At 46.8% G+C, this 142747-nt stretch overlaps 2 protein-coding genes and 2 long non-coding RNA genes across 8 annotated transcripts; 2 read left to right on the top strand and 2 right to left on the bottom strand.

Annotated features, from left to right (window-relative positions):
- Positions 1 to 22356: 22356 nt before the first annotated feature.
- On the top strand, positions 22357 to 53141 carry LDLR (low density lipoprotein receptor). Its single transcript, XM_081893988.1, has 18 exons — positions 22357 to 22610; positions 32052 to 32174; positions 35076 to 35198; positions 36367 to 36735; positions 37435 to 37557; positions 38667 to 38789; positions 40655 to 40774; positions 41591 to 41716; positions 42792 to 42963; positions 43175 to 43402; positions 44453 to 44571; positions 45535 to 45674; positions 45961 to 46102; positions 47445 to 47597; positions 48474 to 48686; positions 48891 to 48968; positions 49877 to 50034; positions 51339 to 53141. The coding sequence occupies exons 1-18, from the start codon at positions 22538 to 22540 to the stop codon at positions 51375 to 51377; spliced, it is 2622 nt and encodes an 873-aa protein (XP_081750114.1). The 5' UTR covers positions 22357 to 22537; the 3' UTR covers positions 51378 to 53141.
- Positions 24889 to 32021, bottom strand: LOC309360437. The gene is made up of 2 exons (XR_014164148.1): positions 31646 to 32021; positions 24889 to 25355 (listed from the first exon to the last, which is right to left on the bottom strand). It is a non-coding gene; the product is annotated as an uncharacterized lncRNA (long non-coding RNA).
- Positions 53142 to 56543: 3402 nt separating the features above from the next.
- On the top strand, positions 56544 to 61390 carry LOC309360466. Its single transcript, XR_014164176.1, has 2 exons — positions 56544 to 57631; positions 59036 to 61390. It is a non-coding gene; the product is annotated as an uncharacterized lncRNA (long non-coding RNA).
- KANK2 (KN motif and ankyrin repeat domains 2) lies at positions 60385 to 133874 on the bottom strand. 5 transcript variants are annotated; one of them, XM_081893928.1, is made up of 15 exons: positions 133812 to 133869; positions 133553 to 133629; positions 99663 to 99782; positions 77623 to 77744; positions 74713 to 75380; positions 73147 to 74011; positions 70497 to 70610; positions 69272 to 69374; positions 68572 to 68808; positions 68009 to 68096; positions 66824 to 67043; positions 64773 to 64915; positions 64047 to 64247; positions 62890 to 62988; positions 60385 to 62486 (listed from the first exon to the last, which is right to left on the bottom strand). In XM_081893928.1, exons 4-15 carry the CDS (start codon positions 77660 to 77662, stop codon positions 62427 to 62429), a joined length of 2838 nt encoding a protein of 945 aa, XP_081750054.1. In that variant the 5' UTR covers positions 77663 to 77744; positions 99663 to 99782; positions 133553 to 133629; positions 133812 to 133869; the 3' UTR covers positions 60385 to 62426. The 5 variants fall into 5 exon arrangements, with proteins under 5 accessions (XP_081750054.1, XP_081750056.1, XP_081750053.1 ...); XM_081893930.1 differs by lacking the exon at positions 133553 to 133629 and having other exon boundaries at positions 133812 to 133874; XM_081893927.1 differs by having other exon boundaries at positions 133553 to 133845.
- Positions 133875 to 142747: the final 8873 nt, after the last annotated feature.

Genomic DNA, 142747 nt, shown 5'->3' with positions numbered 1-142747 from the left:
CAGGCCAGAGTTTGTAATGCTGAAAAAGAATCAGTGATAACCTCCTCCAAAACAGCTGAAAAGACCAAAATGTTTAAGGCATGGAGGGCATCCTTGTGGTTTCTCAATGCTGTTAGACTCCTCTTGACCACAACCAGCTATTATTTCATCTGTCCAGAAGTTCTTATCTCACTCAACGCACTTTCCTTGAATTCCCGGGCCTTGGACTCCGCTTTCTCTGCAAACATCGCAAATGTTTCAAGGGCAGATAAACAATTAAGCTCACCAAGGCTTTCTGTGATGCTGTGGCAGGTCAGGGATCGCGAGGCCCTTCAGATGGGTGTTGCGTACGTCCCTCCAGAAGGATTGCTAGCCTGGTGATCAAAGGCAAGCTATAATTCCCCTCTGCCCTTGGCCCTTCTTGTGTGGGGGGGGGGGAATGCCGCTGCAATTCTTGAGGCTTTACGTAGAAAGAAGCAACAATCCCCTCGATTTTAGTGGTGCTCTCTCAGAATCTGCAGCCTGCTTTGCTGCTCCACTTACATCTCCGCCGTGTCCCCATGACAAGTAACTTCAGCATCCTGTCTGTGCTGGATTGCGTTGCCAAGTCCTTTGGTCACCAGATTTCCCCCCTTATAAAATCCTTTCTCCTCTGGCAAGGATGGATAAGCTGCTGAGGCCCTGCCCTATATCCCACCTGGTTGTCAGGGAACATCTGTTGTCAGGGCTCTGTGACAGCGTTAGCTGCTCACCTGGTGGGTGCCCTAAGCCATGGGTAGGCAAACTAAGGCCCGGGGGCAGGATGCAGCCCAATCGCCTTCTAAATCCGGCCCACGGATGGTCCAGGAATCAGCGTGTTTTTACATGAGTAGAATGTGTCCTTTTATTTAGAATGCATCTCTGGGTTACTTGTGGGGCATAGGAATTCATTCATAGAATCCTAGAATCCTAGAGTTGGAAGAGACCACAAGGGCCATCGAGTCCAACCCCCTGCCAAGCAGGAAACACCATCAGAGCACTCCTGACATATGGTTGTCAAGCCTCTGCTTAAAGACCTCCAAAGAAGGAGACTCCACCACACTCCTTGGCAGGATATTCCACTGTCAAACAGCTCTTACTGTCAGGAAGTTCTTCCTAATGTTTAGGTGGAATCTTCTTTCTTGTAGTTTGGATCCATTGCTCCGTGTCCACTTCTCTGGAGCAGCAGAAAACAACCTTTCTCCCTCCTCTATGTGCCATCCTTTTATATATTTGAACATGGCTATCATATCACCCCTTAACCTCCTCTTCTCCAGGCTAAACATGCCCAGCTCCCTTAGCCGTTCCTCATAAGGCATCGTTTCCAGGCCTTTGACTATTTTGGTTGCCCTCCTCTGGACACGTCCCAGTTTGTCAGTGTCCTTCTTGAACTGTGGTGCCCTGAACTGGACACAGTACTCCAGGTGAGGTCTGACCAGAGCAGAATACTGTGGCACTATTACTTCCCTTGATCTAGATGCTATACTGTACTCCTATTGATGCAGCCCAGAATTGCATTGGCTTTTTTAGCTGCCGCGTCACACTGTTGGCTCATGTCAAGTTTGTGGTCAACCAAGACTCCTAGATCCTTTTCACGTGTACTGCTCTCAAGCCAGGTGTCACCCATCTTGTATTTGTGCCTCTCAATACTTTACATTTCTCCCTGTTAAAATTCATCTTGTTTGTTTTAGCTCAGTTCTCTAATCTGTCAAGGTCGTTTTGAAGTGTGATCCTGTCCTCTGGGGTGTTAGCCACCCCTCCCAGTTTGGTGTCATCTGCAAATTTGATCAGGATGCCCTTGAGTCCATCATCCAAGTCATTGATAAAGATGTTGAATAAGATCGGGCCCAAGACAGAACCCTGTGGCACCCCACTAGCCACTCTTCTCCAGGATGAAGAGGAACCATTCATTTGTTCCCCTTCAAAATATAGTCCGCCTCCTCCCCCCACAAGGTCTGAGGGACAGTGGAGTGGCCCCCTGCTGAAAAAGTTTGCTGACCCCTGCGCAATAGGAGAGCAATATCTCCTCGTAATGCTGGGAGGACAGCTTGAACGAGGTTTGTGTGAGGAGGGGGCGACACTGGATAGGAAACCTTAGAAACCTTAGTACTGTGTCCAGTTCTGGGCACCACAGTTCAAGAAGGACACTGACAAACTGGAACGTGTCCAGAGTAGGGCAACCAAAATGGTCAAAGGCCTGGAAACAATGCCCTATGAGGAACGGTTAAGGGAGCTGGGCATGTTTAGCCTGGAGAAGAGGAGGTTAAGGGGTGATATGATAGCCATGTTCAAATATATAAAAGGATGTCACATAGAGGAGGGAGAAAGGTTGTTTTCTGCTGCTCCAGAGAAGCGGACACGGAGCAATGGATCCAAACTACAAGAAAGAAGATTCCACCTAAACATTAGGAAGAACTTCCTGACAGTAAGAGCTGTTCAACAGTGGAATTTGCTGCCAAGGAGTGTGATGGAGTCTCCTTCTTTGGAGGTCTTTAAGCAGAGGCTTGACAACCATATGTCAGGAGTGCTCTGATGGTGTTTCCTGCTTGGCAGGGGGTTGGACTCGATGGCCCTTGTGGTCTCTTCCAACTATGATTCTATTATTCTATGATTCTATGAATGTCATAAGCAAACAGAAGACATCAAAGCGATACCAGCTCTCTCTCTCTCATTAAATTTTCTGTTTTACAATTTAAAATACTCACTTTACAACCTTAAGATATCAATGACTTCCCTTCTTCTCTTTCCATGGTTCATTTTACATATCATAAATCCCTGCTTATTCTACAGAAACTATACCATTCAGTATTCCATTATTACATCCAACATAACTTATTTACACTGCTGAATTTATCTTGACACTGTCAGCGTTTTCAGCTGTACACAGTTCTTTCCCATATATTCAATAAACATCTTCCAGTCTTATTTAAACGTATTTTCTTCTTGTTCTCTCATTCTATATGTTAAGTCTGCAAGTTGCGCATATTCTGTCAGCTTAAGTTGCCATTCTTCTTTGGTTGGGACCTTGCTCATTTTCCATTTTGGGGCTAATAAAACACGGGCCACAATAGTGGCATGCATAAATAACCTTTTGTGACACCTGGGAATTTCAGTCTTAATTATCCCCAGCAGAAAGGACTCTGGATTTTGGGGGGAAAGTACTTCTAAACATTTTTTCAAGTCATTATGGATCATTTCCCAATATGCTTTTACCCTTTTACAAGTCCTCCACACATGAAAGAACATTCCCTCCACCTCTTTGCATCTCCAGCACTCATCTGATTCAGTCTTATACATCTTAGCAAGCCTACTCAGAGTTAAATACCATTTGTGAATCATTTTCAAGTACGGTAGTTCTCCTTCAAAGAATAACATTCTGTGAACTTCAAATCACATTCCCAGAGGTTTCCCCAGAGGCAGTGGCGTAGCGTGGGTTGTCAGCACCCGGGGCAAGGCAAGTAATTTCCCTAACCCGTGGATTTGCGCCCCCTAACCCTAACCGCCAGATGTTGCGCCCGGTGCGCCCGGCCCCCCCTGCACCCCCCACGCTACGCCACTGCCCAGAGGTTAAAATCTATATTGTGAAAGGCGGAGCCGACTCTCACCTCCTTCACCCCTTTCATGGCACCAATGAAATCAGCACCTATTTTGGTCCAGGGTGGGGACCTAAACCTTCCTGACAGATGTCAGAACTCTTCAATCTAATGTTGTTTCATTTATTGAACAATTGGAGGAGACAGTTAATATTACTTTCATCGTGGACCTGTGCTACCTCCCACCTGCATTCTGCCTCTTGCTGAGGCACCACCCAAATATATAAACTCCCAGAGGGTTTCCCTCCCAAACATGACATACCTCTTAAAGGAATATCACCACGTCTCCCTCTTTTGATATTAATAGTACCAACTGGAAGCAAACAAGAACACAATAAGGTAATATCCAGTGTTTTTTTCGGGGGGGGGATGCAAGGGTACGCGTACCCCCAAACATTTTGTGAATCCAAGTTTGGCCTCATTGAGGGGCAGTAGTTCAATAGACGTAGGAAAATGAGAGTACCCCTAAACATTTTTTTTTAAAGAAAGAAAGCACTGAGTAATATCAAAACAAATGCTGACGAGTCTGTCTGTCTTTCTTATGGCTGTTGGACCTCTGTAAAAGGGTTCCAGTTTCTAGTGCCTGTTTGCTCATACCATTTTCTTTTGCTGGCCTCCTCCTCTTTCATGGATTTCTTTTCTTTTCTTTTTTCTTTTCTTATTTCTTTTATTCATTTTAATACACAAAAAGGACAATTATCTGTATACATCAACACAAAACAGAAAGAAAAATAATATACCAAAGAATAATCACAAAACAATAAAATAAAGATGGTCTTTTTATTGTAGATCAGACTTCCCGTCCGCTCCTTAGTTCATTTACTTGTCATTAACTTGCTGCCAATACATATCAAGTTATTATCAGAATTTAAATAAGTTTTAATCTGTCTTAGGTCTCACATTGTATTTGAAACTATTACTGAAATTATTCGAATGCTGCAACAGATTTTAAGCTACAATAATTATTTTTCAAATATAGTTTGAAGACTTCCCATTTTGAGATAAATACCTGTTTTGGTTTATTCTTTATTTTTTCAGACAAGCTATCTAATAATTTTTTTTTTTTTTATAAAAAGGTGGAACCTTGTGGCATGATCATTTAATATGATAGCGGATCCCCTCGGCGGGACATTATGGCTTTCTGTTTCCATGTTGTGCCATCTGAAAGCAACACATTGTCATTTTCCTGAAGTGGTGGCAAGTTTTTAGCACCCTTATCGTAATGCCATTTTCTCTTGACCTTGCACAGATTTTTGCACGTGTAAATTTCACGTTGTCAACTGATCTCAGTGTGTCATACTTGTGGCAGTCTTGTGATGAATTTTCTGTTGAGCAGTAGTTTTCTTGGGAAGAGGCCATGCTGCGTGGTAACTAGTTCTGTAAGTAAGACATGCCAAATAAGGATCAGCCTTTGAGTTCATTGCTTTATTTAGGAATCTCTTTGCTAGGCCATTCTCAACAAGTTCATTGGATTTTGTAGATATCTTGAGCTGGATGTTTTGTGGATAAACCCATCTAGCTTTGCAAATCCTTGGAACTTGTGGCCATCAAATTGATGTGTGTTATCTGTTTGTGCTACAGTAGGCATGCCGTGTTGAGCAAATACTGATGCAATGAGGGTGATTACTTAAATGGCTGTCATGTTGCCCAGATGAACTATCTCAGGGTAGTTGGAAAAACAGTCCATTATTAGCAGGACAGTTCTTTCCTGCTAGCTCAAGTCAGTGCCCACCTTTGACCGTGGATGCAGAAGCTCTCCCCAAAACATCATTGGTTCTTCTATCAGAGCTGATATAAATTCCTGACATGCCAGGCTATCCCTCTTCTTTCTCTCTCTACATTTATGTTTGGCCAGTAGCCTCTAGAAAAGTCTATCTATAATTACATTTTTCTATATCCAAGCGGCCTTCACGTACTCTTTGCGTCATAACTTCCTTTGAAGCCTTGCATGCAGTCTTGTACATTGGAACAAGATGTCACCTAGTACTGACAGTTCTTCCTTGAACTATATGACGATTCCAATTCTTCTGCAGGATATCATCTCGATCTATGAACTGGGCAAATGCGAACCTAGGGTTGCCATAGTTCAAAAAGTTGTTGAGCTTCTTTGTATTTTTGGAGGAGGGAGGCAAAGCTGATGAGCTGGAGGCAAAGTTGATGAAAGCTGTCCAGGTCATGTGGTCAGCATGACAAAACACTGGCTCCCTCAGCCTGGCTCCCTTAGCCTGAAAGCGAGATGAGTGCCGCAACCCTCTAGTCTCCTTTGACTTAACCATCCAGGGGTCCTTTACGTTTTTTACTTTTTAATGGTAATACCATGCTTTTTGATCTCTTTCAGGCAGCTAAAGTACCGTATTTTCCGCTCTATAAGACGCACCAGACCACAAGACGCACCTAGTTTTTGGAGGAGGAAAACAAGAAATAAAATATTCTGAATCTCAGAAGCCAGAACAACAAGAGGGATCGCTGCGCAGTGAAAGCAGCAATCCCTCTTGCTGTTCTGGCTTCTGGGATAGCTGCGCAGCCTGCATTCGCTCCATAAGACGCACACACATTTCCCCTTACTTTTTAGGAGGGGAAAAGTGAGTCTTATAGAGCAAAAAAAATGGTATTTATTGCCTTTTAATTTCTAATTCTAAAGCTTTCTACTCTTTCTATGGTAAGAGCAGTTAACCAGTTGGAAGGACTACCTTGGGATAGGAGGTGGTGGACTCTCCTTCGCTGGAGAATTTTGAACAGAAATTGCATGGCCATCTATCAGAGATTCTTTAGGTATGATTCTTGCATTGGAGGGGGTTGCACTAGTTGAGTCTTGGCGTCCTTTGCAACTCTGCAATTCTATGATTCTTCAGTTTTGTGGCTTTAAGAAGGTGATGGTCTTCATATTCTCTTTCTATTTGTATTCCTAAGTAGCGTGTTATGTTTCCTATATCCTTCTGTTGTAAGAAAATCTGCTCCTCTTTCCTTATGGGGTATCCAGGAGCCCATATAGAGTCCTTCTAAGGTTCCCTATCGATAGGAGAAAGTAACAGAGGCCAACCAGAGTATATTGAGAAGCAAAGCGGCTAGTAAGCCTGATCTTTATTCAAGGAACGGTTGCAACAGGGTCTTCACTCATCACACACAGGAGGGAGAACCCCGAACAATGGGGTTGACTATTGAAATTGCCCACCCTGTAGCCCAAGATTCTCCCCAAAACATCATACATACATCACAGAAGGAGGCGGCCTAAGGCAGAAATCCTGTCTGCCAGGATACCTAATAATGGTCACTGATTGCATTACTTTGGCAGCCCAGCCATTCTTTTGTGATGGTTAACACTTTAGTTCCTGAGTCCAGGTCACAGGCTCACCCTATTCATACACAAATACACCCTTAAGACAGGATTTACAAGCAAAAAGACAATAGGAAGGCTTTCCCCATTTGTCTCCCTTACTGCAGAGGAATATTTGAGGTCATTGGGAGAGTCAAAATGGCTTCAGGATTGCCATCCCATACTATTTCAGACGCATGGTTCATATATTTAGATATGTGTGCATTTATGAATATTTATTCTATATTTGAGACCATAAAATTCTTATAACACTTCTTTCCGAGTTTTGGTTTAATACTTTTATTAGTTCATGATCATCCCCATCTTGTTCAAAGCAGATCATCGGATTATCTACGTGCAATGGTACACGAATCCATCTCCGATCTGTTCTCTTTGAATACAGGCAGAGATCTGCTTTACTTTGGGTGAATTTCCCCTTTGTCAGTACTTCATTTATTTTTGCATTCCATGCTCCGGCAGCTTGCTTAACCTTTGGGGGTCCTTAACCTGGAGGGGGAGGGCAGCCTACGGATTCTACCAATGTTCCAGGGTGGTGGTCTTACCTTGGCTGGGAGTTCATTTGTTTTTCTTTCTTTCAGCTGCTGCTTTAAGTGGCAACTTGACTGTGTTCCCGGCACGGAAATCCCTTGGGAACACTTTGTCATGGTTCAGCGTCATTCCCAAGGGCAGGTTCGGCAAAGAAGCCTTTTTGTTGTCCTTGGGAAGAAAGAAGGAACCCCTCAGCTCCATGATAAAGATAAGACCACAACCTTTGAAGATTCATAAAATCCACCCATTTTCTAAAATTGTTCTAGAGGGCGCCGGGCAAGAGTCTGGGGAACACCGAACGAGCGCGCTGAATGAGTGAGGGTGTGTGCGCTGTTCCCATTGAGCGTCAGCTCAGTTTTTTCCCTTTTAGCCTGCAGGCGCCGAATTCTGTGGGCTGCCAGAAGGCTAAAAGGGAAAAAACTGAGCCGGCGCTCAGAGGGAACAGCACACACCCCCTCACTCGCTCAGCGCAGGCCCGCTCACTCGGTGTGCTCACTCACCCAGTGTATGCCCAGTGGCTCCCATTTTACAAACCCCTTTAAGAGGGGACCCTGGAATCGCCGCTGTGGGGGTTGGGGTGAGTTACCACTTCATGCCCACCACCCCAGTTTAGGGAAGATAGACTAAAGGATTCTGCCCAAGGCCAAAACTGCCACCTGAGACAGCGATTGCATGTTTGCTGCTGACTCCGCCTCCTATTTATGTGTCTGGCCCCGCCTCCCAAGAGTGCTGATAGGTTAACTGGGGTTTGGCAGGAACCCCCAATGACTAGCGCAGGGAGGTGGGCCAGCCCAACCAGCTGGTGAGTCCCACGTGGCCAGAGGTGCTGTGCGCAGTCCTGCAAGGGGAGGGCACAAAGGGAGGTGTGAGCGCTCATTGTTGAACATGTTCAAGTTCCAGAGATCTTATAATAAGTTTGCTACTGAGGAAATGGGCATACAGCTTCCCAATTATTGAGAGCAGGCTAATAGGCCTATAATTGGAAGGTACATTTGGGTGGCTTCTCTTAAAGATTGGAACTACTATAGCATGTTTCCAACTACCGTATTTTTCGCTCTATAAGACGCACCAGACCACAAGATGCACCTAGTTTTTGGAGGAGGAAAACAAGAAAAAAAAATTCTGAGTCTCAGAAGCCAGAACAGCAAGAGGGATCGCTGCACAGTGAAAGCAGCAATCCCTCTTGCTGTTCTGGCTTCTGGGATAGCTGCGCAGCCTGCATTTGCTCCATAAGACGCACACACATTTCCCCTTACTTTTTAGGAGGGAAAAAGTGAGTCTTATAGCGCAAAAAATACGGTATATGGTACCTTACCCAAGTTATTTGCTACCGTAAAGAGTGCTGCCAGAAGCGGAGCCCACCAGTGCTGGTTTGATGTAATCAACCCTGCTGGGATAAAGTCTTTCCCCGGAGCCTTTCCATTCTTCAGATTCCCAATTAATGTATGGACTTCCTCCACAGTAACCGGCCTCCAATTAGGGAGCAGTGACAATTCTGCCCTGTTATCATCCTGTAAGCTGGAAGGGAGGTTTGGATTTTCCATAAATATATTTCTGAAGTGGTTCTCCCAAACCTGAGCTGGAATGACACAGCTGGGGGCTGAGGAACTATTTTTCATTGAGTCGGAGACCAGTTGCCAAAAGAGTTTAGTTTCATTGTTTAGTGAGGCATTCAATAGCGGGGACCAGGAATTTTGTTCGGAGTGCCTTTTTTTTGAGGGCAAAAGGGCTTTGTACTCTTTTTTGATTTTGAAATAAGATGGAGGTAAGTAGTTTAATCCAGCGTTTCTATAGGCCAAATAAGCATTTCTTAAGGCTTCCTTCTTTGTGTGGCACTCTTGGTCAAACCAATGGCGTCCTTTTGCATTGCGTGGCTTGCCGGCTAAGTTTATGTTAACCGAAACCATATCCTGCAAGGACTCAATTAGATTTTCGTAAGCCGTCAGGGAGGAGTCTATTGATAAATTGTTTATTATAATTGATCTCAACTTAATTGCAGTTTGTGAATTCAATCTATTCTCAACTGCAATTGCTATCTCAGGTGTCCATTTTTTCCTACGCAATGCTGGATAATTTGCTTTATCTATGACCTCATGTTCTATGTGAGAGCGCTGAATTGAATTTTGGCCAGTAGTGGAGATGATTAGAGGTAGGTGGTCGCTTTCAGTCCAGATTCAGTCCAGCGGTCCAGATTCAGCTCAACAGGAGCACTAGAGGGAGCCGTCACAAATCCTGCTAGTGCCGTGGTTCTTTCCCTCCTCTTTCCCCCTCATGTCACCCCCAAATTGCCACAGGAGTGTGGGAGAACACCCAGAACAGTGCCTGGGGTAGTGGAGATAAATACTTGCACTGGTGGAATGATCAGCTAAGCTGAACACTGAATTCTTCCCCCTGCTAAAAGTTGTTTTTGTTTTTTAAAGGAAACTGCTATGGGCAGTTTAGCTGTTTATCTGATTCAGCAGCTAGTGTAATAAATATCTGTTGCAGAATATATTAAGACACCATGCAGTGGTTGGAGAAGAGTCTGTAGCAATATGCAATAAGGGATTTGTGTGTGTGTGTGAGAGAGAGAGAGGGAGGAGAGACAGTTGAAGTGTGTTTCTAGTTTCAACCACGAAATGATGAAACATGTGCCCTCTTTGCACCCCAAAGTGGCAGTGTCTTCATCTGGTGTGTGGAAGAAGAAGAAGAAGAAGAAGAAGAAGAAGAAGAAGAAGAAGAAGAAGAAGAGGAGGAGTAGTAGTTTGGATTTGATATCCCGCCTTTCACTCCCTTTAAGGAGTCTCAAAGCAGCTAACATTCTCCATTCCCTTTGTCCCCCACAACAAACACTCTGTGAGGTGAGTGGGGCTGAGAGACTTCAAAGAAGTGTGACTGGCCCAAGGTCACCCAGCAGCTGCATGTGGAGGAGCGGAGATGCGAACCCGGTTCCCCAGATTACGAGACTACCGCTCTTAACCACTACACCACACTGGCTCTTAAAATAATCCCCCGCTGCCTAGAAAAAGGAAGATGGATGGCAAAACTAGTGAAAGTTGAATTGCTCAGAGGGAAGGATGCAACATTGAGAGGGACCTGCTGTGTTACACACAACTGACGTCATTGTTGTGTCCTAGATGTGACCTGCAAAGGATTTGCAATACCGTATTATGTATGTATGTAGACAAAGGAAATCCTCTTTGCTATTCTACCATTACGTGTTCAGGGGTGCAGGATCCAGTAAGTGTTAGAAATTAATCAAGGCTTGCAGCATTAAAATGGATGCCAGACCATTTTCATCCCCAGCAAGTGTTAAAAGCTCAATGAGCAAGGCTAGCTTCCTGCAGTCAGGTGATTGCCTCTGCGATGAGCCATTAAGAGAGCAAAGGAAAGGGAGCTCTGTGTCGGGTGGCAAAGGGGTGGGACCCCTCCTTCAAACAGAACTTGAAAACAGTTTTATTCAGAGAATATTTTAAGGGGGCCATCTGCACTTCCAATCGTCCTGCCCCAGGAAAACCTGCTCCTTTCCGTTGAATCGGAGCAAATATCAATAAGGTTTTCCACTGAATTATATTTGCTCCTATAGAGTGGGGCAAACGGGAAACAACTCAGCCCCGTGCCTAAAAATCACAGAACAAGCAGAAAACTTCTCGGACCTATGCTTTCTAGGCACAGGGCAAGGTGAAATGTGGAAATGGGTATAGCCAGGATTTAAGTTGGGAGGGAGTTGGACACTCACCTGTCGCCATCCTCTGTCTGGCTCTGTCTAGCAGGTACAGAATGAAACATCTCAACAACAGTTGTTTAAAATTACTTTCTTTTGACTCCAAGTGCTCAGAAAAAGAAATCTGTCAAAATCTTCAGGCGTTTGAAAACTAGGAAGTTAAATAAAAAATTAACAACAGGGAGTACTTTTTGTGCAGTTTAGGAGTATATTTTGCAAAATTGCAAAGAGCATGCCTCTATTCATCTTTTTTAAAACTGAAACAAGTTTCCTTGGATTTGCTGAAAACCTTTTCAGCACTTCCTTCTCAAATTCCTCCTTTTTACCTATGCACGTTTTCTGTGCACACTCAGCAAGCCTAGCCCACTGACATGTTCCCCTGTCATCGTTGAGCTTAGCCAGGTCTTTACTCTCCAAAGGTATTGAATGACTGCTCTATGCTGCATGGCTGAGCAAGAGAGATGAGCGGAGCCTTTTTTTGTGGTAGAGCCTTTTAATTTCAAATATCCTGATTATTTCTACTTGCAGTTAAGTATTTTTTATTTATTTACTTGATGTGGGGGGGGGCTGGCTCCCCACGCCGCCCCGGCTACACCCATGACTGTGGATGAGCCCTTACTTTAGGTTCTGCTGTTTAGAATGGCTGCTGTTTTTAATCATTCCCGTATTAGGGTGGTTCAAAATAATACATTAAATACACCCCACCCACCCACTCTGAGAGCCACAGATAGAAGCCAAAATCTGGGTGCCCCAAAATGGAAAGAAGCAGAAGTCCCAGCAAAGAAAGAATCAATACAAAAACTTATGATATATGCAGAAATGGCGAAACTTACCGGAAGAATAAGAAATCAAGATAACAATTTTTTTAAAAAATAAAAGAATGGAAATGGTTTATTGAATATTTACAGATAGATTGTAAACAGATAAGAACATTGGCAGGGTTGTTGTAACAACCTGCAGTTTCATAAAAGCATATATTTAAAGTAGATGAATAAAAGAGCAAATTAAGTTAATTTGGATATGCAGAAGATATTAAAAATAAATTTAAGGAACCACTGAAAGAGGGGGAAGGAAGTCAAGGTTTGAAACCGGAAAAGTATAAATAATTAAAAAAAAAGAAACAGATAAAGTCCTAGTTAAAGAGGTAAACTTTCGCCTGCTGCCTAAAGGTATATTATGATGGTTGTGCAATTAAAGATGATCTAGAGCTCTTGCACAACAAACCCCTAGCCCCAAAAGACCAGAGTTTCTGCTAAGAACAAAGGGACAGGGAAGTGCCCTGGAGAAGGTGTGGTCACGCTTGCTTTGATGCAATCTCATCTAACCTCCCTACAAATAAATCAAAATGAATGCTCATTGAATAGCCACCGTTGTCTAATAATACTACAAACAGATAAGGATGGCTGCTCAGTAAGCAAGCCCTCTGGAAGATCCCTTAGTTTGCGAGTCTTTAATATTGTATATGACATCTCCACCTTTTTTGCAAGCTGTTCTGAGTATTAATTTGAATGGAAGTATAGGGCAGCAGTAAAGGTAAAGGTAAAGGTACCCCTGCCCGTACGGGCCAGTCGTGTCCGACTCTGGGGTTGCGTGCTCATCTCGCTTAAGAGGCTGGGAGCCAGCGCTGCCCGGAGACACTTCCGGGTCACGTGGCCAGTGTGACGAAGCTGCTCTGGCGAGCCAGCACCAGCGCAGCACACGGAAACGCCGTTTACCTTCCCGCTATTAAGCGGTACCTATTTATCTACTTAAGAGTGCTTTCGAACTGCTAGGTGGGCAGGAGCTGGGACCGAATGACGGGAGCTCACCCCGCTGTGGGGATTCGAACCGCCGACCATACGATTGGCAAGTCCTAGGCACTGAAGTTTTACCCACAGCACCACCCGCATCCCACGGCAGCAGTACTGAATGCTAATAAGAAATCAATCTATCTGCATTTCCCTAATCCAGCTCAAGAGACTTCCCTCCCTTGCTTGGGGTGTATATTTATGCTTGCCTACATCTGAAACCCTGTGGGAAAAGCCACTGAAAGGGATTGATTTGCAGTGGGGAATCAGTGGGCAGAGAAAGGTGTTTGGAGCCGTGCCATTCCCAGGGCTAGGCTGCCCATGAGGCAGAATGAAGCGTCGAGGTCACATGGCAGCGGCTTCCAGCTAGATCTCATGGCATTCTCGTGCAATCTCACCACGCAACCCCGGAAAGCAAGGCTTCAGCAGCAGGGGAGCAGCTGTGAAAGAGGACAGGCCACCACTGCCACTTGCCCAACTCTCTTCACAGTCAGATGTGAACAAGGCAGGGCTGGGCTGGAAATTGCAGTTTGCATTGACACGCGAGGGGTTTAGCGCTTTCAAAAAAATATTAAGTGGTTTATAAATGCTTTAAAATAAATAAACATTCAAAAGCACTCCACTATGCAAGGTCTTGGGGACACGGGCGACGCTGTGGTCTAAAGCACTGAGCCTCTTGGGCATGGGTAGGCAAACTAAGGCCCGGGGGCCGGATTCGGCCCAATCGCCTTCTAAATCTGGCCCGTGGATGGTCCAGGAATCAGTGTGCTTTTGCATGACTAGAATGTGTCCTTTTATTTAAAATGCATCTCTGGGTTATTTGTGGGGCACAGGAATTTGTCCATTCCCCCCCCCCCTATATATATATATATATATATATAGTCCGGCCCTCCACAAGGTCTGAGGGACAGTGGACTGGCCCCCTGTTGAAAAAGTTTGCTGACCCCTTCTCTTGGGCTTGCCGATCAGAAGATTGGTGGTTTGAATCCCTGCGACGGGGTGAGCTCCCGTTGTTCGGTCCCAGCTCCTGCCAACCTAGCAATCTGAAAGCACACCAGTGCAAGTAGATAATAGGATATCACGGCGGTGGGAAGGTAAATGGCGTTTCCGTGTGCTTTGGTTTCTGTCACAGTGTTCTGTTGCGCCAGAAGCGGTTTAGTCCTGCTGGCCACATGACTTGGAAAGCTGTCTGCGAACAAATGCCAGCTCCCTCGACCTGAAAGCGACATGAGCTCCACAACCCCATAGTCGCCTTTGACTGGACTTAACAGGGTTAACTGGACTGGACAGGGTTTATCTGGCACCCTTTCAAATTGTTGGTTGGCAGTAGCTGGGACAGAGCAAAGGGAGCTCACCCCTTCACAGGGATTCGAACCACCAACCTTCTGATCGGCAAGCCCAAGAGGCTCAGGGGTTTAGACCACAGCGCCACCCACGTCCCATGCTCTGCCTAAACGTTGTTGCTAGCCATGCACTTCAGGCAGCAGTTCCACAAGTGGTTTGCTCTGAGTATATTGTGGCCTTAATGGCTCGCCACCCACACCTACTCAGAAGTAAGCCCTACTGAGTGCAAAGGAAATTTCTTCTTGGTAATTGTGTTCTTCCCTGCCTGTTCTCTTCTTGCAAAAAGGTGCTTGGGCTGGTGGGGAACATGTAGGGAGTAAGTCCCTTTGCAGTGAATAGAGCTCACTTCTGAGCAGAAGACAGGTGTCATGCCTACGCATGGTCCCAACACTCACCCCAGAAATTGAGTGTGCATTTAGCGACAGCCGAGAGGATGCATGGGGGCCACTGGAGGGCCATCTTTTATACATAGCTATCTTACTAGTGGGACGCGGGTGGCGCTGTGGGTTAAACCACAAAGCCTAGGACTTGCCGATCAGAAGGTCGGCGGTTCGAATCCCCACGATGGGGTGAGCTCCCGTTGCTCTGTCCCAGCTCCTGCCAACCTAGCAGTTCGAAAACATGTCAAAGTGCAAGTAGATAAATAGGTACCACTCCAGCGGGAAGGCAAACGGTGTTTCCGTGCGCTGCTCTGGTTCACCACATGACCTGGAAACTGTATGCCGGCTCCCTTGGCCAATAAAGCGAGATGAGCGCCGCAACCCCAGAGTCGGCCACGACTGGACCTAATGGTCAGGGGTCCCTTTACCTTTATTTTACTAGTGGGGAGTGCCCAGCAGTGCCTTGGAATTCTTAGAAACCAGAAATATATTGGATTTTTAAATGGAGAGTGTAATTTGTCAGTTTGGAGCCGTCACTCCAAAAATCGAATGAAGTCGTGCCAATGCCAAACTTTGATGTGCTCTCAGGATTCAAAATGGGGTTTGGCAGCCAATTGATGCCCTTGGAATCCTCCTGCTGAGTTTGGCAACAGTATCTCGAGAAGACGCTGAACCTATGTCCCACTACAGTCACCTTTCAGCCCACAAACTAGATTCAAAATGGCACCCAGCACCCAACATGGACGTAGACCCCTTGGCCCCCACCTCGGGAACCTTCATGCGTAATTTGGTGGCAATATCTCAAGAGGCATCCAAACACAGAGAATAAACAAACAGACGGACAAATCGTTTCCCAAAATATATTGTAGATCCGTTCATTTACAAACACTCAGATGGAAGCAGTTACTCTGGTGAAAACAGGCACCAGGAGGTTCAGCCTGTTAAGTCAGGAGCACCCAAATACGGTAAATGTTCTTTTACCTGGAGGCTTTTGAGGGAACTCCTTTGTTCTAATAAAGACACTATGTGGATCTTGAATGATTGCAGGACATGGTTAGCATCATTAATTAAATCTGGCATTGACCGAAACTGTTTTCTCAGATGCAGGAATTCACGAAGGCTTCACTATGGCCTGCCAGAGTGAAAGTTCCTGCTGTAGCTTTTACAGTGGTACCTCGGGCTAAGAACTTATCAGTAATTTGTTCTGGAGGTCTGTTCTTAACCTGACACTGTTCTTAACCTGAGGTACCACTTTAGCTAATGGGGCCTCCTGCTGCCGCCACACGATTTCTGTTCTCATCCTGAAGCAAAGTTCTTAACCCAAGGTACTATTTTTGGGTTAGTGGAGTCTGTAACCTGAAGCGTCTGTAACCCGAGGTACCACTGTATTCGATTAAAGAAGCTGGAGTTGAGATTACTGTTTTTTGGGGGGCACTCCTCTGCATCTTTATTCAGAATCAAGTCCTTCTGTGTTCAGTGACACTTACTTCCCTGTAAGCCTACAAACTTAGATTGCAACCTCATGCATGCTTACCTGGGAGGAAGCCCTGACTACAGTGTGAATTAAGGTAAAGGCAAAGGGACCCCTGACCATTAGTTCAGTCATGACCGACTCTGGGGTTGTGGCGACCATCTCGCTTTATTGGCCGATGGAGGCGGCGTACAGCTTCCGGGTCATGTGGCCAGCATGACTAAGCCGCTTCTGGCAAACCAGAGCAGCACACGGAAACGCTGTTTACCTTCCCGCCGGAGCAGTACCTATTTATGTACTTGTACTTTGACGTGCTTTCGAACTGCTAGGTGGTCAGGAGCTGGGACTGAGCAACGGGAGCTCATCCCGTCGCGGGGGATTCGAACCGCCAACCTTCTGATTGGCAAGTCCTAGGCTCTGTGGTTCACAGTAAACTGCCTAAGATTGCGCTAAGTTGGATAACTAAATTTGCACATAGTTTCTTGTGGGAAGGCTGCTTTCCTCCTTTTCTAGATGGCAATGCAATGTAGGAGGCAATATTTTTGGGGCAAGGCTCACTTGCCTCCTATCCTACTCAAAAGCAAGGCATATTGAGTGCAAATAATTCCATGGCAGAAGAGGAGACTGAGAGAGCACTGGAAACTAACAGCAGATGGAAAACTGAGGAAAACACGGCGTGGGGAGGTGGAGAGCAGAAGCAGGGAAAATCCAGGACAAAGGCAAGAATTGTGATACAATGAACATATATTAATGGGGAACCGTCATGTTAAGGTATTAAAAATCATTTTTGCACGACTCGCTGTTAAGAGAAAAGTGTTTTTTTGTTCCAGGACATCTGAAATGTGAGCAGAACAGTGGGAATGACATGTGGTCCCTTGTCCTCCCCCCAAAAACCAGGCTAAAAACTGTTTTTTGAGGATGTGTGGCTGAGCCTTGAGTGGACCATGTGGACCTTAGTTACATCCAGAGATCAACCAGCTGTGCCGGCCTTTGCTTGTGTGTCTGTCTAGTTGTGTATGACAATGGAACAAATCTCTTTCCTCTTTAATTTGGAGGCTGGCTACATGATGTTCAAAAATAGACACTAAAAGGCTTTTTTTTCCCTGGTCCTTCTTCAAGGACCTTAGTGTACACTGTGATTTACGCTTTCAAAAAGAGTCATGCCATTTCCTAAACTCTGATGATGCTCTGTGAGTAATCTATCGATAGGCACTACATGGGGAGGAACATATAGTTTATGTGCAGCTTCTATTAACCACAGTGGCAAAAGTATTATGCGTTTTTGCTAAAGCCTTGCAGTATAATCCTGCACATGTCTACTTAGAAGTTCACTTCATGGGAGTAAGCCTCACTGATATCAGCTGAGTTGCCATCTGAGTAAATCTCCTTGGCCCCGAGCTATTTAGCAAGCTTCTCCTCTGTGGCTTACGTTTACCGAAATCTCGAAATGAATGTTCCACAGTACAAAACAAACAGGAACCTCATCATGTCCCAATCATCTTTTCAAATGATGTTTCCTCTTTTGTGATGATAAGTAGAGTCCGTGTTTCTTAAACAGTGTGTTTCTTAAACAGACACTGCGTGCCTCCTCTTTGCTTGACTCACGAGCCATACCATAGGATTTGGGTGGTGAGTAAAGGGAAGTTTTAGGTAGGGAAGGTCTACTTACTCTCTGAGGGGAAAAGGCAGAGGAACTGTTGAAGGAAATTTGAAAATGAGATAAAATATTTATTTATTTATTTATTTATTTATTTATTTATTTATTTATTTATTTTTGAATTAAAAAACCACCCTATACCCAGAGGTCTCAGGGCGGTTCACAGAACATAATCGAAATATAAAACCACAATATATATAATCAAAATAAAAACAACAACTCAATAACATCCCCCCCAAAAAAATAACATTTTAAGAGGGCATAGGATGTCAATCAAGTCAATCAAACGCCTGGCTAAAGGTGTCTAATGAAGGCGCCAGGCGAACTTCCCTGGGGAGAGCATTCCACAGACGGGGAGCCACTGCAAAGAAAGCCCTGTTCTCGTGTTGCCATCCTACGGACCTCTCAAAGAGGAGGCACATGAAAGAGGGCCTCAGAAGATGGTATCAAATAATAATTGTTATTATTATGAATTATTAAGTTCATAAAATAGGAATAGAAAGAAAGGGAAGGAATAAGAGAGGAAGGTTGTTACAGGAGGCAGAAATGAATGTAAAGGGACCGGGAAGGAGGGATGGAAGAAACTGGTGCGGCAGAGTGATGGAAAGAAGATACAAATTGAGTGTGAAAGGAGAATGGGAGAAGAAATTACAGGAGATGGGTAAAAATACTTTGAGAAGCATGTGAGCGTTCTCCACTTAGAGCCTCTGGACCAGCAAATGCTGCCTAAATAGAGAAGCTAAATACATGGGTAGCGAACATAGTGCCCTCAACTCCAGATATTGTTGGACTACAAGTCCCATAATCTCTGAAAATTGGTCATACTGGCTCAGACTGATGGGAGTTGTAGAACCCCATGTTGGCTACCCATGCAATACCCCCAGAACCAATGTCTGTACTTGGCTTGAGGAAAAACTGAGCTTTGGGACTCCTTGCCACAAGGACAACACTATGGCAAAGAATTTTAGCCATTTCCGTAGATGTATTAGAACTGGATATGGAACAACTGATTGGTTCAAAATTGGGAAAGGAGTACGACAAGGCTGTATTTTGTCTCCCTGCTTATTTAACTTATATGCAAAATTCATCATGTGAAAGGCTGGGCTGGATGAATCCCTAGCCGGAATTAAGATTGCTGAAAGAAATATCAACAACCTCAGATATGCAGATGACACAACCTTGATGGCAGAAAGTGAGGATGAATTAAAGAACCTTTTAATGAGGGTGAAAGAGGAGAGCACAAAATATGGTCTGAAGCTCAACATCAAAAAAAACCAAGATCATGGCCACTGGGCCCATCACCTCCTGGCAAATAGAAGGGGAAGAAATGGAGGCAGTGAGAGATTTTACTTTCTTGGGCTCCATGATCACTGCAGATGGTGACAGCAGCCATGAAATTAAAAGAAGCCTGCTTCTTGGGAAAAAAGCAATGACAAACCTAGACAGCATCTTAAAAAGCAGAGACATCACCTTGCCAACAAAGGTCCGTATAGTAAAAGCTATGGTTTTCCCAGTAGTGATGTATGGAAGTGAGAGCTGGACCATAAAGAAGGCTGATCGCAGAAGAATTGATGCTTTTGAATTATGGTGCTAGAGGAGACTCTTGAGAGTCCCATGGACTGCAAGAAGATCAAACCTCTCCATTCTTAAGGAAATCAGCCCTGAGTGCTCACTGGAAGGACAGATTGTGAAGTTGAGGCTCTAATACTTTGGCCACCTCATGAGAAGAGAAAACTCCCTGGAAAAGACCCTGATGTTGGGAAAGATGGAGGGCACAAGGAGAAGGGGACGACAGAGGACGAGATGGTGGGACAGTGTTCTCGAAGCTACCAGCATGAGTTTGACCAAACTGCGGGAGGCAGTGGAAGACAGGAGTGCCTGGTGTGCTCTGGTCCATGGGGTCACGAAGAGTCAGACACGACTAAATGACTAAACAACAACAAATTAGATATCAAGAGAAAGTGGTGTCAGTAATTGCCTGCTGATAATGGCAGACTCTGCCTCCCTCTGCCACTATTTTGTGATGGGTTCTGCCCCTACAGCACCATTTTGTGGCTGGTGGGGCTCAGTGATTTCCAGGCATCTGAAGTTGACCCTGGGGAATAGAAGGTTTGAGAACCCATGAATTAGGTAACACTTGGGCTACTGTTGGGTTCACTACAATTAGGAATCAAAAAATTCCTGCGCTGCTGCTATATTGAACAATATTGATTTTGGAATACAGCAATTCCCTCCTCTCCTTTTCCCTTGTTTCTGTCCCTACATCTTGGTGCCCTTCAAATATTGTTGGAGTACAGCTCCCATAATCCCTGACCACCGGCCATGCTAAATGCAGCTATTAGGAGTCGTAGTACAATAAATATCTAAGGGTCACCACGTTGACTATCTGCACTATATGAAGCTCTTATAGTCAACTGGCGATAAGTCACGCTGTGGGTTAAACCACAGAGCCTAGGACTTGCCAATCAGAAGGTTGGCAGTTCGAATCCCTGCAACGGGGTGAGCTCCTGTTCCTCGGTCCCTGCTCCTGCCAACCTAGCAGATCAAAAGCACGTCAAAGTGCAAGTAGATAAATAGGTACCGCTCCGGCAGGAAGGTAAACGGCGTTTCCGTGCGCTGCTCTGGTTCGCCAGAAGCGGCTTAGTCCTGCTGGCCACATGACCCGGAAGCTGTACACCGGCTCCCTCGGCCAATAAAGCAAGATGAGCTCCATAACCCCAGAGTCGGCCATGACTGGACCTAATGGTCAGGGGTCCCTTTACCTTTATACGACATCATGAAGCCAGTCAGATTTTGGCAGGAGTGATGGCACTGAAGGCAAACTCATGGCTTGTCTGCATTTGGACATTGTCCGTATGAGCTCAGTCTGTAAAGCATTGAGACTCTTCATCTCAGGGTTCTGGGTTCGAGTCCACATTGGGCAAAAGATACCTGCATTGCAGGGGGTTGGACTAAATGAGACTCTTAATCTCAGGGTTCTGGGTTCGAGTCCACATTGGACTAAATGACCTGGGTGGGTCCCTTCCAACTGTGATTCTGATTCAACCGTAGCAGTCCACACCCAAACGTATTCGGATTGGTAGTTGAGCAGCAGCTTCAGTCTTGTTTCCCGTTCACGCCAGGAGGCGTTGCCTTTTTGTGTTTGCCTTCTAATTTATTGATTCTTTTATGCCACTTAAGTACTGACAGGGCATGCGTACTTGTTCTTCTTTTTAATTGCCCTGCCCAAGAAGTGTGCAAAAAGCACAAAGTCATGCAATCGTGATTGAGAAAAAAAGCACAAAGTCATGCAATCGGTGAGTGTGGAAAAAAGCACAAAAGTCATGCAATCGTGAGTGACGGCCAGTGTCAAAAGTTTCGTTGTATTACCGCAATGTGAGACTGAAGCAGGATCTCTCCATTCATACCGGAGCAAATTACGAGACCCCCTGAGCCGCTCCTTCCTCTGTGTTTAAAAAGAAGCAGCTCCTCTCTCGCAGCAGAGCCAGAGCCCCACCTTTCTCCGTCCCAAAACGCGGTGGGAAAGAATCCCAGAACTGTCGAGTTGGAAGGGCGGCCCAACCGCCCGCCTGCAAAGCACGGAGGTGTCAAATGCGTTTTGGCGTGTTATAGGAATTCTTAGGTTTCAAATATCGAATAAATGTTGATGATTGCACAAGGTAAGCACACATACATAAGTATATAAATTACACGTCTAAAATAGTACGGGAGAGCAATCCAAAAGCCATCTTGGCTCCTGTAAAGTCTCTCAATATTTCCTCTGTCTCCTTAATTCTCTTTGCCTGAGAACAAGCAGGCAGATCGCAATCAGGGGAAGTTTCTGAATTGATTCCTCTTCTTATGAACCTCCCTTGTATTAATTGTCATCGTTTGCCCAGATAATTATAACAATCGTTTATTATTTGTACCTCGCCCAATGCTCTGCATTGAGGGATGTCCGACGGGCGTCCCGGTTGTCTTATCAAATGCCAATGTTTTGTGCAAACTGTGTTTGAAGCTCTGTGAAGCTTGCTAAATCCTCAGGAACAATATCCCTTGGCTTTATGCCTGATGTAATTTCTATTTGTAAAGAGGGGGTGTCTTCCATCTCCCATGCCAAAACGCAAACCCTTAAAAGAGATGTTTCTTTTTGGTTCTGGGTCTCTCTTGCCTCCTTTTGCCAGGAGGGGAAGGGAGCTCTGTTGCAACAGAAAAAAAATAAAGATCTGCCTTGCTTTCGCTGCATCCTGCCCCCATCCCTTCATCTCTGACCCATGGGGGACTCAAGAGTTCCATAGGGAAGCAAAAAGCAATCTCCCCTACTTTTCTAGATCAGGCGCATAGGGCGAAACCAGGAAGAGAAACGCTCGCGCGCGCTCACACCCACCCTGGGCGCAAAGCAAGGCGGATATCCCCACCCCACCCAAAGGGGGCGGGGAGAAGGACCGGGGAAAGAAGGGTTAACTCGCTGACGTCACATGGTGCGTTCGCAACTCCTCCCCCACGCGCTTGAATTGGGGAGGTTTGAAAATCACCCCATTGGAAGCTCCTCCCCCGCGCCGCTTGAATGGGGGAGCCGCGCGGAGAGGATGCTACAAATCTGGTTCAGCAGGGCGAGTGCGCGCACGTGCGGAGAAGCGGCGCTTAGGGACCCATCGCCGGGCAGCCTCCCCGTTTGCGCGCCGCGGGTCTCCCTGCTTTACTCTCCCGGTGGGATCGAGGACAAGGGACGAGCAAATTAAGTAGCAGCCCGAGGGAGCCACGATGAGTCCCGGTGGATTGCAAACGCTTTTGCTAGCCTTGGCGGTGGTGCTCTGCGCCCAAGTTTCTGGAAACGGTAAGCGCCCTAATCCCGATCTCAATATATGTACATATATATGGGACCTTCCCTTTGCAGAACGAGAGGGCTGGACGTTGCTCTTTATAAGAAGATCAGGTAGCAAAAGGCTTCCCTTCCCAGTTAAGGGTGGGTGGGTTGCCTGGCGGGGCCAGGGGAAATATATATATGTATTTATCTACTTTATTGCATTCGCATCCCCGCTTTTCCTCCCAAGAAGCTTACGGTGGCGCGCATCCTGCCGCTCCCCATTTTACCCTCGCAACAACCTGGCGAGGTAGGCCGGCCCTCCGGTGGCTCAGCTTGCTTCTTCCAAGGTCTCGGTGGGGGCGTGTGCCTTTTTGTGACTCCGGTTCCCGCAGCCCTTCCTTGGGTCCGCTTCTTTTGAATGGGGGTGTTCTAAACAAGGGCATCTCCAAGTAACAACCCTCCCCAGGTATCGGGCTCCTAAATAGGGCCGACCGGAAGCTGAATTCTTGGGCTACAAATAGTTTTCTTTGCCCCCCCCCCTTGTTCTGCACACCCCACAACATCCTCTGCTTTTGATTCCGCAGGTATGAACTTTGGTGAGCTTAGGAGGGGCTGCTGGTGCCCGACCCCTTCATTCCCCCCCCACCTGAGCCGTGATCTCTCTTCCATACCTGTTTCAGGGCTGGGCCCACTGGAAGGACTGGGTCTGCTGCTGGTTGCCCCGCCCTGAGCTTATAAGGGCGGCTCCTTCCCTGACATCCATCCTTCAGGAGCAAGACCTCCCAAGCCTAAGCATCCCTTTAATGGCTTCAGGGTGGGGGCCTTAGCCTGGGATGTGTGTGCCACTATATTTTGCATTTTGCTACTGTAAATTTAATAACAATGATAGTATTGGGTGAAAGAGATTCCCTCCCCAGGGATGATTTATTACCTGGCAGCCTTTACTGTTCTGTTAATGAGCAACCTTCCCTGGGGTAGGATGAGGTTCTTAAATGATTTCTCGATAGGATCCCACAGGATTATTTTGCTCCTCCTTTCTTATTTCCTTTTCTTTTGCTCATTTAAAGACACTGATCTTCCCTGTGAGGAAGCGCATTTTTTTTTCTGCCTCCCCCCAAAGGAGGGGTCAGGCATGCACATGGAAAGAAGTAGTTAAAACTTGATTTTGAGAAGAAGCGAAGGCACATGCATGGAACTCTCTGCATTAGGGTTGCTAGCCTAGGCTCCAAATGGGATTCTTTTACCAGGAGGGGATTGTGTGTAAAATAATATTGCGGGGAGAGGAGTGGGGAAAGCAAGAATGTTTGGAAATGCTGCGGAGTGTCTTGTGTGTCTTTTTTAAAATGGTCAGGAGGTCTGGGAAACCGATGGTGGTTTGATGGCAGAGAGGAATGGCACCTCCTGGCATGTTTGCATCTTTTAATAAGACCTCGGCAAAGGAATGACCGCAAGCCCTTTTGTTTTTAAAGGGGTATGGATCTCAGGACATGCAATGGTGTCATTGCCTCTTTGGAAGTAGCACCTACTTGGGTGTAAGAAGGGAGGGGAGCGAGTGTCAGTGTTGGGTGGGGTTTATCGGAAGGTGCATGTTAGAAAGGGAGGCACCTCTGTCTTCAGCGGCACAAAGTCCAGCCAACCCGCTACCCGGCCCTCGCCCATTCGTTCCCCTTCCCCACACGCTCTGCTTCCCCATTGGTTTGTGGGTCAAACGGGCCATTTGTCGGCTTCTTTGCAATCCGCCAATGGGTGTCGGAGAAAGAAACACCCTCTGGCTCGGCTTGGAAAGGCACCTCTGGAAAACGTGGGCTAAACTTCCTTCAATGTGAAGGATTCTCTGACTTTTGTTTGTTTGGACCCTTCAGCCTATCTGCCTCCGCTAATTTCACCTCTGTCAGCCTGAACTAACCCTGTATGCTGGTGTCTCGATGTGACAGTGAAGGAAATGTTTGTTTTCTTTTGTGTCAAAGGGAGTGCAAGATGTGTAGCCTCCTGGGCTCATAAGGCGTGTTCACACATTACATTTAACAAGTGTACAATCCGTCTTCCTATGTACTGTACACAGTTAGCTGAGTGGTACGCTTGTAGCTGTACAAACCAACAAATGCAGACATTTGCATGTGTAGAGACAGCTTCTCCATCTGTTTGGTGTAAGAAGCCTATGATGTCTTGCCAGTTCTTGATTGCAACTTAAATTTAAGTTTAACTGGTTATACAAGACGCCGAACCGATGTAGAAATGAATGGCATCACTCCCATTAGGAGTGACCTAGATCCTTGCTGTTATTCCAAAAGCTTAACACCATGCGAAGTTTTGATAGTTGCATATCCGTCTTTTAATGTGAAAGGCAGCATATCTCCTGCCATGCAGCTGTTAATTATTGAGGGACGGCGTTTCTGCCCCCTTGGGAGCAAAGTTCTGAAGGACGGTAGCACCAGGTTTGGCTGCGTCCTGGGTATTTGCTTTAAAAACTTTGCTGTGAACTTCAGTCATGTTTACAAAAGGAGGTTGTTGGACATTGTAGAGAAACTCCACTTTGAAACCCTTTTTCGCCATTCTGGTAATATTAAGGTGCGACTCCCAGAGCATGGCTTCCTCTTTACGAACAATAGGAGTTCTGATGAAATCGTTCTCTTTAAGTCCTCTCCAGTCTGCTGCCTCCCAGGTGTTTTTGCACTAACAGGTTCCCTTTTCCCACCTTCATCATGAGCAGCAATCAATGTTTGCCAGTTGCTCCTGGTCAACCTTCTCTCAACCCTCCGAGGAATGTTGCTAGCCCTAGAATCAAAGGAGGAAATGGGTAATTGTGAAGAAGAAGCAGGAATGCTGATCCATCTGCCCTGCCCAAACCACGTTGTGATGCAGAGACCATCGTAAACGGTGTGGCCTTCCTGTTTGCAACACCCTACCCCACTGCTTGCATGTTATGTGTGCTAGGTAGAGAGGTTGGCTTGACCTCTTATGATGCATACTCCAGCCATTTGTTGTCAAGAGCAATACTTCATAGTTAGCAGCTTGTACAGTCGTACCTTGGTTGTCAAACACCTTGGTACTCATACGTTTTGGCTCCCGAACGCTGCAAACCCGGAAGTGAGTGTTCCGGTTTGCAAACGTTCCTTGGAACCCAAACGTCCGATGCTGCTTCTGTGGCTTCCAATTGGGTGCAGGAAGCTCCTGCAGCCAATCGGAGGCCACGCCTTGGTTTACGAACGTTTTCAGAAGTCAAACAGACTTCTGGAACGGATTAAGTTCGACAACCAAGGTACCACTGTGTCACTTTGGGTAGGGCAACATATTGGTGCTTTTGCTACTTCTCGGAGGCTAGAATCCTGTTACTTCCCTGGATTCAAATCTCTTCCAATGCCCGTGGTTAGAATCGGGGGCCGTTTGTGCCTATGCTGTACATTCTTGACTCATTCTTACAACAGCTTTGAGGCTAGATCAGGTGATATTTGAGCTCATCCATGCCCAGTAACACCACTAACCACTGAAAACTTCCAGACTTGGATTGGGGACTTGCTGTGGTCGGACAACAGCCTGGGGTCACCTTCCAGTAGAAAGAAACCTCTTTTTGCTTTCATTTACTGTCACCTTGTGATCAATGCAACTCGAAGCTCATGACTTTGGTACGCTTTTAAAAAAAGAAAAGGGGCGGGGAATGAACATAAAAAGCCAACTACGTATGGGCCACATGAATTTCATGAGTTTAAGTCTGTGGGTTTTTAAGAGTAACTGAGGACCCTCACATCCATTTGTGTAAGGAAAAGTTCCTGGTCTGTATGCAAGGAGAAGACTTTGAAAATGTAAGGGGACCAAGAAGTGACAGAATTGGAAATAAAATTCTGCCAAATAAAAAAAGGGCCAGGTGGATTTGGGTTTTCCACAGTAATGTTTCAAGAGTAGGCCTAGATGTTTTAGGTTTGATGTTAACAAGACTGTGCTTCACCCTGTTCATGAATATGTGCAAATTCATGAAACTCCCTCGGGTTTACCAATCCATTTCCCTGATTGACCTGAGAGCCAATCTAACAGGATTTCTCTCCTTCCCCTGAGATTAAGGAGCAATGGCTGGATTTAGCAGTGCATTTTGGTGCTATAGCTTCCAACTCCGCTTGTTCAAAATTATTGAATAATTATCCTTGGTACTTCAGTCTTTGCCAGAGATCAGGGGTCTCAAAACCTATTACCCTCAAGCCCCACGTGAGAAGACAGAAAATTCCTGAGGCCCACCAATCTCAAAATGGTGGCGCAGAGGCAGAGCTATTCATGAAATGGTGGCAAGTGGTGACTGGCACAAGGAGCTTGATGTTACTGATGTCATTCTTCTGTTCATATCTAATCCCTCTTTAGAATTTGCTAAATTCTTTCCCACAACAATTTCCTCTTGGCGATGAACTCAACTTTCACATATGTGCACAGACCTTGGTTTTTTGGTGTATTTTAACTCTGTCTCTCCATTTTAGTTTTCCTTCACCCTTCCTCCCTGCTCCCTACACCATTTTTCTCTTAGAACAGCTTCTTTCTCCTGCACCCTCCATTTACTATTTCTAGTTGCATTGTTATTTTAAAAATATGGGCCTTATTTTTTAAAAAAACAAAAAAACCTGGCCCTTTATCTTCTCTCTCGGATTTCCTCCAGCACCTTCTCTGTCGCATCTCCCCTCCCTCCACCTTTCCTGTCTCCTGCCATCTTTGCTCAACCTGTGAGGCAATGCTGGTGTTGACTGTGGTCCAGCCAAAAGGTTATAGAAAAGATGTGTTAATGGGGCAAGTGAGCAAGGAGGCACTGGGTGGCGCATGGCTCCCAAGTGGTATTGGGGGCATGGGAGAGGCATGTGATTTCAGTTTCTAGCTATTCTTGACACCTTTCTTTGGATGAGGCTGCATGTTTTTATAGGAATTCAGAGGTCTCAAATAAAAAAATAAATGTTGATAATTGCGCAAGGTAAACACAGATACCTTGGGTTACAAACACTTCGGGTTACAGACTCCACTAACCTGAAGTAGTACCTCAGGTTAAGAACTTTACCTCAGGATGAGAAGAGAAATTGCGCGGCAGCGGAAGGCCCCATTAGATAAAGTGGTACCTCAGGTTAAGAACGGACCTCCGGAACGAATTAAGTTCGTAACCAGAGGTACCACTGTACATAAGTATATAAACCACATGTCTAAAATACTACAGGAGAGCAATCCAAAAGCCATCTTGGCTCTCCTAATGACTCTCAATATTTCCTTTCCTCTCCTTAATCTCCCTTGCTTGAGAACACAGAGGCAGATAGCAATCAGGGGAAGTTCCTGAAGGGATTCCTCTCCTATATCTATGAACCTCCTTTGTATTAATTGTCATTTTTTGCCCAGATGCTCTGCATTGAGCGATGCCCGACCTGGGCATCCCGATTGTCTTATCAAATGCTAATGTTTTGTGCAAACTGTCTGGAACTCTGTGAAACTTGCTAAATCGCCCCTTGGCCTGTGTGAGCCACAGTGACCTCACCTTAGGTGTGATGTAATTTCTCTTTGTAGAGGGGATGTCCTTTTTCTCCCGGAAACCCTTAAAAGAGAAGTTTCTTCTTGGTTCTGGGTCTCTCTTGCCCTCCTCGCCAGGAGAGGGAACTCTGTTGCAACAGAAAAATGAAGATCTGCCTTGCTTTCGTGGCCTCCTGCCTCCATCTATTCATCTGTGACCCATCGTGGACTTATGGGAATCAGAGCCCCATGGGGATTTGGGCAGCAAAAGCCAACCACCCCTAAAAAAAATTCTAGATCAGTGTGGGTGTTTAATTACGCTTGCCCTGACCTATTTGCCTTATTAATGAAGTTTCTGACAAACAGTTGCAGCAAATTCCTTCAGGCTTTCTCTTGTTGACCTTTTTTCTTTTCCTACATCTCCTCAATAAAGGACAAACATTTGCAGATAACGATTTAGATAACATTCAGCACATGCCCTTCAAATGTAAGGCAAGCCAGATGTTGTTGTTTTTTATGTTGCGCAGAATTGGTCTGTATCTGAGCACCAGGGATAAGTAAGAGCAGTGGCGTAGCGTGGGAGGTGCAGGGGGGGCTGGCCGCACCGGGCGCAACATCTGGGGGGTAGGGTTAGGGGGCGCAAATCCACGGGTTAGGGGGCGCAAATCCACAGGTTAGGGGGCGCAAATTACTTGCCTTGTCCCGGGTGCTGACAACCCATGCTACGCCACTGAGTAAGAGCAGGAAGGATCAAGCATGCAGATGCTTTGAATAACCCACCCCCAAACCACTCTTGTATTTCAGCTGAGGTTTAAATGCAGATGTGTGAAATGGTTCTCTCTCTTTCAGAATCCTTTGTCTCCGGCAAAAGTGCAAAATGGGAGAGGCCCGATTCTGGGTGTGTCCCTATATGGTTGCGTGTGCTGCTTGTAGAGAGGATATCCTTATTTGTTCTTTTTAACTCTGCTAGTGGAGAGAGCTGTTTGCTAAGCAAGAGTCCTGTGCAAATATCTGGGGAAAGCTGTAAAAGTGCTGGGACCTCCCATCGGCCTGTCAATTCTCTGTCTTATGCTAATAGCGGAGGGTGGAGAGAGGAGGGCGGCCAATATCTGGACTGAATCTCCTACTCCCTACTTGCGTTGCTGACACTGGCAGAAAACCTTGCGCAAAGCGAATGGATTTAAATCGCCTAAAAAGAGAGCGACCAGTTTAATTAGTTTTCCTCGTTTTGAAATAAGCATGTTTCCTGAGCCGTGCATCCTGTTTTAAGGATTATAGCTTGCTGGTTTTCAACGAAACAGTGTTTTTGTAAGCTAAAGGCACAGTTCTGCACCTTTCTCCATGAAGCCCACCGAGAACTACATCTACTCATAGGCAAAGTATACATACATGCAAGGATGTGCGAAGGAAGATCACTTATGCAACAGCTTCGGTTATGTGCATCTTCAGTTGGAAATATGCCCCAGTGGATGAGCGGAATTTATTTCTGAGTAAACCTAGGAATTGCCTTGCCTTGAGTCAGATCATTGGTCCATCTAGCTGGCAATGGCTCTTCAGGGGTTCATAATTCCCATCCCCACCTTTAGTTAATATCTAAATACAAGGTCAGGACACAGGTGGTGCTGTGGTCTAAACCCCTGAGCCTTGGGCTTGCCACTCAAAAGGTCGGTGTTTCGAATCCCCGCGATGGGGTGAGCTCCTGTTGCTCGGTCCCTGCTCCTGCCAACCCAGCAGTTCGAAAGCATGCCAGTGCAAGTAGATAAATAGGTACCGCTCCGGTGGGAAGGTAAACAGTGTTTCCGTGCACTGCTCTGGTTTCGCCAGAAGCGGCTTAGTCATGCTGGCCACATGACCCGGAAAAACTGTCTGCGGACAAATGCTGGCTCCCTCGGCCAGTAAAGTGAGATGAGCGCCGCAAGCCCAGAGTCATTCGTGACTGGACTTAACTGTCAGGGGTCCCTTTACCTTTTACCCCTAAATACAAGGTCATTTTTGTGGGCTCTAGGGATGTCCATGGGTGAGATACAGCAATATCATCACTTTGATTCTAGCCCCTTTGATGATTCCCTACAAAAACCCTGTGAAATAGGATGATCAGAGGAGCCCAGGGCCAGGTTAATTTTTTATGGGTCAGGATGGCCCCAAATTGGAGTGTCTGGTTAAATTTTACAATTTCCACACGAAAAAGCCTGCAGCTCCGGGTAGTTATGTTTGAAACCTTTATACGTGGCAGGGCAAATGTACACAGCTTCTCCATGCCAGCTGTTTATTTTGCTGCTGTGCCTACCTGCAGCTGTAAGTAGGTATTTAAAAAACAGCCTCTGAAACACTGAAGCATGTTTTGCCAGACACGCTGCTCTGAAGCTCCCATCACAATCAACAAAATCTTCTTTAGGATGTTAGCTACACGAGAGAGCTTATGTTCCCTGGCCCTTTCTGGAAACTGTCAAGTTTCTAAAGAGGCTCATCTTGCAGAATGAGTTTACATTCTTTATTTGAGTGTTTTAAGGCATTTCCCCTTTATCTGAAGTGACCGGAGCTGGATTTTCTTTTCTTTAAACACTCATGTCTAAAGTTGGAAGTGGCGGTTGCTGTCTGTAGCTACACATTAGTAGTGTACCTCTTGTTGCCAAGAAGTCCCAAGTCTGAGTTCCTGTAGTATAGAGTTGGGTTATCCCACAATACAATGAAGACATTGCTTGTTGTGTTGTTGTCGTTATTTTTGCTGCTGTTACTATTTATTAAATTTGTATGCAGTCATACCTTGGAAGTTGAACAGAATCTGTTCCGAAAGTCGGTTCAACTTCCAAAACATTTGGAAACCAAAGTGCAGCTTCTGATTGGCTGCAGGAAGTTCCTGTAGCCAATCGGAAGCCGCACTAGATGTTTGGCTTCCGAAAATCGTTCAAAAACCGCTCACTTCCGGTTTTTGAAATGTTCAAGTTCCAAGGCGTTCAGCAACCAAGGTACATCTGTACTGCCCTTCAGCCAAAAATCACTAACACATTTAAAAGGGTATAAGATGTTAATCAGCCAAAAGCCTGCTTGAAGAGGAATGTTTTCACCTGGCACCTAAAGGTGTATGATGAAGGCTGCAGGTGAGCCTCTCTGGGGAGAGCATTGCACAAATGGGGAGCCACTGCAGGAAAGGCCCCCTTTGGACTTCTTGTGGTGGAGGCACATGAAGAAGGGCCTCAGTTGATGATTGCAGGGTTCATATGGGGAGAGGTGGTCCTTGAGGTGTTGCTGTTCTGAGCCATATTAGGTCAAAACCAGCACTTTGAATTGGGCCTAGAAACAAATTGGCAGCCAGTGCAGTTGAGCCAGGATCGGTGCAATATGCCCAAACTGTCTTGCCCCCCAGTGAGCAACGTGGCTGCCGAATTCTGCACCAGCTGAAGCTTCTGAACTGTCTCCAGAGGCAGCCCTACGTATAATGTTTTGCAGTAATCTAGCCCAGAGGTTACCAGAGCATAGATGGCAGAAGTTAGGCTATCCCTGTCCAAATAGGGGTGCAGCTGGTGGAAGGCATTCTGCCCCACTGAGGCCACCTGGCACTCAAGCAACACAAAAGGATCCAGAACTAGCCCCAAGCTACATACCTACTCCTTTAGACAGAGAGTAACTCCACCAGGAGAAGACAACCTCCTAGCCACGTGGCAAAGGCAGATCTCAGGGAGCATGACCAGTTTGGTTGCACCAGGTGCCGAAACTCGACCGGCGCCGCTGTTGTGACGCACAACGGCAGGTGAGAGGCAGGGTGTGTGTCAGAGTTTGGCGTCGCAGAGGGCGCCACTGAAATTTGAGACGTTGCTGCGTCTGTTCCAGGGAGCCAGCCACAAACTGTGCCTCAAGCTTATCAAGGGTTGTGCTTCAGTTCGTTGGCTCTTATCAAGCTATTATGTTGGCGCAATTCACACTCTGATTGCAGCAGTGGGAGATCCTATGAGATCATTGTTTCACTGGCCTTTCTGGCGGCTAACGATGTTGCTTGCTTCTCTCTTGCAGGTGTGGAGAAGTGTAGGAGGAGGGAGTTCCAGTGCGGGAATGGCGAATGCATCCCTTACAAATGGATATGTGATGGGAAGGCTGAATGCCAGGACGGCTCTGATGAATCCTTGGATGCCTGCAGTAAGTTGACTATTATTGACTCCCCACCCCCTCTCCCAAATCATCCTGCGTAGGAGGGAGCTGAAGGAAAACCTCTGTCTGTGTGTAGGAACAAAAAAAATTCTTTCCAGTAGCACCTTAAAGACCAACTAAGTTAGTTCTTGGTATGAGCTTTCGTGTGCATGCACACTTCTTCAGATACCTGAAGGTATCAGATACTTCTTCAGGTATTTTCTTCAGATACTTCTTCAGGTATCTGAAGAAGTGTGCATGCACACGAAAGCTCATACCAAGAACTAACTTAGTTGGTCTTTAAGGTGCTACTGGAAAGATTTTTTTTTGTTTTGACTATGGCAGACCAACACGGCTATCTATCTGTAACTGTGTGTAGGAAAACACTCTGGGTTTTCCTTGACCCTGCCAATACTGGAACACTTAAGGGCTTCTAGTCTTGTAGATCATGCTCCAACCTCTGTAAACCCTTTGAGCAGACTCTTCTGCACCCCCATGGGATGTAGATGAAGAAAGCAAGACTTGGATTGAGGGTGGGTGACTAACTTAACTGCCAGGTGAAGTAGGAATTTTTGAAAGCCAAGTGTGGGGAGATACATCTTAGCTTTACCTTACTGGGAATGCGGGTGGCGCTGTGGTCTAAACCTCTGAGCCTCCTTGGGCTTGCCAATCGGAAGGTTGGCGGTTCGAATCCCCGCAACACGGTGAGCTCCCATTGCTATGTCCCAGCTCCTGCCAACCTAGCAGTTCAAAAGCACGCCAGTGCAAGTAGATAAATAGGTACCACTGCGGCAGGAAGGTAATCTGCTCTGGCTTCTGTCACGGTGTCCCGTTGCGCCAGAAGCGGTTTAGTCATGCTGGCCACATGATCCGGAAAGCTGTCTGTGGACAAATGTCGGCTCCCTTGGCCTGAAAGCGAGATGAGCGCTGCACCCCATAGTTCCCTTTGACTGGATTTAACCATCCAAGGGTCTTTTACCTTTTTAAAAATTTCCTTCTACCTTAAATCACACTGGGGCACGTATGCCTTGCCTTGGAACGGACTTACTTCAACATATGAGGCTGCAGCCTTGTGGCTAGGGAGTCCACTTTGACCTGCATCATCACACTGTGAAAATTCAAACCCATGGGACATTATGGCTTAAATGCTAGGCAGATGGATTTCCATTGGGCATTCGAGGGATTCTTGAGAGACGTGAGCTATGTGCTATTGACTCAAAGCAACAGTGGATTTATTAGATCAGCTTCCATGCCCGTCCGTTGCAGCAAAACAGCAAAGTGTCTTGGGGCACCTTGAAAGTCATGAGAGATTGGTTCAGGTGATTCAAGCCTTCTTTTTGTGTCAAATGGATCGGTGTCGAAAGGTCTTTCCAATGACCTCTGCATCTCTTGGTCAGCAACCTGCTTCTGTTCAGACATAAGGAAGGAATAACAAGAAAGGCAGCCATTTCTTTTCTCTCCCTCCCCTTGCAGTCCAGAGCGAGCCAAGCAATCATTGATGCTTTCCTTATAAATGCAACAGTGCTGCTGCTATGTGTCATAGCAGTTCTGATATTTTCCTGCTATTCCCCCTCAAAGTCAAGAGTTAACCTTTCCAGTGGTTTCAGGTTTGCCTGTCCTGGCTGCCCCCAAGGAACTTGAGAATTGACAACTTTGGGTCAGAGCCAGGAGTTGTTTGCAGTAGGGGTTCCTTAAAGGGTAAAGGGACCCCTGACCATTAGGTCCAGTCGTGGCCGACTCTGGGGTTGAGGCACTCATCTTGCTTTATTGGCCGAGGGAACCGCCGTACAGCTTCCAGATCATGTGGCCAGCATGACTAAGCCGCTTCTGGCAAACCAGAGCAGCACACAGAAACGCCGTTTACCTTCCCGCCTGAGCAGTACCTATTTATCTACTTGCACTTTGACACGCTTTCGAACCACTAGGTTGGCAGGAGCTGGGACAGAGCAATGGGAGCTCACCCCGTCACGGGGATTCGAACCACCAACCTTCAGATCGGCAAGTCCTAGGTTCTGTGGTTTAACCCACAGCGCCACACGCGTCCCTATGGGTTCCTTAGGAAACAGCTATTCACAAGGTCCAGGGGTTGCCAAGGGAGCAGAAATGAATACATTGCTTTGTCTGTTGTGTGCACACGCCCTAAGGCAAAGCAGAATCAATCTGAACAACAGCAAAGTTTGTTTTTATCCCAGATGGTTTAGTATTAGAGGGTTGAGTGGAGATGCATGGGCGTCCTGTGGGGGGTTTTAAAGTCCCCAAAGGAAGGGTGCAAAAATCATGCCAGAAATAGGGGGAATATATCCACTTGCTGTGTTTGCATGCAACAGGAAGAAAATTGCACCTCTCTTCTGCCCCTGGCCCAGTCACAATACAGTGGTACCTCGGGTTACAAACACCTTGGGTTACAAACGCTTCGGGTTACAGACTCCACTAACCTGGAAGTAGTACCTCGGGTTAAGAACTTTGCCCCAGGATGAGAAGAGAAATCGCGCGGCAGCGGGAAGCCCCATTAGCTAAAGTGGTACCCCAGGTTAAGAGTGGTTTCAGGTCATGAACGGACCTCCGGAATGAATTAAGTTTGTAACCAGAGGTACCACTGTATGTACAATACATGGCGGTGGAAGTGGAATTTGGCAATTGTGTGCTGATGTGGCAGGAGGACTCTGTTTCATGTTATGTGAGCTTTGGACTTTTGGCACAGGTGAGTTTGACAGCCTTCCTGTAGCTTGCACTTGCCCGTTGACACAATTGGTTTTCTGTCTTCCTAGCAGAGGCTGACCTGTAGCGGACATTGTAGTGCCCCATAACCGCTTGGTGGCTCTGTGCCATCCATGCAAGAGCAGGCACAGAGGCCAGTCCCACGCTGGCGATACTGAGGTGGCATTTTAACGTCTGACTTGTCTTTTCCAGAGTCCGTGACCTGTGAGCCAGGGCAGTTCAGCTGTGGCGGCCGCATCAATCGGTGCATTGATATGTCCTGGCGGTGTGACTCGCAGATTGATTGTGAGAATGGCTCCGATGAAGAAAACTGCCGTAAGTCGGACTCTGTGGGCTTTGCAGCTCTGTGTTAGTAATGGAGCTTTACCAAAGTGTTGGGCAGGGTCAAGGGAACGGAAAATGGTGGGCAAAACTCGTAGATTCTGCTCCTCTCTCTGGATTCAGGCTGGGTTTGGAGACTAGCATTGTAAAAACCCTTGCTTCAATAACACTGAAATTTGAAGCAATTGACCAGTTCTTCTACATCAAGGCCTATTTCCTGTAACTGAATTGGCAGCTAGAGCCTACATGACCAGTAATCTTTATTGGCAAATAGTTTTGGGGGGGTTTTTTTTGAAACTAAGAAAAAACTACCAAAGGCAAGCAATTGAGATTAATCTGTTGTCTTCTAGTGCAGGCTTCCTCAACCTCGGCCCTCCAGATGTTTTGAGACTACAATTCCCATTATCCCTGAACCACAGGTCCTGCTAGCTAGGGATCATGGGAGTTGTAGGCCAAAAATAGCTGTAGGGCCAAGGTTGAGGAAGCCTGTTCTAGTGCCTATAGCTGCAGTAGCTTGTATACACCCCTCACTGTCCTTCCCTTTAAACCACCTTGAAAATTTTAACTGAAAGGCAGTTGGGAAAGATCTAAAGGAATAGCTTAGGCTGTAATGCCCCTAAGTTAGGACTGCAATACCTCAAGAACCGTCTCTTTCCATATGAACCTACCTGGTCCCTGAGATCATCTTCTGAGGCCCTCCTTCGTGTGCCTCCTCCTTGAGAGGTCTGGAGGGTGGCGACACGAGAACAGGGCCTTCTCTGCAGTGGCTCCCCATCTGTGGAATGCTCTCCCCAGGGAAGTTTGCCTGGCGCCTTAATCATACACCTTTAGGCACCAGGCAAAAATGTTCCTTTTTAACCAGGCCTTTGGTTGATCTGATTTACATCCTTTGCCCTTTTAAAATGTGTTTTTTTTTGGGGGGGGGAGACTATTGGGTTGTTGCTTTTATTTTTATTATGTATTTTGTGGTTTTATATCTTGGTTTTATTCTGTGAACCACCCTGAGACCCCAGGGTATAGGGCGGTATATAAATTCAATAAATAATAGTCATTTGTTACTTGGTAAAAGCCATTTGTGTATTGATCATGCTGTTTTTAAAATGGCAACATGCTCCTGCAGGCACAGAACATGACTTGACCTTCTTGTCTTTTGCTCTTGCAGCCCCTAAACATTGTGCTGACAGCGAGTTCCAGTGCAAAGATGGGAACTGCATTGCTTTGAGTTTTGTCTGCGACGAAGACCGCGACTGCGAGGACGGCAGCGACGAAGAAGGCTGCTCTGGCCCGACCTGCAGCCCCGAAATGTTTCACTGCAACAGCTCAGAGTGCATTCCCAAGCTCTGGGCCTGCGATAAAGATGCGGACTGCAAGGATGGGTCAGATGAGTCGCCCGAGCACTGTGGGAAGCTGGAGAAGGACAATCCTTGCTCTCCGCTGGAGTTCCACTGCGGAAGTGGCGAATGCATCCATCAGAAATGGCAGTGCGACGGGGGTTTTGATTGCGCAGACAACTCAGACGAGGCAGACTGTGGTAAGTTCTGGGTACCGTAGTGTGCCTATATTTGCTTTCCGGAGGGATTATTATTATTATTATTATTATTATTACCCCGCACATCTGGCTGGGTTTCCCCAGCCACTCTGGGCAGCTCCCAACAAAATATTAAAAACATGATAAAACATCAAACATTACAAACTTCCCTAAACAGGGCTGCCTTCTGATGTTTTCTAAAAGTCAGATAGTTGTTTATTTCCTTGAGATCTGGTGGGAGGGTGTTCCACAGGGCGGGTGCCACTACCGAGAAGGCCCTCTGCCTGGTTCCCTGTAACCTCACTTCTCACAGTGAGGGAACTACCAGAAGGCCCTCGGAGCTGAACCTCAGTGTCCGGGCTAAATGATAGGGGTGGGGACGCTCCTTCAGGTATACTGGGTTTAGGGCTTTAAAGGTCAGCACCAACACTTTGAATTGTTGTAGGGGATAAATGAGAGGTTAAGGTGGATGTGCATCATTTTGCACTTGGTACAGTGGTGGCGTTTACTGCTTTCTGCTCACTGATGCTCACAGTTAGGGCCAGCAGTACGTATGCTGTTGGGGTGTCTTTCACAACATGGGCAGCTATTGTGACGTGGAATCGTATTAAACTCTACACTGTGAAGAGTTAGGCTGTTAGGTGATTAAAATCTCAGCATAGTGGTGCTCTCTCTAAGTCTCTGCTTCTCCCCCCCCCCCAGCTAAAGTCACATGCCGCCCAGATGAATTTCAGTGCAATGATGGTACTTGCATCCATGGGAGCCTGCAGTGTAACAAGGAGATTGACTGCAAAGACAGGAGTGACGAGGTTGGCTGTGTCAACGGTATGTAACCCAAGCAGGTTTTGTGGGCCTAGGGCAGATCTGAAGCCTGGCTTGTGACAACTACTACATAGACCCGATTATAGGCCACACCCTTAAAATGAGATCTAAACTCCCCCCCCCCCATTTAAATTAAGATGTTTTACACAGTTTATTAATCCCGGCTCTTAGTTTAAAAATTCTTCCTGTTGAATTAAAGATCCTTTAATCTGCTCATATTCTCTTGTTTGCCCAGTGACTGTCGAGAAATCTCCATAAGATTTCTGTCTGCTTAAATGGGATGGTGCCATTTACGTTATGGTGGCATTAGTGGGACAAAAATAACCCCCAGAAAGTCATTTAATAGCAAGCAGCAGCAGGTTTCAACATTAACAGTTCGAGAGCTGCACTGCTGTGTAAAATGTTTTAACTGTTGGACTTAGGAACCAGTTAGGGCTTCATTGGACTGTTGTCTTCTCACCTGTAGGTCTCAGCAGTGATCCTAAGGCAACAGGCCCTGTGCTTATATCGAAAGTCAGCTGTATTCTAGGCATTTAAGCTTGCTTCCCAATATACAAGCTTAGGATCGAGTTGCAGAACATGGAAATAAACAGGACAGACTATTTGCAGCCCCAGCCTTTTCATGCTTACGTGGAAGCAAGCCATAGTGTGTTTAACGGAGCTTACTTGCAGAATTGCTGCAATCCTAAACCTGTTTGCTTGGGAGTAAGGCCGCTTGAGTTATACTGGACTTATTTCTGAGTAGAAAACGCTAGGATTGCACTCTGAAACAACTAGATATAAAAGTAGGATTTCAGAACTGCCGCCCTTCTTGCAAAGCTTTCCCCTGTTAGGTTCTTATTTCTTCCCTGTGAAGAAGGGAAGACTTTGCTGCGGTCTGAAAGCCAACACTAGCTCAGCAACCCAGAGGGAAGGTGGGGTGCGTTTTGAAGGATTGACTGCCCAAGACCCTGTATATCCTTCTTGGCTCACTCAGTTCCATGGGGCTTATTCCCAAGCCAGTGTTGTAAGCTTTCCTAGACCCTACCTCAAGCTACAGTAGCTACTGAAAAGGAAATTGGTCTGAATTGCAATGACGGAATTAAAAAGGTGCTTTTTAAATTTTGTAACAGTGACAACCTGTGAAGGACCAAACATATTCAAGTGCCATTCTGGAGAATGTATCACGATGGACAAGGTCTGCAATGCGAAGAAAGACTGCAGGGATTGGTCGGATGAGCCCCTCAAGGAGTGCCGTAAGAATTTTTAATACTTGTCTCTGTTGGTGTGCTGTAAGAAGGCTGCCTTGCATCTCCTCTGGCTTGGACTTTCAGGTCCCTTCCAACACTGCAATTCTATGAAAGTGATGTATTGCCATACATCTGGGACTTGGCTATACAACTGCAAATTATGTGGGACGTGGTTGGCACTGTGGTCTAAACCACTGAGCCTCTTGGGCTTGCCGATCAGAAGGTAGGCAGTTCAAATCCCCACGACAGAGTGAGCTCTCGTTGCTCTGTCCCAGCTCCTGCCAACCTAGCAGTTCAAAAGCATACCAACGCAAGTAGATAAATAGGTACCACTGTGGCAGGAAGGTAAAGGTGTTTCTGTACGTTCTGGTTTCCATCACGGTGTTCAGTTGCACCAGAAGCAGTTTAGTCCTGCTGGCCACATGACCCGGAAAGCTGTCTGCAGACAAACGCCAGCTCCCTTAGCCTGAAAGCAAGATGAGCGCCGCAACCCCATAGTCGCCTTTAACTGGACTTAACCGTCCAGGGGTCCTTTACTTTTTTAAGTGCATTATACAAATGTGACACTAGATAGCGATGGTGAGCTAAGGGCAAATTCTCTCTATTTTTTAAAAAAGACATCTTTGCAGCATTTTTAAAAGAAATGTCTAGATCCACAGGCATTCTTCGGTGTTGCCAGTTCGGATTTGCCTATCCTTGGAGATAGTTCTGGTGATGAATTGCTAAGTTGCCTCTGATAGGGTAATCTTCACCCTTCCCAGCAGTTTTTAAATCTGCAGGAGGATCCCAAGGGGAAGCCCCAAGTTGGAAGACCAGTGTAGCACATCTTAAGTAACTTGAAGTTCTAGAGCTCCTATTTCTGCAAGAGACAGCATGGAATTGCCAGGCTGAGCACGGAGGTGCAGCTCCCTGAAAATGGGGACACGATTGCAAAATGTACGTGCTTCGCGCCAGAAATCCTCACCGCAAGCCTGTTACAAGCCCCATATTTTAGATGTGATGGCTTTCCCCATCCACCGCCAGCAAGCTCATGGCAGAAGCAAAATTTGCAATGCAATCTTCTTTATTGGTCTTTGACACTTATCATCGTGTGTTTATTTGCACGCCACTTTTCCTCAAAATTGTGCCCAAAGTGATTCACAACATCTCATGTGATCAACTGAGTACAACTGTTAAATAAAATGCAAATTAGAAACAATAATATCAATCAATTTTTTAAAAATAATCCATATACATTTTATTTGAATTTGTAATAACTTGAAGTTCTTGCAGTATACAAGGTCCACCCTACCTAACCCAGCGTAAATGCTCACTGATGGGAGGCCTTTGCGTAAATGGCATTCTTTGATTAATCTTTTTTTTGGGGGGAGTGTCAATATTCTTTTTTTTATACAAGTCTTGTTAGGACTGTAAGCAATTTCTCTAAGAATATTAGAGGGACGATTCCAACAGATTCTACACAAAATACTTATGTCCCTGTGGAGATGGCAGTCCTGAATTGGTGGCGCATACCCTTCTGGCTTGCACTCTTTATAAAGACTTGAGGAATAAGATTATCACCCCTCTTTTATTGTCCATTCTGGGTCACCCAGCCACTGCCACAGTGTCCTTTCTCTTGGCGGATCAAGATGAGCAGATGACAGCAAAGGTTGCAAGGTTTTTAGCTGGGGCAATCAGAATAAGATCCAGTATTTGACTATTGATTCAAAACCCCAAAATGTATTTTATATCATTGACTTTTTATTTCTATTTTTTGTATATTGTATTGTTGTTTTCTTGCTAGGGCAGATGGCTGACGCAAATAAAGATTCATTCATTCATTCATTCTCTAAGAATAGTATCGTTATAAGCTCTTTGTTATCCCCTTCCAGGAACAAATGAATGTTTGGATAATAAGGGCGGTTGCTCCCACATATGCAACGATCTCAAAATTGGGTACGAGTGTTTATGCCCTGAAGGATTCCAGCTGATTAACCAAAGAAAATGTGAAGGTAAATGGGAAAGTTTTCTTCCTCTTTCCACAACACAAAACTTTCTTAATGCACCTCTAAATTACTGTATTTTTCCGTGTTTAAGACTAGGGTTTTTTTTTAACCAAAAAATAAGGTTTAAAATTGGGGCTCGTCTTATACACGGGTAGTGCTGAGGAGTGTTTTCTTAATTTGGAGTCCCCACCAAATAGGGCGTGTCTTATACTTGGGGGCGTCTTATACACGGAAAAATACGGCAATTCATATCTGGTTGAAAGTTAATGGGAGTCAGGGAGGTTACTATGTTTCTCGTGATATGTTTTCTTTGGGAAAAGCAAGGCTTGGTGATCTGGCCAAGTCCATCCAGCTGAAGCCACAGTCCCAGGTTGAAAAACTTGGCCTTTCCGAAAGGATGTCTGCGATTGTGGCTTCTGAAGTTGTAGATGAGCATGCCGTTGGCAAAGCCTTGCGTTGTCCCATCTCTGTAAGAAAAAGGCAGGCAAGATACAATCAAATGTGCCTTTCTCCCCTTACACATAGGCAACAAACTCGGTCACTTGATAAAATGTTTATTTGCGCCCTGTCAAGTTGAATCCCATAGACCTGGTCATGGAACTGTAGGCTGATGCTTCTTGTGGTGGCCGCTGTGGGAAAAATCTGAGTAGTTCAAAGTCCAAGACCATTATGGGATACTTCCTGCTCCTCTTTGTTTGGGAGGTTCCAGGCAAGTAGCAGGTTGGCCGCAGTAGAGAAAACTTACTTGAGCCTCGGAGACCAAATGTATTGTCGTACGTTACTGACTTCAGGCGATGAGTATCATCCTCTTGATTTTCCTAGATATCGATGAGTGTCTCAACCCTGATACCTGTAGCCAAATCTGTGTGAACTTGAAAGGAAGCTATAAGTGTGAATGTAATGAAGGCTATCAGATTGACCCTACCACAAAGGCCTGCAAAGCCATTGGTAAGTCTTGGGCGTGTTCTACACTAGAGTATTACTGTAACCATGGCAAAAAAGTTAGGGTACCTGCAGGAGCCGTCCTTCCCCTGGGAATACGTCCAGCCCCAGAATCTTATTTTTGCAGTTCCTTCCTTTTTAATGTAATATTGGGGACCTGAATTTACTTCTTTTCCTCCCCCCTTCCTTTTTATTAGGTCCATTATAGTGTAAGGTGCTTTTTTAACTTGTGACAGGGTGGGTTTGATTTAAATCAAATTGATGTAAATCACTAGTCAGTAAGACTTGATTTAAATCTTTTTTTACAGAAAGACATTCTTGCTGGTATAATCTTAATATTCACAACCAGATGGAATGTTTCATTTTTGGAATAATAAATTTTCAGAGTGGTTTTTGCAGTTATAGCAAACATTACTGACTTGGTTATACTGTTAGAAATACATATACAGATAATTATGAAATTATTGTGAGGTTTAGTAAGTTAACTGTTTATATTTGGACAACCTTTATGCTGTACTTTATTGGCAGGAGAAAAACAATCATTTCCTTAATAACAATTTATACAATTTATTTAACTAAAACAATAACATTATAGCATATGTATCAATGTTTGTTAAGTGATGTAGTTAAACAGTTTTTTTTTTAAAAAAACACACCTTAGACTAGTTTTAGCACACATGAAAACCTTAAAACAAATCCTTATTTCCTGATGAATAGCCTTTGAACTATAATGTAACTTAAATAGAAAACTATCTTTAGAAAGATTTTTCCTCCAAAAGCATTTTATCTTAAAAATCCGATTTAAATTTTAAAAAATCTGATTTAAATTTAATAAAATCCAATAAAAAAACAATCTTTATCCACCCTGACTTGTGAAATGACTTGAGTGCATGGGCAGTTGGAATGTGTAGTAAACAACTATTTATTTAGTGAACTTTGGACGCTGGGAAAATCCACTTATTGAATTGTAATAATTCTTCCTGGAGACCTTTTGATCTGCTTAGTTGCTTTCTCGAAGCTGAGAGAGCAGGTTTAAAAGCCACAGAGTTCCCAATATCCCTTTTCTTGCTCCTTTCCCCAGGCACCATTGCATATCTCTTCTTCACCAATCGCCATGAGGTCAGGAAGATGACTCTCGACCGCAGCGAGTACAGCAGCCTTATCCCCCGTCTCAAAAACGCGGTGGCTTTAGATATGGAAATAGCCAACAACAAACTCTACTGGTCTGACAGCTCCCAGAAAAAAATATACAGGTAAAAATAGATGAAATGTGTGCACTGCGGGCTGGAACTGGCAGGGCTCAGTAGTATTTGCGTTTTAAATCGCATCTGGGCACAGATGTGATCCAAAACACAACTACTTGGAGAAAACCAGTCCTGTATGGAATCCTGCAGCCCATGATGTATGACCCCGTCTCTCTCCTTCCTTCATTTCAATGGGGATTCTTCTTTGTGATGCCTCCAGCACTCCAATAGACAAAGCAGACAACCACTCTCACCATGCCACCGTGATTGACAGCGGGATCAAATACCCAGATGGCCTCGCTGTGGACTGGGTGCACAGCAACATCTACTGGGCTGACTCTGCCCTGGGCACGATCTCCGTGGCCAGCAGTGAAGGCTTGAGGAGGAGGACTCTGATCAAGGAAGTTGACGCCAAGCCGTGTGCCATCGTGGTGGATCCAGTCCACGGGTATGTGCCACCCTAAATAGTTTGGAGACGCTGCGAGGATTTGCCAGTCTGTTGAGGAACCGGGCTCTTGTTTCTAGGGACATGCCCTAGCGAGAGGCAAAAGATATGTGTGAATGAGGCTGACCTTTGAGATGGGACCTCAGCAGTGGATTAGTAAGGGGGAATGGTCAATGTACGTTCTTTGCGTGCAAAAAATCCCAGATCCAATCCTTGGCATCTCCAGATTAGGCGGAGAAAAGACTCGTGTTTTCACTGCCCAGGGTTTTAGAGAAAGGATGGAAAACCTTTGGCTCTGCAGATGTTACAAGTCTACAATTCCCATACTATTTGGTTCTTAGCCATGCTGTCTAGGGCTGATGAGATTTGGGGAATCCAATAACATCTGGAGGACTCCTCAGGTCCCCATGCCTAACACAGACAACGCCGAACTGGATGGGCCAGTGGTCTGACTATACAAAGATAGCTCAGTGGATCTGACAACGTTTTAGGGCAATGTTGACTTTAAAAGAATAGTGCCCAGAGATGGAAAGAAGATAAAGTCCCTATCAGAGAAGAATGGCAGATGAAGTTGATAGACTATGCTGAAGTGGCTTAAATGACTGGAAGAGTTAGAAATCAGGAACACCAAAATTTTAATAAGGAATGGGGAAAATTTATAACTTATCTTAAAGACCATTGTAAACAGTTAAAATCGTTTGTAGGATTGGAAGAACACTTGTAGTTTATAAGGGTGAATTATGGACATAATGGAAGAGGTAAAGGATTTGGAGTATTATATAAGATGCGGGAGGAAATGATTAATAACAGAACCCACAAAGGGGAGGATGGAAGTCCAGAAGAGTCCTAGGAATCTTGTTTTTATTATGTTTGATATATCTCTGTATAATGTTAATTTGAAAAACCAAATAAAGTTGTATAAAAGGGGGGGGGACTTTGCCAGGCGTGCTGTCCATTGAGGAGAAAGGGCTTAGGGTCAACTCCCCCAAGGACAATGTTGCTCGGCGAGACTTGGCTTAAATTGTGTTTGTTTCTCCCTTCTCCTCATGTTAGGTTTATGTACTGGGCTGACTGGGGCACGTCTGCGAAAATTGCCAAAAGTGGTCTGAATGGGGTGGACAGCTTTCCCCTGGTGAAAGAAGGCATTCTTTGGCCTAACGGAATAACTCTAGGTAAGCTCTGCATAGCTCAGGGAAGACAATAACAAGAGCAGGCTGGAGGAAGACGAGGCTCTGTTGGCTTTCGATCCAAAGGGACTTGCTTTTTCGTTCAAATGTGGGGCTTGTTTGAGACTGATCTCTCTCTCTCCCTGCTTCTGTGCTGCTACAAAATTCGCTCTCTTAGGCAACACATTTGCGGTTGGATTAACATCCCAGTGCTAGGCGGTGCTGTCATCCTCCCTGACTCAGTTGTAGTGATGCAGTCAGGGAGTTCATTCATAAACACAGGGGCCAGGTACCAGTGGTACCTTGGTTTACAGAAGCTTCAGGTTGCAGACTCCGCTAACCCAGAAATAGTACCACGGTTAAGAACCTTGCTTCAGGATGAGAACAGAAATTGTGCGGCGGCAGCAGGAGGCCCCATTAGCTAAAGTGGTACCTCAGGTTAAGAACAGATCCAGGTTAAGAACGGACCTCCAGAACGAATTAAGTTCTTAACCCGAGGTGCCACTGTATATAGTTGTTAAAAGTAAAGGTCATAAAGGTGATCAGTTAGGTTTTTGAGTGCAGATAATCACCCGTTTTCCCCTTGTAGGCCTGGCTTTTGAGGGGCAGAGTTCTGAACAATGGCAAGTAACCAAAAGCGCCCTTGAGAAATTGTTAGGGTAAAATGTTTCTGAAATCCAGCAGACCAAAAGCCAAGAACATCATCTTGGGAATGGGCTGGCCCTTGGGTCTAAATAAAGCAGAGCAGTCTGATTTGGAGGGAACCCTTCTCATCTGAAAGCTGTATGCTGTAGTTTGTTGCAAGAAGCAAAGGCGTTTGGGGATACAGTGCTAACTTACAACGCCTCTTGGCCAGTGTGTCTTGTTCTCTGTTCTGAACTACCTTTATGCTTGGCTTGCTCCCTTTCATATGAATGGAAGGGTGTGTTCCTCTGGTCATGTGACACTTCTGACACCTTCTGCCTTTAGATCTGGCCAACCAGCGCCTCTACTGGGTAGACTCGAAGCTCCACTCCATCTCCAGCATAGATGTGAATGGGAGAAACAGAAAGACCATCCTTGTGAATGAGGACAAGCTGGCTCATCCTTTTGCCATCACAGTCTTTGAGGTGAGGCAGGTTCAGAAATGGCCTCATTTTAGACATGTGGTCTTTGTTTATTGATCACATCAATAAGGCAGCACAGTTACTGCAACTCCCTATAGCACATGCATCTCTATGGAGAGGACTAATTAATCTGTAAACCTATTGTGCATGTATCTTAGTGTTACTTTTTGAGTTGGCAATCCAATAATATGTTACCCATGTGTTGCTTTGCGGGGGTTATGTTCACAGTGTTACTGTTGAAAACCAAAAAAAAACCCATTTAAAAACAAATCACTGAATCTTCACCCAGGATAAAGTGTTCTGGACAGATGTCATGAACGAAGCCATTTTCAGCGCCAACCGCCTGACCGGCTCCGATATCGTCAAGGTGGCAGGGGACCTGTATTCACCCCAGGATCTGACGTTGTTTCATTCTGTACGGCAGCCCAAAGGTATTTGATCATGACCGCCTTCCTGCTGTTGCACCCCTAAATGTGTTTTTTCTCTCTCTTCCCCAACCTTTTTTCTTTTGCCTTGTGCTTTTTGGGCTGTCAGGTGAGGGCGGCGCTTATGCCGACGATAAGCAGTTTAGCACGCTGCACTCTGCCGCCAGGGAAACCCCTTATTTTCCTGCAGGAGAGGAGAACAGCCATTTACGGGCTTTTTCTTCCACTTCCTGCAGAAGACAGGGCTATTTAAGTGGTCTTTCTCAATTCCTTTCTGGGCGGCAGCATCTACCTCCAGCCCTTGGCCAGCTTCACTCCATCTCTGCTCATCTGCCAAAAAAGGAGAGCCCTTTAGACCGGCCTTTCTCAACCCGTGGGTCCCCAGATGTTGTTGGACTACAACTCCCATCACCCCTAGCTAGCAAGGCCAGAGTTCAGGGATGATGGGAGTTGTAGTCCAACAACATCTGGGGACCCACAGGTTGAGAACCGCTGCTTTAGACAGCTTCCGCCCCATCGCTATTAGCAGGTGTGGTTTTTGCTCTGTCTTGGAGGACTCCCACTGGGTGGGAAGGTGCAGTGTTTGTGTCACGGACTGGGCAGAAGAGGACCAGTGGAGGCCGCCTCCCCAGCTTGACCCTTCCAGAGAAGGGGACAGTTTAAAATTACAGCAGGGGTTTAAGGGAGGTCTCAGCTCGGAGGCAGGTGAGGGGGAAGCTGGGAAATAATGGGAGAGGAGGAGGAAGAAGAAGAAGCACTAGGGGAGCGACAGCTGATGGACTCACTGTCTTTAGAAAGCATTCCAGACCCCTCCTCTCCTAGAGCATGGTGTGCCTTGAAAGTAGGAGAGCAAAGAGCTCAAAGGCAGAGGGCACGTAGTAGCACCCGTAGCAACGACTCATGAGGAAGTGGGAGAGACGGAGGGGGTAGAGATTTATTCGGAGCAATGCCATTATTCCAAGAAGCTGCGTTCACAAGCCCCTCTCTGTGTTTTCATGCTTTTTAAAAAATGATTATGGAGGCTGAATATCTGCCCCATCCGTGTTTCACTAGTTGTTGAGGGCACCCTGACATTATATGTTCTAAGGCATTTTTAAATCAAGGTTTTGATCAAGGTTATAATGAATTAAAGCATATGGTAAGGACTTTTCCTTGTCTTGTCCATTCCTGGCCACCTGCTGTGGGTGGTTGGTTCATCTGCCGCCTGACAGTTTGAGATGCCATTTAGTGAGGATAACCTCTGGCTCCCCTTGAATTCCTCCTGTATTCGTGAAGGTGAAGACTTGCACAGGCATTTGTGCCATCCCGAGTCTCCTTTGTACAACCTCTTTTTCCTCCCTTTTAACAGGTGTCAACTGGTGTGAGAAGAACGGAACTCCCAATGGAGGCTGCCAATACCTCTGTCTCCCTGCCCCGCAAATCACTGCTCACTCCGCCAAGTACACCTGTGCCTGTCCTGATGGCATGCACCTGGCCGCAGACATGAGAAGTTGCAGCACAGGTAAGCAGGCAAAATGGGTGAAGCAAGCCTTTGTGCAGTGAGCAGCTGGCAGCTGGGGTACAAACTCAATCTGTGTGTGTGTGTGTGAGAGAGAGAGAGACAGACAGACAGACAGACTACAGTGGTGCCTCTGGATGTGAACAGCATCCGTTCTGGAGCCCCGTTCACATCCCGAAGTGAACGCAACCTGCGTCGTCGCAATTCTCTGCTTTTGCGCATGCACGTGACGCCATTTTGAGCGTCTGCGCGAGCAGCGAAACCTGGAAGTAACGCATTCCGTTACTTCCGGGTCGCCGCGGAGCGTAACCTGAAAACATATTTAAGGTACGACTGTACCCCCTTTTCCACAAAACGAGTATAGTCGTACCTTGGAAGTCAAACGGAATCCTTTCTGGAAGTCCATTAAACTTCCAAACCGCGGCTTCTGCAGGAGAGAAAAGAGGGTGAGCCAGGGCTGCCCTGACCTTAAGTGCACCTGGCAAGCCCGCCCACAGCGCCATCCAATTGGCTGGCACTGTGGGTGATGAATATTCATGAGCTGGGGGAATCCCTGAGTCCCGCGGGGCTGACGCAAGCCCCGCGAGATTGTAGTAGGGGCCGTGAGCCCGCAACCCCACCCCCTCCTTAGGGACGGGAGTGGCTTTCTGGAAGTCCATTAAACTTCCAAAATGTTCGAAAACTAAATCGCAGCTTCTGATTGGCTGCCGGGAGCTCTGGGTTCCAAAAGAACATTCACAAACTGGAACAATCTCTTCCGGGTTTGCGGCATTCAAGTCCCAAAACGTCCTGAGTTCCAGGGCGTTTGGGATCCAAGGTACGACTGCAAAAGTGTTTATTTGGAGAGATAATTGATATGTTGTTGTCTCCGCCACCCAGACACTGTTCCCGAGGCTCCTGCTTCCGTTGCAGCCACAACAACTCGGCAGCCTCCCTCGAGAACCACACCTTTGGGCCGGCTGCTCGCCACAACCGGTGCCCCCAGGCATGAAACTGAACGCCTGCCTGCCGCTGCCCCCACCGTTCTGAGCAAACTCATCCCAGGCATCTCTGAGCGTACCACGCCTCCGATGGTCACCCTGTCGCAGCAAGGTAAGCGCCTACACCGAGTGTGTGACACTCTTGTTAAGGCTCCTTTGCATCTAAGTGCAAAGTGCTGTGCACATAGGAAAACTTAAGTTGGGTGCAAGTTCTCCTCCTCCTCCTCCTCTCCTGTTGCCCCCTCCTTCCCCTCTGCATCTTTAGCAATATTCCAGACTGGAGAGGGCTTAATTTTAAGTTTCCTCTATTCCCCAGCACGAAACGGAATTGCTGCTGAAACGGACGGTGCAAGGCAAGGGGGTCCCCCAGCGCTCTCAATTGTCCTACCACTGGGTAAGTTCCTCGCCAGGCAGAAGCGTTCCTTTTTAACCAGGCCTTGGGTTGATCTGATTTACATCCTATACCCTTTTAAAATGTCAAAATATATTAAAAAATTAAAACAATTATCCAGTAGCACCTTAGAGACCAGCTAAGTTTGTTCTTGGTATAAGCTTTCATGTGCATGCACATTTCTTCAGATTTAAAATGTTTGTGTGGGGGGGAAGGTATTGGGTTGCTGTTTTTATTTTTATTATTAATTTTGTGGTTTTATATCTTGTTTTTATTCTGTGAACCCTGCCATAGGGTGGTATATAAATTCAATCAATCAGTGTAATAGTAATCATAATAGTAACAAGAATAATAATAATAAGTAATAATAGTTGCGGGCAAGGCAGAAGCCCAGATCAGTAGTCCTTCTCAGGATGCTCTTGAACTAAATATAATACAGTGGACACTCAGGTTGCGAACCTGATCCATGCGGGATGCACGTTCGCAACCCATGTCTGTGCATGCACGGGTTGCAATTTGGTGCTTCTGCCCATGTGCAAAGCGCGATTTAGGGCTTCTGCGCATGCGTGACCGCCGAAACCCGGAAATAACCTGTTCCGGTACTTCCGGGTTTCGGCAGTCTGCAACCCAAAAAAATGCTACTTGAAGCAGCCGTAACCTGAGGTGTGACTGTATTGGTGTAGCAAATAAGTCATGGTGCATATTTTATTCATTAATTTCTCAGGTGTGTGTATACGGTATAGCATACTTAGATTGTAAGCCTTTTGGGATACAGGCCTGTCATACGTTCTTTGTAAAGCCCCGCGAACATAGATAGTGCTATATTCACCATTGTCCCCAGTGGTCTCCCGAGCAGTTAGGAGAAGTTGGTTTAAAATAACCTCCTGCCTTCTGGGATTTCTTTTTTTCAGTGCTGATTTGTTTAATCTCCTTTGGGGGTTTCCTTGTTTGGAAGAACTGGCGCCTGAGGAACATCAACAGCATCAATTTTGACAACCCTGTCTATCAGAAAACGACGGAGGACGAGGTTCACATTTGTCGGAGCCAGGAAGGGTACACATACCCATCGGTAAGCTGACATTCAGAATGGTGGGAACTTTGCAGTTTTCTGTACTGCTGGTGGGTGCTTTGTGTTCTTTGATATTAGTGGGGGTCCCAAGTCATTCTCATCCTGCCCCTCTCCTGAAGCCCTCCTGGCCCCATTCCTTCCTGCCATGGTTGACCGTGGTAATAGTGAAGAACAGTACCCTTCAGGAAAGGTCTCGTGCAAAAGTAGCACGAGTGCTCATTGTTTGTATAAATCCATAATATGAATTTTCTGGGTCTGGCAAGATGACTCCTTTCCCCCCCTGCTCTTTTAAAAAAACTTTTTAATTTATACTTTTCAAGTTTATACATTTCATTAGTTTTACAATCAACTTAAGATTTCAGAGTTTAACTTCCTTCCCCTTCTTTCTGCGGTTCCTTAAATTTATTTTTAAAAATATCTTCTGCATATCCAAATTCATTTAACTTGCTTGTTTAATTATCTACACTCTTAAGAAACTGCAGGTTATTACAATAATCCTTCTAATGCTTTTATCTGCTTACAATTTATCTGTAAATATTCAATAAGCTATTTCCATTCTTTTATAAAAAGATTTTTGTTATCTTGATTTCTTAGTCTTCTGGTAAGTTTCGTCGCCATTTCTGCATATTCCATAAGTTTTTGTATCCATTCTTCCTTTACTGGGACTTCTGCTTTTTTCCACTTTCAAGCAAGTAGCATTCTTGCTGCTGTAGTAGCATACATAAAGACATTTCTATACAATTTAGGTAGCTCTGTCCCTATAACTCCCAACAGTTGTTTCTGGTTGTTGTTTTTTTATGAAAGTTATTTTGAACATTCTTTTCAATTCATTGTACAGTCATACCTTAGAAATCAAACGGCTTAGTTGCTGAATGTTTTGGCTCCCGATCGGAAACTGGAAGGGATTGTTCCGGTTTTCGAATTTTATTTGGAACTCGAAAGTCCGGCACGACTTCCGCTGGTTCCGATTGGCTGCAGGAGCTTCCTGCAGCCAATCAGAAGCCGCGCCTTGCTTCCCAAACATTCTGGAAGTCAAACAGATGTCCGGAACAAATTCCGATTGACTTCCAAGGTACGTCTGTATATCATTTCCCAGTAAGCTTTAACCTTACTACAAGATGACTCTTTTGAGAGACCGCAAAACACTGAACGCTGTCTTCTTGAGTAGGTTGGTTCCTGTTTCTCTCCTCAATCGGCTGGAAGGCTCACTTTTTATCCCTAATTAGGACATTTTGGCTTCTACGGTTGTTCCACCTAGCTAAACCCTTTGAGTAACTTCCTTTCCAATCTCTCTTCCCCAACAGAGACAAATGGTCAGCCTGGAAGACGACACCACAGCGTGAGCCCACCTCAACGCCTCCAAGTGCCTCTCTCCAGACTTTTGCTGCTGCTTTTCTGGGAGATCACGCATGCCCTGGCTTCCGTTGTCTCTCAGCCGTCAGACGCCACTTCCCCAGTGACTCGATGGACCTTTCCCTTCCTCAGCCCCTCACCTTTCCCTTTTTTAAAAGGAAGAAACTGTACGTCGGTCAGCAACTGTCTTTACAGGACAGAGCAGACGAACCAGGGCCACTTTGTTGAGTTTTTATGTTTCGATATATTTATTGTTGTATCCAGTGCTGCCACGGCACTGATAACGTCTGCTGTCCTCTGAGTCTCATTTTTAATCTGGGCAGGGTCACTTATTACTATTTTTTCATGCACGTGAAGGACGGTAACTTGACAAAGGCAGTGGCTGTTCTCTGGATGCACACCTGGGTGTCTCGGGGTCCTCTTCGCAAGCTGACCGTTGTGCCTGGCCCTTTTCTCTCCAAAGGCCTGACAGGCTGGCATGAAGCAAGCTTGGAAGGGAATCGGGAACATGAGCCTTTGCTGAGAACTCGCCTTGCCTTCGTGAGCCGCTGGGTCCCTTTCTCCCAAGCTAGACTGGGGAAAATTTTAAAGAGTGGATTTTGCCATCCGTGCCGCAAAGAAGAAACAGTGACTTTTGCCCTCTTAACGTCCAAAGAAAGGAAGGACAACGTGGAGGTGTCCTGGATCCCTCTGTGGGCCCTGAGCTGCTAGATCTCTCTCAGCCTTCCCTCGCCACTTTCGTTTGATTTCTTCTCGTTTCTCTTTGCGACCCGTGTAGCTTTGTAACCTTGCATTTTCCGTATTTGCACTTGATTCCTTTCTTTTGGCTCTCTTGTCACGTGTTGCCAGGAGGGTGAGAGAGGGGGGAAGAACTGAACCAATGAGACAAGCAGGCTGACTTTGGGGAGGGAAAAAGGGGGTTGTTGCGTTTTGCTCGGTGCTGGTCCGTTTTGTGCCTTTCGGCAGGTGGACAAAGGGCAATAGATTGTGCTGGCCAAGAAAGCAGGAATTGAAGCCATTCTCCTGTGTCTTCTACCTTCGTCACAGGTTTACAGTTGCCTTATCACTGCATCTCTCTATGCCAGGTATATTTTTTACAAATTTCTTGCCCTTAGCTTTGCCTTATTTTGTATACTGTTATCCCTTCTCTTACTAACGAAGGGCTTCTTAACTAAGGCAAATGCCAAATGGGACTCCCAGCCCCCTTCTAGAGTTGCACTAAACTCTGATTCTGCACCTTAGTTGAAATATATATATATATTGCATGTGATGCTTTTTAAGCTTTTGTGAATGGAAGCGCCAGGTTGCCACATGTTCTAAGGTGGGCTGAATTTGAGCTCATGGTGTGCTCTTTAGCTACCGTTAACCTAATGAAGGATCTTTACATTTTCAAGGAAGTAGAATCAGTGTAAATTCCAAATGTCTGCCGCAGCTCCAGTCCGTCCTAAATTCAGTAATGAACAAGCAGCAAATACCCGCTTACCCTGCTATCCTAGGATAACAAATGGCAACTTTATTTTCTTGGCCTGACACATCTAGTTCCCTTCCTTTGACGGAGGGGACAGCACACTACATACCAAGGAAAAGCACTCAAAACCCCTTTGACCTGAAGCTGTGAAAGATTCCAACCACTTCCTCTGATTGTGGAGCATGTAAATGATGTATAATGTTTGAGATATATATTTCCTTTGCACAAAACGTTGCATTCTGTATGTACATAATGTTCATAAAATACATGACTTATTTATTTATAAGTTTATTTTTCTTACGGTTGTTGATGATTAGGCTTTATTCCCTCATCCCACATCTCTCTGTTGGGGTATTCCCCGATTCTCTGCCGTTATGGGTGCATATGATGGTGGAGAGCTAACCGTGATCAGCTAAAGTTCGGTCCCAATCTGAAGTAAGCGGGACTGAACGCGGGGGCTGCGTTTTGCATGTCTTAGTGAACCAAACCTTTGCGGTTTGCCGTGAACATGGGTGTCTGAACCAGGGACTGCGGTTTTGTTTCACTCCGGGCAAACCACTGTTCCATGAAGCTTTTCGTATCTCCACAACTGCATAGATGCTTTGAGCGAATTGTACTTGATCGCTGCTCTTACTGGTGCTTTCAGCAGCAGTGCCCAAATGTTTTTTTTCTGGGGGGGGGGGACTGCAGCCAAAAACTTTTGCAATATTTATTCACTTATTTAATGCGGTGGGGGGCATAGTTCCCATCACTGTCCGCAAATCTTGCCAGTTAGGTACAGTCGGATTTTTATCATTCCCCCCCCTGCCCCCACCCCTTTCAGGCATGCAGCATGTTTTTTGCTGATTCGGCATGGGTCGATTGCAGTTGGAGATGATTTTGTCGTTTGCCGCATCCCCTTCTCCATTGATGTCGCATTGTGAATGATGCTCATGTCTATAACATGTCAGCCACCTTGCATGGAGCAGTCGAATTTTTAAAAGCACAAGCCGGTTGATAGAATTGTGTGTGTTCATTTGTAAAGAAAAGTGTCAATGGCATAAATGTCTATGAAATGCTCAGCTGCCTGCCCCAATGGTTTATTGTGTTAATGTCATTGGCTGTAGTAATCTGGGGGCCTTAAAATGAGCACTGAATAGATTTTTGTAGAAGGAAGATGTAGTATAGGGGAACACCCCCCCCAAAAAAAACCCCTTAAGGGTATGTTTTACTTTGAGAAGGGAAAATAACAAAGCACTGTCAGTCTCTGTATTTGCCCTGCTGTCACATAAGAGTGCCTTTCATTTGTCTTGCTGATGAAGAGTCCTCAACTTCCTTTGGGTTGTTAATGGCTGCTTTAATGTCTTTCTCATACTTTTGTCTTTTTAAATCAAAGAGCAACAGATCACAGAAATGGGAAGAGCTCTGAAACCTCTTGCTTAGTGCCTGAATCTTGTCAAAGCAGTGGCCCAGACCTGAGCATCATTCAGTAGGTCCTTTTTCTGCTTCTGGTTGCCTTGAAAATTCCAAAGTAGGAAGCAACTTTCCTAGATAATGGGCAGTAATGGTGCTACTTTGAACAAAAGCAGTTGGGGATTTTGAGAAAGAAATGACAAGCTGTGCCTCTGGTCCTTTGGTCCAGTGCTCCCTTGCTATAGCATACAAAGCTGTTAGGCTCTGCAGGTTCCTTGGTGGGGCCGTTTGCATAGGAGAAACCACCGTAGGAGAACCCACAGCTGTATATAACAATTGAGCTGCATTTGATGAAGTCAAAAATGTTCCCTGAGCTTCAGGATGTTTGTGTTAGCTCAGTACGCCTTCCATTGTGTAATTGGAATGCGGGTGGCGCTGTGGTCTGAACCACAGAGCCTCTTGGGCTTGCCAATCGGAAGGTTGGCGCTTCAAATCCCTCTGTGAGCTCCTGTTGCTCTGCCCCAGCTCCTACCAGCCTAGCAGTTCGAAAGCATACCAGTGCAAGTAGATAAATAGGTACTGCTGCGGCGGGAAGGTAAATAGCATTTCCGGGAGCCCTGGCTTCCGTTAGTGTCCCAGAAGCGGTTTAGTCATGCTGGCTACATAACCCGGAAAGCTGTCTGTGGACAAACGTTGGCTGCTCGGCCTGAAAGCGAGATGAGCGCTGCACCCCATAGTCGCCTTTGACTGGACCTATCCATCCAGGGGTCCTTTACCTTTTTAATTCTGTAAGGACAGAAGTGGGGGGAGAGAATAGTGCAACCTGGAGCTCGGGGAACAGCAGGATCCTCTCCCCCTTGGTGTAGAACCCCTGTTTCATGCTTGCATAAGTCGCTGCTTAGTCCTTGCTGGGCTAGGCAAACAATCCAGGCAAAGTCCCTTTAATAGCTCACCTGAGATTCTGCTTCTGCATAGTGAAGAACAGCAATCCATGTTTCCGTTTTCTAGATGTCAACATGAGATGCTGCGAGTCCCTGGACAGCGGGGGGAAGCTGTCTTAAGGCTGCATTCACATAGCAGTTTATTCCATTTCCCTGGCTGTTATGTATTATAGCTGAGCTTTCACACAATGTAAAAGACACTTCTGAAAGTCTAGCAGTGTGTAGGGGGAGTTTAGTGCTTTTTTATGTGTTAATCACTTCTTGAGGGGGCATCCATCTGCAACCCCAACAACTTAGGAAATCAGAGGTGTTAAAGTGAGGAGATTTGGGGTAGTTAAGCCAGCATACAATTCTTTCCAGCCATTTTCATGGGTGAATTGAGGAAAAGAAGCATTCATGTGTAGGAGTGACATTGTCCATTGACATTCAGTGTTTCATACCCAGTGGTGTGAATGAAATTTGGCATATTGGTCAAAAGGCCGCAGTTCTTCAACGCAACAGGTACAGAAAGGGACAGAAGTGTTAGCATTACAATCAGGAAAACGTAATGCAATAAACCAAAATGCATATATAGCCCCTAGTTCACGAATGCCACCGGAAACCATCTGGGAGAACCTGGTTTTCTTACACAAGTTTTGGGAAGCTCTTCAGGTGAACACCTGACCATTGAGAGGTTGTGTCCTTGCAGCTGCACTAAGTTATATTTTATCAAACGTTTTCTTCACTGTTCCTTGATGAAAATCCTTTGTGGGGGGGTGTTCTTTCCCCAGATCGTGAATGAGTTTAATAAATATTTAAATACACTGAAAGTATTTCGTTTGTTCTTTCTTGGCCAGTGTGAAAGCTGCCGTTGTAGTGTTACTGATGGTGGGGTTGCTCGTTTGTTGCCACCCCAATTTGTGATCCAGTGCACTTTCAGAATGCTTTTCAATAAAGGATCTCCCCAAAGGTTCGGGCCCTGGGAGGAAGGGGCGGATGTTTATGATCATTTAAAAATGGGAGGTGTGTCCCCACCCACTTTTGCCTCTAACTGCCCATCATCTGGATTTGAAGACTGAAAAAATAATGGTTTATAGATGATAGAATGCTTGGGTCTTAAGGAATGAATATCACATATAGCTGCAGGCTAAAGAACTCCTTTTATTATTATTATTTTCTTCTGTATCTTTTAGATTTTTTCTTTTCCATTTTTTTCTCTTTCGTTAGGTTTCTCCTTGACTGTTTTCTTATAATATACTGAGACAGCTACTTAAGTCTATAAAACGATACTTGGTGATAGGTATGTCATTTCCTTGAATATCAAACCATAAATTTAAAGAATGGGGGGTGATGCCCACAGTACCCTCTGATTTCTATTCTTTTTTTAAAAAAGGGCTTTCTTGGCTATACACTTACCCCACCCAGAGACTTGTACTGCTGCCACAAACAAAATATTTGCAGGTCTCCTTGCCGTCAGGCGGGCTGGCACACTGCTTGTCTCCTGACTTCTGCACAGAACAGCTTCCTGGAAGGGCTTTTGAGAGCTATGCTAAGGAGCAGCAGTGAAGGACGCAGTTGCCAGCAAAGCCACATGCCCCTTGTTGATCCTCTGCAGAGATGAATGGCCTCGCCTGTCCAGGCTGGCTTTCCTTCTCTCAGGGAGCAGACCAGTTCCCCAGTCTTCAGAGCCAAGTTGCCTGCGGGCAGGCAAAATGCAAAGCTCGCAGCGGGCCGATTCACTTTTATTCAGCCGCTGCCAAAGCCTGGAGCCAGCTCCTTAAGACTTGAGAGCAGCCGATTAGCTGCCGCTGCAGCAGACATAAGCCCTAGACCACAGGAGCATAATCTCTGCTTAAGCCGATTGCCCAAAGTGGCCATTAGAAGCTTGTTAGCTTTTTAAATGAGGGAAGTTGTTTCCCTTCCCAGATTCTTCCACAACAGTTAGGGTGGGGACGGGGGGAGAGAGTGTTTCTTCCCGCTCTTGCTTAAATTTAAAGGTGCTGACCTTTAAAGCCCTAAACAGCCTCGACCCAGTATACCTGAAGGAGCGTCTCCACCCCCATCGTTCAGCCTGGACACTGAGGTCCAGCTTCAAGGGCCTTCTGGCGGTTCCCTCACTGCGAGAAGTGAGGTTACAGGGAACCAGGCAGAGGGCCTTCTCGGTAGTGGCACCCACTCCCATCAGGTGTCAAGGAAATAAACAACTATCTGACTTTTAGAGGACATCTGGGCAGCTCTGTTTAGGGAAGTTTTTAATGTCTGATGTTTTATCATGCTTTTAATATTCTGTTGGGAACTGCCCAGAGTGGCTGAGGAAACCCAGCCAGATGGGCAGGGTATAAATAATAAATTATTATTATTATAAATCATCATCACATTTAGGGAAGCACAACTGTGTTGCCCACACTGGGTGTCAAGCCAAGAGGCTGCTGCTGGGGGAGCCACAACAATGACAGAATGAAAGGTGAGAGGTGATACTTTGTGGTATGACAAGGTTAAAATACATAAGGCTTTCAAGAACCATGTTGTCAGAAAAGCAGTGTTCAATGTCTGGACAAAATATAAAGACTTATTGGAAAATAAGACCCCAAAGTGGTTATCACCAATGGAAGCTAAGGCCCCAAAAAGACTCAATATGGAGGCCAAATGGCCGAAATATTGGGAAATAATAGAAAAAGATGGAGATAACTGGAGGTTGCAGAGTTTGGAGAAACTAAAGGGGAAAGTGCGAGATTGGTTACATTATGCTCAGATCAAAGAAGTTTTTAAGTTGGACAAAAAGTTAGGATTCCAGGTGGAAAAATCGAAGTTAGAAACAGAACTGTTAGAACCCAGTTCTAAGATACTTTCTAGAATGTATAACTTGCTGCTAAAATGGAACACACAAGATGAAACGGTCAAATCAGCTATGATAAAATGGGCACAGGACATAGGGTATGATATCATGTTTGCTGACTGGGAAAAGTTATGGACCACCGGTCTGAGATTCACGGCATGTAATGCCTTGAAAGAAAATATTATGAAAATGATATACAGGTGGTACATGACCCCAGTCAAACTTGCAAAGATATACCATTTGTCAGATAATAAATGTTGGAAATGTAAAGAAACTGAAGGAACGTTCTTTCACCTCTGGTGGACCTGCCCTAGAGTTAAGGCTTTCTGGGAAATGATATATAATGAGCTGAAGAAGATATTTAAGTATACCTTCCCTAAGAAACCAGAGGCCTTTCTTCTGGGCATTGTCGGCCAGAGGGTGCAAAAGAAAGATCGAACTTTTTTTATGTATGCTACAACAGCAGCAAGGATACTTATTGCTAAATACTGGAAAACCCAAGATTTGCCCACACTGGAAGAATGGCAGATGCAACTGATGGACTATATGGAACTGGCGGAAATGACTGGCAGAATCCGAGACCTGGGAGAAGAACTGGTGGAGGAGGACTGGAAGAAATTTAAGGACTATCTACAAAAACATTGCAAATTGTATGAATGTTAAGAAAGATGTAAGATTAGCAACAACATGGTACCAACAAACTAGTCAAAAGGAATAAGAATCTAAATGTTATTAAAAGAAAAGACAAATTTTGGATAAATATTATGTTAAAACTAAGTCTTTAGAATTGTGGTCTAAATTTTCTAAAATTTGAGATTTAATATTGGAAAATTGTACTATAAGAATTGAAACAAGTTAATAAATTGCTGGTAAAATTTAAGAGTTTGGAATGCAGGAACGAGAGTCGCGAGGAAGTCCAATGAGGAGAACGAAATGTGGATATTGGAAAATTATATGTTACTCTATGTTTTTTACTGTTTTAAAATTATTTTTTTTAATAAATATTATCATAAAAAAAAAGAAAGGTGAGAGGTGGAGGAAGAGGATTTTGGCATTTCACTTTCCATCGGTGCTGCCACCGTCACCTACTCTGCCCGACACCCGGGAGGTGGCATTGCCTTCGGTGAAACCAAGTGACACTTCACCAGGCAACTGGAGCCACATTGACAGCTCTTTTACAATAGCAAAATGAGAGTAAAATGTGCCTGTTGCCCTGGTCATCAGTGGCGTAGCATGGGGGGAAAGACACAGTCAGTTGTCCTGGGTACAAAATTGTCGGTTTCCCTCCCTCCCTTGCCCCCTCTGCACAGGCCTGGGCAATCCTTGCTATGCCACTGGTGGTCAGTGCTGGATTTACGTACGGGCTGAGCAGGCTGCACCCAGGACCTCATAATCTAGGGTAGCCTCAGCCTCTTGCCAGAAACAATTTTAAAAACAGGTAGATTTTACTCTAGCCTAGTTGCTTAGTAACATTAAACAGGTGACATGAGTCTACGGCCATGTAACAATTACACAAGCATGTACTTATCGTTTAGTAAAGTTTGTAAAACAAGCTGACTCTGACAAAGAAAATTTCAGCCACCAAGATACGTATCAAATAATATTCCAGGAGAAAATTCAGACAGCTTTTCCAAACGTGGAAACAATTTTTTAGATAGCTCCTGCATTTAAAGCTTACAAACTGTACTGGCAAACGATGCTCTTCTAGACTAAAGAATATGGTTAACAATGTCCCAAGATTGGTTGTCTGATCTAAACATTCTCTGCATAGAAAATGATAAACTGGAACTTACTGATTTTAATGATATAACTGATAAGTTTGCATCCAAAAGAGCTCGAGAAAAACTGCTCTGACTTTGCATATAGTGTGATGTTATAAAATAACCATGGTTCCCCTATGAATGTTCTGTGTGAATGTCTTCATTCATTCCATACTTCAATAAACTTATTGAAAGTTTCAAATTCATATGGAATCTTTTCATCAATGCTAAATTTTCAGCAATGTTCTGCTTTCACTGAGTAGATAAAGACGAGGACAAAAGGATCTGAGATCAGCAATTTTTGTAGCAACCTACCAAAGGTTACTCAGGTTTTTCCTTGAGTTAATCTTGCTCCTCTTTTAAAAATCATACTTTTTGTGCAGGAAAAAAAATTAATGGCAATATTACTGATTTCTCTCTCTCAAGTTGCTATAAGGCAGGCATGGCCAAACTTGGCCCTCCAGCTGTTTTGGGACTACAATTCCCATCATCCCTGACCACTGGTCCTGTTAGCTAAGGATGATGGGAGTTGTAGTCCCAAAACAGCTGGAGGGCCAAGTTTGGCCATGCCTACATAAGGCAACACCCCTTTAACAGTAACACTGCTAGAAACAGAAAGAGTCACATCTGATCATTTTACGTTTATTATGGCTATAAATGACCTTAACTTCCTTTAAAAGTGTAGAAATATCATCATATGACAATCCTAAAAGAGATTACATTTATCCGAGGCGATAGCCGAAGTACAAGTTCCAAACACACTCCTAAAGACATGCAGTTTTCCAAAGCCTCCTGTTGCCCGTTCAAAATGTCTGCTTTGGGGGCAGCGACATAAAACCATTGCCAGGAAGAAAGACTTGTACTGCCTGTGCGTTCGGAGCAACACAAGAGCCAACTGGCTCCAAATAAACATCTGTTTCCAAGCCCAACTAGTGTCTAATGGCTTTTACACAAGGCAGAATAGAGACTGTGCAAATATATCAGCTGGCAGATTTGCAGCTTCAGACAGTAGTCCTTCGCCCAACCAGTCACAACCCACCTCAACATTTTGGACGTCGTCTCCTCTAGAATTCCTTAAAAAATTCTGTGCACTAAAATAATTTATATAGTCGTTTTCTTGGTGTATATTAATATATATATATTTATATATTTATATAAAAATAGGTTGTACCCTTTTACTATTTCAAATTATTGGCATTAAAAAAACCCCAAAAACCACTATGGTTTATCTTAATTATTATACTTTCCCCCCCTCCCCTACTGATCATTGGTTGTTAGGAGAGACAGACATAAATTTTGGTATTAAAACTCCAAATAATTAATAAGCGAAGAGGACTTTTTCAACTTGCATAGCATCCATGAATGAATTCGGTGCCTCGGGTAATCCCAAAGAGGGAAACAGTTTGGGTCTGCCTAATTAGAACTGCGTTATTTTGACATTTTTAGGCAAATAATACCAGATATTTTCCTCAGATCCCAGTCATCCAACACCAGTAAATCAGATTGCAGAGAATAACTGAGAAGGAGAGCTGATTAGCACTCTGGGCAAAGGGTTCAATTCACTGGGAGAATATCTCCTGTGCAAATCTGTTTAATTGGAGCTGTGCAAAGGCCCATCAGCATTCAGCCACAACGTTTCCTTGTGCAGAAGAAATAGCCTACAGCCTAGCCAAATAATGGTTCTCATTTTGGAAAGAAATCTAATCCCATCTACCCCACCCATCGAAAATATACTATTGCTCCCTTACCAAGTTGCCGAACTCAGTGAGAATTCACATTTTGCCAAATCTGCAAAATTCACTCATTCGAACCTTTGTGTCAAATACTCATTTTAGTTCCATTGCAATGTTGTTTGTATTACAAGAACACACACACGTATAAACTCCTACCCAAATGAAGAAACACTGATTCAAAACAGGGCCTGTTTCAGGCAGTGTGGCCTTCAAAAATTATTTCAAGTAATGTCGTGTTTAAGTATGGATTTTTTGTCTTGAAAAAGAGAAAAGGAAAATGGATTCTGTGTGGAGTTGCTTTAGGCAGGCCTCTTAAAAATACATTAAGTCCCATTTTACAATGAGAGGAGGAGCTGAGACAAAGAGATGCCCAAGATTATTCAAGAAGTGCGCTGCAGAAGCCTATGTGTGGCATCCACTCTGTCTCTCTATAGATTCTCCATAACCCTGGACTACCCCAACTCATCAGCTCAGGCTCAAGAGACATCGTTCGCCTTGCAGAGACTTTTAATACTGCAATGGACTTGGGTGAAAGTTGGGCGGAGAGGGAAACATGTCTCTAGAAAGCAGGAAAGCCTTTAAGCCATGCCAAGTTGGCCGAGAAGCTGTATCCAGAAGTCCTTTGCCGATTCTTCCTCTTTGGCTCAATAGCTAGCAGAATTGCAGCTGATCAGGCTAAAGTAGCTGTTCAGAAACTGTAGGGGGAGCTCCTTCTCCTGGAAGGCCAACCAGTCCACTGAGTGTAGCCGATGAGAGAGATCCCAGCTGATGGGAGGGGTTGCGGGAGGCTGAGAACAGATAGCATTTCTTAGGAGATTTACATGCTTACATTATGCACCATCGGATGCTTAGGTTCTGCAGTCCTTTACAAGTTCTCAGGTACTTCTTCAAAGGGAAGTGTAGACAGACAGGAAACCACCTCGTTTTGTGTTACTGAGCATCACCAGAAATAGATGCTGTGTTCTCATCTTTCGGCTGTTTGGGGGTCCCCTAAAAAGTGCATTTCATGATTAGTCTTACATTAAACAGCCCTACTTATCTCATTTTGCCTCCTGTGTTGCTCCTCAGCCCTTCCCTTCGCCAGAAACAGCCCCCTGAACTCAAAACTGACCCTCGTGCAAAGTTCCCTGCTCACGTAGGCGCAGCATTTGGGCGGCAGAAGCAGCAGGTGGACAAGTCTGTGCAGAGCCAGCCCATCAAATTTGTTTTCTAAAAACATCGTTCACCACAAAAGATACTGAGTTGAAGGATCGCATTTTAACATGGGCGACCCCCAGTGCATTAAACCCTCATTCTGCGTCTGATCAGCTGGATATCATGCCTCAAACAGGGAGCTTGACCAACTGCCCTACAAGGCCGGTGCAATGTTCCTTGACTGTACATGGCAACTCACCGGAGACGAGGCTTTGGCAAAGTTCAGATGAGCATACAGCATGATGGCAATGTCATTCTGGCCTGCTTCCACTGCGATGGAGAGAGCTGTGCTGCCATCCTGCAGGAGGAGAGAAAATCCAAAGTGTTGGCGCTGACCTTTAAAGCCCTAAACAGCCTTGGCCCAGTAGACTTGAAGGAGCGTCGCCACCCCCATCGTTCAGCCCGGACACTGAGGTCCAGCTCTGAGGGCCTTCTGGCAGTTCCCTCACTGAGAGAAGCCAAGTTACGGGGAACCAGGCAGAGGGCCTTCTCAGTAGCGGCGCCCACCTTGTGGAATGCCCTCCCAGCAAATGTCAAGGCAATACAGTCATACCTCGTTACATTCGGTTCAGGTTACGTCTTTTCAGGTTGCGTCCCGTGGTGACGTGGAAGGACCGGAAAGGGTTACTTCCAGGTTTTGCAGCTCGTGTATGCGCAGAAGCGGCGAATCACGACATGTGCGTGCGCAGACATGGGTTGCATTCCTTTCAGGTTGCAAACGGGGCTCCAGAACGGATCCCATTCGCAACCAGAGGTACCACTGTAAACAACTATTTTACTTTTAAAAGACAACTGAAGGTGGCCCTGGTTAGGGAAGTTTTTAATGTCTGATACTGTATTGTTTTTATAAATTCGGTTGGAAGCTGCCCAGAGTTCCTTGGGAAACCCAGCCAGATGGGTGGGGTATAAATAATAATAATAATCATCACCACCACCATCACCACCACCATCAAATTATCACTTTCTGCTCAGCCTGCAGTGAAATGGGAGATAGAGAGTTTGTGCACTGTATGTCGTGATTCTATCCTGTGAACTGCCCTGAGACCTGCAGGTACAGTGGTACCTTGGTTCTCGAACTTAATCCATTCTGAAAGTTCATTCGACTCCCGAAACCGTTCAAAAACCAAGGCGCGGCTTCCAATTGACTGCGGGAGCTTCCTGCACTCAATCGGAAGCTGCAGAAGCCATGTCAGACGTTCGCCTTCCGAAAAACATTCGCAAACCAGAACACTCACTTCCGGGTTTGCAGCATTCGGGAGCCAAGCCGTTCGGGAGCCAAGCCGTTCGAGTATCAAGGTACCACTGTATAGGATATAGGGCGGTATACAAATTTAATAAATAACAAAAAGGGCTCACGTTGTCGGAGAGGGCAACGTCGCAGCCAGGTGTGGCCAAGAGCAGGCGGACGATCTCAGCATGGCCATGTTCACAGGCGCACATCAGCGCTGTGGAACCATCGTCATCTTGCAAGTTGACATCTGCTGCGCTAGCTAGCAAGGCACGAACCATGTCCAGGCGCCCGTGGCTGACGGCCAACATCAGTGCAGTTTGCCCAGCCTGCAGGCGCAGCGAGGAGAAAAGCAACAGTGTAAGTTGCAGTTATATACTAGGGCTAGGGTTGGGTGGGGTGAGAATTGAGGGTGAAGGCTGCTGCAATCTGAAATGCTGGGGGAGGGGAAAGCTCTTGATTTAAGAGTGATTTGACACCGTAAGCATTATGATCCAGCTTGCAAAGAAAGAAAAGCCAACTGAGAGTACAAAAATCTGAAAAGCGTTTCACAATTACCTTAACTTGCAATCAAGCTGGGGCCGGCAAAGCTTTCAAGAAACTGAGCTGTTTTGCAAAGTGTGTTGCTTTGCTTTGACAGGAGCGTTTCCTCAATTGCCAATGATACTGTTTACGAAACCTCAGTAAGGCAAACATGTGCAAATGAGGAATGGGGGAAGAGAATCAGGCTTTAAAATCTCACTTGTGCCCTCAGAGCAGAAGAATTGGTGGTTTTGAGCACCCCACCCTGGCCAAAGCAGAAACCTTTGGAAGGCTCTCTCATCACCTGACTTCCACATCCACCATTTGGATACCTGGCTGGCCTTGGCATTTACGTTGCCCATTTTCAGCAGCTGCACAATTGTGTCCATGTCACTCTCTGAGCGGGAAGCGGCCAGTGCCGTCAGCATGATGGCCGTATAGCCGGCTTTGTTCTGTTGGTCCACGTGGCACAAACCTAAAAAGGCAAAGGAATCAACAAGAAGCCTCATCCATTTGGAACTAAAGATTTAGAGTGAATGGGTTGTGTAGCCCCTAAGGCTGGCCTAAGACATTGCCATCAGGTACCTGCCTGAGCCTGTTTTCAAAACTATCCATGGAAAAAGACCCCCCCTAACCTAGCCAGATAGTTGCTGTGATTATTGTGAGCTACTTCCTGATGTTTTTGCCTAGTTCTTCGTTCGATCACTTCCTGCACAGACCGACATCAGTCATTGCACCCACTTCCCCTTGATTTAATCCACCCCCCTTCTTACTCTTATTCATTTCATGTTTATACCACTTTATATTTTTATGGAAAAACCTCAAAGCGGTTAGCAACCCATCAAAACATCAAAGTATACATTCAAGGCAACACAATTAACAGGAAACTAAAATATTAAAGATTTCAAAATAAAACATTGCAAAGGAGGTCAACTACAGAAGGCACGTTTAACACAGCAAAGTTAACCAAAAAAATAAATAAAATAAAACCTTACTAAAGGAAGTCAAGTATAAAATTCACATTTAAAACAGCATAGTTAGCAAGAGAATAAAATATTACCATAAGCATAGAACATATCAACTGCACAGTGGCTGTGGAAGCTCAGGCTCAATGACCGGGATCTGCACTCAGAGACAGCCAAGATTGTATGAAGATAAAACTCCCAGCAGACTCCTCTTTCTCCCTCTCTCTCCAGTGGAGTGGAGTAGCATTGGGCTCTGGCGTCAGAAAGCCAGCTTCAAATCCCCACTCAGCATATAGCTCACTGGATGGCCTTTTTTATGTCACAAGGTTGTAGAGAAAGCCAAAGAGCCATTCTAGCTCTTTGGAGGATTGATGACAATGAATGTCATGAATCAGGAAGGGCAATATGTCGCCCTCCAGATGCTGACCCAATGCATGGCCAATGATTAGGGATCATAGAATTGTAGAGAAATACCAACTAAAGAACAATGGCAAGAGTAGTTGATGAACCATGCAGAAGTGGCAAAAATGACAGACTAAGAGAAAAAGACAACAGAGACTTTGAATAAGATTGGGAACCATTCATATTATATTTGCAGAAACAAAGAAAGTCAATAGACTTGATGGCAGGATTTAAATAAACATTCACACTATCAGCATTAGAAAATGTTTAGAAGCTAGTGAAATATGATGGTGTATTTACTTTTACTTTTATGTTTTTAGGCTTGATGTTATGTTATTAATAACTTTTTCTGTTGAGAGATAGCAAAGTAGCAAACCAGAAGCGGAAGTTGGGGGAAGCCTTGGAGGGGAGGGAGGGAAGAATATATAGTAAATGTTAAGAATTTGAGATGTGTGTAATGAATGAAAAAGAAAAATGAATAAAATTAAAAAGAAAAGAATTGTAGAGTTGGAAGGCACCCTGAGGGCCAACTAGTCCAACCCCCCCCCCCTCAATGCATGGTCCCCCGTCCAGTTCGAAACCAGAGCGGACCCTGCTTAGCTTTGCAAGTGTGCTAGCAGTTTTATTGCTGCACCACTAGGAGGAAGATGGGAGCAATGCATGGTCCCCCGTCCAGTTCGAAACCAGAGCGGACCCTGCTTAGCTTTGCAAGTGTGCTAGCAGTTTTATTGCTGCACCACTAGGAGGAAGATGGGAGGTATAGTCCAGCAACATCTGGAGGGCATCAGGCTCCCCATCCCTGCCATAAATAGCTAGCCTGATTGGACACCCAAATGGTGGCAGGCACGAGCTTCAGGCCACATGGAGTTCCAAAGGTGCTGAGAAGTTGAAGTACAAGAAGCTGCAGAAAAAAGGGATGCCCCAGTGTATCACCAAGCTGTGTCCAGGTGGGCCAGCCCTCCTCAAAGGGCTCCCTTGGACTCCAGATTTCCCCATTTTTCTCTATGCCCACCTACCTGTTTCAAGAAGCTTTGTGACCACTGGGAAGTTGGAATGTGAGACAGTGTAGTGGAGGGCCGTGTTGCCGTTGGCGTCGGCCATATTGATGATGAATTCCAGCAAGTGTGAGGAGATGCACCGGAAGGCAGCCAAGTGCTGTGAGACCAATTCTGGATCCGCTTCTTTGTGGCAGGAAAGCCTCAGCCAATAGTGGAGCACGGCAGTATAGGCCAATTTCTATGGAAACACAGGAAGGAAAGGGCAGCACTGTCAGGCGTGTGAAACTGTTACGCCCCACCTTTTTTGTCTTCTTTGCTAAATGCTTTTGGGTCTCCTCGGGCGTCTCCCCCTCCCCAAACACCTTCCTCTGGCATACGTGCATGGCGAACAGGAGGAGCAGTCCCAATTAGGGGTTGGGAAAGGGATTGTGTGGCAGGCTCACTGTCTCATCGGAAGCCCTGCCAGTTCCTGATAGCCAAGGTGGAAGACAGTGGTTGTGGGATGCTTTGGTTTTGCTTTCGCAGCTGAGGAATCTGAGGACTGGGAGCACTGGAGGTATTGACAAGGCCTGAGATCCAAGGCCTCTGGGCCCTTGATCTGTTGAATACTGTGGGGAGATCTTCTTCCTGCCCCTTTTTCTTCAGCAAAGCTCCCCCTCCCCGTTCCACCCCAGCAGCACTCCTCCTCATCTCCCCACAAGCAATCAACCTTGGGGCACTAGGATAACAGCCTTAATACTTTTAATTTGGTTTAACCAGCATGGTTTCCCAAAATAAGCCAACACCAGGAAACTGTGGCTCCGTTAAGTGGCAGGGAAGCCCCTGTGCAAATGGCAAATCTGGTAGTTCTTCTCTAACAGATAACCTCCTCTCCATGTGGATAGGGATCAAACGGTTTCTTTAGGTCTCTCAGAGCCAGCAAAATGCCTTTCCGTGAAATCAGGAGCCTCTACAGCAGCGGTTCTCAACCTGTGGGTCCCCAGATGTTGTTGGACTACAACTCCCATCATCCCTGAGCTCTGGCCTTGCTAGCTAGGGATGATGGGAGTTGTAGTCCAACAACATCTGGGGACCCACAGGTTGAGAACCACTGCTCTACAGTATCACAGACGCCGACAACAACAAATGAGAGCTATGCTCCCACTTTAAGCTCCCTTCCACCCTCCAGAGCTTCCACCTTCAAGAATGAGAGTGCAGGTATACCATTTCTTCGTCCATGTGTTCATTGGGACTCTCCAGGTATTTCTGAAGGACTTCACAAGCTGAAAGCAGCTCCTTGCTGAGTCCTGTCCTGGAATGGGTAGAAGAACATGGGGGAACTTAGTTTTTGGACAGTGAATTCCTTTGAGAGAGGAAGACAGGAGTAACATTATAAACTCTGCTTATTTTACAGCTATGCACTATGAAAATCTGACTATGAATTTCCTGTCCAGAGCAAAAGAGAGATATCTGAACAGCGACTGAAGACGATATGTGTAAAGGTTAAGTGATCTCAACCGTTCCCTTTCTCTCTGCCGCCGCCTTACTTTTCCTCCCTGTATTCTGGTTTTTTAAAAAATTGCCCTTCCTTCCATTCACGATACTCCCGTTCTGGCCAAAATATTAGCAAACGGTATTTGTGAGAATGAGCAAGAGGCAGCACAAGTTCTATGTGTGTTGAATCATTCATTCTGGGAGTGAAGTTTTCTTTCTCCAGAGAAGAGAATGTGGAATATTTGGGGCACAGAGTCGTGATAGCTGGGAAGATGCCCAAGGCTGATGGTTACCCTGTTTTGCCTGGTGGCTCCTTGCTGGTGCTTTCTGCAGCTGGCATCTCCCCGCTCTCGGCAGAGACTCCAGGGCGAGATACGGCTGTGGCTGTCCCAGGCGGCTTTGGGGGCTCCGCTGCCATTGCCTGTGCTGCAGGAAGCCCCTCGCTCGCCTCGTGGTATTCGCTCTCGGTGCTTTCATTGTCCGAGACGTTCTCAGCTGTGCTGGAGTCTTCAGAGGAGGTGGACTCATACCTGGGGTGGGGTGGGGGCAACAAGGGGGTGAGAAGGAACAACAGAGAAAACAGCCCCCCAGAGCAGAGAGGACAAATAGGGAAACCTCCTGAAAAGCTCTGTGCCTAGTTCCGCCTAGCTCTGTGCCATTAGAGTACTGCAGGGCAGAGGATTTCCCAGGTGCCAGGTGTGCTGATCTTGGATCACAAACCACATGGGGACTGGAAAATACCTCCTAGCTCCTGCAAGTGGGAATCCTGCAAATAGCACGACTCCGGCGTAAAATCCCACACCTGTGTGTTTTGTGGTGGTGGTGACATTTGACTTCCTACAGTCCAGGTTTAGGGTGAAATCAGGCAACCAGGAGTGTGGGAAACTGCTGCTGCTGCTGCTGCTGCTGCCTGGCTGCAGCCTCACTGGACTCAAGAGCAGACTGGAAGGCTCTCATTCTATTTTTATTTTGGGAGCAGAGGCTTCGCCATACCCGCCATTGACACCAACAAACTGTAGGCTCTTCTTGTTGGCCAGAAGCTCTGTAGGTTCCTCCTTCTTCTTCATGATCGACCGAATCCCTGCTCCGAATGAAGCTGTGGGGAAATGAAGGAAGGTGGCAGCAGTCCATTAGAGTGTATTATTATTATTAATATTATTAATTGAGTTTATATACTGCCCTATACCTGGAGGTCTCAGGGCGGTTCACAGAAAAGATCACAACATATATAATCAGAATATAAACAACAGAATATAAATAACACCCCCCCCCCCAAGAAAAGAGGCACATTTTAAAAGGGTAAAGGATATCCATCAGATCAACCAAAGGCCTGGTTAAAAAGGAATGTGTTTTGCCTGGCACCTAAAGATGTATAATGAAGGCACCAGGCGAGCTTCTCTAGGGAGAGCATTCCACAGACGGGGAGCCACTGCAGAGAAGGCCCGTTCTCATGTTGCCACCCTCCAGACCTCTCGAGGTAGAGGCACACGAAGGAGGGCCTCAGAGGATGATCTCAGGGTCCGGGTAGGTTCATATGGAAAGAGGTGGTCCTTGAGGTATTGCGGTCCTGAGCAGTTTAAGGCTTTATAGGTCAAAACCAGCACATGGAATTGGGCCCGGAAACTACCGTATTTTTCGCTCCATAAGACGCACCTGACCATAAGATACACCTAGTTTTTAGAGGGGGAATGCAAGAAAAAAAAATTCTTTAAAGGGAGCGCTGAGCAGAGCTTGTATGCATCCCAGGCTCTGCTCAGCACTCCCTTTCACAAGCCGCGTGGAGCGTGTGTGTGGATCTTGGGGGCTTTTCCCTGAGGAGGGAGAAGTGCAGCCCTTCACTGACGGGCTGCCCTTCTCCCTCCTTGGGGAAAAGCCCCCAAGACCCGCACACACGCTCCATGCTGCACGCAGCTCTTTAAAGGGAGAGATGAGCAGAGCCTCCTGCCTGCATTCGCTCCATAAGACGCACACACATTCCCCCTTACTTTTTAGGAGGGAAAAAGTGCATCTTATGGAGCGAAAAATACGGTGATTGTTAGCCAGCGCAGTCGGATCAGGATCAGTGTAATATGCTCAAACTGTCTTGCTCTGGTGAGCAACCTGGTCGCTGTATTCTGCACTAGGTGAAGTTTCCGAACCGTCTTCAGAGGCAGGCCTACGTATATGGAAGGCTCTCTATGGAGGAGCCCACGGCACCTCTCTCCATCCCAGTCCTTACCTTGGTCCTCTCCCTCATCTCGTGCCTCTCGTTGAGGCTCCTGGGATATGCAGGGAGCTGCTTGCTCTGTCTGGAGGGAGTTGGGAACTGATTTCTCTAATGACCCATGAAGTTCTGGAAGAAGAAGAGAGAGGCAACTGCATCAGCACCAGCTTCTCTGAGGCGTTTCTCACCGGGTAGGATGTCATGGCTCCTGTACTGAGCTGGGCATCCTGACTTGGGCTCTGGCTCTACCTTGCAGACTCTCCTCTTGCAATCCTTCCACCCCACAGGTTGCCCACAGCTGCAGCAATCCAAGGAAAGAGGGTGATCTCTTACTGAACTGGTTCTGTTGGTGTGAGGAGACCGTGCAAGATTTTGAGCTACACCAAATCCTCCAGGAAGATGGAAGATCAGGTTGGTAAACAGTAATTTCGGAGATTTTGTTCACTGATATCCAAAGGGGCAAATTTCCCTGTACAAACATTCGGCAATAGGTATTGCGAGGTGGGGAGTAGAGATTGGAAGTTTCATGCCCCAGGGAAGGAGATGCTTTCAAAGGATTCTGGGGAAATGTCCTCCAACCATTGTGTTTTGTTTTTCTGCCTACAGCGTTTCTGTGAGTTTCTGGTTGGTTCTAACAAAGGTATTGCCCAACTGTGAACATGTACAATGGCAATGTGTGTAATCAGCTCATAGCATCCAAGGCCTTCAGTTATTTCCCCCCAAACCTCTGGAATCCATGCAGCTGGATTCTCCACCAAGCAGCTGAAAACAAACTTGGAAAATCTTAACCATTTAATACAGCGCCCACAATAATCTCCCCCAGCTCATGCCCATATCTGAGCACCAAGCTCTCAGCAGCAAATCCCCAGGTGGCTAGGAGTTCAAATCCAGATTATTCTGGAGCTTCTGCTGTGGCGTTTATATGCTGAGCAAAGGATGCACCCAGAATTAGGAGGGACACCAGTCTCTTCTTGGGCTCTCCAGGGACCTGGAGCTCAGGCTGGTTCCTGACTCGTGAGAGCTCTTTTTCCACCAATTCTTTGTGGCAAAGCTGGCTCATAAATGGAGCTTCCAATCATCTTTTCATTCCAGAACCTTTGATCTCACCCTGGGAACATCACAGACTATTTTAAGAGTTTCTCTTTCCCTTGCTCCTGCTATAAACAGCTGGTAAAAATCAGCGTATTAGTTACACAAAAGCCTTTTACAGGGCAGGGAGAAAACAGCCGAGCGTTGCCACTGATTTTAGTCCAGAGAGAGGGAGAAAGACGAGGGCGTGCATTTTCTGGTAAGCCCAGACAAGGAAGAGAAAAAAGGGCTGCCAGGACTCTCTTTCCCTGCAGACTCACCAAAGCTGGGACTTTTGACAGGCTGTTTTAATCGATTGTTTTGTTCTTTGGCAGCTTGAGTTAAGCTGGTATGGGGGGGGGGGTCATTTTAATTTGATATACTTAGTGGGTTAAAAAAAAAATCAATCAGTTCAGAGAATGCACCCAACACATTTCAGCTTTTACAGTGTATTCCTGGCACTCCCAATTCAAAGGCAGCAGGTAAGCACAACATCCAGTCCACAAGTAAACAAAGAGAAGCATAGATTTGGGAGGCGGGGAGGAAGGAGAGTCAAGCTGCTTGTTCTCTTTTCTTGGCCAAGATTTTTGGGTCTCACACGACAACAGCACATCTGATGTGCTGCAAACTGAATGGAAAGATCCTTACCACCATTTCTCCATATATATTTTTTGCTGTTTTATTATGTACCCTAAGGACTTGGATGAAGAAATGACAGAAAAGTTTTATTTAGAGTGGGGAGCCCTAGTCGGAGGACTGGTGGGATTTGTGGGAAGAGTAACAGAATTGTAGAGTTGCAACAGTGTGACGCGGCAGCTAAAAAAGCCAATGCAATTCTGGGCTGCATCAATAGGAGTATAGCATCTAGATCAAGGGAAGTAATAGTGCCACTGTATTCTGCTCTGGTCAGACCTCACCTGGAGTACTGTGTCCAGTTCTGGGCACCACAGTTCAAGAAGAACACTGACAAACTGGAACATGTCCAGAGGAGGGCAACCAAAATGGTCAAAGGCCTGGAAACGATGCCTTATGAGGAACGGCTAAGGGAGCTGGGCATGTTTAGCCTGGAGAAGAGGAGGTTAAGGGGTGATATGATAGCCATGTTCAAATATATAAAAGGATGTCACATAGAGGAGGGAGAAAGGTTGTTTTCTGCTGCTCCAGAGAAGCGGACACGGAGCAATGGATCCAAACTACAAGAAAGAAGATTCCACCTAAACATTAGGAAGAACTTCCTGACAGTAAGAGCTGTTTGACAGTGGAATATCCTGCCAAGGAGTGTGGTGGAGTCTCCTTCTTTGGAGGTCTTTAAGCAGAGGCTTGACAACCATATGTCAGGAGTGCTCTGATGGTGTTTCCTGCTTGGCAAGGGGTTGGACTCGATGGCCCTTGTGGTCTCTTCCAACTCTATGATTCTATGATTCTAAGGAACCCGAGGGCCACCTCATCTAACCCCCTGCAATGCAGGAAGATGCGACAGATTTTCCACAGTTGGGGTGAGTGTATTCTCCTTCAGAAACACACAAACACACAGAGAGAGAGAGAGAGAGAGAGAGAGAGAGAGAGAGAGAGAGAGAGAGAGAAAGAAAGAGCTTACCTGCTGTATCCTGCTGTCCATTCCCCTCTGTGCCAATGATGCTGATCTTTTTCACAGTGTGGAAGGTGGTAGCTGTGCTCTCTGCGCCAGCATGGACCGGGAACGTGGTCTCCATCACCTCGTTGCTGCGGTATGTGGCATAGAGCGGCACCATCGCTTCTTCCAACCCTGCGTCTTTGCCCGCCAAAGCTTTGAGGCTGGCATAGGACTCCTTGTTCTCCAAGCTCTGTGCCCTCTGCGGCCTGTGGTCCAGCCCTGTGGCTGTGCTGGCGGCGACCTCTGGCTCCCTTTCCACTTGGACAACCTTGACTGTATCCACCCGAATGGGGACTTCCTGGGGCCTCTGAAACTCTCTGCCGCCCCCTTGTCCCGGACCCTCTCCCCCTACTTCCCATTCTCTCAGGCCACCACCGGACGTTCCTTTGCCCTCCTTCTCCTTGCCCTGCAGCTCCAGTTTCTGCTGGGCGGCTTGAAGTTCTTGGAGCGCCCTCTTCAGCTGCACCTCTAGCACGGCAATCTTGGCGGACAGGGCCTGAACCGCCTGGCGCTGGCTCTCCTCCTCCGGGGAAGGCAACCCCAACTCCTCCTCCTTGACCGCCACCCCAACATCGCACCTCCCCACCTCTGCCTCTTCGTCTGACATGCCCACGCCCACTGACCTCACTTCCTTCTTGTCCAGCCTGCCTCCTGCATCAGGCCCCACGCTGCCCTCCTCATTTCCACCAGCCCCCTCCTCGGGGATATCTATGTAGAGCTCCCCCCTGGATTTTCCTTTGCCGAACCCCCCCGGGTGCCCCAAGAACTTCTGGCTCTTGAGCTGGACACTCAGCTGACGCTTCTCCTCCTGCAGCACCGAGATCTTCACCTGCAGCACATGAAAATGATGTATCGTTGGTACTTAATTCCGAGTAAAACAGCAAAAATGTATAGGACAAGTTCAAATATTTGCTGGAAATGTAAAGAAAAAGAAGGCACTTTTTACCATATGTGGTGGAAGTGCAAGGTGGTAAAAGAATTCTGAGAAATGCTATATAATGAATTGGAAAAAACAATGTTTAAAATAACTTTTGTTAAAAAACCAGAAGCATTTTTAGGTGCAGAAATACCGAAGGAGCACAAAAGACTGTTTCTGTACGCAACGAAAGCATCAATGCTCTTAGCCTCAGAGATGGAAGGAAGACAAAGTTCCCACCAGACAGGAATGGCAGACCAAATGGATGGACTATGCAAAGATGGTGAAAATGACTAGGGAAATCAGAAACCAGGAAGACCAGAATTTCAGCAAAGAATGGGGAAAATTTATAATAAACACTTGAACTCTTTAACAGGATTTGAATAACACTTGCAGTGTAACAAGAACTAGGGTACTTAAAATTTGGAGTGGCTTAAAATATGCAGCGGAAAAGGACTAGCGATGGAACCCATGGAAGGGTGGGGGGAAGAAGCCCAGAGATTCGGGTGAATCTTTGTTTATTTACCTTTTTATTACTTACGACTTTGAATATAAATTTTAATTTATAAAACCAAATAATAATAATAATTATTATATAAAAGAGAGATCTTCACCTGTAGCACTGGGATCATCTTGACCTGCTCCTCCAACTGGCGCAGCTTCTTCAAGGCTACAGCCATCTGCTCCCGGACATGCTGGAGGTGCCCTGGCGTTGGGGAGACTGGGGTGGAGAGTCCTGAGCCGATGGGCGTGAACTGCCCAGAAGCACCTTGCTGTGAGCCATTGTAGGAAGTCTGGCGGGAAAGGCACTGGCTTCCCACCAAGGAGCTTGTTGATCCAGATACGCTGCTGTGGAGGCTCCCGAGACCACCTGCCCTGGTCCTTTCTCCATCTCCAGAATCCGCCTGGTCTTCTAGCTTCTTCCTGGCATCCAGCAAGGTCTTCTCCACGCGGGCATTGAAGCTGCCAGGCGTGGCGTACTGTGGGTAGAAGCTGCGCCCACAGTAGGAATAGGAGGAGTGGCGGCTATCCATGCTGGCATTGGAGCAGAGGGACTCGGTGGAGGTCCACCATGAGCCGGTGTAACCATAGCCTCTTGGCAGGGAGCTGTAGCGTGGTCGGCGGTGGACCGGAATGCGCTTGATGGTGTGGCCCTTCTCAATGTCATCCACATATTTGAGGAAGTCCAGGTCCAGGCGGTAGCCATAGGGAGTCTCCACGGAATAGGGCAAGTCCTGTTCCTTCCCATGGAACGCCGTAGCAGAGGTGGGATTGGCCTTCCCTGCAAGAGCACAGAGGGGAAGAGATCAGCTTAAAACATTCCTGCCACAGCAGCAAGAATTCTACTGGCCCAGAAATGGAAACAAGAGGAGATACCGACAATAGAAGATTGGAGACTGAAGCTGACTGACTATGCAGAATTGGACAGATTAACCGGAAAAATTAGATATCTTCAAGACCAAAAGTTCATCGAGGACTGGGGGAAATTTGTTGAATATCTGAAAAGAATATGTGATGTGCAAACAACACTGGTGGGATTTCAAGAAGCACTGTGAAAACAGAGATATTTTGTTAAAAAACAAATAGGAGTGGGAGGGAAGTTTAATGGCAATATAAACAGAGGAATGCGTAAACTGAGAAGAAATTATGGATGATTGTCAGAGAAGCCGAAGGAAGTCTAAAAAGAATCAAATTTGTGAAAATTTGGCATAATTGTATTTTTGTGTTGGAAAATAATAAAAATTATTTTTAAAAAAACATTCCTTTGTTTTTGTAATTAGTTGAGCGCCCTTGAGAATGCACTGATCATCTCAAATACATGGTGAAGTTGGGACCATCATGTCCTGGCTCAACAAACATACCTGAAGGAGCATCTCCACCCCCATCGTTCAGCCCGGACACTGAGGTCCAGCTCCAAGGGCCTCCTGGCAGTTCCCTCACTGCGAGGCTACAGGGAACCAGGCAGAGGGCCTTCTCGGTAGTGGCACCCGCCCTGTGGAATGCCCTTCCACCAGATGTCAAGGAAATAAACAACTATCATGTACTACATTTGGAGCAATTAAGGCGTTTATGATTTTTCAGTGGCACCACAGGAGTTCTTCCACTGCCAAGTGGCGCCAATTTCAAACAAGGGAAGGATGGGTGAAAATGACAATTTTGATTTCTCTCAGTTCTCATTTTCCCAGTCTGAAGTTCACTTCACGTTTCCACCTCAGTCTGCAATTTTTTATTTTAAAAGTCATCAGCATTTCTCCAAAAATACTCATTTTCTAATGCACGTTCTCCTAACATATAGTATTTTTGTATGCTGCTTTCACTAATAGGTGCATTTCTATGTACTCTTCACCTGAGTATTTTTCATTTTTAATTTCCGTACACACTCTGGCCCGTGACCGAAATAAATCTATTCATTCATTTCTGTACAAATTACTTGAATGGCAATATCTGGAGGAGTGTGAATTTTGAAAGATGGTGGTGTTTTGAAAGTGTGAATTACCATATTTTTCCGTGTATAAGAGGCACCCATGTATAAGACGATCCCTAATTTTGGGGACTCAAAATTAAGAAAATGCACTATGCACTATGTGTGTATAAGACAACCCCTTATTTTAAACGTCAAAAATTTAGGAAAAAATATAGTCTTATACACGGAAAATATACGGTAAGTAGATTTGCCTTTGAGTACAAATGTACTCTTATTTCTCCCCATATGTAAGGGTTTGAAGTCTGTAGCCTGTATTTCCCTCAGTTGTGTGTGTGTTGTATTTCCTATTTCTTGGGAAATCAGCAAGTCTTTCTTCTTCTTTTTACACAACTACTGTATAGAAAAAGCCAATTGATGTTTGCTCTGATTTGGTGATAAGAGTGAGTTTTCCCAGCAGAAAGCCGTGGGAGAAGCAGAAGTGTGGACGAACCCTACACATTAAGAGCTTTATTTTGAAGCCTCAGCTTATTTCTCTACAACAGTCCTAGGTACTATAACAGCTGATGACAGCGGAATGCCTACAATAGCTCAGGTGACCCCCATATCCCAGTAGATTCTCTTGTTTTTAGTATGGTACTGCTTTTGTGTGAAGGCTCAAGATGCATCACACATTTTCGAGAAGCAGCATAAAATATTTTAAAAATCAAATTACAGAAGTTACGAAACTCACAGGGAAAACTGTAAAATGGTGTACACAGACTCTGGTGCGCAGGACTATTCAGGGCCACAATACATTTTGAAAGGTTAATAATTTGCCTTCAATTTTGTAGTAACATTTCTTTACACAGCTGCATTTCTTAATTTTGGGAACATGGGGTGGGGTGTGCGATTAGGGAGACTGCCCTGATGAGCCCCTGCACTTCAGAATATACTGCTACTGCTTCCTATCAACCTCTGCATCAAATACTCTCTCCCTATCAAATCTAGGAAATGGATCTTCAGAATTTTATCTGAATTTTATCACATCCAGCAGACCTGATGCCCCATCTTGCAGCTTTATCTGTCCAAACGAAAAGTGTTCACGCACATGCACACATACCTGGGAAAGCAGTGGTCTCCATGTGCAGAACCTGTGCCATTCTTGAATTCTGGCCCCAGTTCAAAGGGTGTGTCCAAAGCAACAAGGAAGCTCTTTCAGAGTACAGCGAGGAGCCACACAGCCTGCGAAGAAAAGCAGGTTGAATCCACACGTGCCACATATGAGACTATATTATGAGGCAGCCTGTTTTTGTTGGTTGAAGGAATGGATGACATTAGAGAATTCACATATTTTGGACTTAGAAGGTCATGACAATATTTTTGGTTGGAATGCTTATTTCTGATATGAAAAGGTGGCAGATCATAAAGGATTTACAAATCATATAATCAGGAAAATTATTCCGTTGTTGAACGATGGAACTCATTGCTACGGGAGGCAGTGAGGGTCACCAACCTAGCTGGCTTTAAAAGAGGGTTAGGCAAATTCATTGAGGAGAGGGCTATCGCTGGGAACTAGCCATGATGGCTATGCTCTGCCTCCACAGTCGGAAGAAGTATTGCTGCAGGAAACTGCAGGAGGGGACAATGCCCTTGTACTCAGATCCTGCTTCCGGGTTTCCCACAGCCATATGGCTAGCCTTCCTTTTCAAATGAAGGCAAATGTCCTACAAATATATAGAAAATAGTAAAAGAAGCCGATCGAAGCCGAGGGCCTGGCAGATAGCGAGAGAGCACGAGCCTTCCCAGCCAGAATTCCTGTGTCAGAGCGAAGGAGGACCACAAAAATGAGCATCGAGAGCTGAGGCCTGGAGCGGGAGGTGCCACGACTTCAACTGCAGGCGGCTGGCCAGGAATGACTCTCTGACAAGGGAGGCTGCTGGGACTCTTCTGGTCTGGAAGCCCTAATCCCTGACAGGAGTAGGGGTTTGGAGAGGGAAACGAGCTCTGTGCATGCTCAGAGTCCCTTGCAAGTCCAGGCATCGTGCTCCCCGCTCCCTAGCCCGCAGGCAAATAAAGGACCACAAAGACTGGCTTGGATAGAAACAGGCCACAACTTTTCATGGGGCAATCAAAAATAATTGCCCACCGGAAGTGACATGTAGGTCAATCCAGGTGGGGGGGGAGTTTCCTAAGACTTACATGAAATAGGGTGACCCCCCCCCGCAGGACCACTCCCCCCTGGATCTCTTTAATGGGATAGCCCAGTGTTTGGAGGGGCAGATGGAGACAAGAACCTCTCCTCCATCCAAGACAATGGACTGCTCCAATGCCCAACTCAGTTGTGATGACTGCTATGAGGTAGGCAATTGGCCCGGTGGACAAATCCCTACCCATTCCCATAAAACAGCAACCACCATAGCCACAGCAAAGTCCTTAACCATCAGCTTGAACCAAGGGAGGAGAGGTGTCGAACCCGACAAGGAGAAAGCAGGTAGGGCCCCTGGTGAGGGCTGTTTAAATGGCCAGGGAGTGGACCTGAGGGAAGCCTTCCTGCTCTGTTGGCTCTGACCCCCCACCCCACCCCGTGTCCTAGCCTGCTTCCCTATTTGCCAATCTGGTATGCAGGCTAGGATCTGGCTTCTGATAGGTGGCATGGGCTTAAGCCCCCGCCCCCTATTTGGAAGGGACACCAATGCCGCGATTCCCTTGTCTTGGAGGAGCCTCTGCCGCCCCACAACACCGCTGCCCCAAAAGGCTGAACAGATTTACTCTTCATAGTCATTTCACGTGCTTTAGGGCTAAACCCTGGAGAGGTCCATAATTACCGTACTATTTGGTGTAATAAGGTATGGCAACTACCTTGGACGGCACAAATTCCTGGAGTAGAGACGGTCTGTCGTCTGCAGTTAAAAATGAGAGCTAAAAAGAACCACCCACAAGGGCATGGCAGAATAAGTGAGGGTGGGGAGAGCAGCTCCCCTCTCATGTGACTGGCATCACATGGAAGCGGAATACATGAATTGGTCTTTTGCAGCACACACCATCTGAAAGGAGGTTCTGGCTGAGAGCTAGAACTGCATTTAACCAGCAATGTCATATTCAGGGGCGGCGGGTGGAGAGAATGCAAGGATATGGCTTCACTGAGCTGTGATTCCTGCATTGCAGGGGGTTGAACTAAACAGGTCCCTTCCAGCTCTACAATTCCATGATTCTATGATTCAAGCTTACAAAGGAACATCTAGGAAACTTAAGAGGGCCAAATGCAAGCTGTACGTACCATGTCTGCTGAGATCAGATCCAGTTGGCATCATAGGCTGTCAAGTGACTGACAAATGGGCAGCTCCACCCCCTGTCAAATGTGGCCTGTTGAGTTGGCCACAATCTGATCTGGCCTGCTGGCCAAAAGTGGCTCCTCATTCCTAGACTGGAGTCCTGGGGCTACTCACCACCCTGTCCGAAATGCATTGGTGGGGGCAAATGTCTTAGGAGATCTCACTCCTATACAATAATCCCAGTTGGAGAGGAAATGTGAGTTTCCCTTCCCCTAAGGCCCTCCACTTCATTTGGGTGAATGAATGAGCAAAGCTTTGCTGCTCTCAAGAGGGAATGGGGAGTCACTTTATTACCGCACAAATATTCAAGGAGGAAGGGGCTAGCAATGCCTATTAGATGCCCTGGCTGGGCATGGTGAGAGAGAGGTGGTCGCGTCAACAGGTCTGATGCTTGGATTCAACAGCTTTTCTCTGCAAGCAACAGCTGGCTCATCTCATCCGCACTGCTATCCAAACAGCCTGCAGCACAAAGCCATTACTCAGACACAGAAAGCAGCCAGATCCCACACATCTTCAGGCTGGGGAGGCGGGGGGGGGGGCACGATGTACTAAGTCATGGTGATGGCTTAAGAAGGAGTGAGGGGGCTTCATATCCCGGAGTCTTGCTGGAAGAACTCCAGTTGACCCTACTGCTGCCGGAGCAAATGACGCCATCCTTTCCAAACCAAAACCACCTGCAATCCCTTCCCTATTTTTGGTTTCTGGGGCTGGTGGAAATGCAACAAGCCATTCCAAAAGAGGGGCTCGTGTGCTGCGATTTGGGATGCGGCCAGCCATTACATCACAGCCACGCCTTTTGGGCTGCGCAGGCAAGGTGCTTGGCCAGATGTGAAGAGGACGCATCTGGGAAATCTCTTGACAACTCTGCCTACCTCAACTCCAGTCTCGGAGGGTTTGCAACCCCACACCCTCCCGCACGGGCAGCCATGGTTCCTGTTTGTTTACTGGATGCCAGAAAAAGCTTGGCCTGTGGAATGTGAGCTGGCAAAGGCTGTGTAAATGGGAAAAGGTGTGTGTGTGTGTGTGTGTGTGTGAGAGAGAGAGAGAGAGAGAGAGAGAGAGAGAGAGAGAGAGAGAGAGAGAGGAGGAGGAGGAGGAGGAGTAGTAGTTTGGATTTGATATCCCACTTTATCACTACCCTAAGGAGTCTTAAAGCAGAAAAAATTGTCCTTTCCCTTCCTCCCCCACTCTGTGAGGTGAGTGGTGCTGAGAGACTTCAAAGAAGTGTAACCAGCCCAAGGTCACCCAGCAGCTGCATGTGGAGGAGCAGAGTCGCGAACCCGGTTCCCCAGATTACGAGCCTACCACTCTTAACCACTACACCACACTGAGAGACAGAGATAGAAAGAAACAGCCTAGGTAGCAAAGCCAGTGATGGAACCACAGTAGTCCTTGGTTTCCATAAGGCCTGGTCTACAGGTTGGTGGGGAAGGTAAGCAAAAAGATGCCAGCGGCCGAGGGGGGGGGGTGGTGAGCAAAGCAAACATACCAAGAGTTTGAATTTTGTCAAAGTTCTCATTTATTTAGAAAGGATGCTGAGAAAAAATATATAATGACAGCTCTTACGTCATCACAGGTATGAGTTCCAGGCAGGCTAAGCCTCTCTTTTTGGACAGCTGCATATTCCTACATTGCAGGGGGTGGACTAGACTCTAGAATTCTGTGAATCTAGAATCAACTACCGGTAATAACTGAAAGGAGGAGGTGCAATATTGGAGTGTCATGGTGTGTTCCCCAAGCCAGGAATAGGATCCAGGAATACTAGATGTTTATGTGTTTTAATCCATCCTTCTGTGATTGCTGAACTACAGCTGCCTTTCCAGACACAGAAGAAGATTCAGTCACAATTCTCAGCTTTGCTAGTATTGCAGAGCCTGGGGCAGCCAGCCAGCCAACCAGCCAGCCATCCACTTGGCTCTAAACCCCCAGCTCTTCTTCCTAACCTTCACAGAGGCGAATATTGCCAGCAGGGTCTCTGGCCCAGCTGACTGTGAACAAATCTCACTCCCTTAAATGCAGGAGCATAGCGTGGAAAGAATTTCGGCCTGGTGGCACATTTAGTCCCGTATTATATCAGCAAAGCATCTGTAGCCCAGGGAAAAGAGGGCTGCTTCCCATGCAAACCAAGACAGCCAGGAGGTTTCTTTCCAGAGCTGTAGCCAGGCAGACCTGCAACTCCTAGCAAAATTCCATGCGGTTTGGTCACACACAAACACCCACCAGAGCCACTGCCAGGGATCTGGAAAGTCTGAGGCAGGCAGGGGAGGGACACTGAGTCATGGTTACGGATTTCATGCTTCTAAAACCATGCAACAAGCATTTGACCTCATGCAATAGGTTTCGGTTTGAGATGTCGGTTCTACTTGGCTTGAAAGGAACCAGCCTGTGGAGGTGGCTATAGGAAGGGACTCACATGTCAAACCTGGGGACTCTGCCCTGAACGTGGGAAGGAGGCTGAGCCAAGGTTGCGCCCAAAGCAGACCTTGGAGAACATTCGCACATAAGCTCTACTGTCTGCCCATGAAGCCACTATGCCCCGTATGGAACTAAGTGCTCATATCCACAACTTGTACTGCCATCAAAGCCTGAGAGGCCTCATAGTACCAGCTCATCCTTGAAGTACATGAAAGAGTGCATCTGAGCACACAAAGAGCACATATCCTATTTACCAGAGGTGTACCTAGGCTCCCTTGTGTCCTTGGAAAGTACCTCCACGGCTGGGACAGACCATGGACCAAAAACTCAAAAAGGATGCTTTTTGCGTGGCAAGTTTCCTCCCCCATGTGAAATGAAGACTCGGGCACATTGTTTAAGGTTAATGGGCATAAAAGGCCACAACTTTATTGATTACGGAATTGAAGGTACTGGCCTTAGGCATTGGCTTCTATCGACTACCCGGCATGGTGACCGAGAGGGGTTAAACACAAACCGCAGGAGTCCTGTTGAAGTACGCCAACTAGGATCCCACGGGTGTCACCGCTCGGGGGCGTGCCGGAGGCCCTACCTCTCCAGGCTTCGGACAAGGCCACGCCCCCCCTGGGAGTCCTCTACCGGACTACCCCTTCTCCTTGGGGGAAGGTGATGGCGCTTCCTTCCCCCTCCATTTGCATAACAATTGCCCCATGCCAATGCCTAACCGCCAATACCGCGAAAGTTGTGACGATTGTTACGAGGTAGGCGAAAAAACCAAAAGGCAGGAAGTGCGCCAACTTGGAAAAATCCCTACCAGGCCCCTTGCGGCGACCAACCAGAGTCCATAGCAAGGTCAATTCTAGCTAAACCTAACGGTGGGTGGGATGGGAAAACCGCTCAGCTGCTGGGCGAGGGGGAAAAGAGAGCGGTCCCTAGGCATGCCTGGCCTTAAGTAGCCTAGGCCGCGCCTCCCCCGCCCGCCAATTGGCGGACTGGGTTGCAGGCACGCCCAGGGATTCCCCAACTCTCGTGGGGGCAAGGGAAGCCCCCGCGAATGTGGGAGGGTCCTGCCCACAACACCCTCTCCTCCGCAGACTCGGAAAGGGCTTTGCTGCATTTGACTCCCTCCATGGCCATTGGGGTTGGGTCTGCTCTGCCTGGTCTCACCTCCTCTTCCTCTGTCAGAGTGTCTGTCTGAGCATGCAGGCAGGTGGGCTCCTAGCCACTCCCAGCCAGAGTGGATATAGATTGCATTTGCTCCCCGATGGGCCTGGACCCTTGCCGGGGGCCAACCTGTCCAGCCCATGGCAATGGCCCTGATAATGAATGAATGTTTGGAGTACATTTCCAGGTTAGGGAAATGTGCTTTTGAGGTTTCCTTGAGCCTTGGCACTACTCTATTTACAAATTAACCACTGCATTGTGACTCTACCCTGACATGGCAGGAAGGACTAGGCTATCCAATGCACTGAGAGAGAGAAGATCATCACAGAATCATAGAATCGTAGAGCTGGAAGGGACCCCATGGGTAATCTAGTCCAAGCCCCTGCAATGCAGGAATCACAGCTAAAGCATCCCATGACAGATGGCCATCCAACCTCTGCTTAAAGGTAAAGGTAAAAGGACCCCTGACCATTAGGTACAGTCGCGGACGACTCTGGGGTTGCGGCTCTCATCTCGCTTTATTGGCCAAGGGAACCAGCGTACAGTTTCTGGGTCATGTGGCCAGCATAACTAAGCCGCTTCTGGCGAACCAGAGCAGCACATGGAAACGCTGTTTACCTTCCCGCTGGAGTGGTACCTATTCATCTACTTGCACTTCGTGCTTTCGAACTGCTAGGTGGGCAGGAGCAGGGACCGAGCAATGGGAACTCACCCCATCATGGGGAAGCCACAGGCTCTGTGGTTAAACCCACAGCGCCACCCGTGTCCCTAACCTCTGCTTAAAAACCTCCAGTTAAGGAGAGTTCACCACCTCCCAAAGGAGTCTGTTCCACTGTCGAACAGCTCTTACTGTCAGAAAGTTCTTCCTGATGTTTATTCAGAATCTCCTTTCTTGTAATTTGAATCCATTGGTTCGAGCCCTACCCTCCAGAGCAGCAGAAAACAAACTTGCTGCATTTTCCATGTGACAACCCTTTAGCTATTTGAAGATGGCTAACATTTCTCCTCTCAGTTTCCTCTTTTCCAGGCTAAAGATATCCAACTCCCTCAACCATTCCTCACAAGGCTTGGTTTCCAGACCCTTCATCGTCTTGGTCGCCCTCCTCTGCACAAGTTCCAGTTTTCAATATCCTTCTTAAATTGTGGTCCCAGAACTGGACACAGGACTCAAGGTGGGGTCTGGCCAAGGCAGAACAGAGAAAGCCAACCTGTTTAGCTTATACAATCAGTTAAGTCAAGTTAAGTTGTCCCATGACAACACTTCATTCTCCAATTTGCTTCCATGATCAAGAAGAACCGTTCTTCCCAGGGAGTTCAAAGCGTGATGAGCAATCAGATAAGCAACTTCAGGGTTATCTTGCAAAATGCAAAGCCAGGTGAAGTTCAGAATGCAGCGCGAGTTAACAGTGACCTTGGGCTGCCAGCTGCACAAACAGAGCATGCCAAATGAATTCGGGTGGGCCAGGAAAACATTTGGTAGGCAGAGTTTGCAAATGAGCAAACACAGCAAGAGTACAGTGTTTTGCACATGACAAAACCTCACATATAAAGAATTCTACTTTTGAAGAGAGGGGGGAAATTGTGCCACAGAAGTGAAAAGGAAGTGTGTTTGCAACTTAAAAAATAAATAAATATGAAAGCTGACTAGTGTGGTCATAGGCTCATTGGGGAGAAGGACTGAAACATGCTATTCTGTACATGTGTGTTCACACACATGGTCTACATGGCATCTGGAACTACTGGCAAACTCAGCATTAAAAAAAATGTCTCCGTAGACTATGTTTTTGTTGTAGCCAGCAGATAACTGCAAGCCTGCCTTGTAGTAGTAAGGGCTTCTTCATTCTACTGTACCCTATACATGTGCCCTTTTCTGATCGTTATTGAAGATGACATCATAGCCAAAAGTGCCTATGACATTGGACAGGCGCAGTTCAGGAAATTTCGGCAAGCAAGGCTGCTTGACCTGTTGAAAGAGATCACAGGTCCAAATCTTGAAGGACTGTTTCCAGCTACTTGGAGAAGAGAAGGAGAGAGAAAAAAAAGATGAAAGAAGATGCTGTTTCAAAAGAGGAGGAACAGAGCACTGATATGAAGAGGGACCTGAATCTGTTCTCAGGACTATTCATCACTTTCCATTCACAAAACAGGAGATCAAAGAGACTTCAAACACAAACACAATCTCTGGCTTTCAGCACCCAGAGAACTCTGGTGCAAAGTCTTACGACGAAGCATCTCTTTTTTTGCAGCAAACAGCGATGCTTGTCCCAAGAGTGATGCAGCAGTTGCTGTTTATTCTCTGTTGGTAAATTTGTGCAACTTTGACACTGCTAGAAATTTTCATGAATGTGCCAAGGTAGGTCTCCTTGCCAGGAGACCAGCAGTCAAGCAAACTGGTATCATGCAGGACGTGCATAAGAAAGACAGCTTGCAGAGAAGTGTTCAAGAGAATAGGGGTGCAAGCATAGAGTGATTCTCTCAGCATGGCTCTTTGCCAACTGACTTCTTAAAAACTGATCCTTAAACCAAGACTGAACTGCTCAAGTAGCTTACAGAGAAAATCTCAATGCGTACCTGCAGAAGCTCATGACCAGCAGAAATTGAAAGCGAGTCATTTTCAAATATCAGCCATTTCAACATGGACGATGTTGTTCCATGCAACTATAAATAAGTCCATTCGAGAATAATGCTCCTAGCTAGTATGGGATGCTGCTGTTTCTGCTGCAGCGGCCCCTCATGGCTGCTCAAGATTCCTGATATAGTCTTTGCCCTTTGAGTCTTTCTGTAGATTCCCACCAAGCTACTGGTGCTGGGCTTTGGTATTGGGAAGAACTATAGACACTAAGCTGCTCTATCGGCTGCCATGAAAGGGGAAGACTGTGGCATAGCCGTCCTTCGTATTCATCCAGTGTCACAATGACTAAATGGAGATGACCAGCTCACAGCATGGGAAATGCAAAATAAAGTGGTGCCTCGCAAGACGAAATTAATTCGTTCCGCACGTCTTTTCGTCTTGCGAGTTTTTCGTCTTGCGAAGCACGGTTTCCCATAGGAATGCATTGAAAATCAATCAATGCGTTCCTATGGAAACCGCCTTCAGACCAGGTCCGGGGACAGTCTGTCCCCCGACCTCTTCTGAAGGCCCCCCCCCCCGCCTGCCTTCCCGGGACAGCAGAGACTTCTCCGCTGTCCCGGGGTGATCTTAAAATGCTGGCAGGCGGCAGCGCTGCTGCCCGCCAGCATTTTAAAATCGCCCCGGGACAGCGGAGGAATTCTCCGCTGTCCCGGCGCGATTTTAAAGCCCCCGGGAAGGCAGGCAGGGGGGACAAAGACTTTTGCCCCCCGCCAGCCTTCAGAAGAGGGCCTGGACCTCTTCTGAAGGCCGGCGGGGGGCAAAAATCTTTTGCTGAGCGGAGAAAAGCCGTCCGGGACAGCGGAGAAACGCGCTGCGTCTAGCGGGTTTTTCGTCTTGCGAGGCGTTCGTCTTGCGGGGCACCGCTGTATGCTTCAAAACAGCTCTTTCAGTATGTGTTAGAGCTAGGCTGAATTAGCTTAGGGCTCATCCACATTGCTGCTTGCCTCGTGCCAAAAAAAACATGGGTCCAAGAGGTTTCCCATTTGCCCTGCCACTTTTCCTGGGGAAACCCTCTCTTTACAGCTGAATCAGACCAAACATCAAACCATGGTAAAGGGCATCAACATTTGCTCTAATTCAGAGGTAAAGAGCAGGTTTTCCCAGGGGAAAGCGGCAGGCAGGACAAGAAGTGTGGACAAGCCCTTTATTATTGTTCTTCTGTTTTGTAATTCCCAACAGTACTTTTCTAATTGTATTTCTTTGCTGGGCTCTTTTTATGCTGCTACTTTTAAGTATTTTAAAATTAAGCTATCTCTTCAATTCTCGTAAAAGCCTTGGTATCAGATCCAGTTCCTTGGCCTCCTGGTGAAACAGCTACTGAGTAATTTTTATGAGCTTGAGGCTCAAACACAGAGAGTCAAGGTTTTTAAGCTCTTGTCCCTGTGAATCTCAAGTGATCGTTAATAATGTCCTCTGGTTCAGAATGGTTGGACTACAGAAGTAGTGGCAGCTGTATTACCTTGTAGTAGGATTGGTTTTCAGCTCTGGTCACTTAAAAAAGGTAAAGGACCACCATGACGGAAGCCAGAGTGCATGGAAACACCATTTACCTTCCCGCCGCAGCGGTACCTATTTATCTACTTGCACTGGCGTGCTTTCGAACTGCTAGGTTGACAGAAACTCACTCCGTCGTTGGGATTTGAACCGCCAACCTTCTGATTGGCAAGCCCAAGAGGCTCAGTGGTTTAGACCACAGCGCCACCTGCTCCTTCTGGTCACTTACCACATGCTAAACCAACAAGGGCCAGCTTCCAGGATTTGGGGACCCCAGTCCTTGACAGACATGGCTGGCTTTGTAATATTTAATGTATTTTATAATATAATGAATCTACTAATTTCTTCTGCTGCTACAGATGAAGATCTTAATCCTACCTATTTCCTCTGTACACTCCTGTTTTGTCAGCATTTCCTGATTCTTTGTTTACCAAGGTATTTAATTCTGACTCTCCAAATCAATATGTAATGCTTTCAATAAAACATTTTTCAACTGGTGTTTTGAGGGGAAGTTATCATTACAGGATGGGGGGAAGCTTTTCTTTTTAATGTGACAAGATAAATGGTATTGACTGCAAAGCAGTGAAGGGATAGAATGTTAAAACAAGCATTATTGTGCATAATTTAAAATTACCCATGAACTTTACTTACTTATTTCTCAGTAAAGGAAGGAAGAACACAACAATGATTTATTTATTTTTTACAAAATATTAAAAACTGCAAGTATTTTAACTTTAAAAGTATGTAAAGAATTTGTGTAGAAGAAATGATAGGGAAGACAAGTTGTTCGTGGGGGGAAAAACCCTACTCTAGCCATGAGACTCTTACTCAGGTGACTATTTTCACCTGCTAGCAATACTAATACTAACCAAGCATATAAGCACATTTGAAACACAGGGAAGTCTCATAGCTCAGTAAAGACACAGTAGAGATTCCTGCATTGCAGGAATAGATGAAACTTGGGGTGCCTTCCAACTCTACGATTCTATGACTCCAAACTACCATGTATGAGGATGTGTGGCAAAAAATAATTGCACGATATAGACTAAGCAATCATGTGATAATGAGCTCTACTGGCTCATTGCTAGAAAAGGAGGAATCAAGAATGGGACACACCAGCAGTACTCCCAGATGGGATGGGATGCGGGTGGCACTGTGGTTGAAACCACTGAGCCTTTTGGGCTTGCCAATCAGAAGGTTGGCAGCTCCTGCCAACCTGACAGTTCGAAAGTATCCCAGTGCAAGTAGATGAATAGGTACCGCTGTGGTGGGAAGGTAAATGGGGTTTCCTTGCGCTCTGGTTTCCGTCACGGTGTCCCAATATGCCAGAAGCAATATAGTCATGTTGGCCACATGACCTGGAAAGCTGTCTGCGGACAAACACCAGATCCCTTGGCCTGAAAGTGAGATGAGTGCTGCAACCCCATAGTCGCCTTAAAGGTAAAAGTTAAAGGGACTCCTGACCGTTAGGTCCAGTCGTGGACGACTCGGGGGTTGCGGCGCTCATCTCGCTTTACTGGCCAAGGGAGCCAGCATTTGTCCGCAGACAACTTCCGGGTCATGTGGACAACATGACTATACCATTTCTGGCAAACCAGAGCAGCGAACAGAAACGCCGTTTACCTTCTTGTCGGAGCGGTACCTATTTATCTACTTGTACTTTGACATGCTTTCAAACTGCTAGGTTGGCAGGAGCAGGGACTGAGCAACGGGAGCTCACCCCGTCATGGGGATTCGAACCGCCAACCTTTTGATCGGCAAACCCTAGGCTCTGTGGTTTAGACCACAGCGCCACCCACATCCCTTGGACTGGACTTAATCATCCAGGGGTCCTTTACCTTTACCCAGTGCTTTTTCTGGGGGTACACATACCCCTAAACATTTTGTGAATCTAAGTTTGGCCCCATTGAGGGGCAGTATTTCAATATTAGGAAAATGAGAGTAGAAAAGAGCACTGCTTTTACCTTTACTCCCAGATCACACAGATAGGCTCAAATCACTTTCAACACTGAAAGACAAGGGAGCTTGAGCAGAACAATTTCTGAGACATTCAGATGTGGGGACAATAACTGGTGAAGAAACAAATGCTTGAACCACTTCTAGTACGGGACTGAATGACACAAGAAAGAAATCACATTGGATCTCTTCTCCAAAGGTTCAGGATGTGTGCTCTGGACTGATTCGAGATGGATGTTATAGAAACTGTTTGTGTCAGAAGAATGAACTGTGTCAACAGCACGGCACAAAAGAGAATGACATTTTTTCAGGTTGCATCAACCAGAAGTCTCACTGCCAGACGTTGGAAATTATACTATAATAACTCAGCTCCGGGAAGACTTCTTTGGAGTGCTGTGCTTGTTTCTGGGAATCCCAGTTCAAAGAGTGCTACAAGACTGGTACTAAACAGCAGTCTAAATCACAGATTCTTTGAGAAACAGCTGAAAGAAATGGCTATGCAAAGTCTCAAGGCTGAAATAGTTAAGGACTAATAAAGCAGAGACATGCTACAAGAGACCCAAGACCCATCTGGTCCAGGTGCTCTCTTCCCCACAGTTTCCTACCACATGCCTTCGAAGAGATAGCTCAGTCGCTAGAGCATGAGACTCTTAACCTCAGGGTTGTGGGTTTGAGCCCCCCGTTCGGCAAAAAAATTCCTGCATTGCAGGGGGTTGGACTAGATGACCCTTGTGGTCCCTTCCGACTCTACAATTCTATGATCAGGGCCGTCTTTAGCATATGCACCGCTGGGGTGCAAAGATCCGGCCAGCACCCCCATATTTTGACACGACTCAGTCATTAGAAAGGGATTCCTATCTACAAAACAACAACAACAATGAGAGCTAAGAAGTTTTAGAAGGCAGGCATTATAGTCTCTTAGGGCTCCTCCCTGATCATGCAGGTGGCCTTTTTCTGCACCTTTTCCAGCTATGCAATACTCTTTTTCAGAAGTGATGGCCAGAACTGTACATAGCACCCCGTGTGGTTTTGCAAAGAAAAATGCGAAAGAACAATGATTCAGCCTATTGGTATCCACCAAAGTTTCTGAGCTACAAGAAGAAAGATTTGACCCAGTCATTAGAAAGGGATTCCTAGCTACAAAACAACAACAACGAGAGCTAAGAAGTTTTAGAAGGCAGGCATTATAGTCTCTTAGGGCTTCTGCAACTCTAAGGTGCAATACACACCATAGCCCCTTTTGTTTGCTAAGTCACTGTAGTGGTATTTTCCAAATATGCAGGTCACACATACAATTCTATGAGTTTGAAGAGACCCAAAAGTCATCTAGTCCAACTCCTGCAATGCAGAAATCTCAACTAAAGCATCCCAGATAGATGTTCCAGGCTTTATTATCTGTACAAACTATCTCACAGTGCAGAGCGTCACAAGTCCATGTCTGCTCAGTCGCTAGCAGAATTGGGGAGTGGGCGGTCCTTATACCTTCCCCAGCATAACAGTCCTGTGACCCCCATCCTTCTCCTCCTCTCTCTGCGCGCAAACCTACTGCGCAACGTGGGCGCTGGCAAAGGGGGACTTGCCTCCCCTCCCCTTTGCTCAGGCTCAGTGTTGAGGCTCTCCCTAGCATCTTCTGATCCCTGCGCCCCTTCCCCACTGGAGGCGGGGCTCAGTGGCGTAGTGTGGGGGGTGCAGGGGGGGCCGGCCGCACCGGGCGCAACATCTGGGGGTTAGGGTTAGGGGGCGCAAATCCACGGGTTAGGGAGTGCAAATCCACGGGTTAGGGGGCACAAATTACTTGCCTTGCCCCGGGTGCTGACAATCCACGCTACGCCACTGGCGGGGCTTCCCTCCTCACCAGAGGAAGAACTGCTTCGCAAGATCTTCGGAGGCTCCCTGTAACACAACTGCTTTTCCACCTCTCGCCTCTGAGCTGATGGCAGTTCCCTGACAACCACCTTCCAAGGGAGCCTGTTCCACTGTTAAACAGCTCTTACCGTCCTAAAATACATATTCTAGGCATTCTTTGGATGTTGTTTGCAGCATGTTTGCCAAAAAGCTTGGCCATGATTAATGCTGCCAAAGCAAAACCAGCAGGGATCAATACCTTTCTCGCAGGTGCAGGCTCCAGCCAGATCTCTCTCTCTCTCTATCCCCACCTCGGTCTCTCCCTCCAGATGCCACAGGGCCAGCCAATAGAACTGAGGGAGATTGCCCAAGAAGACAGAACTGGGCCAAAAGAAAGAAAGCAAAGCCAAGTTTTAGGGCAGGAAGCTGAGCAGGAGCCGGTAGCCTCAAAGGTGAGTCTGGCACCAAGACACAGAAGGAGCTCAGGAAGCGGAAGGGACAAGCAGAATATAAAATGGAAGAATGGTATAAAGAGGTATGGGATGTAGCTATTAGAGATAAATTAACGTGTGCCATTAAGGTAAGGCAGGGAAATATGCAGGAGAAATGATTTTGAGGAGATAATGGAAGGTGTTTGTATAATTTGTGAAAGGGGTCAAACCATCGCAAAAGGTGTTTGAAATTTTTGGAGGTTGGATAGTTACAATGGCATGGTCTCAGCTGTGGGGTGCACATTTTTATTCTTATTTATTTATGATTATTACTTTGTAATATATTTTTAAAAAATGTATAAAATGTAAATTAAAGAATGAATAAAATGGGGGGGGGGAGAAGGTGCTCAGAGACCAGCCATACCCTCCAATATTTCTCTGATGAAAATAGAGACACCCTATTCCATATTAATAATAATTCTAATGTTATTATTTGTGCCCCACCCATCTATCTGCCTTGCAACACATATAACAACATAATAAAATATTAAATATTAAAAAAAAACTATACAGGGCCACCTTCAGGTGTCTTCTAAAGGTTGTCTAGTTACTTATATACTTGGTTCAGGGGTTGAAAATAGGGATGTCCTAAGCAGTGGTGTAGCGTGGGTTGTCAGCACCCGGGGCAAGGCAAGTAATTTGCGCCCCCTAACCCCCAGATGTTGCGCCCGGTGCGGCCGCCCCCCCTGCACCCCCCACGCTACGCCACTGGTCCTAAGGAAAAGTGGGACATTCCGGGATCAAATCAGAAAACGGGACAGCTTATGTAAATCTGGGAGTGTCCTTGGAAAATAGGGACACTTGGAGGGTCTGGACCAGGGGTCAGCAAACTTTTTCAGCAGGAGGCCGGTCCACTGTCCCTCAGACTTGAGGTGGGCTAGACTATATTTGGGGGGGGGCGCGGGAATGAACGAATTCCCATGCCCCACAAATCACCCAGAGATTCATTTTAAATAAAAGGACACATTCTACTCATGTAAAAACACACTGATTCCTGGACTGTCTGCAGGCCAGATTTAGAAGGTGATTGGGCCGGATCTGGCCCCCGGGCCTTAGTTTACCTACCCATGGTCCGGCCCAATTGCCTTCTTAATCCGGCCCGCGGACAGTCCAGGAATCAGTGTGTTTTTACATGAGTAGAATGTGTCCTTTTATTTAAAATGCACCTCTGGGTTATTTGTGGGGCATAGGAATTCGTTCTTTTTTTTCTTTTCTTCCAAAATATAGTCCAGCCCCTCACGAGGTCTGAGGGACAGTGGACCGGCCCCCTGCTGAAAAAGTTTGCTGACCCCTGGTCTGGACCATCTCCAGGCAAGAAACTTACACAGGGTCAAGACTGTATGGTGAACACACAAGGAGCGAGGGGCAGCCCAAGGCCCACTAACTACAAAGGGAAGCAGCAGGAAATAGGGGATAAGCCCCTAACCCAACAGTCAAAAGGATGCCCAGTTGCAAGGCTGCATGCAGCTGGAGGTCTCTATTAACTGAATTTGTTAAATCTGCTTACTCAGATTTATCCAAATAGTCTGAAGACAGAAAAATGAAAATAGATTTAGTACACAAAGAGCCAGCTTTGCCAAAATATCCACAATGCATCCAGAAGAGAGGAACCTCTCACACCCGATCCCAGCAACAGGGCCTCCACATCATGTTCCCTTCCCCAGAGGCCATGAGCAGAGATAGAGAAAAGCAGCTGATCGGAGACAGGAAGGGTGGGTGGGCATCCTGACCCCAGGGGCTTCCTGCTCTACTAAAAAGTATAATCCATGATCAACAAGCATCCACTGGAAAAGGCAAACAAAGCTTTTAAAAATAGCAGCATGAGGCAGAGAGGAGGCTTTTGCTTTTGAGGCACAAAGACACTCAGAAGTTGCAGCTGAAAAGGGAAGGGCAGGCTTGGGGGACTGAGATCAGGGTTTGGAACAACAACAAAAATCCCACTAAAGTAGAGGATGAGGTTGACAATGGATTTGGCCATTGCATGTGACCGTTCCATGCCCTCTCCCGGGAGAGTCTGGTGGACAATGGCTTTGCATGTCAGATACTGAGCAGCAGTGGAAGAACCATCAGTGGAGAGGTGTCAGAAGAGTTATGCTCCTCACAAATGGATCCGCTACTGTAAAATCCCATCCTACCAGATTTCCCTGCAATGTGTTTAACTGAATTGCTCCTTTGACAAGTCTAGATCCAGCCTTAGTAAACGGAGAACCTTCAACAGAAAGAGACTAGCTCCAGGTTCTCCACTCCTGCATGGTAGGTCACTCACTACATATACCCTCCGACATTTCTCCAATGAAAACAGAGACGTCCCAAGGAAAAGTGGGAGATCCCGGTATTAAATCAGAAACCAGGGTGGCTTCTGTAAATCCGGGACTGTCCCTAGAAAATAGGGACACCTGCAGGGTGTGCATTTATACAGTTTCTTGCATGTTGAAATTTAGCATATCATGGGAAGACCAAGACTTAATTCTTCTCCCAACAACTTTTCTATATGGAAGTGTGTGTACACGTGTGTGTGTGTGTGTGTGTGTGTGTGTGTGAGAGAGAGAGAGAGAGAGAGAGAGAGAGAGAGAGAGAGAGAGAGCACATTCCATTGCAGTCTGAAGTGGTACAGCACAAGCACATTTTTGCCCCAGTGAAATTCAGAAAACAGGCTACCAGAAAGTTTAATGGCGGAGTGTTGCGGGAGCAGAGGAAGGAATTTGGGATTGTGCCTAAAATCTCAAGTGATGCGGCACTTAAAATTCAGAGTGGCAGCCGCCAGTTGTGGCTCCCTCACTTGGGGCTAGTTTACAAAGAGGGAAGGAATACACATGTCAAAGGGATAGGATTTCACTGCAACCCAAATAGTGGAATGAACAGCGAGAGGCACCCCTCGGAAAAGCTCCCTTCCAATTGCGACTCAGGCTGAATGGGAGGCATGCTAACCCCACTTTGAAAATACATTTGGGTGTAGCTTATCTCGGTTGTGGGTGCACTGAATGAGTTTAAACGCCAGAGGTCCAGCTCCAAAACGCGCCCACACCCTTCTTGGGAAGGAAAGGAAACAAAAGCTTGGAAAACCCCCTGAAGGCTTGGAACTGGAGACAAAGTGCACCGTTGTTCAAACGGTCAAATTAGATTTTTGTTAAGTTGGGAAACATTGGCCCAAGGAAGGACAAGGGCCACTTTTAGAAAATGGGTGATGCTGGCATAAGGCATTGTCCCAGCTCCACTCCCTCTGGTTCTGCTGCAGTGAATGCTGTGTAGTCTCTACGTATTGCATCCCAGCATCCTCTTCCAATTCATTTAAAAAAAATTGAGAGAAATAAACAACATGTAAGTAAAGTAAAGGCAAAGGGACCCCTGAGCATTAGGTCCAGTCGTGGCCAACTCTGGGGCTGGGGTGCTCATCTCGCTTTATTGGCCGAGGGAGCCGGCATACAGCTTCCGGGTCATGTGGCCAGCATGACTAAGCCGCTTCTGGCAAACCAGAGCAGCGCATGAAAACGCTGTTTACCTTCCCGCCGGAGTGGTACCTATTTATCTACGTGCATTTTGACGTGCTTTTGAACTGCTAGGTTGGCAGGAGCAGGGACCAAGCAACGGGAGCTCACCCTGTCGCGGGGATTTGAACCACCGACCTTCTGATCGGCAAGTCCTAGGCTCTGTGGTTTAACCCATAGCACCACCCGCGTCCCAACATGTAAGTAATATACGAAAAAATAAAATAAGAGTGAGATATAACTAATCCACAATGTGTTTTCATTTTTAGGCATGCCCTACGTAGCAAGCATACACCCTTATTGGCATTTTTAGGTAGTCTAGGGCATACCGTACTTATTGGATGAAGTGGCTGACTGGATTTATTTATTATTTATTAAACTTATATCCCACCTTCCCTCCAAGGTGTTGTACATGGTTCTCTCTCCTCCCCACCCTCCGCACACTCCATTTTATCCTCAAAACAGCCCTGTGAGGAAGGCTAGGCTGAAAGACTGTGACTGTCCCAAGGTCACCCAGTGAGCTTCGCGCTCAAGTGGGGACTTGAACCTTGATCTCCCAGGTCCTAGTCTGGCACTCTGACCACTAGGCCACACTGGCTCTTGTGCAATCCTGGCAATGAGCTCACCATCGCAGTTGTTTTACGAGGAACTGCCGGTCAATGGAGAAGAGTCCATGGGGCGCTGGGGGTGGCAGGTGGGAGTTAAGAGAAAGAACCTAGCTGTTAAAGTATGTGGACAAAGGCATGCGAGAGAGGAGATGAAATGCGGGTAGTGCCCTTTATTTACTTATACACTGCTTTTCAATGACATTCTCCAAAGCAGCTTACAAAAATGACTCATCTGTACGGCTAGAAGCAATAATGATGGTTCTCAGCAGTTAACGTGGGAATGGGGAGGGGGGCTTGCAGCCCCCAAGTATCGATGACCCCCAGGGTTCCCTATCCCTGCAAAAGAGGGATTCAATCACAGCCACAGAATGAAGTCAGCTTCAACCAGAAAAAAACCAAAACTGTCTTCTGCCAGAAAGAAATAATCACCAGCCAAGTCCCCATGGGGAGAACTTTTCTGGGGCAGAGGTGCCACAACTGAAAAGGCCCCCCACTCTCCTAGTAGCCACCTCTTTGACCCAAAGAAGGGCCTCCGAACACACAGACAGGTCCATGTGGAAGAAGGCTTCACTTCAGGCACCCAAGTTCAAAGCTTCCCAGGACCTTAAAAGGGTAACCAGCAACCAGCAGTTTGAACTGAATTTGGAAATGCACCAGCAGTCAGCGAAACTGTTGTAAAACTAGTGAGATATATTTCATTGGCTGGGCCTAGCAAAGTTGGACACAGTCCATCATCTGAGCAGTGTTCAAAGGAAGCCCCACATCCAAAGGATTGCAGTAGGGCCCCCTTCACAACTGATGTGGTTTGCATGTGTTTTATTCTTAGGCTTTTGCATCCATGCTTAAAAGCTGTTTTTATGTGGTTTTATTTTTAGTTACTTTGCGAAACCTGAGCAGCTCAGTACCTCAAAACCTAAGGTCTAGCAAACTCTTTTTTTTTAATGGACAAAAAAACACACTGGCCAAACATTGTCAACACACCCATCTACTGCAATAATTAAAAAATATTTGCAATGCACCATCCGCATGCTAGGTGCTGTTCAAAAGCATCACGTTGATAGACTAATCCAGGCTGCTTGATTTCTGCATCAAAACCTGAGTTGCTCCATAGCTTATTAGTTCAATCCACCCTTTTCCATGCCGTTATCAGGTGCAGTATGAAGCCTGCAAATCGGACAAATGGACAGTGGCTAGCTTACCCAGATGCTAGCATAAGAGCCAGTGGGCTGATAAGGACAGAGCAACTTCAAGAGGAGCTGGCAAGAGAGGAAAGAAGCTGGGCGCTCTTATTTTCAGGGTGGGCAAGCTTGTGGCAGCATTTGAAAGGAGCAGCGTAAGTTGAGCATCGCTCCTTCAAGAGACAGGCAGAGCAACTCTGGCCCTTTCCCCCTATATGGAAGCAATTTTCTCCAAAAATAAACAATTTTGCAGGCTGCTACATGAGAACTTCCTCCTGCTGACAAAGAAATCTGCTGGCAATGATGGGGGAGGAGCGGCGGATGAAACACCAACCCAGTGGGAGAGCAAGGAAGTTCGGTTTCAGCAGCCAGGCTTTTTTCCCAGAGCAGGAAGCTGGGGCGAGTTGGGGGGGGGGGTGACATGCAGGGAAGCAAAGCGTTTGCAAGCAGAGTGGAGCTGAAGCAGCAAAAGTCGAACTTGGGAAAGTGGAAATAGGACTTCCCTTCTGGGGTCAGAAGGAGAGGGAGGGCTGGGCTGCGTGAGTGATCATAAAATCATTGCTTCCGAGGGTCAGTGATAGGAGGCTTTGAAATCTGGTACAAGCAGAACTTGCAAAAATAAAAATAAAAAATCAGTACCCCAAAACCACATACCTAGAGGGCTGCTTGAACCTCCTGTCATGAGAGCAAACTGCTACCCAAATAGCCCTAAATAGATCTGAGTGGTGGCATGCCACAGGCAAGTATGCCTCTGAACACTAGTTGCTAGGAATCACATGTGGAAAGAGTACAGTGGTACCTTGGGTTAAGAACTTAATTCGTTCTGGAGGTGTGTTCTTAACCTGAAACTGTTCTTAACCTGAAGCACCACTTTAGCTAATGGGGCCTCCCGCTGCTGCCGCCATGCAATTTCTGTTCTCATCCTGAAGCAAAGTTCTTAACCTGAGGTACTATTTCTGGGTTAGTGGAGTCTGCAACCTAAAGCGTCTGTAACCTGAAGCGTCTGTAACCCGAGGTACCACTTTAATGTTGTACCCAGGCCCTGCTTGTGGCCTTCCTATGGAAATCTGTTTGGCTGTTGTGAGAACCATAAGCTGAACTAGATGGGCCACTGGCCTGATACAGCAGGATCTTATATTCTCATAAGTTTATGCCTTCTAAAACACAAAACTAAGCATCAGTTCAGGCAGAAAGCAAGCCGCATTCACGTGCTCAAACTACTCAAAGCCAGTCTCCATTGGAGCTCTTTACAGTACCTCTCACTTGATAACAATCCTGCTCACTTTTCTGGTTCTTTCCTTTTCAGTGGAGAAGGTGCCACAACTCTGCAAAGCGGCTTAGCTGGAGATAGCATTCGTCTACAACAGCTCCCACACCAATTGTGATTTTCCGAGAAACTGCCTCCAACAGAACTCATTGCTGAATTCTGAAACTGAACATTTGTTCCTACCACCCCCATTTTCCTACCAACCTTATAGAAGCCAGAATGACAAAGAGCAAAAACAAATGCCAAATGTTCATTTCCATGTAGATACATAAACTCCATGACCTCTGCACAGGACTGGGAAAAGGGTCATTCCACTCTACTGGCAGAAAGACATCAGCCATCTTGCTGGCCGATGTTTCTTGATCTTCCTCAAATTTCTCTGCTGGTTGGGAGCAGTTTCATCACTGGCCGCTTTAAGAAAAACACTCTCCACACCACTTGCAGCTTCAATCACAATGCATTACTGGCAACCTGCTAGTGGTGCAGCAATAATACTGCTAGCACATTTGCAAAGCTAAGCAGTATCTGGTAATGGTTGTCCACCTTGAGGAGCCTCACCAAGAGGGCAATCTATCTATACACACACACACACACACACACACACACATATACAGTATATCAGTTCTGCTTTATGAAGCAGGGTCAGGACCTGAACTCATCACAGTGGAGTTAAGCTGAAATTAGCCAGGAGGTGGATGCTGAGCCAACCTCCTTTCAACAGCCCCAACTCAAGCACCTCCAGCCACTTAGGATATCACTGCCACCAGACAGAAAAGGAGTGAGCTACAGCCACCTTATTGCTCCCAGGAATCCCTCCCAGCAGGCCAGACAGTAATGTTCATGCATTGTCCTTGGGAACAGAAATAGGTCTAGGAGATTTAGGTGCAGGGCTTGCTAATCCAAAGCAACTTTTCCTCCGCTCTTTCTCAGCACAGTCCATGCTTTAAAGCTCCATGTCCAAGTGCCTTTCTTTTTGCCCTAAAGCTTTCCCCATGAAGACCTACTCTTTAAAGCTGAATTGGAGCAAACGTCAACCCTGAATCGATGTTTGCTTTGATTGAGCACCCAAGAGCGGGTTTCCAAGGGGAAAGCTCCAGGGCAAAAATAAAAACCACGTATAGAGATGGAGCAGGGCAAAAGGTCAGTGTGGCTAAGTCCATGGTCACAGGGTTTGTAGTGGCAGCATTGTGAAGGATCTGGCAGCACTGTGAAGTAGCAAAAGGGCTAGTAATCTGCAACTCCTAACATTGCAGAAGAAGTCCTGGTTGTTGGGCGCATCAAAAAGGTTTCTCTCACCTCAATCAGTGCCTCTCCCGTCTCTCTCTCTGCAGCCTGGAGATAAGGCAGCATGCCGATTCCACAAGTATGCCCCTCTCTTGTCCTTCTCTAGCCAGCAGTCCCCGTGTATCACTGTCCCTTGAAAAGAAAATAGGAAAAGGTCATTTCCTCACCTGCAGCTGGTCCAGAGAACTCAAGAGAATAAGGAGGGTGAACCTGGGGCCCTCCAGATGTTGCTGGACTTTAAGTCCCATCATCCCTGAACACTGGCTGTGACTGATGGGAGCTGGAGTCTAACAACATCTCCTGAAGGTCAGTATTCCAAGACAGCAACATTCACCCAATCCTGTAAGAGATCATTTTCCTCTGCCGGTTCAGGCAGAAAGAACATGTCCCCAAACCCTGATCATTCAGCATCCGTTGCTTTAGTTCTGGCTCTGACTAATCCCTGGACTTTAGCTGATGCTTTCTTAAAAGCCCCAAACCTCAAGGATTCTTGAAACCTCAAGCATATTTCTGCCATCCGCCAGCCATCTGGAACTCAGGCCTGCTGCTGATGCTCCCATCAAATTGCTGCACGACTCAGCCTGTCTGGTTTTCATTTCTTGTAACATGGCATTGACAGCATAGAAAGCTTTGATTCTGCTCTGCCACCCAGCCCCAAGGAAGGAACCACAGAGGTCTTCCAAGGAGGAGGTCAGGAATCTGGGATTCATACTCTCTACTTGTAGACACAGCATGGGCTTTGTGTGCAAATTTTGATTGGAACAAAGAAGTTGATCTCGTGTCCAGGAGGCGTCAGTATTTTACCTCTTGGTAAAGCCAGGATTACTTGTGCCTGAGGATAGAAAAATGCATCAACACACATGGAGTCAACTGGACCATTGTCATTGTTCATACGAAAGCCGTAACACTTTCATCAGCTTCAGCCAGTGTGTCCAATGGGAACTGACATTCAACATCTAGAGGGCACCAGGTTGCTGATTTAAAGGAGAATTCCCAAACCTGAGAAAGGCTATCAAAAGGCCTTCAGATCACTAGACATTGTCCAGATCTTTAACTAAGACCAACAACAGAACCACATGATGCAAAAATGAAGCACATGCTAGCTTTTAAATTGTCACCTCACATAGTTTCCTGACTTGGAGCAGCATTTTTAACTTTGATGATTGTCCTACTTGGTGGGACGATCTACTTGGCTCTCAACATGGACCATGTAGTCAGTCCTGGTTCAGTCACACTGAGCAAAGGACTAAAGTTCATTCAGTGACAGCAGGGAGCCAGAGACTAAGAACTCGTTGTAAGCAAGACAGGGCAGAGTTTTGTTTTGTTTCTTTTTATTGAGATTCACTTAAAGACAGGGCAGAGTTTGGAAGCCCCAAGCCACCAATTGTCCAACATCAACAGGAAGCCAGGAAGACCTCTCTGGTTCCACGCATCCCCTGTGTAGCCAGAGGCCCAAACATGACCTGATGCTGGATCCAGGCTTGCAACATTGGCTGGCAATACTTCCCCACCTGCTTTGATATATAACCTCCTAACTTGCAAGAGTCCAAAACAAAAGCCATCTCCAGCTGTTTTTCACCCTCAGGCGCACACTAAGCCCTGGAGTGACCCAAGCAGTCACTCAGAAAGACAATATTGTTCAGCCTGCCAAAAAATCGGATGGGTGAGTCAAGACATGTTGCCCTGTGGATAGAATTCCTTAGCACCATTGTAGAGAGTGCATGCTTTGCATGCAGAATGGCCCAGGTTCAATGCCCAGTTAGATAACCTCAGGAAGCATATGCTGGGGAAAAGAGACCTTGGAGACTGGCTGTCAAGTCAGAGAAGGTAATATTGAGATAGATCAGGGCTGGGAAACTTGTGTCCCTCTTGATGTTGTCAGCTCTCATCAGCCCAAGGCAGCATGGTCAATGCTCAGGTATTATAAACGGTGCGGTAGTCTAGCAGGCTACCAGTTCCACATCCTTGGGTGAGATGAATACAGTCTCAGTATAAGCACAATTGGTTTACCCCAAGCTCTCTTGCACTAGTATTTAAGATACTGGTGTGTATCTCTTTGATTCTACAGTCACCTGGGGCAACAAAATAGCTTGGAGTGACTGTGAACAAATTTTAGGCTGCTGCACAGTACCCCCCCCAAAAAAAAACCATATGGGGCTGAACAGGTTTTTTTTAAAAAAGCTGTGCTTAGTTACATTTTCCTCTCAAAATTAGATTACTGAGTTAATCTTGAACACTGCAGAATTTAAAAGAATAAGATTAATTAGCTGAACAGATTCACATCTGCTTAAACAACAAGTTTAATTAGACTGATGAACAGTGATTTATCTTTCTGATAATCTTTAAATTAAATTCCATGTATCAAGTTGACTATTAATTTATTGCTGCTAATGCTACACCATGGTCAGTGGTAACGATTTTATTATGAAATGGGATGAACATCCGTTATTAGCTTCCAAGCATCACTGCTTAACCAAAAAGAAAAACACAGAGCAGTATCTTGGTGGGTGGGGGTGGTATTTCAGAACTTGGAGAATGTCAGCAGTTCAAAATCTGAAAGGGTGTCGGTACTGCACAACCACAGAGAAAACAGAATCCCACTGAACTGTCTGTTGTAGAAGTGCCATTAAGAGGCAAGTCAAGGCAAATTACATTGGATAAACTAAGCCCAGCTGCTTTTGCTAGAACCAAGGGGCTGCAAGGGATTTGGAGATCACGAACATGCTAGCCACAGCCCTGAAGACTGAGTAGTCAAGAGTGGGGAAACATCCAACAAAGTCTGTGTTGTGGGGAAGCCCCAGGAAACACAACATGTTAGTCCCTGAGCATGAGCGAAACTTCATTCCCATGGCTTTTAAGGACTGCTGTCTCTTGTCCCCTATGGGGAAGCAGCAGGCAGCAAGAATGATGCCTTCTGGCAGGGCATCATATTTGAAAATTCCATGTTCAGCTAATGTTCAGACACAGAACTTTAAGGTGTGACCCTGTGCCCAGAGACATAGCAGAAAAGGAAGTCTGGATGAGCCCTTAGGCTATCTCATCAGTTCATGGCTGGGGCAAAATTTGAGCTAGGAATTTGTTGATTCTTAATTGAGTGCAGGGACACGGGTGGCGCTGTGGGTTAAACCACAGAGCCTAGGGCTTGCCAATCAGAAGGTCGGCAGTTCGAATCCCTGCAAAAGGGGTGAGCTCCCGTTGCTCGGTCCCTGCTCCTGCCAACCTAGCAGTTCGAAAGCACGTCAAAATGCAAGTAGATAAATAGGTACCGCTCCAGCAGGAAGGTAAACGGCATTTCCGTGCGCTGCTCTGGTTTGCCAGAAGCGGCTTAGCCATGCTGGCCACATGACCCGGAAGCTGTACGCCGGCTCCCTTAGCTAGTAAAGCAAGATGAGCGCTGCAACCCCAGAGTTGGCCACGATTGGACCTAATGGTCAGGGGTCCCTTTACCTTTAATTTAGTGCAACCCCATATACATCAACTCAGAAACAAGTCTCACTGAGCTCAATGTGCTAACTACTTAAGCCAGTATAGGACAGCAGCCTCAGTCTCTTCCAGCGGAATTCGACACAGAGGTAAGTGGGGCATTTGTGCTAGTATGAGGTCCACTCATGCAATGGGACTCCCCCCCCATGTTCCCCTAAAGCTGTTCTGGGGTTTCCCCCAACTCTCCAGAGCAGATTTAGGGGGGCTTGGAGAGAGGAGGGTGAGGAAGCCATGTTGCATAAGTGGACGTCATTCTATGCATGCAACAACTTAGTGGAATCCCACCCATAACACTGGAAAGAGTTCTCTTTTGAGCGCATGCTAGAAAGCCAAGATTATTTTACACCAAGAGTAATTGGGACCTTGCAGTTGTTGCTGGACTTCAGGTCCCATAATCTCTGACATTAACCATGCTGGCTGGGACTGATTAAAGCAATATCTGATGGCTCCGTGTTGGCACACCCAAGATTTTACACCTTGAGATAATTTTGTGTAGCTACAACATTGCTGGCCTTGAGATCTCGGCAAGTTCTCAGATTTTGAGATGAGCCAGTCCGTAGTCTCTCCTTCCTAGGGTTGTTAAAGCCACAATATCTACATTCATATATAAATTATGGCATTGTTCCATATGCTGTATAAAGATAAATAGCAGGTGCATGGTACAGGTAGACAATAAAATATATAAGTGTAACAATAATAAGCAAAGAAGGGAAAAAAGAACTAGTTCAATAGCACTGAATTTTCAGATGATTGAACTAAAGTTAATACTTGAATGACATTTATCTTTGCTGTTTGTTTGTACAAGTAAGTGTTCACAATATGCATACTTTTTACGGGTGTGCACCAACCACAAGATTCGACTTGTGTTTCTAACTTTGGGAAGCAGCCCAATCTTTCAGAACCATTCTGTGCCTTTAAAATTCAACTCATTATTGGGGGCCAAATCAGATCTGTTAAAAATGAAGGTCAGTTCCCCCCCTCTCCATTTACTACAGTGGTGAACCTACACACACATTACAGAAATGAATAAAATTTGAGGGCACAGCAGTTCCTCCAGATTAAGGGGTTGCATTAAGCCTGCCAAATTGCAGGCACATAAAGAACCTTTAAAATTAATGGCGTATTGTGGTTTTTGGAAGGAAGGAAGGAAGGAAGGAAGGAAGGAAGGAAGGAAGGAAGGAAGGAAGGAAGGAAGGAAGGAAAGAAAGAAAGAAAGAAAGAAAGAAAGAAAGAAAGAAAGAAAGAAAGAAAGAAAGAAAGAAAGAAAGAAAGAAAGAAAGAAAAGTTCTCATTTATTTTATGCCAGAATTGGATGCAATTTGCAAGCATGATAAACCCTTATGAGGGAATGAAGTCTGCCAAATTTCAGAATGATAGCAGCAAAGAAGACGGAAAGGAAAGGAAAGGAAGAATTATGGCTGCAGGATTCTATTTTATCATTTTGGGGTGGGTACAACAGAAATCATGGAGATGATGGAGGCAAAACGAGCATGGAAGAAAATGTCGGTCCCTCTCATGGACTCTGCTAGTGGTTGATTAAAAACAAAGTTCCCAGAGTGCATTGGAGAATTAGTAAGTCCCTGATCTAACTCAAGATGCCTTGTTAACAGCACAGTCCAACTGAATTATGAAAACTGCCCCTCTATGTGCCCCATAATTTGAAAAGTACACAGGGCCAACACACATCCCTAATAAATATTAATATTGATATTATAAAAGTTAGTGCGAACTTGTCACATGGAACATGGGATATGTTCATTCAAGCGTCTAGGGTTTTAAAAATAAAAATCCAAGCAAGTTTAGGCCTTAAAAAGTATTAACCCGTTCCTTCAATTTAAAAAAAAACAATTTTACAAGCTAAGTCTAGCTACGATACTGTTCTGTGCCTTTCCCCCCAACTCTTCCTCCCAATTCATTTCAGAGAGAAAGCAAGAAAGTCTCTCTTCTTCACAAAGCTGAACAAAGCAACTTAAAACTGTCTTCGAGAAACCCTCGTGAAAAGAAAACTGAAACAATTTTACCACAACAGCAAAACCTGCAGCCATTTGAAACCCCACTGGGGAAAGAAAACCCAAGCCCGAACTTTAAAGCAGAGGGCCAGCTGTTCTATTTATTATTATAAGAAAAAGGGATGAGGGATTGGAGTGTTTCACCTGGTAAGCTTTCTGTGATATTGAACAAAGACAAAAGCACAGTACAAGACAAAACCATATTGTAGGGTGTTCAAAGCCGTTGGAACATCGTCTTCTGCAGACAAGAATAAAAGCAACTGCAAGACCCACATATGAAATACATGCAAAACAACCCCAGAGATTCTCTGGGGATTTGCACCACAGTGTCTGACAAGAAACTCGCGACTTTGACAAAAGTATTCCTAGGATTTACGAACATACAAAATACAAAGCTTTGGCTCAGTGAGTCTGGATCAGGGGTAGGCAACCTAAGGCCCAGGGGCCGGATGCGGCCCAATCACCTTCTCAATCCCGCCCGCAGATGGTCCAGGAATCAGCGTGTTTTTACATGAGTAGAATGTGGCTTTTACCGTATTTTTTGCCCTATAGGACGCACTTTTCCCCCTCCAAAAATGAAGGGGAAATGTGTGTGCATCCTAAGGGGCGAATGCAGGCTTTCGCTGAAGCCTGGAGAGCGAGAGGGGTCGGTGCACACCGACCCCTCTCGCTCTCCAGGTTTCGCGCAGATCTCCGCAAGCCTTGGGAGCCCGGCGGGAGTTCCCGCGGGCTCGCAAGGCTTGTGGGCAGCAGCCTGCAGCTCGAAGCACAGGGCGCACTCCGGAGGGCACCCCGTGCTTCGCGCAGATGTCCGCAAGCCTTGCGAGCCCAGCGGGAGTTGCTTGCGGATAGCAGCCTGTTCTGGGGGGTGGGGTCGGGGGAAGCTTGGGCTTCCCCCGCACCCGCCCCACGGCTGGGGGGGAAAATATTATTTATTTATTTATTCCCCCCCCCCAAAACACGAGATGCGCCATATGGGCCAGTGTGCCCTATAGGGCGAAAAATACGGTATTTAAAATGCATCTCTGGGTTATTTGTGGGGCCTGCCTGGTGTTTTTACATGAGTAGAATGTGAGTTTTTATTTAAAATGCATCTCTGGGTTATTTGTGGGGCCTAGGAATTCGTTCATTTTGTTCCCCAAAATATAATCCGGCCCACCACATGGTCTGAGGGACGGTGGACCAGCCCATGGCTGAAAAAGGTTGCTGACCCCTGGTCTGGATAGCTCAGCTGGTTAGAGGGCTCTATTGATAGTGTTGTCTGCAGTTGCTGTTGTTCAGTGTGCCTTCAACAAGTCTCCTGGATGGCCATAACAGCTATTCTTCATGGCAGTTCAATTACCCCAACTAGATTTGTGCAAGCATGCACTGCACAGATGGGGGCTGTAACTGAATTTCAGTGTGCTGCAGCGAACGTCGGTGCAAAGCCATATCCCCCATCATTTTAGGAGGGCAATTCAGGGGGACCTCTATCACCACCCCACTGACCCTGTCACTTGCCCCCTCCCTGCCGCTGATCCCTTCCTCGTCCACCCCGCCCTCCCTCCACAACCTCCTACCTTTGTCCAGTCCTCCTCCTCCACAGCCTCAGGGGTATGTCAGAAGACACCCCATGGACTGCAGCGGCTTACTGGAAGTTCGCCACGGCCTCAGCTGTGTACAGAGACGCAGACTGGGTCGGATCTGCCTCTTCCCCTACTCCTCCAGCACTGCAGACAAACTTTTGGTGCTGCCATGGAGAAAGGAGGAAGAGGAGGTCAAGGTAAGTTTTCCTTCTGTTTTTTTGATCCTGCACTCTGGTGTGAGCCAACTGACTCATGCCACAGCCCGGAACCAGAAAGCCCCCGTCTTTGGGTCCCTCACTCTGGTGCAACCGGCACAGGGGAACAAAATTGGGGCATTTGGGATCAGAAGTGGCTTCTGTTAATTTGGGGTGTCCCGGTTAAATTGAGACACTTGGGGATTATGCAATGTGAATGTACCTGGACCTGCCAGGTACATAGCTGTCAACGTTTCCCTTTTTTTAAGGGAAATTCCCTTATTCCAAATAGGATTCCTTACAAGAAAAGGGAAAAATTGACAGCTATGGCCAGGTGAAACACCGCAGAGCGTTGCTGTCCTTCTAAGTGCTCTAAAAATGAGGATAAAATCTCCAAATAGTTCCCTCTTGGCACTGCACGGCATACCGACCTCATGTTCTTGGTACGGTCAAATCTAGCAATTCCTGCAGTCCGTCAAAGGTATTTCTAATGACAGGAATATCAAGAATCCACCACGGTATCTCGCCTGGTGTGGGGGAGGCAGCGGTCACACCATCACCCCCTATTCCCCCCCCCAACCTCCAGCCCCGCCTCCCATCTGCCTCCAATATAAATAGACAAGGGTGGGAGGAGAAGGAAGCGGCTGGTGGGAGAGAAAGCCACGAACTACAGTCTTGGTGACCTTTGGCTTTCCGACTTGGAGCTATAGACAACACTTTTGGCAATGTGCCTCCCTGGCTGTCCTCCAGCTGCATCCCTATTCCCCTAGGAGGAGGAGGAGGGATGTCTTCTTCGCCAGGGCCTCGCATCCAGGGCCTCGGAGGGTCGGCAGCTTCAACTGCCACGGCTCAGGGCTATTCTTAGCATCCGAAACGCTAGCGTGGAAAGGAGCCAGAAAGTTTGCAGTACAAAGGCCTGCTTGTCCGAGGAAGAGATGAAAAACAGCCTCCAAAAGCCTGGAGTTTAAGGAGGGATGGGAGAGGTTTGGCCCAGGGTGAAGGGGCGGGAAGAGAAGAGCTTCTGGAAGGAAAACAGAAGAAGAAACATCACAAGGGAAGGGGAGAAAACCAAGAAAAACAAACCCTTCTCAGCAGACGCATGAGTAGCCACACCCCAAAAGCAACCAGAATTCCAGCAAATAATCTTATTCCTCTGGTCCTTGCCTGTGAGTCACTCTTGGCTCCTCCCTAGGAATAAAACTTACCCAGAGGCCTGGAAAAAAAGGACTGTTTGCAAGGTCATGCGGCCCCAAGCCACATGGGAATGCTGAAAGCTGGGTAGGGCCTCTTGCCTTGCTAAAATCACAAGAACCAGGAGTCCAGGGACTGAACCAAATAAAGTTGCCATGTGGTCGGTTTCAAAACAGACGCAGCTGCCCATCACTGTCAATCCTCACTCCCAATCTGTTCATTCCCAACCACTGGGCCATTTTAATTTCTGCTTGTGTCAGTCTTCAGAACTCCACACAGCTAGTTCGTAAAGCTGCTTGTTGCATGGAGGTCTGCAGCCCTGCCTGTGGGAGCAAAAACGCAGAATGAGCGTAAACGCATAGTCAGAGGGCAGAGGCATTGCCATGACCTGCATGGTGGCAAAACAATTTTAATTGCAGGGAAATGCAGAGTTAATATACAAGTGGTACCTTGGTTGTTGAATGGCTTGGCTCCTGAACAAATCGGCTCCCGAATACCGCAAACCCGGAAGTAAGTGTTCCAGTTTGCGAATGTTTTTTGGAAGATGAATGTCCGACGTGGCCTCCACAGCTTCCAGTTGAGTGTAGGAAGCTCCTGCAGCCAATTGGAAGCCACACCTAGGTTGTCAAACAGTTCCAGGAGTTGAATGGACTCCTGGAAGGGATTAAGTTCAACAACCAAGGTTCCACTGTAATTCCAGCTGTCAACTGCCAACTTGGCAAAATATATTTACTACATTGGGGATGGTGATATTAGGGTTTCCCCCCTTAAGTAACCTCTAGAGGGGTTTTTTCGACACCTGGGATGGGAGACGGTGGGCAGGCCAGAAGAACAAGAACAAAGAAGGTGTTTGGTTCAGAATGACACATGGCAGATATACCCTCCAGCATTTCTCTGGTGAAAATAGGGATGTCCTAAGGAAAAGTGGGACATTCTGGGATCAAGTCAGAGACCAGGACGGCTTCTGTAAATCCAGGACTGTCCCTAGAAAACAGAGAGACTTGGAGGGTCTCAGATACAGTGGTACCTCGGGTTGCAGACGCTTCAGGTTACAGACACTTCAGGTTACAGACTCCACTAACCCAGAAATAGTACCTCGGGTTAAGAACTTTGCTTCAGGATGAGAACAGAAATCGTGCGGTGGTGGTGCGACAGCAGCAGGAGACCCCATTAGCTAAAGTGGTACCTCAGGTTAAGAACAGTTTCAGGTTAAGAACGGACCTCCAGAACGAATTACGGTAAGTTCTTAACCCAAGGTACTACTGTATGCAAAAGAGGAAGTTGTAATGTCAGAATCCAACTCAGGACTCAGCCCCAGAACCTATTTTCATTGAAACTCGAGGTTTTCGTTTTGAGGAGTACACTCCTCACAGTTACTCTTTGGATGGTACAAAGGACCTTGTATTTTCCTAGCACTCAAACTGAAACAACTTGTGTCTGGGAAATAGCACTTCTTCCCCCAGGATTGCACCTTCGCTGCTGTTGAGGCACGAGCAGTAACAGCTTATAGAGAATAATGCTTTTGACATAATTAACCCACAAGCACACACAGCTTCTCTCTGCAAAGTTGCTTAGAAACAGGATACTGGGTACCTTCTATCATATGTGGTGGACTTGTAAGGTAATAAAAGCTTTCTGGGAGATGATATATAATGAAATTTTAAAAATGCTTAAAATAACTTTTGTTAAGAAACCAGAAGCCTTTTTATTAGGAATTACAGGTATCGACATACCAAAGGAGCAGAAAAGACTATGTATGGAACAACAGCCGCCCGGGTGCTATTAGCCCAGAGTTGGAAAGAAGACAAAGTCTCGACCAAAGAAAAATGGCAGACCACGCTGGTGGAATACGCTAAGGTGGCAAAGGTGACTGGAAAACTGAGGGAACCAAGAGAATAAAGACTTTATAAAAGAATGGGGAAAATTTGTAAGTTACCTGGGAGACTACTGTAAGTAGATGGAAACAAGAGCAGGATTCTACTCACTTGTAGTGTAAAAAAATATTAAGGACAATATGGTTTGATATAAAAATTGGAGTACGGATGAATGTGCAGTTGTAGATGCTTAAAATTAGACTCCATGGAGGGGTTGGAGGGAAGTCTCGAGATTCAGAGAATCTCCTTATAAAGATATGTTCTTATTAGTCTGTGTTTATTTGTACTTGGTACTTGTAAAATCAATAAAAATGATTTATAAAAAGAAAACAAACAGGATCCTGGGCAAGATGAGCCCCTTGTCAATGAAGCTCATACTTGCACATTTCATGGAACAGACAGTGAACCAGTGCAAAGGTGCTGTCTCACATATCCTTCTTTGCTTTGCCTCTCGTGTGGTTGGATCCTGGCTAAGTCATCTTCCCCTTTAACCATCCACACATAGTAGCTGCCTGGTTTCCCCTCTGCTTCCAGCACATGGCAGGACAAAGCCAACTAATGAACCACATGTTACATAAGGTACTTGCATAACCTCGTGAGCATTAAACTACCACTGCAGGAGGAGAGGCGTGAACATTGCATTCTTTGAACGCAAGTTGGCCAATAGAAGGCAAACTTCAGATTTCCATGAAATTTAATTTAATTTCATGGTGGCCGAGAGAGAATGTTTGGTTCAGTTCTGCAATGGACTTCAATGCTGCCACTGGACACTCTAAGGGAAAAAGCCACATGTACATTTATTCAATTAAATGTGCATTCGTATCGTTTTTGTGTGTTTTTTCCAAAAAAGAGAGAGAAAATAATAGGTTTTAGAAAGTTGAGAAACTGCTCCATGGGGGAAAGTGAGGTGGTTCATCCATTCCACCAATCAGTGAAGTACACAAACAAGTTTCTTTCAGAAACACAGAGAACCAGTTTGCTCCAAGATGGATCTCGGAGAAAGAAAATACCAGTTGAACAAAATCTAATCGGTATGCTCAAATCATGCATGTTTGAATGTATCCTGGATGTATGAACTGACTTCAATGATTTTCATATTTTTATGAAATTGTATGAATGTTCGGCTGGTGGAATTTGCTTTCTGATCACTGTCAGGCTTGCAAAGTCCTCATTTAGGGCAAAACATTGCATGCTAACACATACAACAAACCTAGATAAAAAATGCTTTGGAAGGGAGCGGAGTGGAGAAGTAGGTAGGGGGGTGTAAACGCTCAACTCTTGCCTAGCCAGCCATTTGTTTTTGTTCTAAATCAGCCACAGACGCTGCTTGCTTCTGTGTTTCAAATACACACATGTAAGGGTACACACATTTTTGGAACTGGGGGGGCAGGGGTGGGAAGGGAGAGAGAGAACAGTGTGGGAGATGTCATAAAAAACGCAACTGAATAGGTAACAGGGTTTAGTGAGCAGGAAGAGGCTGTGGCAGAAAGCAGTCCAGAATCAGAGACAGAAATGGAGGCAGGCGGCTGAAGAAGCCAAGGAATCTCCTCCTGCTGCTGTGTCCAGCTTGCCTCATGCTTGGTTTCCCAGAACATAGAGAGGAATTAGAGAGCAGTGGGAAGGTAGGGATCTTCAATCCTCACAACTGCCTCACTGATGCAAGACCAACTGGGAAGAGTTGCAGTGATCACTAGACCTGTGCTGTTTTGGCTTCTTCGAATAAACAGTTAGCTTCTCGGGCACCAGGTGTTTTATTGCTGACCTGTCCCCAACTCTGGGTCCTGAAGACAGCTAAGACATCCCCAACATAATTTGCCTAGCCTCTGCAGTGTGCTCTCAGACCCCCCTGGCCTGCAGTTTGCAGTGGGGGAGAGGAAGCTCCCACTAAGATTCAGATCAGGTCCCCGCACAGGCAATTCATGAAAGGAAAAGCCTGCGCTCAGAGGCAAATGGCATGACAAACATCACGTGTTGCCTGTCCTTACTATCCAAAATAGCAAACCCAGCCACATTTGTGAACTGATGCACATACAAGATGTCAAAAAAGGGGAAAATCCTTTGTGGAAGATGGCAGAAAGCAGGGGGGTGGGGAGAGCGGACCCTCTCCGGTGTGCATAATATAGTTGCTGTTCTGAAATTGCTCATTTAGTAATTGTGCATCTTCCACATTCTCATGAACATAATTCTGGATAACAATGGAATCACAGTATATGGATGAGAGTGGGAGCCAGCAAAACATTTTCTATTTCTCCAGCACAATACAGTGGTACCTCAGGTTGAGTACTTAATTCGTTCCGGAGGTCCGTTCTTAACCTGAAACTGTTCTTAACCTGAAGCACCACTTTAGCTAATGGGGCCTCCTGCTGCCGCCGCGCCACTGGAGCCTGATTTCTGTTCTTATCCTGAAGCAAAGTTCTTAACCTGAAGCACTATTTCTGGGTTAGCGGAGTGTATAACCTGAAGCGTATGTAACCTAAAGCGTATGTAACCCAGGGTACCACTATACAAGGTTCCCTGGTGGGGTAGGGTAGGGCCAAAGGAGAATGATGGGGACAGCCATGTTTGCATTTCTCACATCTGTCTCATTCATGCTAAAATGTATCTGAATGCATGTGTGCCTTAATTTTCACATCAAAAGCTGCACACAGGTGAGCAAAGACAAAACCTCCTCTCCTGTGGTGTGTCTCCAGAATTCCACCAACCTCCCCCCCACAAAAAATCACATCCCTTACTTCCAGTATCAGAGCTGGGAGGAAAGTTCCTCAGACAACAGAGCATGAGGTGGGGAAGGCAGGCTCAATGCCCATGTAATTGCAGCCATCTTTTCTCCATGTAAAAAAGAGACTCCATGAGATTTGAGGAGAAGGGGCTTTTATGCCTCAAGTTCTTGTATTATGCTACAACAGCAGCAAGAATATTAATAGCTAGGAATTGGAAAAGTGAAATAATACCAACAAAAAAGGAATGGCAGGATAAATTATTTGACTATCTCGAACTGGCAAAAATGACGAATGCGATTAGGAGACAATCGTCGTGGAATTTACTGTGAGGAGGATGAAGGCCTAGGACACTTCAATATGTCTTTAGGCTTTTTGGGGAGGGGCAGGTAAGTATAAACTTTGAAAGCAGTAGAGTAGTGAGCAGAATATTTAGCCTTTAACCAAGGAGAGCCAAATTCAAATCCTAGGCTCAGCCCTGAAGCTTCCTAGATGACCTTTGGCAAGTCACTCATCCATTGTAAGGATTAAAATGGGATAAACCCCCTGCGTTGCTGACGTCGCCTCCCCCCCCCCCAAGTTCTTTGGAAGAAGGACAAAGACATAATTGCAACAGCCAACACAATTTGATCCTTTGGCTGCAGCCGAAATGCCTTCTTTTTGCCTTGTGTTTTCAAGCTTCCTTTCCGCTTTGCAGAACAGCTAATCCAAAACAATCTTAAAATATGCATCTTGTTCTACAAAATGTTGGGAGGGGATGAACAGGCAGGCTAAGAAGCCTTTGGAGAGGCCAGTGGCATGAGTCACTCACTCAGCCCCACTCCAGAGGCAAGGAAAGCACTTCTTAAGAGGTCCCTGGAGGCTCAGGATACGGGCAGCTGCTTCCTGAACAGCACTCACGGGGCAGTCCACTGGGCAAAAGGCACAAACCCAGCTATGCTAATCATCTCTGCCTTTGCTTGTCATACCTTTTTTACCCTGTAAGCTGATATTTGCTGTCGTACATACCCCCAGCTGGTGTCTTGAATGGGCCCTGTAGTTCTCCAATGGCAGTCTGGGCCCCGAACCTGGGAAGGCTGCGTGAAAGAAGGTAACCCTTTATTGCTTACAAAGCTCCGGAAACGTGCACAGGTTGGACTTGAGCAAGAAGGTGGGTGAGCCATCAGGAAAGGGGAGGGGGAGATCAGAAGGTAACTGAAACCATCAACAGAACTGTTCAGAACAACCTTACATTTACAGAGCAAAATATCCTCTTGAATTATACACCCAGCACCTGGAATCCCACAAAAGGACAATAGGAGTGGACTCTCCGTGCCCTGACCACAGCAAAAAGACTGATACTGGTGAACTGGAAAAATAAAAATGTGGCTCCCTCCTACGACTGGACTGAAGACTTATACAAACCCGCAGCATATGAACAACTTGCATATAAATGCAGACTTGCCATGGACAAATTCAGTGATATTTGGAATCCATTCTTACAAATACTGTAATAAGTTAAGACAAGGGTAGGCAAACTAAGGCCCGGGGGCCAGATCCGGCCCAATCGCCTTCTCAATCTGGCCCGTGGATGGTCCGGGAATCAGTGTGTTTTTACATGAGTAGAATGTGTTCTTTTGTTTAAAATGCATCTCTGGGTTATTTGTGGGCATAGGAATTTGTTCATTCACCCCCCCAAAAAAATATAGTCCGGCCTCCCACAAGGTCTGAGGGACAGTGAACTGGCCCCCTGCTGAAAAGGTTTGCTGACCCCTGGGTTAAGATCTGGTGAAGTAAAGTACAGTGGTGCCTCACAAGACGAAAATAATCCGTTCCGCGATTCTCTTCGTCTAGCGGTTTTTTCGTCTTGCGAAGCAAGCCCATTGACAGCTTAGCGGATTAGCGCTACAGCTGTCAAGCGGCTTCCAGCGATCAGCTGTTAAGCGGCTTATCAGCGGAACAGCTGATAAGCGGCTTAGCGTCTTAAGAAAAGGGCGGAAAAAGCGGAAAAAACCCCGTGGGGGGATGCAAGATGTTTTTCGTCTTGCGAAGCAACCCCATAGGGAAATTCGTTTTGCGAATTAAGAAAAGGGCGAAAAAAGCGAAAAAAACCTGTGGGGGGATGCAAGATTTTTTTCGTCTTGCGAAGCAACCCCATAGGGAAATTCGTTTTGCGAAGCGCCTCCAAAACGGAAAACCCTTTCGTCTAGCGGGTTTTTCGTCTTGCGAGGCGTTCGTCTTGCGGGGCACCACTGTATACAGTTTTTTTGGGGGGGGGGTTCCCTCCTCCCTTCTACACGGGTTCTGTTTCTGTTTCTCTTTTTCTTTTTCTCTCTTTTATTTACATCTCGCCATGTTTAGTGCACATATAATTATGTGCTTTTTGAACTTTCAATAAAGATGTTCACTTAAAAATGAAGAAGGAAAGGGGGCCCAAAAGATTAGCAGCCAGACTCAGAATTGCTCTGTTAAGAGGCTGGGCATTTTTTCTATGTTAAAGCCCTCTGCTCAAGAGTCACTTTCTCCCCACCTCAAAACGCAACTCTTAAATGTCTTCCAGCGTGTAAGGGGGCTGAAGCACCCAGCCCTCCCTCTTTGCAGTTAAAAGCCTCCCAGGAAGCAGCTGGTAGCGGTGGGCAAAGGGGAATGGAAGAGGGCCTTGGTTGGGCAGAACATCAACACACATGGTGCGCTGATTGTTACAGTGTGTGGGCGATGCAGCTGTGGAATGCTCCCCACCCAGTCCCCTTCTGTTTCTCAGAACTGAAGGGCAGGTATGGGACATTCCATGGTGCCTCTTCCCCTGCCTTTGCCAGCTTCTCCTTCAACAGTGGGGTGGGGTGTGGAATCAGTGTCTTGCTTACATGATGCACACCCAGCACATACAGTGAAGATGCTTGCACAAGCAGCACTGGGGAGAAGAAATTGGATGGAAACCTGCCTAACTCCCTCTCATCTCATGCCAATATTCCTCTCTCCAGCACTGAATTTTCTCTCAGTGGAGAGACCAGTTCTCATCAGAAATCCTTTTTTTGTATATACTTTTCAGATTTGACATTTCACTGATTTTACAGTCATTTTGACATTTCAAAACTTGGCTTCCTCCCCCCGCCCCTTTCCGTGGTTTCTTATTTTCAGTATCTTCTGCACATCCAAATTAACTTAATTTGCTCATTTATTCATCTTCTTTAAATATACAGTCATACCACAGAAGTGGCGAATCACGACCCGTGCATGCACAGACGGGGGTTGCATTCGCTTCAGGATGTGAACAGGGCTCCGGAACGGATCCCAATCACATCCAGAGGTACCACTGTACACTCTCATGCAGGGGTAGGCAACCTAAGGCCTGGGGGCCGGATGCGGCCCTATCGCCTTCTCAATCCGGCCTGCGGACAGTCCAGGAATCAGTGTGTTTTTACATGAGTAGAATGTGTCCTTTTGCTTAAAATGCATCTCTGGAATTAAAAATGCATAGGAATTCGTTCAATATTTTTTCCCCAAAATATAGTCCGGCCCATCACATGGTCTGAGGGACGGTGGAGCGGCCCACGGCTGAAAAAGGTTCCTGACCCCTGCTCTTATAAAACTGCAGGTTATTACAATTTCTCATCAGAAATCTAAAGGAACTGCATCCCTAGATCCCAACATTGGAAGTTACAGTCAGATTGTAGGCAAGATGGAATTCTTTCAGCCCTGAGCCAAAATATTTAGCCTTGCTGAATTTTTGAAAGTTCCATAGGTGAAAACACTCCCCCAAAGAACGGTAGTAGCAGTGGGGGGAGGTTTAATTTAAATAATGTCTGGCTTTCTGTAAATATGAGGTGGCAGAAATTTTTCTTCTTTTAAGCCAGAAAAAGAACCTCTTGCCATTGTGCAGGACTTGTCCCAGTGAGGCTGCCGTATTGTGACAACAGTCATTCTGTCCCAGGAAAAGTGTGGCCAGGATCTGCCCAGCATTGACCTGAAGCAATGGCAAAACAATGGTGGGGGTGGCGGCAAAACAAAACCCCTCATATTTTAAGGCAAACTAAGCATTTTAAAGATTTGCTTGCCCACCCCTGAAAGTCATTGAATATCCCCACCCTCTCTTTCATTGGGATCAAATGATTCCATGATAGGTGGTATTGACACACCCATAACTTCTCCTTGAACATATCCAGCAAGCTAAGGGTGTTGCTGTCTTGCTTTGGCATTCGAAGCCAAATCAACATGTGGTTGCAGTCATGCTGTTTCGGATGAGTCATGGGCTGTGGAAGGGCCAGTAGACTGAAACTCAATCCTGCCAAATAGACAAACTATAGATCTGTGGTTTGTGTGACCAGGGAGGGGATGCTCAACCTGTTTTGGTTGGGGTTGCATTCCACCTAGGTGAAAAAAGGTAAAGGTAAAGGACCCCTGGATGTTTAAGTCCAGTCAAAGGCGACTATGGGGTTGCGGCGCTCATCTCGTTTTCAGGCCGAGGGAGCCGGTGTTTGTCCACAGACAGCTTTCTGGGTCATGTGGCCAGCATGACTAAACCACTTCTGGCACAACGGAACACCGTGATGGAAACCAGAGCGCACACAAACGCAGTTTACCTTCCCGCCACAGCGGTTTATCTACTTTCACTGGAGTGCTTTCAAACTGCTGGGTTGGCAGGAGCTGGGACAGAGCAACAGGAGCTCACCCCGTTGCAGAGATTCGAACCGCCAACCTTCTGATCGGCAAGCCCAAGAGGCTCGGTGGTTTAGACCACAGCGCCACCTGCATTTCCACCTAGAGAATCAGGCCCACAGTCTGGGGCTGCCAAGGGATCCACTTGTGTCTCCTTGGGACCCCAAGCATGATGTGCCACAGCTTTCAGCATGCAAGGCTCATGTGCCAGCTATGACCCCTCCTGGATTGAAATGCACGGCCGTGGTTCTCGGTGCTCTGACATCCTCTAGACTTGACCGTTCTAAGTCTGTAATGTGCAAGGCTGCCTTTGAAGACTGCTCATGTTATTCAAAAATGCAGCTCTGGGCTAGTAACTGGGACCAGTCAACAGGAACCAGTTTTAAAACAGCTCACCAGCTTCGGCCTCGGCCCAGTATACCTGAAAGAGCGTCTCCACTCCCATCGTTCAGCCCGGACACTGAGGTCCAGCTCTGAGGACCTTCTGGCGGTTCCCTTACTGCAAGAAGTGAAGTTACAGGGAACCAGGCAAAGGGCCTTCTTGGTAGTGGCACCTGCCCTATGGAACGCCTTCCCATCAGGTGTCAAGGAAATAAACAATTATCTGACTTTTAGAAGACACCTGAAGGCAACCCTGTTTAGGGAAGTTTTTAATGTTTGATGTTTTATCGTGTTTTTCATATTTTGTTGGGAGCTGCCCAGAGTGGCTAGAGAAACCAGCCAGATGGGTGTGGTATAAATAAAATAATAATAATGATAATGATGATTGTTGTTGTTGTTACTACTACTACTGATGAACTGCTCCCCTGGCTGCCAGTTTGCTTCTGAGCAGAATTCAAAGAGCTGATGCTTACCTTTAAAGTCACTAATGACTTGGGAAGCTGGGACTTGAAGGAACACTTTCACCCACATGACAGTGCCTGTACACCAAGTTCATCAGACGTGGGCCTCATCCAGGTCCATCTCTCCTCCCTGCAGCCTAGTAAGTTCTAGTCAGTGGATAACTCACCACAAGATTAGTCTCTCCAGGGAGGTTTACTAGATAGAGCTGCCCTTCTGTTTCAGAAGAAGACTAAAGACTTTTAAAGATCTAGATCAGTGTTTCCCAACCTTGGTCCTCCAGCTGTTTTTGAACTACAACTCCCATCATCCCTGACTAGCAAGACCAGTGGCAAGGGATGATGGGAATTGTAGTCCAAAAACAGCTGGAGGCACAAGGTTGGGAAACACTGATCTAGATCATGGGTCGGCAAACTAAGGACTGCGGGCCGGATGAGGCCCAATTGCCTTCTGGATACGGTCCGCGGACGGTCTAGGAATTGCTGCATGGATTGCCAGCGCGCACAGATTGCCAGGGCGCACGTTCTTTCCCTCTCCCTCACACGGTGGTAGCGCCTCCTCCCTCCCTCCTCCTGGCTTCTCCCCGCCCTGCCTAGAGGAGGAAGGGAGCTGGGCTTTGTTGGTTCCAGCAGCAGCAGCAGTGCTCAAGCGGCTGCCATTTTAAGCAGCCCCTCTCCAGAGCCCTTTCGCGCGCCACTCATCATTCTGCCATCGCCACCAGCCCCTGCTGCTTGCAAGACACAGGTAAGCAGCCACTGGGGCTCATGGTGCTCGTGTATCTCCCCCCGCCCCCCAAAAATATAGTCCGGCCCCCCACAGGGTCTGAGGGACAGTGGACCGGCCCCCATGCTGAAAAAGTGTGCTGTCCCGTGATCTAGATTGCGGCTGGCTTTATTCTGTTGCTGTACTGCCCCACCCCCATTCCCTTACTTCCCCCCTCCCCTGGTAACTTTTCATTTGCTGTATAAGAAATGGATAGCTTTATACATAACCAATTAAGCAACAGAGAAAACAGCATTACAGAGCTGCTGAATGAGTAAAAAATGACAAACCAGAATACAGAAATGCAGTCATGAATTCAGAGAATGTCGGATAGAATACATATATCCCATTTTTATTCCCTTAATGACTTTTTTTGTTTTATTATAAATATATGCTTTTATTTTATTTTTCAGTTGTATTGAAATTGGATTTTTTTGTAAACCACTTTGAGGGTTTTTAATAAAAAACCGGTATATAAAAACCATAAAAGCACAAATAAATGGCATGTTGCTCCACCCAAATAGCCTTCACTTTATCTATAGGGCTCCCTTGCTTCTGCCTACATATCCCCACACTTTCTAATTTAGACCTTTTCATTAGATTGCCCTCCCTGGAGGCTCACCCAGTTCCAAATTTAGGGTGTCTCTCCAGGGCCAGGTGAAGAAAACCTTTCTGTTTTGCCCAGATTCCATAAATGTCACCTACTCTGGCTTTAATCCAGTGAGCGCTTATTGATCCTGTGCTCTGCTGTTTAAATTTTATATCGTCGTAACTGAGTTTTGCTTGATAATGTTTTTATGACTCTGCATTATCAGAAGCGGTTATAAATAACACAGATAAGAGGTGGGCATGCTAAGTCTTAGGTGGAATCTGCACACATATAAAAATCATTCTGAAAATGTTTTTTTAAAGCGTTTTTAAAAATAAATTGAATTTTCCATAAAACTCATCATTGCCACCTAGTGTCACATTGTATATTGCACTTAAAACACACTTAAAACGTTGTATAGCTGAGTCCTAGGGACGCGGGTGGTGCTGTGGGTTAAACCACAGAGCCTAGGGCTTGCTGATTAGAAGGTCAGCGGTTCGAATCCCCACGACGGGGTGAGCTCCCGTTGCTCGGTCCCTGCTCCTGCCAACCTAGCAGTTCAAAGCATGTCAAAGTGCAAGTAGATGAATAGGTGCCGCTCCAGCGGGAAGGTTAACAGCGTTTCTGTGTGCTGATCTGGTTCGCCAGAAGTGGCTTAGTCATGCTGGCCACATGACCCAGAAGCTGTACGCCGACTCCCTCGGCCAGTAAAGCGAGATGAGCGCCGCAACCCCAGAGTCGGCCACGACTGGACCTAATGGTCAGGGGTCCCTTTGCCTTTAGCTGAGCTCCTTAGTCACATAAACTCTGGCTGGGAGAGCAGGGATTATCTGTTAGGCAAGCAACCTCCCTCCCAGCAACATCACCAAGTTAGCTCAAGCAAGAGCCGGAATGATATTCCTAAGCAAACTCTGGATCTGTACACAATCCCTGAAACCTGAAGAACAGGACAAGACTCACAATTGCTGCTTCCTTCTATGAGACCCATGAGACTCAGTGGAGCTGAGCTGGTCAGATGCAATCCTGCCTGCTTGCCTGCCTGCCTAATGTTGCTTCAAGCCTCTGCCTCTGCCTTGTGAGCTTTTTTTTCATATTATATTCATTACTGCACATTATCATCACTTCCATGCAACTGATAATGCTCTTGGGATGCTTGTGTATGCGTGCAAATCTCTTTTCAGTACAATAACTTCCCTGAGCTTTAAAAGAGAGGTACACAGCCAATTGTTCAGTGCTATCATTATATACCTGAGCAAGAATACCCACCAGTTTGATCTGATTCCCCTCCATACCAAACCAGAGCCTGCAGGAGAACAAGTATTAAGAACCCTATTGGTCAAACAAAAGGCATTGCATTTTCCAACCTTCCAAAAGCCTCCAACAGAAGGCAGCCCAGTGCCTCCAAACCATTTTCAAGTGAAAAAGGAGTCTAAACACTGATGGACACTTTCTATGGTGTGTAATCAACATAGTTGGACTATAGCTGGGGTCAGGAACAGCACCTCGTATTTGTCCACATCTCCAGGCCTCATTAGAAGTGACCAAATGACCCAACAAAGTCCAATGTCTATCTTTCTAGCTGGATAAGTTCCAGGGAAATCCTATCCAATGCTCTAACTAGGAATGACAGCTACTTCCTCCCCTTCCCTCCATGAGGATGCCTCTTGGCAAAGATTTGGGATGGATCTAATTGCAATAACCAGGCTTGGATCTATTACAGAAACTGGTTGCACTCAGACATATAAATCTGGTCATTAACGGCCCGAGGGAGGACTGGAACAAAGAACTGGATTGCCTTGAACGCTTGAGACAATGGCAAACTATGTCGGCCTCTAGCCGTTCGAAAGCACGTCAAAGTGCAAGTAGATAAATAGGTACCACTCCAGTGGGAAGGTAAACAGTGTTTCCGTGTGCTGCTCTGGTTCGTCAGAAGCGGCTTAGTCATGCTGGCCACATGATCTGGAAGCTGTACGCCGGCTCCCTCAGCCAATAAAGTGAGATGAGCACCGCAACCCCAGAGTCGGCCACGACTGGACCTAATGTCAGGGGTCCCTTTACCTTTAATGCAGCAAAAACTTCTCTTTGTCAGAAATGTCTTGCACCCACAGACACTTGCTAGCATTAAGGCACACAAGGTGTGGCGCTGAAACATACAATCTGGTCATGCCCTATAGTGGCACTGTTTTGGATGGAAGCCATTCTCCGTATTAGTTTTGTCCTGGGAAAATACCAAAATTTATTGGATGCTCAAGTTATATTCCAACTCTGTGGGCCTTGTGGCCAAGAGGCTTCTGAGAGGAACCTATGTCCCACTACCATTGCAGCATATGAAAGAGCTATCTTTGGCAGGCGACACAAAGAGAATAATTTGGGATCCGTACTTGGAATTATTTGCATGAATTACATGCCCAGTGGGCATTTTCCTGCCCTACTCCCCCCCCCCAGCTTCAGTGGTACAATTACCATACTTTTCTGTTTATAAGACTATTTTTTTTAATTCAAAAATCATGTTAAAAATTGGAGGTCGTCTTATACATGGATAGTGCATTGTGGGGACATGTGATTGGTTGCTGCCACTAGTCGGAGATTGTTATTGGTGGCTGCAGCAAAGGCTGGTGCTGATTTGCTGTCGTTGCGGCAATAGGGTGGGCGATTTGCTGTTCCTGTCGACGAGTGGATAGGTTGCATTTGCGACGCATGAGAGCAGCCTTGTTGGTCTGGCGGCTGAGCGATTTTTAACAATCCTTCCCCGAAAAAACGCAACAACTTTTCTTAATTTTGAGTCCTCCCAAAATAGGGGGTGTCTTATACACAGGGGCATGTTAAACACGGAAAAATACGGTAGTTAATTTTGCACCCTGTACATAATGGTCTTCGGGAGATATGGGGTTAGACAGACATGGGTATTACTTTGGTTATCAATTGCACAGTTTCTTGTCTTCCCACTCATTTGTGGGGAGGGGGCTGGGCTGTGGGACCTAAGCTTTGGCCAAGAGATCCAGCCATATGTGCAACCTCGAACGGCTTCGCCCTGCTGCTTGCTCATCCTGGCTCTCATCACATGGAAGCAGAAACTGGGCGCATCAAGAGGCATGGTTCCAGAGCAGGACTTGGGATGGGTGGGGAATGATTATTCTTCAGAATTACCGGGAGGGTCCAACCAGCTCGCTGGTTCAACACTATGAGGCTGTATTACTCACCACCTCCAAAGGTGACTTGAAAGAGGGATGACTCTGGTGCCGCACTCGTCTTGTTTTTGCCTCTAGTAAACAACTTCCATCATTATGTTTGGGGCTGATGCTTTGCTTAAACCACTTTCAGCTCTCACAGAACCACAATTCCCCTGTCATCTGTTGTCTAAAACCATTAAAATGGGGGCAGTATACTGGGTAGACGTGCTAAAGACAGACATCCCTTTGCTTTAACGAGAGACTACTCATGGTAATGTTACGAACACAGCTCATTTATTATAAGGCACACCCCTAACTCTTCTTGAAGCAGCCACCCTTTTTTTCCTTTCCTCTTTTTTTCCAATAGTCTTCCTTCTTCCTTGGAGGTTTTTAAGCAGAGGATGGATGGCCATCTGTCACAGGTGCTTTAGCTGCATTGCAGGGGGTTGGTTCGACTAGATGACCCTTGGGGTCCCTACCAACTATGCAATTCTATGATTCTACTGAGGACTCATCCACACTTAACTTCTGCCCTGCGATTTCCAGGCACAGGTCCATGCTTTAAAGCTCCACGTCCAAGCACTTTTTACCTGTCACTTTCCCCTTTCCACTCTTTCATGCTGAATCGGAACAAATAGCAATTCACAGTTTCCACTGATTGCCATTTGCTCCAATTCAGTGATAAAGAGTGGGTTTTTCTGGGGAAAGCTTCAGGGTGGGGGGGAAATTGCCCGGACCCAGAGCTTTAAAGCACAGACCCGTTCCTGGAAGCGCAGCACAAAATGAAGTCTGGGTGAGCCCTGAATCTGAAATGGCGAAAAGAGAGCCGGGGAGAATGTGTTCTAGCCCCTCCTCCCCAGCACAACCTGCCTCCTTCCCGCCCCCCTGATCTGACAAACTCCTGTCTTCCAATCCTTCTCCCCCTCCTCCCCCAGGTGCAGCGGCCCCTTTAAGACAGCTCCGTCCGGCTGCCAAGCACACAAGGATCCAATTAGGTCCTGCTTGCAAGACCTGGAAGCTCGGCAGCTGGGTGGGGTCCCCCTGGAAGCCTGCCTTTCTGGATCAGCTTCTTCCGCTCAGATACTATGATGGCATAGAGGGGGGGGTCCACTTGGATTGGGACTCCTTGGCAGGCTGGCAGGCGGGTGCTGCTGGTTCATAACCAGGTCCATCAGTGCCAAGATGCAGCTGAATCTGGCATTGTGCATTTGAAAAAGAACCCTTCAGCCCTCCCTAACCTGCAGAGGCTGGGGGAGGAAATTCTATTTCCTGGATGCCAATCTGGAGTGAGGTGACGGAGATATAAGAACCTCCGCTTAGCATTTTTAATGAAAATACAGTCTGTGGGCAGTTTGCCTGCTCATAACCAGGCGTATGCCTCCAAGAGAGCCCATCCAGGTCACAAGTGAAAGCCAGAGAGCATGGAAGAGGCAAAGAAGGGCAAAGCAAGGGAGATTCTCCACTGCTCCTCTTCTAATCTCTAAGGATTAAGGGCAAAGTGAGAGTCAGGGCCAGGAGCCAGTTCTGTTCCTCAGCAAATAACATTCAGGACAATGGAGGTCACCCGGGACAATTGTCAAGGCAGCCCAAGCGCCCTCTAGACCTTCCCACCTTGACCTGGGACAGGGGCCTCAAGGTGGGCTGGAGGGTGCTTAGAGAGGAATCTGCCCTGCTGCCCAGCTTTGGTGAAGACCAGTTGCTTCTGGGGGACATTAGATGAAGCCATTGTCTGCTCCCTTTTCTTTCTTTTTCTCCCTCTTCCTTTGCACTCAGCCATGGGGACCAGAAACAGGGTGCGCTGTGAATTCCAAGCCACTGCCTCTCCCCGGAAACGAAACAACGGGAAAGTGCAGAAACTCTGTAAAGATTTCCTGCCCAGCCCACCTGTTCATCTTATGCCATTCAGGAAAAGAGCGCAGTTGAAATTCAGGCCAGTGCACAGTGAACATGGGCCAAGCTAAACGTGACACCATCCACATGATTGGTGCATTTTTAAAAGAGAAAAGCTGGTATGGAGCCTTCTCCACTGACTGGGATTGCAAAGGCTTAAAGCTTCCCTGCCTGCCTGCCTGACCCTCCCACCGGGGTCCCAATCTGGAAGAACCCCACACCGGCTGCTGACATATAAAAAAAAGCATCTGCACCAATCACATGAACGTTGTCACATGTCATGTGGCCCTTGTTTTTACTGTGCTCCCAGCAGCCGCTTGGTTTGAAGACAGTCCCAATGTAGAGGGTTGACCCAACTGGAGGAGTTCCCTGCCTTGAGTAACCAAGGGCTGCAAGGGTGTTCAGCAAGCAATGAGAAGCAATGAGAAAAAGTCAACTCCATTTGGTAATGGTGAAGGTAAAGGACCCCTGTTAAAGGCAACTGTGGGGTTGAGGCGCTCATCTCACTTTCAAGCCGAGGGAACCAGTGTTTGTCCACAGACAGCTTTCTGGGTCACGTGGCCAACATGACTAAACCACTTCTGGCGCAATGGGACACCATGACAGAAACCAGAAATGCCGTTTACCTTCCTGCCAAAGTGGTACCTATTTATCTACTTGCACTGGTGTGCCTTCAAACTGCTGGGACAGAGCAACGGGAGCTCACCCCGTCGCAAGGATTTGAACCGCCGACCTTCTGAGAAGCACATGGGCCATCTCAGCAGCAGGCCTTTGAAGAGACCTGAATAAGGGGGTGGGGGAAGCTTCTACTGGAAATTGTGTCTTAGTTGATAAATCACAACATCTAAGTTATTAAAGTTTGCAGCATTAACTGAGGGGGAGAAGAATTCCATCCTTTGCCACTAAGGACTACAAGTATGAGGAGGAGGTGAAAGAATGCTAAGAGGTACCCATGTTGCAGCCAATGATCCTAACAGACTGCCTCTGGGGAACACACCGTGCCTTTTCTTAAGGGCTCTCTCTACTGTCCTGGTGTGCAGTCGTGCTTGTAAAGGGCAAGTGGGCATTTGGTTACACGCTCACAACACATGCAAGACAAGGGAAGGCCTTTGTATTAGGGAAGGCTGCCCACAAGCATCTCTCGAGGGTGGGAGGGGAAAGTCAATGGCCTGAACCATTTTGCTGGGAGTGTTAGTGGAAAGGAGCAAGTTTCTAGCTTCAGGGCAAGAGGAGTGGAAGTGCAAGAGAAAAAGCCTATTTGAGCTTGGCTGGCCACTCCCCAAACCTTTCCTGCAGTGTGGGAGATGGGCGGGAGAGAGGAGGAGGAGGAGGAGGAAGGACTAGTTTTTAATAAGAGTCTCCAGCTGGCATGAAAGAGCCAATTGTGTGATCTTGCCGAACTCCCAAGACCTCCTTATACAATGAGCCCCTTCAGCCCACAGAGCTGAAAGCTGCTACCTTTTGCCTTGCAGGCAATGCTTGCTTGCTTCTGGAGCTCTGCAAAAGCATTAGGCCCCTTCTGCACAGCTCTTCAGAGGAACAGGTGCTGCCCCCTAGGGAAGAGGGGTGCAACTTTCGGCAAAGCCAGGGCATGAGGTTGGTGTGGAAAAACACACAGCAGCAGGCGTGGGTGGGTGGGGAGACTGACGTTCATCACAACAGACAAGAGTCCAATGCTGAACTGAACCAGGGTGGAAGAAACACACCATGTAGGTTTTTTGCCTCTGCGGGGGGGAAAAGGCAATCTTGAATTTGTCATCTCCGCCTGCTTGGCTCTGAGACATGATCATTGGCTATCACTCCAAGAGAGAAGGCACCTGTTCTTGTGAAGTCAATAGGCCACTCAGGAGCTGAGGAATGCTGGCCTACAGAAGAAGACTCAACCAGCTGAGTCGGGAAGAGATGATTATTCCCTGTCTGTAGACATCTCTTGCCAAACCTTCTTTCCCTAGATCTTCCTCCCTGCTAACCTATCAAATTAAGATTGCAAGAAAGTTCCCAAGTGGAGAACCATCAGGCAAAAGGAACCTATTGTATTTTTGTGTTGGCCTGCTCTCATTTAACCCGATAACATAATCAGCACTTTCTTGGTGCTGAATTTGCAGTTCATTGGCACAGGACGTCCTATGCCTTGGTGCAAAACCATTTTCAAAGCGCATATGGGTCATGGCTTCTCTCAAATATAAACATTACACTGCATGCCATCTTCTTCCCTTGAATTTCAAACCCAAGTGCAATCATTCACTTCAATATCAATAAAAGCGTGGTCTATGCATTCTAAGGTTCACAATTAAAGTGAGTTGGCTTGGGATGTGCTTAGCTATCATCTGCATCACCTTTTGAAGGTGCCCAGTTCCACCAGTGTTGACAGCAAAAGTAGTCCCCACTGAAAGGTTTACTTTTCTGGGTAATATTTCTTGGGTGGACCATACAGAACTGATCCCATTTCACCTTGAGCAAGCCTGTTTCTCCACTGGACAATCCTGAGTGATACCAGAGAACTTTCTGGTGGGAAGCCAGACCCACCCAGAGGAGTAATGGCCAACTAAGAATGGGTGGACTTTAAAACCAAGAGGAATGTGAGCTTTTTTACAGGAACGTCTTGCTCCTCCCCCTTAGGATGAAATTCTAAGTTGGTGCTCATAACATTTCCCACCCAATAGCCCTGCCCTCTGCATCCCCATATGTAGGGCTGGAATTCTAACACAAGCAGCAGAGAGGCCCCACATCAAGTTGTGCCTCCTTGCAAGCCCTCATTTGGCATTAATCAAGAGACAAGCCAAACAAACATATGCCAAAAAATATACAAGAGATTTTCTGGAGTCTGCTGCAGTCTATCTAATTGGCCCGAGAGACAATATGGGTTTGTGCATTTGTATTTTGCTTGCAAACAAATTAATGAACTAAAAGTTGGTTTTCTAAATATTTCATTTGCTCTCTCTTTCTGTTGTTTTCTACAAGCCTAACTCAGGTGTTAAGTACTTTGGCTGTGTTCACACTCCTGTTTCCTGTGCAGTAATTTCTTTTCCAGGGCAGGGTTTTAATCCATGTTCACATGGCACTATCCAAAATGCACACGTATCCTGTTGTTGGCATCTGTCTGTCTCAAGATACAATGGATTGTGCCTCGAAATACTACTATTTGATGTGTTGTTTCTCAAACCGACTGGAGTTCTTAAGCTGTTCCTAATATAACTCTACATAAGGGGTGAACGCCTTTGCACAGGGGAAAGACATCCCGGCTGGCCAATGCTCCCTGGGGTGAACCCAAATGGAAACTAATCTGACACTAACGAAGCTGTGCTGATGTCGACAGCTAGAGAGGAAAGAGCTGTGAAAAGCTGTGAAATTCCCGAGGCCCCGAGAGTAACTTCGCTAAGGTGATAATGTGAACAGTCCCTAAGACCCCAAGATAACAAGGTAGGCTGGACCCACCATTTAAAATAAGTAGATAGGCTGGTCTTATTGCACCCTTTCTTCCAGAATTCCAACCCCGTCCATACGAATATTCATTCAGTAAGTCAAGCAATAGAGCTATGAGTTAAAGCACTGCACTCCTCTGCCCCAGCACAAAATTTCTTCTTTGTGTCTTTCGCTAATTTGGAGTTGGGACAAAATCTGTGTTGTTACTGGCTGCTTTCTGCAAAGATCTATCTGAGAAAGGACAGCTTCTGGGCCAAAGCGCTGTTAGAAATTTAGATATATGAGCTAGGTGCCAAATGGCTCCTTAAACCAGGGCTACATTTGCCAAAATGGAATGCCTAGTTGCCATTTTGGGGCCAGATACGACTTTGGGGTTCCTGAAATCCATTCTGAATGTGCAGATAAAATATAGCAGATAGAATTCTACAGGATACGTTGCTAGTGTGTAAAAACAGTCAAGATCCAAGGATCCCCAGGCATGCACCTCCAGATGGTGGAGTATCAAGTGCCACCCTGGTGCCCGGGCATATTCACTTGGTCGCAAGTGGCAGATAGCCAGGTTCAAAATGTAGCTGGCGCCTGGCAAATTTCAAATGCTGGGCCAGAGTGACACTTTGAGAGCCCTTCTCCTCTCGCTGGATAATTTGGTGTGGCTAATTCTCATGCCCTGAGAATCAGAGAGACCGCATCATTTTGTCAGATAAGACACAGGACAGAGCACACACACACACTGAAAAACCAAAAGCCTCCTCCTCTTCATTTTACAGTTGTATGTGTGTGCAAAAGGGCTTTCTACAGCCACTGCCTGTCACCACCAATGAGCCAGGCTCAATTAGACCTTCAGGCCATCCACAGAAGACCATTAATTAGTTAATTCTTAATCACTCTCTAATCGGCTCATCCCCGCTCCCCCAGCTGTGATCCTGCTCCTCACACAGTAGGGGATATCTGCAGGTCACAAGAACAGGGTGAGGCCAGGACACAAACTACTGCTCCAGACATACCTGCTTTCTCATGAAAGACCCCACTGCCACCATCTTTATCACCATGTCCCCAGGAGGGCACAACACAGCATGAGGCTACGTCAGCTACCATGTATTGGCAAACATGGCCAGTGATCCCAGGATGATGGGCGTTCAAGCCCAACAACACCTGGAAGGAGACAGGTGGATCCAGCCTTGAAAGTGCAGCATGACCAGCTTCCTTCTCCAAAATGCTACTAGGCAGGTATTATCCAAGCCAGAGGCAGCTGCATTCCTGAACCACACTAAGATGCACATCATTGGACCAAAAGGATATTGCGGGTGTGCGTCCAGACACTAGGAGGGTGGCTCAAAACTCTCTGTACCACTAATATCTAACAGGCTAACACCAGAGGAGGAGGAGGAGGAGGGAAGCTTTAGGGGTTAGCTAGTCCAACTCCTGTCCAAATACGTAGAGAATCCAGAGCTAGAGCATCAGCTTCTACTTGAAGGCTTCCCAGCAATGGCACTGTGATTATCTGGCCAGGAACAGTCACTGACGCTGTTGACCAGCTGGAGGCTGTCAGTTTACTGCACATTGTTCATCCCACCTGCACTGCTCCTATCTTCAAGGAAGGCACTTCCGTACGCCAATCGTCCACCCCCACAGCAGCCCAGAGGGCAGCCAGCCAGCCAGCCATGCTTATTCCCTTCTCAGAAGCTGGGAGGGAGGAAAGGTTTTCTTAAGCCACAGAGCAAGTCTATGGTTTAGTCAGGAGTGGAAAGTAGTTAATGAGAATCACACCAGGCATCACAAAGATATTTGTGCCAAGGCATCCCAAAAGCATGCTTCAAAGGACACACACACATTCAATTGCTTCACCTTTTTTCTAGAGATCAGAACCTTCAATTCCAGGCATTCTGCAAACTGGGAGTCCTGCTCCAGAATCCCAGTTGTGTCAGTGAAAAATGTCCCTTCCTGTCCACTCTTTCTGCATCACACACTAAGTCCTGGGACTGAGAAAAGAGACTTCGCCTTGCCAGAGACCCTGCCCAAAACAAATACCAAGCAAGGTGGTGGCAGGCAGGTTTTACTCCTCTGGGGGGGGGGTCAATACTTGCTATTCTCCTACTTCTTGCCCATTGGTTCCTGAAAATCTACAGCAGCAGCAGCAGCGTTAGCGCTAAAGTGGGGAACTGCATCCGGCTGACACATTGGATCGAGAACTGGCCCGTCCTCCATGGGCCACTTTGACAGGCAGCCTAACATGATCCAACTTTAAAGGAAGTTCTGAGAGCACACTCTGAATTCCTCTCTTCCTTCTTTGCAGCCCCAGCTTGAATTCTGCATCAAATGCTAGCCCTCTGACTGTGATCCCCTGGTGGAGCATTCTCAAAGAGGGGGCTTGTGTTTGGTGCCAAATGTGAAAAGTGTCAATTAAATGCAAGGCCTGCCCACTTGCAGAAGAACTCCTGGGAGTGTCCTCCTGCCCCACCTGACTGTCATATGATGCCAAGTGGGTATAGCGGGGCGCAGTGGCATAGTGTGGGTTGTCAGCACCCGGGGCAAGGAAAGTAATTTGCGCCCCCTAACCCGTGGATTTGCGCCCCCTAACCCTAACCCCCAGATGTTGCGCCTGGTGCAGCCGGCCCCCCCTGCACCCCCCACGCTACGCCACTGGCAGGGCGGACTGTGCGAGCCAAATTAGGACCGCTGGCAGACTTAATTTGGCCCACAGGCTAGAAGGCTATATGCATCTCTCTCCCTTTCTTTCTCATTTGTTCTTGGGATAATAAGGCAATACTCATGACCCACAACTGTAACTTCTTTCTCCTTCCTCTGAAGACAATACAAGCCTACAGTATCATGTCCAGGGACAAGGAAAGGGACAGAAACAACAGATAGAAACAGAAAAACTCTTCCAAATCCAACTCGTCGTGGTAACTCTTAACTCTTTATATGAGGGCATGTGCAAGGTTCACAGTGGCAAGAAACAACATCAACGAGGAGGCATTTTAGCACTTGAACAATTTGCAAGAGACTTGCAAAGGACAAGCTTCCACGGTTTGATAACAGCAAGCGAGAGCAATAAACCACAGCCCTTGCAAAGCATCTGGGTGTTCTGTAGGGGTGACGCATCTGTACGCTCCCACCCTCTGGTTCTCCCGCTCCCTCTGCAGCTTGGCCCAGCCCCATATCCTATGTCAGTCTGTCTTCCCTGCCTCCTGCCTTGCCTTCCCTGCCTGTGGAGCAGAGCAGAGGCACATTCTGAACCAATAATATTTTGTTGCAACACTACAGTCAAGAAGAGACCCTCCTTCCCATAAGAGGATGTAGTGTTTTGGGGGGCTATTCTACAACAAGGCCTGGGTGAGGCATTTCCCTTACACCCCCTAAAAATTAGTTTCTGCCAGCACTAAGCTTCTCTCCCAAGTGAACACTTGATTGTATCCTGGGGAGACTTGCTTTACATGTCTGTTAGCTTTACACCATGAAACTCCACTGGGGACCATTTTCAGGTCTGCATTACTCCAAACAGCTTCCTTCTGCAACAGGGCCTCCAAAGCTACCCAGAGGGTAAGGCTGCGATAGAACAATGGCAGTGCATGCTGATGCAGCTGGGTTCACAGAACTGTGCATAAGTAAGTGGGAGAGGGTTCTGTAGCAGGATCTCGACCCAGAAGCCGGCTCCCGGCATTCCATCCCAACTCTCTCAATGTTCTGGCAACCACTAGGAGGGGCTATGCCAGGAGACTCAAGGCTGCCCACAGACATTTTATGTTGTCTTGATCTGGAATATTGTAAACAGCTGAAAGATGACCAAACGCCGCTCTCTGTTCACTAGGACAGCAGGAAGGTTTAGCAACACCCCCCCAAAAAAAGTTTCCCAAAATGCACCCCTTTATTTTTGCTCTTGTTGGTGAGCGACTACCACCCACTCCATTGGGTACAAAATAAGGACTACAGCTGGAGGGAACATTGCAGCAGGAGAAAAAGCACTCTTACACAGAGCCACAGACTCTGGGTTTCCTGGCCTCTACACTAACAGGAGCATTATGAAGGTGTTAGGCATCCTACAGTGTTGCTTTAGACACACTACACCCCTCACTCTGCCATAGGATCTCTGCAATACAGTGGTACCTTGGGTTACGTACGCTTCAGGTTACATACGCTTCAGGTTACAGACTCCACTAACCCAGAAATAGTACCTTGGGTTAAGAACTTTGCTTCAGGATGAGAACAGAAATCGTGTGGCGGCACGGTGGCAGCAGGAGGCCCCATTAGCTAAAGTGGTGCTTCAGGTTAAGAACAATTTCAGGTTAAGAACGGACCTCCGGAATGAATTAAGTACTTAACCCAAGGTACCACTATATACCAAAGTCCCCTCTGCAACCAAGATGAAAATTCTGGTCCTGGCTGCATCTTCCTGGACTCCAGTTCTCACCATTCCTGGCCACTGGCCATGCTGGCTGGCTGGGGGGTGCTGATGGGAGCTGGGGTCCAGCAACACCTGGAGGGCCTCAGGTCTGTTGCACCTTGACCTACACAATCTCAGCCCATCAAGGTCACCAGCAGTTTGGTATTTCAGGGCGCACCTGGTGTGTCTTAGCTCGACTGAGCGCCCGCTCAAGTTGGAAAGGGTTCACACCCAGCCTGCAAGACTCGCTGCCAAGAGATGGAGAGAGCGCTCAAAAATTGGAGAGGGCTTTTGATAAAAGTCCTGGTCCAAGCTTCCTGTTGCTCAGCAAGCCCAGGGGCCCCAAGGAGGCAGCAGGACTTGCTTGCAAGGCGCTGAATGCCCCTCTCTCCCAAGGCTGCTGGAGGTGGGATATGGAGCTACCCAGCCTGCTCTGGTTTCCTGCAGGATGGCTATCCAGATGTTCTCAATTATGCTTCTCTCTCTGCACCAGCCCACCCCCGTCTGCCCCGCTGGCTATTTTCCGGGGAGCCCAGCCGACACCCCCCCTCCCATTCCTCCAGATCTTGGCCAGAGATTTGACCGTGGGCCTTCCCCCTCCTCCGGGTGCCAAACCCCGCCACTCCCCTCTGTTTGTCCCTGCTGCCCCACCGATTCTTGCGGGCAGAGAGCGCGCGCCGATGCCAAGCTGCCCTCCCCGGAGGTCCCCAAGCGAGGAGTTGGGTGGGGTGGGTGGCGAGGCGCGGAAAAACAACTTGAAGAAGCCGAGTTCTGCCCGCCTGCCAGCCCAGCGAGGGCGGCTCTCGCTAATGGCCAACAGCTGGACGCCAAACCCCCCAACCCCCCCCCCCGCCCGAAAGGCGGGCGAGGCAGCGAGGGCGGGAGAGAGAGAGAGAGAGGCAGCTACACAGATGTCATTTGTTCCTTCGCTCCGGCTATTTCTTCCCTCGCACACATGGAACGCGCGCAGGGGGGGGGGGGGAGAGAAGCAGCGGTTTAAACCAAATTAAAACGGGGGGGGGGGAGTTAGGTAGCGTCTTCTTCCCTCAGCGCGGGGAGGGGTGTCTTTCGCTCTGTCTGGGCTTTTGAGTCAATTGGCAACCCCCCCTCTTTTTTAACGAAATAAAAGAATCCAGCTGAGGAGACTGAGGGCGCAAACTTCGTCCCCTCAGGACTTACCCGGAGCGAGGCGCGCGCGCGGGGCGGAGGGCTGCCCGTCTCTCGCCTTCCCTGAGCCGCCTTGTTGGGGTCCCTTCCTAGAGTCCGAGGGGCGGGATGGGGGCCGGGAGAGAAAAGGGGGGGGGAGAGAGAAAAGGGAGGGGAAAGGCCGTTGAGAAGGTGCCGAAGTTTGGGGAGGCGCCTGGGGAGGAGCGGCGCCCCCGGAGCGGGAGGGGGAGAGGGGTAGCGGGGTTAGCGGAGCATCCTCTCCCCGAGGTACCTTCTCCTCTCGGCTCCGCGCTGGAGAAGCTGCCTCGCCCGCCCAGCGGGGTCCCCGGGGCTGCGCGAGGCTCCACCCCTCCCGCCGAGACCACGCCCCTCCCGCCGAAGCCCCGCCCCCGCCGTCGGAAGGGCAGCGGCGAGGAGGAGGAGGAGGAGGAGAAGCGGAGCTGCCCCGCGAGCGGACGGACGGACGGACGACGCCTGCTTGTCCCGCCGCGATCGGGCCAGAGAGGGGCCCATCCAAGCCGGGCGTCGTCTTCTGCCTGGTGGTTTGCGCGCTCGTGGGAACGCAGAGCCCCGTGAGACCATGGGGGTCCCTCCAGCTCCGTGTTTCCCAAACTTGGGTGTCCCACCTGTTTTTGGACTACAGCTCCCATCATCCAAAGGTAGCAGGACCAGTGGTCAGGGATGATGGGAATTGTAGTAAAAAAAACAACCAGGTGGAGACCCACCTTTGGGAAACACTGTTCTAGCTCAGTATTGTCCACACTGACTGTGTGTGATGGCCTGGGATTCGGACTCGGAGGCTGAACCTGAGGGATCCCAGCCTGCACAGGAGTCCCCGCCTCCAGAACCAGCTGAGCCGGGGCTGGGGCTTGAGCCTGAAGGGTCCTCACCTGTGCTGGATTCTCAGGTGCAGGCACCAGCTGGCTCCTGAGGTGATGGAGGACCCATTACCTGCAGGTGCTCCACTCTTAGCCCCGTCACGGGAAGCTGAGGTTGCCTCTGGGTCCGGTGACCCTCCAGCCTCTCCTGAGCTGCAGAGGCTCAGGGCAGAGAGGAGGAGGAAACTAAGTTCCCACAGGAGGAGTGCTCACCTCCAGGCCAGGAGAGGCGAGTCACCTGTGGACCGGGGCCGCCCTGTGCCTCGGGGCAGATAAAAGCCAGCCAGCCCCAGTCCCAAGTTGTGGGAGCAACATTGTTGGTAGCCTGTTCCTGCCTGCACCTCTGCCAGAGTTCCTGACCTCACCCAACTCCCTGCCTTGGACCCCTCTTCAGCTTTGACGGACTGCCTCCATACCACACCCTCGACCTTGGACTGGACTCGGACCTTGCCACACGGTTAACCCTCGGGACCAGCACACTGTCAGCCCATCGGGGGAATCCATCTGCCTCAGTAGTGCCAGCACAGACTGGCAGCAGCTTTCCAGGATTTCTGGCAGGAGCCTCCCTGACTCTGATCTGGAGGGACTGAACTTGGCACCTTCCGCTTGTGAGGCAGACACTTTGCCACTGAGCTGTGGCCTTTGCCCTTGCCTTGCTTGTCATTCCCAACAACTGAGAGTGGAGGGATTGTCTGGTCGGGCTGGCAGCCACTGATCCTGGAGCCTCTGACCCAGACCGGACCCTTCTGCCGCCTGAGGCAAAATGGGGAGGTGCTGCCCTGCACAGGTGCCACCCATCCATTCCTTGCCACCTCTGCCCAAGCCTCCCTTGCTGGGGTCGCATGGCTGTGGCCTCTGGGTTCCAGCGAGATCTCGCAAGAGCCCTGTGAGTTCACACAGAGGCCTTGCATTCCTGGAACCCCAGTGAGAAAGGGATCTCAGAAAGGTCGTGGGAGGCCTCTGCAAGATTTTGTGGGGTTCTTGCTTTGGCAGTGGAGACACACCCATGAAGACACCTGTCTCAGTCTGCCTCGTGGAAGGGCTGACCTTGCTCTGTACACACTGTCAAGTAAAAACCCCACTTATTTTGGTTGAACTTCCTCTTAAATGCATATCAGCTGCAACCAATCTTGATTTTAGTGGATTTTTGTATTCCTCCTTATCAGTGCTGTTTTTCTAGAACTCGCTATGAATACCTTCCTCATTCTCTTAGAATGCCAATGGCACCCACCTGAGAGGTGCTGGAACTGAGTTCCGGCTTGGGGGGGGGGGGCGGAAAGTGCCCTGCTTGTAATATGGCATAAGCAGTGTGCCCCCTGCTCACAACTCCACCCCTTTAAGCTATGTGCCCTGGGCATCTTAACTGTCAGAACTGTTGTGCTGGCATATCAATCATGGCGCTGTGGTGGCTCTCTCCGCAGAAGGGTGCAGAAAGAGCTGTGTTTTAACATGGAAGCTTCTCAAGCACCTTCTCTTCCAGTGTGAAAAGAAAATAGGAAGAACCATCTAAAGGATAAACCTAGGAGAGGGAGTCACATGAAGCTTAAGAATGGCAGAGAAATAGGTTGTTGCTCAAGTCAGATCAGTTGAGAAGGAGAGCGCTAGCTTTCAGGGGAGATGCATGTCCCCCCCCCCAAAATGCTAAATTTAGTGCACAGCAAGAGTTGACAAAGTAGCCTCCAGGGAGAAAGTTCACACACACACTTGCTTTACTTGATTGCTGAAACATCAAAGGATGTTTTGCACATGTGTAAAAGCCTCCGCAGCTCTAACACCACAAAAATAACTTTCATATCAGCTCAGCTGCAGGACCCTTCCATGGAGTCAGTTCACAACTTGAACCGTACTCAGGAAATATACAGGCACGACCAAAGTGGCAGCCTCTTGCAAAGGCAGTGTGGGGGGCTGGGTTGGGGAGGGAAAACGTCTGCCTAGCAACAGCTTCTATCACTTCCAGGCAGACTACAACCTGCCATTGCCCACCATTTTCAGGAGGAGGCAAATGGACCAGAGGAGGGCAGTTAAGTTGGTATAGCAAAGTTTATGGCACAATGGCAGCTTGGGCACATTATGCGCTGTGCTCTAGCCTAGTTGCACACATGGGAGAGTTCCTTTGTAAGTGATTTGTTCCTAATAATTTGAACGGTCTTGACAAGAAGACAGCCATTCACTAGAGCTCAGGGACCCAAATAAAGCTTGTTGACCGATCTTGTCACTCAGAAACAAAGAACTGGGTATGCAGAAAGGCAGAGATGGGGAATGTGGGGGCCTCAATATGTTGCTTGGTCCCAGCTCACATCAGGCCTAAGGGACGCGGGTGGCAATGTGGGTTAAACCACTGAGCCTAGGGCTTGCTGATCAGAAGGTTGGTGGTTCGAATCCCCACGATGGGGTGAGCTCCCGTTGCTTGGTCCCAGCTCCTGCCAACCTAGCAGTTTGAAAGCATGTCAAAGTGCAAGTAGATAAATAGGTACCACTCCGGCGGGAAGGTAAATGGCGTTTCCATGTGCTGCTCTGGTTCACCAGAAGCGGCTTAGTCATGCTGGCCACATGATCCGGAAGCTGTACACCGGCTCCCTCGGTCAATAAAGCGAGATGAGCGCCGCAACCCCAGAGTCAGTCACGACTGGACCTAATGGTCAGGGGTCCCTTTACCTTTTACCTTTACACATCAGGCCTAGCCAGCATGGCCAATGGCCCATGGTCAAGAATGACGGCAGCTGCAAGTCCAGGAACTTCTGGAGGGACCATGGGTTCCTCACGCCTGCAGAATCTGCTGTTCACTTGAAAATAGTGGGCAAGATGCATTTAACAGGGAGAGGAACGACACAAGGCATGTATATGGGTGGGACCTTCCTCCTCAATTCATGCTGATGGTAAGGAACTTTCTGCCCAACCCTTAACTGAGCCAGGACAACTTCCTTCTTTCAGTCCTTAATGCATCTGACCATAATTGAAGTCTTGGCTTCAGGTCAACAAGCTTGTTGGTCTGGTCTCCTTACAGCTTCTCACAAGCTGGGAGGTAGATCAGCTGGCAGAAGTCCCCCGAGTCACAAAATAGTCCCTGTAGGCCTTTTAATGGCCTGGCCCTTCCTGTAAAGATTTCCAATTCCATTACATCTGTGATATTCAGCGGTTGCCCCAAACACAGAGCTCAGCAGACACCGAAGAAGGGAGATCGTGGGCAGTCTCGTGATTTGGATAACCGTTCAGTTCCTCCCAGCCGGTCGCCAGCAGCTAGCATGCCTTTGTATCAGAGCAGTTCCTCTTGAGCTCACCCCAAGGGGATTGTGGTGGGGCAGCTTCCCCCTCCTCTTATCGATACATTGGTAGTGGGTAGGAGAGAGTTGGGGCAGCAGGCAGGAAGTGGTCACCCCATGAATGTCGCCCAAAGGGAGGGCACAGATTGAGCAGACAGCTGCTAGGAAGTGATTCATTCAATAACAGAGGAGGAGGGAAAATAACATGAGCAAATGAGATGGGTGTCATTCTGGCACAGGTTTGGAGGGGATCCCAATTTTTGTAGTTCGTAGTTAATAAGCCTGTCATTCCTTCAGGAAGAACAAGAGCATTTACTGTAGAAATCGCAGTGGGGCTAAAAAGTGACAAGTCTACCTTATAGCATCCATCTCATATTTCTAAACAAACTTTCATGAAAGGAGTGAACATGCCCTCCTACATTTCTCCAATGAAAATAGGGACGTCCCATTCCATAATGATAATTTTACTATTTATACTCCAGACATCTTACTGGGTTGCCCCAGCCACTCTAGGCAGTTTCCAACATATACAAAAACACAATAAAACATTAAAAAAAAACCCAAACCCCTTCCCTATATAGGATTGCCTTCAGACGGCTCAGGAGTCGGATAATTCCATATTGCCCTCCAACATTTCTCCAATGAAAATAGGGACATCCTAAGGGAAAGTGGGACATTCCAGGATCAAATATGAAACCGGGACAGCTTCTCTAAATCAGGGACGCCCCTGGAAAATAGGGACACTTGGAGGGTCTGAGAAGAAAGCTGGTTGAGCCTCTCCACCCTCATGAAGAATACTATGCAGTACATGTCCCCAGATTAAAATCTGAGTTTCCTGGAGTGATTTCTGCTATCACAGTGGCGGTTCCTGAAGTTCTGGGCTGAAATGGATAAAGCAGATTAACGTATCTGGGGACGTTCCCCGTTACACACATTGCCTCCTAAGCAGTCATGTCCACTAGGCTACACGACCTAATCTTATGGGGCATGGATTCCAGGGAGATTTCCTGCCTTCCTTCCAAACCAGCATGTTTAAGATTGCAGCCTAAGATTGTTAGGGTAGGGTGTGGCTTCCCACTAATTCAAAACCAAGGCTCTGTTTTCTAAAAACATCCTCGACAAATATGGAAATCACTGGCAATGCTGTTTTCTCTTCTTTGGTGCTTTGTTTTGTTTCTCAGTCAGTGGTTAGGACAGTGGGAGGCATGATATTCCAGCTTTCAGGACAGACATCTGTTATGTAGTACACCCAAAAATCCAGCTTTTGCTACAGTAGCCTTTACCTGAAAAGGAAGCTCAAGTTTGTCCTGGGGGAACGCAAGCAGACTGCATTCCCAGCAAGCTGAGTTGCAACACCTCCTGCTAAATCCTTGGGTTGCTCTCTCCTGCACATCAGCCTCCATCATTTGTACATTTAAAGCAAACAAAAGAACATTGGGCTCCTTCTAGAAGTGTTATGCAAGGTAAAGGTAAAGGTAAACGGACCCCTGACCATTAGGTCCAGTCGTTAGGACTCTGGGGTTGCGGCGCTCATCTTGCTTTATTGGCTGAGGGAGCCGGCGTACAGCTTCCGGGTCATGTGGCCAGCATGACTAAGCCGCTTGTGGCGAACCAGAGCAGCGCATGGAAATGCCGTTTACCTTCCTGCCAGAGCAGTACCTATTTATCTACTTGCACTATTGACGTGCTTTCGAACTGCTAGGTTGGCAGGAGCTGGGACCAAGCAATGGGAGCTCACCCCGCCGCGGGGATTCGAACCGCCAACCTTCTGATTGGCAAGGCCTAGGCTCTGTGGTTTAACCCACAGCGCCACCCGCGTCCCAGTTACACAAGGTATGATCACCTAAAATGTCACTCCGTTTTTGCACCTAATCAAATAGTTTCAATGGTCTGAGGTTCTCACCAAATGAGCCCAAAGGGTATGCCAACCTCTTTCTTCCCATCCTACCTGTAAAGCGAAATAAGATGCATTTTTTGGAAGTCATTTCCCTGGCATGTAGGATGCCCCTTTCTTGGCTGGCACCATTTGAAAACTTAACGCCCACTCACTACCAGGAAGTCAGGATTAGCAATCTTTGTCTTTAAGTGCCTCTTGAACATAAAAAGTGATGCATTTCACCTTATCAACGGGGAATCTTTGGAGTCCCTAAGGATATATAATTCTTTCCGCATTTCCTGTTCCTCATCCCACCCTGTTGGCTTGGGGGGTGGGGTGGGAATCAGCTCTCTCTTCTCCTTATCTGTGCTCATTCCCTCTTTCCACTGTTTTTCAGCCCCCAAACTCAGATCCTCCTTCCCTCACTATCTGTAGCCACTCACCGCAAAAAAACTGAGCTTTTATTCTCAGCTGTTCCCCAAAGTCTCCTCCTGGCTCTTACCTAACAACTTTCCCAAAGCCAGAGTCATAGCTACCGTGTGGGGCACTAGCTGGGTTTTTTTTTGCCCTGGGTGAAGCCTCCAGAGGGGTACCATTGAGGCTCCCAGCCTGTGTGTGTGCATGTCCTGGTTTTTGGGTGTAAAAATGGCGTCATGGGTGAATTTTGCCGAATTGGCAAAATGTCAGGGAATACCCGGATGTAAGGCAATGCAATGGAAAAAGCAGTGGAAACAGCTCAAAGCGCATAAAATCACTATTTTTGCTGGTGTCAGGAATTTTTACTTTTTGAAATATGGCAACCCTATGTGGGGGTGGGTGTGTACCAAGCGGGGTCTTTTACCCGAATGAAATAAAGCCTAGATTTGCCTCTGCCAAAACTCTCCAAAATTGCTACCCAAATTCCCTTCTCCTTTTCTGAATCCCTTGTTCCAAAACAAGCAGATCCTTCAGTCTAATCTTCCCTGTTCTCTCATTCAGCCAACATCACCCCCACCCCCCGCATTTCTCTTTCCTTACTTTTTCTGTGTTTTCAGGCATGCTTTTGGAACAATTGTTTTTTAACTCTTTCCCCTGTTCAAACATCTTTGGTAAGTATGTTACTTCCCTTTTTGATACAATAAAAATTGACATTTGATCTTTCTGTTGCCCTTGCGGTGCCAAATTCTGGAGCGCATCCAGGTCTCCACGATAAAAAGAGATCAAAATATTACAGACAGATTCATGATGAAGGTTAAAGGTTATCAAGGGCCATAATGGCTATGTTCAGAGGCCATGTACTGCACTCTTGGGCCTGCTTATGAGAAACAGGAGAGCTCAGTGGCATAGCGTAGGGGGTGCAGGGGGGGCCGGCCGCACCGGGCGCAACATCTGGGGGCTAGGGTTAGGGGGCGCAAATCCACGGGTTAGGGGGCGCAAATCCACGGGTTAGGGGGCGCAAATCCACGGGTTAGGGGGCACAAATTACTTGCCTTGCCCGGGGTGCTGACAACCCACGCTACGCCACTGGGAGAGCTTATTTACATGAACAGGGAGGTGATAAGTGAAGCAGGTGAATCTATTCACCATCTCTCAACCTTCCCACTTAGAACCTTTGAAGTACCCTTTTAGCAGCAGGCTGATTTTTTAGTTGATTTTTAAAATTTGCACTAACATGCCTTTTCACCTACGGTTAGTTTTAAAATATTCAGAAATCCCGCACAATAGTGGTTAAACGAAAAAGCATTTTAGCATACATTTTCAAAAATGGACTATTTTTAAATCCCCCTGTGTTTCAATTACCATAAAAACGCTTTTAGCTTGTTTGGTGTTGCTGTTGTTTTTAAGGGGGAGGGGGAAAGGTTAAATCGCAAAACATTGCCTCCCTAAAAAGTGCTCCAGCAGTGCAAATTAAAAAGCAACTGAGATTGTATTGTGAAGTGAATTTGCTCTTCCCCACCCAGATGGGTGTCAAATATCCACTAGTGTGAATGAAATATAATGAGATGTACACAGGGGAGAAAGGGAAGAGAAAAACCTAACTCTCCTCCATAATTAAGTGTGGAAAGTAAATTACACCCCTGCCAAAGTCTCACACTGATAAGGGAATGCTAAGAGCCATTGGTTTGGTCTATCGCCCAGTAACAGGCAGAGGGTTCTGTATGTGATGGCTTAAGAGGAAGTGAGAGAGACCAAGAGAGACTCACACATCTATACATGCTTGGTTTAGGCATGTGGAACATAATCCCCTTCTGACAGTCCTCCTTTGCTTGGCTTTTCGAAGAGGACATTTCCATCACCCACTGTGGGACAAAGGACCTTGCGGAAGCATGTCCCTGTCCCATTCTGCTGATGCAATATGAAAGGGTTCATGGAACAAGGTAAAAAGGTAAAGGACCCCTGGACAGTTAAGTCCAATCAGATGAGACTATGGGGTTGCGGCGCTCATCTCACTTTCAGGCAGAGGGAGCCAGTGTTTGTCCACGGACAGCTTTCTGGGTCATGTGGCCAGCATGACTAAACTGCTTCATGACTAAACGGAACACCATGACGGAAACCATGGAGCACACAGAAATGCTGTTTACCTTCCTGCCGCAGCAGTACCTATTTATCTACTTGCACTGGTGTGCTTTCAAACTGCTAGGTTGGCAGGAGCTGGGACAGAGCAACAGGAGCTCACCCCGTCATGGGGATTCGAACCGCCAAACTTCCGATCGGCAAGCCCAAGAGACTCAGTGGTTTAGACCACAGCATCACCCGTGTTCCTTGGTTCGTGGAATAAGAGGGGGTCAAAAGGAGTCCATAGTCCTTTCACCCCTGCTTTGTTTTTAAACCACAGTTACCCCATTTAAAGACAAATCACTAATTTTAACATTACCTCTTGTCCCCATTAGCAGGGAGCCACCGCAGTTACAAATTTCTGAGCAAAGGCCTTTGTAGTGGAAAGCTCACATTTATGCAGATATTCTCCTATTCTCTCTCAGTGTCTAGACACGGTTGCTGGCGCTTCTGGCTCTTAAAGTAATTTGTGCTGGGGGAAAAAAAGTAACACAAGTTGTGTGTGAACCCAAACAACTGTTCTATTCTGAGCTGCCTTAGCAAAGCGCTTCCTTCACTGTTCTGTTTTATTTCTGCTAAGATAATCAGACAAGGACAAGATGCTATTTTCTGCTTTTGTTGTAAACATCCCAAAGTCATGGGGTTCCCATTAAATGTT

Source organism: Podarcis melisellensis (genome assembly GCF_964234715.1).
Source record: "Podarcis melisellensis genome assembly, chromosome: 17".
In the NCBI taxonomy this organism is placed as follows: Eukaryota; Metazoa; Chordata; class Lepidosauria; order Squamata; family Lacertidae; genus Podarcis; species Podarcis melisellensis.
This window is presented reverse-complemented; position numbering and strand designations above follow the sequence as displayed.

Coding starts and splice junctions, on each gene's coding strand:
- LDLR (XM_081893988.1), top strand. CDS start 22,538: ATGAGTCCCGGTGGATTGCAAACGCTTTTGCTAGCCTTGGCGGTGGTG. Junction 35,199..36,366: donor CTCCGATGAAGAAAACTGCC/GTAAGTCGGACT, acceptor TTGCTCTTGCAG/CCCCTAAACATTGTGCTGAC. Junction 48,687..48,890: donor GGTCACCCTGTCGCAGCAAG/GTAAGCGCCTAC, acceptor TCTATTCCCCAG/CACGAAACGGAATTGCTGCT.
- KANK2 (XM_081893930.1), bottom strand. CDS start 77,662: ATGGCACAGGTTCTGCACATGGAGACCACTGCTTTCCCAG. Junction 68,097..68,571: donor GAGCCACCAGGCAAAACAGG/GTAACCATCAGC, acceptor TACCCATTCCAG/GACAGGACTCAGCAAGGAGC. Junction 64,248..64,772: donor TAAATGCCAAGGCCAGCCAG/GTATCCAAATGG, acceptor CTGCGCCTGCAG/GCTGGGCAAACTGCACTGAT.